Source organism: Ochotona princeps, chromosome 9 (genome assembly GCF_030435755.1).
Source record: "Ochotona princeps isolate mOchPri1 chromosome 9, mOchPri1.hap1, whole genome shotgun sequence".
Classification (NCBI taxonomy): domain Eukaryota; kingdom Metazoa; phylum Chordata; class Mammalia; order Lagomorpha; family Ochotonidae; genus Ochotona; species Ochotona princeps.
Genome location: NC_080840.1, coordinates 14,219,601 through 14,363,779, shown reverse-complemented (window position 1 = coordinate 14,363,779; position 144,179 = coordinate 14,219,601). Strand labels below are relative to the sequence as shown.

Genomic DNA, 144,179 nt, shown 5'->3' with positions numbered 1-144,179 from the left:
TCCTTTGGAAGTTACCTACTGGCAGGTTTAGGTTCCTCTGCCAGTGTATCTGGCAACTGTAACAACACCAGTGTCTCCAAAAAGGGTGTTTAAGGGGAAGGAACTAGAAAGCCTGGGCCAGGGAAGAGAAAGCTGGTGGTGCCCAACTAGGGTAGTGCCTGGGGCAGGGCCTGCCATGAAGCAGGGAGGGGCCTCTAGCTGTCCCAGACCAGAGCCATTGGACAGTGAAAGCGTAGTGTTAACAACTCTGACTTTGCATTCTCCCAGCAGCCTTCTTGGCAGATGTGTTTCTCAACTGGGACAGCTGGCCATGCCCTCCCAGGGGACATTTTGGCACTGTCTGGAGACTGTGGGTTGTGTGACCTGGGAAGGGATGGAGTTACTGGCATCTGATGAGTGGATGCCCCGACTGCCAGTAGCCATCCTAAAACACCCTGGCTGTCCATCCTTCACCCCAGCCTTGACTTACCTTATCTAATACAATGCCAGCAGTGTTGTGGTTGAGAAACTCTGTAAGTGGAAATGGCAAGTTGATGTTCTTGTTTACTCCTCAGTCTCCTGAGAGTTGAGTTTAGAGCTTAGACACTCTGGAGATCTGATGGCTTGGCAACCCAGTCTGAGGCTCAAGGCTAACCCCACTGGGTCCGCTAAATCCACCAACTGGGGCTCTTGAAAACCCACTTGCCACCCTTGGCTTGATACTCTTTCAGCTTTCCACTATCATATTTCGTCTGAAAGGCAGAGAAACACACAGAAAGAGGAACAACTACCTGTTGGCTGATTCTACAAATTCCCCAACAGCTGGACTGGACCAGACCAAAGCCAGGAGCCCAGAACTCAGTTTGAGTCTCCCACGTGAGTAGCAGGAACTTAAGTTCCTGAGCTGTTGCTGGCTGCTTCCCTGCACTCTGGCAGGAAGCTGGAGTCAGGAGTAGAGCTGGGACTTGAATGCAAGCACTGTACTACAGCATGGGAGCCTTCCAAGCAACATCTTAACAGCTGTGCCAGATGCTCACCCCATAATGTGCTAGTTAAGATAACAAAGGATTGGTAACATCCCCCTGTACATTTTCATTTGCACAAACCCCTCCAAATTAAAAAAAATACACACAAGGAAGACCATACTCTGCATTATTACTGGTGTCTCTCTTATCAGGTAACCATGACAAAGCTTAACTGCTTCACATGATGTATTACAGATGATTTAACTATTTGACTTCTTGTAAAAAAAGATTTATTTATTTTAAAGGCAGAGTTTATGTATATGTGTGAAGATAGATATATTTGTCATACACTGGTGCAGTCCACAAATGGCTGCAATGGCTAGGGCGGGGTCAGTCCAAAGCCAGGAACTTCCTCCAGGTCTCCTACACGGGTGCAGTGACCCATGCACTTAAGCCATCCTCCACATCCTCCACTGTTTTCCCAGGCACATTATCAGGGAGCCGGGTTGGAAGTGGAGCAGCCAGGACTCAAATCATTACGCATGTGTGATGCCGGTGTTGCAGGTGGTGGCTTTACCCTGATAGTGCCATGGTGCTGGTCTCTAACTGTGTGGATATTTAGGTGGTCTACAGTTTTCCATTGAGCATTTCTGTCCACATGCCTTTGTGCATGTGTGTCAATGAATTTCTAATGTGGAGTTGTGGCTTGAAGCTTTTGCATGCATTTTTAATCTTTTTTCTTAACTGTAACGTTAAGTTGTAAACATTTATGAAGTATGGGATTCATGATGCATGAACACATTGTGGAACGATGAAATTGAGAAAAAAAGGATTCATTTTAAAATTTTACTTTGATGGCAGATTCTCAGAGTTAATTAGACAGAGAGATCTCCCATTTGCTGTTTTATGCGCCAAATGCCCACAAAGGCCAGAACTGATTGATCCAAAGCCAGGAACCAGGGGCTGCTTCTGGGTCTCCCACATCGGTGGAGAATCCCAAAGACGTGAGGTCATCCTCTGCTGCTTTTCCAGGCAGAAAGGTGGACAGGAAGTAGAGCAACTAGAACGTAAACTGTCACCCATGTGGGATGCTGGTGCCTGAAGGTGGAGGGTTAGCCTGTTGAGCCAGTGTGCCAGCCCCACATTTGAGCTTGGTGGAGGTGCTTTCCAGTTTACTGGGAGGTTGAGCCAATTCATCCTCCAGCCAACAGTAAGTAAGTACCCTTTTCTCCAATCTTCAGCAACACTGCATTATCTCAGTCCTCAGAAAATTTTGCCAGTCAGCTGAGCTTTAAAAAAAAGGAAGTACTCAATTGATATTTTCCTGGTTACTAGGGAGATCTCGAAAAACTTTTTATATGTATGGGGCCATTTGTATTCCTCTTGCTTTCAAAGTCCAGAATTTTGTGGGAATGAATAGATTTATTTTCCCATTCAAACCTGCAGGGATGTGGGCTCTATGGAGACTAGAACATATTTCCTAGCCTCCGAGCTCCCGGGATGACCCAGCTCTAGTGAAGTGGACTGACCACAGGATTAGTCTTCGTGTTTGGGTCCTGGGCTTTGCTCTGGGCTTGAGTCTGGCTGGAGCAGGATGATGGCTGGGAAGGATGGAGGGGAGTCTTGGGTCTGACCTTTGGACAAGTGGAAGTCATTGCAAATTCTGTGACTTCACACCACAGTCTCCTCTCCTCCTGGGGGAAGAGATCACACCTGCGATTTGTACGGTTCTCTATGTGGCCTTGGGTGATTCATATTCCATGTAGCACATTTGTGCTGTGATGAGGTCATTGATGTCTTCTTCCCCCCTTTTCTTCAGCAGCTCTTGGAGTTGCTGATCCCTGCATGCAGAGACTTAGCACTGTGTCCTCTGTTTGGTGCTTGCTGCTGGCAGGGCAGTTCTCTCTGCACCTGCTGTCCAAAGGTCTTTGACTAGGAGTTCTCAGCCAAAGGTGGTTATACACACCTTTGTCATGATCGGGCATGGGGCAATCCTGTCAGAGCAGATCAGGCAAACATCTGCTAGGCCAAGTCATTAAATAGGGGATTTCACTGGGTTCCTATTTCCTAATGCTGGAAAAGTGACAAGTGGACTATTTTTTATTTAGATTTGTTTTGCATCTCGTTAGGACAAAATCTAACCCAAAATGTCTTCTTTATCTGACTGTTGCCAACAAATAAAATTCCACCGTAGGTATGCATGTTCTTGGCTGTAATGAAAGTAATTTCCATTTATTAAAATAATGATATACTCGTTCATTTATCTACTTCCTAGTAAGGATTCCTCTTTGCTTTCTCTAGGGTGTTTTTGAAAAAAAAAAAAAACATTTAAGGGGAGCAGATTTGGTACTTCAGAAAGCTCTAGTCTTTTAGAAAATCATGGTCAAGGATCATATCAAATGAGACAGTTACTCGAGGTAAGAAGTCAAAAAGCACTGTTGTAGACATCGACATGTGAGGTTTTAGAGAAATTTATTAGTCACAAAGCAGCATCTCAGTCTGATGCAAGTTGAAGTTCAAGAGTGGCCTTGATTAGGGATTCTAAGAAACATGTCATTCTGAGACAAAGTAGAGTTGTGAGCTAGAACACTGTGTACTGCAAGAGGAGTAGGCAGGGGACTTTGAGACAGATGGCCTGGGTTCAAGTCCACCTAGTGCTTTTTGGGGCAGTTAATCAATTTCTGTTTTTCAGTTTCTGTGTAGATTTTTGTGAATCCACATTAAACGAAATGATGAGTTTAGTATAGTGCTTATCATTTAATGGAAAATGATTATAAATCATCTTATTGAAGCAATTAACACCAATAACCACTTTCTTGTGCAACTTGGAACCAGCTGGGACAGCATTGAGAAAACTTAATGGGCTTGGCCAGATAATTGTCGACGAGGGTACTTAAAATGACAGTAGATTTGTCCTAATATTTTGTCTGGTCACAAAAAGAAGCCAGGGGTTCATAAGAAGGTTTTGTTACTTACTAAGAGAAGAACCCCTCTGCCTGTGGTTAGAGAATGTGCTAGCCCAATAGCAGGATACACACACTTGTTTCGCTGTGCTTCATGTGCTCAAGTATGGGACCTATCAACAGAGGTCAGACAGCATCTAAGTGGGATGGATGAATCTTGGTAAATCCTGGCTGTCACCCCAACTTGTCAAGTGGTGGATAATCCAAACACAGCCAAGCTGTCCTAGTCACCAGACAACATGAATTCGTTTGATACATCTGTTCCGATGACATTTTAGTAGTTTCTCAGAAGGAGTGTCACCCATAGCTGTGATGAATCCAGACTCGGAGTTTGTAAAGAAGTCACATTTGGGGTGTAAGAGATGGACAGAAGCCATGGGAGGAATGGGGGTTGGGAGGTAGCAGAAATCTTAATTCCTAATCTCACGTAGGGAGGAGGAGGAAAAGTGAAAGATAAAGTGGTTGAGGAAGAACAAGCAACTCACCTAGCCTCAGAATTGACAAAGAAGTTTTTGAATTCAAGTATAAGAAATGGGGGCTGCGATTGTGGCACAGTGCACTCAGCCGCTGCCTGTGATGCTGGTGTCCCACATGAACACTAGTTTTGAGTCTTGGCTGCTTCACTTCCAATCTAGCTCCCTGCTAATGTGTGTGGGAAAGCAACAGAAGATGGCCCAGAAGTGCATGGGCCCCTGTCACTCATGTGAGAGATCTGGATGGAGTTCCAAGCTCCTGGCTTCAATCTGACCCTGCCAGGGCCATTTGTAGTCATTTGAGGGCGTGAACCAGTAGATAAAAGAAAAAAAAAATCTTTCCTTCTCTTTCTCTCTAATTATGTATTTCAAATAAATCTTTTTTCTTTGTTCATTTTAAAATGGCAGTTCCTGTGGAAATTGACACCGATCAATTAATTTTAATCGTTTCTCTCTGGGTAAATAAAGTAACATCAACTTATTATAGAAAAGCTTAGAAAAATTAACAGAAAGTTAAACACAAAAGTTAAGCATAGAGAAAAGTCAGTGATCTTCTCAGGAACAGATAATCCTTGTGAACACTTGGGTTTTGTCTCAGCCTTTGTTCAAATATAGACAATTTGCTTATCTGAGATCAGTGTATATACATGACTTTGAATGTATTTTTTCCACATAACATTATATCATCACATTTTCCATAGCTTTTTTTGGTGATGCTATTTTTAATGACTGCCTAATATTCTGTAGAACTGGTAAAATGTTTTATTCCATAACATTTAAGTTACTTTCAATTTCCCTCTTATGTTTATGCACACATTTTTGTCCATACTTCTTTTTTTAAAAAGATTTATTTATTTATTTATTTGTAAAGTTAGATGTACAGAGAAGATGAGAGACAGAGCAGAAGATCTTCTGTCTAATGATTCACTCCCCAAGTGACTGCAATGGCTTGTCTGTACCAGCCTGAAGCCAGGAGCCAGGAACTTCCTCCAGGTCTCCCATGCAGGTGCAGGGCCCCAAGGCCTTGGTCCATCCTTGATTGCATTCCCAGGCCACAAGCAGGGAGCTGGATGGGAAGTGGAGCTTCCGGATTAGAACTGGCACCCATATGGGATCTTGACACATTCAAGGTGAGGACTTTAGCCGCTAGGCCACCACTCCAGGCTGTTGTCCGTATTTCTGGTTGCTTCCTCAAGACAAACACTTGGAAGTGGAGTTACTGGACAAGGGGAATATGCCATAGTGTTTTTTTTTTTAAAAGTATATACCTATAATGTATTTTCAAATAAAACATGGGAATATTATAGTCTCTAGATGCCTTCCCAAACCATTAACTTCCCTTTTATTTCTCTATTGCTGCTCAAATCTCCCTTCTTTTCCCCCTTGCCTTTCCAAATCTGGCAATCATATACTATAGAAAGCAAAGCTTGGTTTCAACTTACTGCCAGGAGGGTATTGAATATTAGCCATTTTTTTTCAGGGCTGGGCTGCATATTTTCTTGCTTTTCATAAGGACTCCAAGATACAGCCAGTAATGAAGGAGGAGGGTGTTGATACTGAGGTTCGTGCACAGGGCCCTGTTCCCCAGTCCTGCTCTATGGAGAAACAGTCAAAAGAAGTATGATTGTCTCTCCTCCCTCCTTGCTTTGCCCTTCTTCCCACATTCATTTCTTCCCTGGTGCACACACTGCTTACCTGTTCAGTACTAGGTACTCTGTAAGATGCTGCAGTTCAGGACAGGTGAGAGTGTATGCCAGTTAAGGCTCTGCTTAGTTAAGAGTCCCTGAAACAGGCCTTAGGCAATAGGCAGGGAGCTAGGGAAACACAGGCCTGGGACTGCTCTGGGAACAGTCTGCTGGTTAGGACTCAATGCTGGCGACACCCTGCTGGTACAGCTCCTGCTGATGGCCAGAACACAAATAGACCTAGAATGAACCTGCCTTTTGGCTATTTCTCACCATCGTTTTTTTTTTTAAATAAACATTTATCATTATTATTATTTGTATTGGAAAGGCTGATTTATGGAGAGAAGGAGAGGCAGAAAGATCTTCTATCTGCTGGTTCACTCCTTAAATGACTGCATTGGCTGGAGCTGAGCTGAACTGAAGCCAGCAGCCAGAACCTTCTTCTGGGTCTCCCATGTGGGTACAGGGTCCCACTTTGGGCTATCCTCTGCTGCTTTCTCAGGCCACAAGCAGGGAGCTAGATGGGAAGTGGAGCATCTAGGATATGAACCAGCACCCATAAGGGATACTGATGCTTGGAGGTAGAGGGTTAGCCAGTTGAGCCATTGCACTGGGCCCTTCATCAGCTTTTAAGTTCTGAGCAGAAGCCTCTGATTGGATGAGGCCAGACCACATGATTACAGATTACAGGGTATGTCTGGCTCCCTTGGCTTCTTCAGAGGAAGTGAGTCCTTGTCCCTCAGCACCTCTCACTCAATAGGGGATTCTTCTAAAACAAAGGATGTGGGGAATTCAGATTCTGGGACTTTCTCTTGCCCACACTGGTAAGACTCATGTTTTTCTGTTCCCAAACAATGAATCATTAGTGTGGTACTAAAAGACTGGTGGGCATCTCATTCCTCCTTCAGGCAGGGACTGAGACATTAAGCTGAGACAATGGGCCAGAAAGGGGCATTAAGATGATAAAATCTGGAGCGTCTCTGAGAATGGGTGGTGATGGAAAGCAAAAGAGGCAGAGATTTCAGATTGAATGAGGAACTGGATAACAGGGTGCATCAGAATGAGCAACAAGAGAAGGCTTGGTGTTGAGCAGAGGATCAACAATTTGACTTAATGCACGTAGAGTCCAAGATAGCCCAGATTGAGAGAGTTCCTGGGGCTCATCCTGTGTTCCAACAGAAGTGTACACCTTGCCAGTGACATTCCAGTATCTATTCCAGGTGCCAAAGGCCTGCCAGAGAACAAGAAAAAGCCATTCCTGCCCCCTCCCCTGGAAAATATATTCCCTTGAGGTGCAGAAGAGCAGATAGAGTTGGATCGCTATTTAGGGTTTATCCATAAGAAGATGGTGATAGTGGAAGGTTTGGAAGTGGACATGAGAAGCTGGAAGAGTGTTGAAGGAAAGAGAAGAAGGCCTTGGATAGAACCTGGGTGATGCAGAACTTAAGGAGAAAGGGAAGCCAGCAAAGGCAGCTCAGGATGTGCTTAGTATCTTCTGTCTGTGGCCTTTGAAGCTCAGGAATTTGTGACAGAGACCTGTTTGGAGCACAAAGGAGGAGGTGTGCAGGGTCCCAGCGCATCCAGGAAATAGCTGGGGTGCAGCAGCCATCTCCAAATTGCTGGGGTCCTGTCCCATATTTGAACATCAGGATGTTCCCGCTCTGCCTCATTGCCCTGTCTTCCATGGATCGTCTTGATCCCTTCTGCAGCAGATGCTACACTCTGGCGTTGAACATCCTCCATCACCAGCAGGAAAACTGCTGATCACCTCTGTGAGGAGGGCAGTGTAATGTCCAGAGGTCCTGTGAGAAGATGGCAAAACCCTTGGAATGTGAAGCCTCCCTTTTGGATTTCTTCTTGGCTACACTTATGGATTTATCTCTTTGCATGCCCGCACACAGTACTCGGCGTACCAGTTCTGGAACTACTGGTATTTATTGCTGTGCTGAGGAGGCCCATTGCACAAGCTCTCCTGAAAGAGAACATTGTCCCGATCACTTCAACAGCTCTGCTCTGGGCAGCTGCAGGCTAAGAAATGGACCTGGCTTTCCCTTCTGCCACCATTCAGACTCCTGGCAATTAGAACAGGAAAGGAGTTTGGTGGCTATGTTAGCTTAGGGTTCTCTAAAGAAGCAGAACCAACAGGGCACAAGGGTGGGTATGTGTACAAACACACACACACACATAGACATTAAGGACTGGGCTCTTATATGATGTTGGTAGCTTGGGGAACCTAAGATCTGTAGAATGGGCCAGCAGACTAGAGTGCTAGGAAAGAGTTGCAATTCCAATTCAATTCTGCTAGCAAGACTGCTTCTTATTCAGGGAGATCCATCTGAGCTAGTAGGCCTCCAATAGGTTGGATGAGGATGATTTGCCTTTTTGGAGGATTGAGGGCTTTGCTCAAAGGCCCACCTCTTTAATGTAAATCTCATGCATAAGAAACCTGTAGAGATATGGTTTGTCAATGTCTCTTGGCATTGTGGGTAAACCAAGTTGGCACAAAGTGAGCCCCAGGGAACCCCACAGCTAGCTATTTATTGGAGGGGAGAGGGTGCAGCTAGAGATGGGTGTGTCCTGGTTACAGTCTTGTGTTATATGAATGGTGCCACTCATTGGGAAGTTAGTTCTTCATTGGCATAAGCCCAGCACATGGCTTTCCACTACAGAAGGCTGCATCCTGCCCAATCATCATTCCAATGGATTGGATTGGTTTCTTTACAGAGCTGAAGGGTGCAGTACAGAGCAGAACTCTGCTGGGCAGTGTGGTGTGTGTCTTTTGGGATCCTTTAACTTAGTACCATTGTGGTCTGGGTTTGGGCCAAATATTTATTTCCTAGGTTTTTCTTACTTAAAAAAACATTTTAAGTACAGACACTGACACACTTAAGCATGTGGTAAAGTTTATTCAGAGAGTGAGGAATACAAACATATGTGGACCATGTTCACGCAGAGTGGGCCAGAAAGTGAAGGGGTAAGGGAGAGAGATTGCTACCTTTTGTCCTCAGAGTAAGACTGCAGGAAGCAAAAGAGCGAACCCCACCCCAACCTGGGCTTTTATGGGGGCTTGAGAGAAGAGTGGTTTCATAACAATGCAAGACTGCTCCCCTCTTCAGGTTCCAGGTGATGATGGGCATCATTTGACTCACAAGTGGGCTGAAAGGATTACATGGGTTGGGGGGGTGTGGTTTCCAAACTTGTGACCCTCAACTAGTTGCCTAGGATCATTATCAGCAGGATTCTGTTAGGACTTCAGGAAAGTGAATGGCTAAAACTGAGGATCTTTTCCTGGAATGGGGCTCTTTGATCAAGTAAAAAAATACCCTGTACTGTGCCTGTGTCACTATTTCCTTTGTTTTCAAAGGAGAGCTGCTGTGTGAGCAGCTGCTATGGACTTTAAGAAATATTTGCTGGGTGATGAATAATAAGAAATTCATCTTGACTTTCAGCTCTGGTTGGAAAAACAGGGTGTGATTCTTTAGCATGACCTTGAGTCATCTTCTGAATGGCCAGTCGAGGTCCTGCTTACATAGGTCCCTATGTAACTTAGGCATTTGCTTGCCCACCACCTGCTAGTCCCTTCCTACTCTTAGAAGACATCACGTTAGAAAGAATCCTAAACTCTCAGTCATAGACAGGGTCTGGGAGGTGCACGCACAATTGCAGGGCCCATCTCTTTTTGTGGACCAGCAGCTGAATCCAGAAGTGATACTAATTGTGTTGTAGAATAGTCATGATCAGGAGGAAAAGAGTTTTTACTGAGAAACCACTAGGTAGCAGCTGCTATGTTAAGTGTTTTTATATGCATTTGATCACAGGTTCAGGTTCTTCCTCTGTCTTTGGTGACAAAATCAGAATGTGATTCTCAAAATCAGGAAGCATTTTTTTCCCCATTGAAGCAGAACAGAATGCCCAGGAAGTACCCAGAACAGAATGATGCTAATACAGGCTGTGAGACATATGGGGTGTGGGGTTGACCGAAGCAGCTGTAGATATGGTGTCACATGGGAAGAATCTCTGAGAGGCATTTTTTGAATCATCTGCTGATACTGTTGGTCCTTTGTGCAGGAGAACTTCAGAGTAAACTATAGAGGGGTTAACTGGCTCAAGTAACTCCCTTCCAAAGTCCCGTTTGGTGTTCAAGGGACTTGGGTCACTGCTCCCGTAGACTGCCATGGAGATATTCAACATTTAACTTCTTACAGGTTAAAATATCTCAACATCAAGACTAACACCATTTATATCCCCCAAAAGACAACATTAGTTGTTTCAGTGGCAATATACATAAATGTTATGAAGTGTAACACATTGTTACAGATTTCTCATGAATTTTCTCATTTAACCCTTATGGAAATTTTAGGAAGTAGATACTGTTGCCATTCCTACTGTATGGATAAGGAGACTGAGACTGGTGATAGAGAAGGTTGGTGATGGAGGCTGGTGATGAGCTGGTGACAGAGAAGAAGAGCTTAGAGCCCAGACCTATCTCTTGTCTTGCTCCATGGTGTTTCTCAGCAGGACTTGTGGTTCTTCAGAGACTCCTCCTTTCTGGGTGGGGACTGCATGAGAGAGTCGTTCCCAGGCTTCCCTGTGTCTTGTCTGCTTTCTGTCATAAAACCCAGGAGTCTATCAGGATAGATTAAAAAAATTTCCATAGCACTTCCCCAGAAGGCTATTTCTCTACTTCTCCAATCCTTAGTATCACTGAGTCTCAGTCTGAGAGAACAGAAACAGAGGAACACACACTTCCTCCTAATGCAAACCTCTGGTACTCCCAGCAGTTTTCCCATAATTTGCTGCCTTCTGTCTGCTCTGGACCTTGTTTCTTGGCTGAGGCCCAGCCCAACACTCAGGCCACACTCAGGTCTATTCTCTTCACCTTCTCCAGCATTTAACCTTCCCAGTTTTCTCTATACCACAGCATCGTATTTCCATCCCACCCACACCTTCTAGATGGTTCCCTTTAACATACAGATGGGCTGTAATACATACTGTGCAGAAAGAAGTTTTTCTCTGACTCTTCAATTGTTACTTGCTACATTTCTATTCTTCCCTGAACATACATAATGGAAACAGTTGTTTATCTCTAAGCCGTTACTTCAGTTCCCTTTCTCCTTTGTCCCCATGGGAGATAGGCCATTATCAAGTACCATAAAGAAGAGCATCCTTGTATAAACTGAAAAGTGCTGGGAAGAAATGAAAGTGACAAGCCTGGGATGGCTCCAGAGGCCTCACAAGGAAGTGACTTCTGAGAGCAGTTTGTTTATCTTGTAGCACTTTCTCAGTTCTTTTTTTTTTTTTTCTTTTATTCAATTGCTCACATGTATTTATTTGTTTGAAATGGAGGGGTAGGGAAGAGACAGAGGAAGAAAGAGATCCATCCGTTGATTCTCTCATAAAATGCTTGCAATGGTTGGGGAAGGGGGATGCTGAAGCCAGGAGTCGCATTTCAGGGTGGCAGGACCCTAGCCCCAGAAGCTGTTACTGCTGCTCCCAGGACATGCATTGGTAGCAGACTGCGGTCAGGAAGGCAGCCAAGTGTTCTGATGTGGAGGGCAGGAATTCTAACCGTTGGGCCAAGTGATCATCTCTTTCAGTTATGTTAAACAAATTTTAAAAATCTATTTAAAAGCAGAGAGATTGATTTCTGTTGCTAGTTAATCCCCCCTGGTGTTTGCAACAGCTGGGGGTGGTCCAGGCTGAAGCAGGGGTAGGGAACTCAATTTGGGCCTCTCCTGTGGATGGCAGGGACCCAGGGACTTGAAGCATCACCTGCTCTCTCCCAGGAAATTAGATTTTGTAGTAAAGCCTGGACTTGAACCCAAACACCTGGACAGGGGATGCAGACATCACTCAAATTCCCACCCTTCAGTTCTTGTTTCAAATGGTGAGCTACAGAAAACATTTTAAAGAGTCCATAAAATATATGGGTAACTTAATAATTTTAAGTCTAACCTCTTTGTAACCAAATTTCAGGTCAAGAAATAAAACATGGCCAGCTCTGTAAAGTCACACCCTGTATAGCTGCTCAGGGCATTTTTGATGATAACCCCCTTGCATTTCCTGCTCAGTTTATTGCTTATGAAAACATCCTTGAACAATGTAGGTTGATTTTGCCTGTTTTTGAATTTTGAGTTGAATAATAGTATTCACACTTTTCTGATTTCTTTCCAAATCTCAGCAGTACGTTGTGATGTTTGTGTGCTGTCCTTGAGAGTATATTCATTTTTATTGCTACATATCCTTTCATTATATTAAGAGACTTGCCTCTACTTACCAGTTCTATTGAGAAACATTTGGGTTGTTTCCACTTTGGGGCCTTTTTTGAACTATGCTGCCATGAGCGTTCCCATGTATGTTTCACGCATTGTAGATATGGGAAGAAGAATCGCCCGGTTAAGTGGTATGTGAAGCTGTAACATTACTAGTAATGAACACCATTTCCTGCTCTGTCCTGAAACTGCTCTGACACTTCTTCTATGCATCTGAGAGCCAATGACCCAGGGACACTGTGATGTGAGCGGTGAGTCTGACCAACGTGCTTCTGGGTGGAGTGGGACTGCCAAAGCCATATCTGTGGCAGCAAACAGACTCCTCATAAGATCTCAGAAGCTGATGGCCTCTGGTACCTGTAAGAATCTTCAGGAAGAGCTGGGAAATGGTGATGGTAGGGTTGGGAGCCACAAACTCCTTTTGGGAGTGACTGGGATTAGACACAGTCCTCAGAATGCAATCCCATGGTTAGGTTACTGGTGGCTTTGTGAGAAGATGGAGAGAGACCAGAAGACACTTGTGTCTTGCCACGTGACACCCTGGACTGTGAGAAGTTCATTACCAGGAGCAGTGCCTTGGCCTTGACCTGTCAGAACCATGAACCTAAAACAAACCTTTTTCTTTAAAACTCAACCCTTCTGTAGTGTTGGACTCATTCAGTGATTCAAATGGAAACTAACCTATCTGGAGTCAGAAGCCACATTCTTACTGCAATCAAACATTGTGGCTTGGAGTTTGTGTCCATCATCCTTAAAGATTGAGTAGCTCCAGAGACACCATCATAGCCACTTGTCTCCATCACCTGGGCTGCTTGCTAGGAAATGTTAGGGGCCACATCCTGACCCAAAAATCAGGCTCCTGGGATGGAGGCAAGCCAGCCCCTGCCTTTGTTGCAAGTTCTGCTGTCAGTTCTGATGTTAGTAACACCTGAGCCCTTTCTGTGTGGTCAATGGGTGTGTCGGGGACTCTGGAGAAGACTTCAAGTTTCTGCACACTGGAGATGTCTGATTTCTAGAGCGAAGTTCAACATGCTTGCCACCTATCATGTATCCAGTAATAATAGGAGAATGAAATTGGTGAGCCATGGATTGGTATTCTAGGAGTGCCGCTTTTAAGGTGAGGGTAATCCTAATTAGAGTTACAAGGTCACCTGGACAGGGTGCTGGTACATCAGGAAACATGGAGTGGTGGCCCCTTCCCGTCTGTGGTTGTGTTTGTGGACTATTGTCCTTGTTTAGAGAAGACATTGCACATGCTCAGGTGGACCTTTTGGGGTCATTTCAGAGCCATAATTGATCCACAGAGGTGGTCATGTACCTGGCTGTTGTTGACTATTTCTTATCTGTCAGGCACTTGGTGTGCTTTCCTTTGACAGCCTCATGGAGTGGGATATTAATATTATTCCTACTTGATTGGTACAGAACTGATGCTGAAGAAAGTGGTTTTAGACAGTTATGAACCAGGATTCAAATACAGTCCTCCCCAGGATACCAAAGCTTGGATTCAGGGAGTCTGTTTTCTGATAGTTTTGGTTGAGAGGATCAACCAGCTGTGGTCCAATTGGTGCCCATGTTCTACTGAGCAGAAGAGTGAACCGGATGCTACAAGCAAGCCTGCAGAATAAGAGCAGGCACTTGTTCCTGGGAGCTCATAGTATGATTAAGGATGGAACTCAGATTCAAATGAGTTTGCTGGACTGTGTCTGTGTGTGTGAGGGGAGAAAAGCATGAGAAGAGAAGGGGAAGGAAGCAGGGGAGATCTTAGGGTTATGAAATGAGGCTCAGAAGGTCTGGGGTCTTGGCATCCTGCCTGGCTGGTGGGATGAGAGAATTCTCTATGGAAGTGATGGTCAAAGTCAAGCAGGCAACCCATTAGACGACCTGGGAAGCTTAAAAAAATAACAATGCCTGGGTCCTCTTTACAGCTGTAAAACACTGATTTCATTGGGCCAGGCTGGACTTAGAGACCAATCATTTTAGAAATCCTTTGCATGGTTTTTATAAATGTTCTGACTGAGTCCTGGGCTGATGCATGCTATTTCCCTCTCTCCCAACCCCCGGTCTGAATGCTAGCCACAGGTCTTTCAGCAAATGTCTTGTTGCTGGGTCTGCTTGTTCCCTGTGGAGTGACTGTGAGGCCAGATGACCATGCAGAGGCCACCACCTGTTGCTGTAAGTCTGGGACTATTTCATCATCAGCTTGCCCAGTGTGTTTTCAGTGTCTTATAACACATCTGGATTGGCAGTCTGTTTTCCACCTTATTGCGCTTGCACCATAGCAAGGGGATGCGTGCCATGGTGGAAAACATGTGTGTGCAGGGGTTAGTGGTGGTCCTTATTTGCAGGACATTGTGGGGATGACCTGTGACATTGATCAGAGCTGGCTTCTACAGTTCCTTTGTGAATGTGCTGCTGGTAAAGCCTTTCAAATAAGTTGCATTTTGTAAAGGTCTGTTCTCTGTTTTTCTCTAGACATACACACATTTTTTCTGAACCACTTGAAGGTTAAGGGCAGAATTTCTGTCCCTTTATCCCTTAACACTCCAGAGCATCTTTCCCATAGACAGTGTATTATGACAGTAGCTCTCAATCTTGATTGCATACATTAGCGTCTAGTGAACATGAGCAACTCTCAGGGAGCTTAAATATATACACACACTCCAACCCAGCAACCGCTAAATGATCCTGATGTGCAGCCAAGGTTAAGAACTTTTGTATGAAGGGATGAGAGAGGCTTAAGACTTCAGAGGGCATGCCAATATGTTGCAAGGAATAAAGGAGAGTTGGAAGGCAAGGTTAGGCAACAGTCATAGACACCAGCTTTGGAGGGTAGTAGTTAAGCCCTGCCAATTCCAAGAACTCAGCTTAGCCTTAAGAAACAGATGGCCAATCTCCAAACATCCTTGCAATCCCCAGTCTGTGAGCTATTTGCATCACGCGGCCTGGGTGCATGCAAGCGCTGATAAGGAGAGCAGCCCTGTGTCTGTGTGTCCCTTTGCCCCTGAGAAAAATGGAGCGTGTGTGTGTCTAGGCTGCCAATGATTCAAATGGCTAATTGCCAAGGAAGGTTAGGAAGCTGTTGGGAGTAAAGAGGGTGTGATGGCTCTCCAAGCTGTTCTATGACAAATGACACAAGACATGAGTGTGTCATTCAGGGCCTTAGGTATACAGATGTGGGTTGTTTGGTCAGAATGTAAACAACCAGCTGGGGACACACACACACACACAAACCCTGTTTCTTATGAAATAGTTTCAAACTCACAAAAGAGTTGCTAGATAGCACAAAAGACTATAATTTCATTTGCCCAGACCCACCCATTGTTAACTTACTTGCACATCCCTCCCTCCCATGTTGTGTGTGAATTACCCAAATGATCTGAAGTCTGAAGGCAATCATAGGAGACAAGCAAAGGCTGTTTGCTTTGAGATTGTGAGGGAGGCAGTCATCAACACTGGTGCGCGCTAGAAGCTGGCATCTGATGGGATAGGTTGGGGTGCGTATCGAGCCTACTTTCTCTGCTTGACATGGAGTTGGAAGCCAGGACAAATGAGGGGGGATGGTAGCTACTAATCAGATCGTGGCTCTTTGGGGACCATTGTTAGAGAAGTAACTGTTGGGCTCCCGAATGTTGCTGCAGCCTGGTTGCTTGCACATCAAAAGTGGAGCATGCTGCCCACCTCTGATTATCCTAGGTCAGGGGTTGCTTTCCTGGGTGGGCTATGGGTCAAAGCTCTGTTATTGCATTTGGTGTGGCTGCTGTCCATCTGTGGATTCAGACTCAGTACAATGGATAAGTTCCTGCTGAACTTTGACCTAGCAGCACTGTTTCTAACATACTCTCCCTGCTCAAGTTTAACCAATAGCTCTAATCTTTTCCTGCAAGGCAGTTTCCCCTTTGACCCCAAAGGCAACTGAAGATCGTGCATTGCTCTCGGAGGCCCCATGCTCTTAACAGCTTTTAATCTGGAAGATGTTTTGCTCAACACTGTGATTTTTGAAGTGCCCAAACAAGCAGTTTGGCAGGGGGAGCACTCCTGAAGGCATGGATGTTAGAGTTGACTGCGAACATGCGCCCGGGGCAGTGCTCCCTCAGGCCTTGCTGCTTACATCTGGTGCTAGATTGAGAACTGTTTGGGTTCACGCGGCCCAGGTAACCGGATCGGCAGTCCTGGGTTAGGACACAGAAAGTCACGTCTACGTGCAGGGCAGTGGGCAGGCTTGTAAGCATGCGTGGTCCTCACAGTCATGTTCTGGAGCAGTTAATCCTTTGCAAGGCCAAGCCAGTCTGAAATAGGTCTTGGTTCCACTTTTGGAAAGCTTTTCACACACGTAGGACGCTGGGTTTTTCCTTGTGTTACCCCTCCTCCCTCCTTTCATTTCTTGTCTCTGCGAAGATGTCAGAAATGTTTTCCAGGCCCTGAGTGGAAGGGGTTGGGGTTTCGTTTTTCCAGGATGGCACATGTGGCTGCATCCCTGTGTCCTGGAGGGGTGGGATTGGCCTGTGAACTTGAGAACACCACAGCCTCAGAAAGTTTTGAGTCTGAATGGACTTGGAGTAGCCCTGTCACTCTGAAAATATCCATGCCTTGGTGACTCCAAACTTGTGTCAGCAAGTGATTTCTGGGTCTGTCAGTGACCTGGATCACAGTGAAGTCTTCTCCTTTCCTGATACCTCCCAACAGCCTGAGAAAGAACAAGATTTTATTTACAGGGGGTTGGACCAAAATAAATTTGCTATGTGCAATGGTTAAGATGATGGTGTTGGTGTCAGATTGCCTGGCTCCAATCTGTGCTATCTCATACACGTCCCTGGGTGAGTTGCTTAACTTTGGACTTTTCAGCAGTGAAATGAGGACAATGTTAACTGTTTTTTAGGGTCAGCAGGAAGAGTCAATGTCGTGATAAACAATGGTGTCTAGCACAGTGGCTGGCCAAGCACAAGCCCTCTTACTCTGCTTGGCAATGAGGAAGAAAGCTGAAAGTGATTTGCCACAACTTGTTGTGGTGGCCATTATAGAAAGAGCCTGAGTTTTGTGTCCCTCAGATGTAAATCCTGGCTGCTTCTGTCCCTGAGGGGGGGGGGGTGATGCTTGGCAAAGAAACCACTTCTGAGCCTCAGGTATCCCATCTGTGGAATGGGAATGATACAGTCTCTGCAAATGTGCTCTAAGAATTCACCAAGAGAACTGGTGTAAAGCCCATCTTCCTTTTCTCTAGCCACCTGCCCCCTCACCTCCCTACCCCTGCCTCTGCTCTGGCCCCAGCACAGTGTCTAGCATGGAGTTGATGCTGAATAAGGGCGCCTGTTTCTGAGTTTCTTTGGCCTCTTCCTCTCTCCAACCCTTCTGGGCCCACAATAACGAGACTTATTTTCAAAGAGCAGAGACAGCAGCTATCTTGGCAGGTGCTGGGGAGAAGAGATGGGGGTAGAATTCCTTGGGATCATCATAATAATGGTTTTCATGTTCCATAGGTTCATTGCTTTTGCTGCCATTACACAGGGTATCCCAGTGCCCCTTGCATAGTATTTGCCTCTTTGGGCTGACTGTGGCTAGAGGTGACCAGTACACCAGCTATCTTTCAGAGGCTTTCTCTTCCCTGTGTCTTTCTTGTTCCCAAATAAACCTTCAGGCAGGAAAGAACATGTAGACCCTGGCCTGCTTCATGTCTCACCAAAGCAGGACTGTGGGAGCCTGGTGCGTGTAAATCAAATTTCCTAGCTGAGCTCCTTCCTCAAAGAGACTCTTTTCTGAAGGTGCTTGACCTCATTCGGGGCTCATAGGTGCTGCCCAGCCTTTGAATTCTGTCTGCAGATAACGTGTGCAGAGTCTCAGGAATCTCAGCTTGCTGTCTCACTGAGAGAATCCTGTTGTCTGTGATAGAATCCAGAGATATCCTTAAGGTGTCTGACGAAATCTGACTCCTGGAGAAGCAGAAAATACAGCAAAGATTAGAACACATTTCACATTCTGTTTTCAACTGAGACTTTTAATCTTGCAACCCCATCAGTTTTAGAATACGAAGTATAGGATGAGTAGATCTTCAAATTGAGCTTAAATTGAACTGTGGAGTTAATGAGGAGTCACTGCCTCCTCTGCTCATTCTTTTCTTTTTATTTATTTATTTTTTAAATTTGACATGAGTTTTTCTCAACCCTGAGGCCTAATCAGAGTTGAGGCTTAAAATAGTTAAGACTGGATTGTTGGAGGCTCAAGTCAAGACTGTTACCAGAAATGCCCGTTGGGTTCTTTCCTCAGCTTAGTATAGAAATAAAAAGCCGGGAATCTGTTGCAAACAGAAGTTTATTTGTGAAGGGACCAGGTGAGAAGGGAAGGGAGGAAAGAGGAAGCACCTCTGGAGAGAAAACCAGGAGGTGGGGTGCCTCTGGAAAGAGGAGGGAGAGAAAGACACCAAAGGTTTGAGGAAGGGTCTTGGGATTTTAAGCCTTACCTGACCCCTCCTTGTTGGGCCGGGAACCTACAGGTAAGATGTTCCCCATTGGTGATCTCTTAATTAATTATAAAATGGGTGGGCAATGCTGGTGCCGCCCACCTGAAGGTGTGGCCAAGACCTCAGCAGGCCTGGATGGTCTCAAAGACCAGTTTGAGGACATGGGCAAAGTGAATGCTAAGTGTATACATACGTTAGTTTTCTGAGCATCTAGATGATACTTTCAGTACATGGTACTGGAGTCCCATGGGATGGTTGCTGAAGACATTTCTGGCATCTATCCCAATCCTCCTGGATCGGAGATTTGTGTAGAGTGTGACCTGCACTTGACATTTTGTGCAATTTTTCCATATGATTCTAATACACACAAAGTTGCTCTTAGACTTGACTCCTAAAACTTCCAGTTTCTGCTACCTCCAACTCAACTGTCAAATTCTTGGAAGAGGAAGACTAGTTAATTTTCCATTCATTTCTTGTTCCTATTTCTGCTGTTAAACAATGAGTTACCCCCAAACTTAGAGGCTTAAAATAGCATCTTTCTTGCTTTTCATGATATGTGGCCCCCAAATTTGTGATGGGTGGGGTTGTTGAACTGGGAGTGAAGGATCCACTTCCAACGGTGCCTTTATGTGAATGGCAGTCACCTGGGGCCCCATTTGAACCATCCCCGGGGAAAGTTCAGTTCTTGTCCATATGGCCTCTCCCAGAGGCTGGTCTGTCTTCCTCATGGGTGAAATAGGTAGTGATAGTGGCCTGAAGAGCATCATGCAGCCCTCCTTGTTGCCTGGAATCTTGGAGGTGTTCTGGTCCCTGCTCCTTCTCAAGCCAGGTATTTACACTTTCCCTTTCATTCCATCAACTCAGTTATTCTTTCAGTATTTCCCTTTCTAGTTAAGTTACTCAACAGACTTTTATTGCTTACAACCAAATACCTGAAATGATGCAAATAAATAATATTACTGAGCAGATTAAGAAATGTTCCAAGAAATACAACTCTAGACAAGTATACCTAGCCTATACAGACAACAGATATTTGAACAATGGTGATTTGTAACTAAGCATGTGGTGAGGATGACATCTGTATGAATTTTCACTGAGGTTGTTAATGTGTTTCCTTCCTGGAAAGTATCTTTTGAACTATACATCAAGAACATTGAAAAGTGCATGGCCTCCAATTCTGTCTAGACATTTGCGTTATGGCAGTGACGTGAAATGGCAATTAGATTTATGTAGACGTTGCTCATTGCAGTGTTATTTATAATAAGAAAGTAAAATCTACTTAGACATTCGGTATCAGCTAAGTAGTTAGGTGAATTAAGGAAGTGACATATGTCATAGATACAAATGTGGATTCCAGAGTTGGTCAGCGTGGCTTCAGGTCCTATTGTTGCTAGTCTCGCTTAAGAAAGCTTTTGTGTCTAGAAAACATGAACAAATTGATGTGATTCAGTTGTTTAACAGGTTTTCTAAGACTTACCCACCATATCCACTTCCTGGTATCCATGTTCATTTGCAATTTCCCCCCTCATTTGAGAAGTTGACTTGTTTGATGGCCGGTTGGATGTTGTGAAAACTAGGAGATGTCTCTGTTTAGGAGATAATGATACTGTGCCTTCCACTTTGCTGTCTTTTGGATTACTCACCCTGGGGCATGTAGGGAGAGCACTCACACTGCCCCATGGCAAAGACCTGAGACATACTGCTGCAGGATTAGCTGCTTGGGAAGTGGAAGCTGCAGTCTTGTTCACGTTTCCAGAGGAAAGATGCTGGTAACTAACTGGTTGACATTTTGTGTATAGCCTTATGAGAAACCTCAAGCCAGAGACTGTGTGAAGCAATGTTTATGATTATCTTAAGCCCCTAAATCTTGGTATGCTTAAGTGGCAATAGATAACTAAGATATCATGTGGTATGGATTTTTATAAGAATTAAATAATGTAGTGGTTACAACAATGCTCTGCAAATTGTCTCTCAACTACCAGGTACTTTGTGTATTATTAAAATTATTTAGCATACTATATACTAAAATGAAAGAAAATAAAGATTAAGAGTAGCCAACTCTTCGATGGAACTGTAGCAAATTTTTCTGTATTTTTATATTTTCCAAAATTTCTATAATTAGATATGTATATTTATAATTACATATAAAGGACCTTAAAACATTCATGGAAAATGTGCATTATGAAAAAAATCTATGCAAGGATTTTGATTTTTTTTTGTAATAAAAGAAACTGGTTCTTTAATTTCATTTTCTACAAGCTTTTTGAAATATTCATAGCCTCCCAAAATAACTTCATAAACATTAACAGCTACTCCAAGCACCATTTATGTTTGAATTGTTTTTCTAAACTGTAGCTTGAGAGAGTCTGAAAACTCAGGTGAAAGAATGATGGAAGAATCTTTGGGTGTCCCAAGAATACCGATCTAAAGTAAGCTGATGCAGATGTCAACTTGGGTACTGGAAATCCATGCTGACACTCCTCCAGACCTCATAGGACTAAGAAGGGCTAAGAGGGGCTAAGAAGTTCTTGTTCATAAGTTTATTCACATGGAAGAATAAGCTAAGTAGAAAGTCAACTTGGGTGTGAAAAAGTGTTTTAGAAAAGCAAGCAATTTGCTTTGTTGAGATACGATTGGGAAGACAGTATTTAGTGGAGAAGAGAGGGAGGTAAGTGGGTGAGGTGAGCTCTTGGGTGCTGGGCCTTTTGCATAATTTTTCTTTAATGTTTGCATCAATGCTTAAGAAAGTTTTTGCAGGTGCCATATCCCATTTTAAGTGCTTCCTATGTCTATGGATGTATTTAATATCTCATCTATCTAATGTGAGTATACATGTTTGTGAGTATGTTAATTCTTGCCCACCTTGGATGCAAGAAAGAGAAGAGGTCTAAGAGTAGGCCTGACATTTCAATCCAGGTTGTTGAAAGTAAAAGAAACTATCTCTGGTCAACATATACATTTGATAGAAGGATGTGGGCTTTATCCTAGACTCTCTGGGCAGGTGTGGATGCAAGTTCAGTGCAGTACTCAGTGCCTAGAGCCTTTTCAGGGACCATTGCTGGGGCATTTGGCTGTCATTCTTTGTGGTCTTTGGGTAACTCTTCTCTAGATCCAATTCGGAGTGAGAGTGAGAGGCAGCTTGGTTCAGCATGAGACAACTACACTTCCTTTTCCTAGGGGAAAGTGGCCAACTCCCCATGTCTGTAAGTATTATGGCAGCAGTGAGTACTTTCCTAAAGTAGAACCATGCTCAGAAAGGGAGAGGTGTGGATGACCTGCATGACCAGTAGGAAAAAAAATGATGTCCATTATCCCTAGGTTTTAGTTTCAGTTTGGGTGCTAATGATTGTGTGAAGTTATTTAACTTCTTTAAACCTTAGTTTCTTATGTGGGTAAAATATTCTCTGCAAGATAAAATAAGGGAAGAAGAGGCGCAGGCTCACCATCCTTATCTGAACTCTCAAGCAGAAGATGTGTTTTGGTAATGAGAGGCCCAATGTACCACATCTTAAGAGGCACCCCATTAGAATTTGATTCAAAGCCCTAAAAATGCATCAATACTATTCCTATATCATAGTGTGCACCCAAAGTGATCAAGACTGAAAAATTGCCTCATGGCCGTTTTTGCTGTCACCTTGTATAGCCAGTTGATTTTACTGCAAGTATGTACAAACCACTTTTTAAAAGTTTATTTCAAGATTTTTGAGATTTTTGAATTGTGATAAGGGTGGCGGATGTGTATGGATTTTATAATCCCGGGTAGATTTCTTCTTAGGTCTTAGCTCCCTGTCATTTTCTGGCTGATCTCTGGTTATGTAGGTTGCTGAGGAAGAAACTTTACATGGCTTCTGTCACTCTGTGGAAACCTGAAACATGGTAGAATAAAACTTTGGGCAAGTCAGAGTTCCAGTCTGAGGATTCCTCCCCCTTGTGAATTTAGTTGTCCTTTCTGGATCAGTGCCCGATAGTCATGATCCCAGTGGAGACCAGTGAATCATCCAGTCATGGGGTTTGGAGATGATTCAGCAACATTGAAGTGGTGTGAGGAAAGCTTTTGGCTGAAACTCTCTAAGGTGCTGATTACATATCCCATTAGGTAACCGGCCCTGAGGCCTGCATTGTGGTACAACTTGATTCTCAACCAGTGCATCCTGCGAGGAGGGGCCCTCAGCTGGTACAGCGTGATCTTGTAGATTTCACGCTCTTGGAGCTCAGGGAAACTCTTGCTGCCAAGAAGGTTCTCTGCTCTCGGCAGAGAAGGAGCCATCTCTGTCCGTGTTTATATTTTAAACCTTGTCAGCCACCTCTGGGCCAAGATCAGGGATATTGTGGGGGACCCAGAAGTGACTCTTGGCTTGTGTCCTCTCTCTCATCAGAGTTCATGGTATGAAGGAAGACTTCTGCAGGCCAAAGCCAATCCCAATGTCCAGACTTTGACAATTTGAGATTCACATGGTGTAAGACTTTGTTCACTGGGTTCATAGGCAGTAGATTGTACTAGGACTAGCAATCTTGAGCACAGGTTCGAACCCCACCTGAACTGTTGATTGTGGAGTTGTCTGAAACATGTTTTTTTTCTTTCTGACCTTTGCTTCTATCAGGTCAGACTTGGAGGAAGCCCCACTTGCTTAGTGTTCTGCAGTTTCCTTTAGAATGCTTTCTATGAATCCTTGCCCTTTGACTCTATTCAATTACCTGACAACTGTTCATTAAAGTTTCATGGTGTGTCTTGTCCAAAGGTAATGATGGATGCTTGGGCAGATCCAGAGAAAAACAAGGATCCTTCCCAGGAAAAAGCTATAATGATCTTCTAGTACTGTTTCTTTAACATAGGGATGAAAAAGGAGTCGGTTATAGGAACACCTGTTGAAAGAACACTCTAAGCAGAGTAAACAGCAGATGCAAAGATTCTGATATAGAAATGACTGAGGCATTTTTTAACATTAGATTGAAGGTAATGAGGCTGAAATATAGTAGATAGGGGCATGGAGAGTAAGTTGGAGGAGACCATGGCCTTTTAGATTGGGTTAAGGCTCTTTTTTTAAAGATTTATTTATTTTTATTGTAAAGTCAGATACACAGAGAGGAGGAGAGACAGAGAGGAAGATCTTCTGTCTGCTGATTCACTCCCCCAAGTGACTGCAATGACCAGAGCTGAGCTTATCCAAAGCCAGGAGCCAGGATCCTCCTCTGGGTCTCCCATGAGGGTGCAGGGTCTCAAGGCTTTGGGCCATCCTTGACTGCTTTCCCAGGCCACAAGCAGGGAACTGGATGGGAAGTGGAGCTGCCGGGATTAGAACCAGTGCCATATGGGATGCCAGGCGTGTAAGGAGAGGACTTAAGCCGCAGGCTACTGCACCAGGCCCAAGGCGTTGGGTTTTATCCTGAGTGAGAAGAAAAACTAGTGACAGAATGACATGATTGACATGATGTGACTTGCACTTTAAAAACTTTGTTCTGCGGTGTTACAGCTCTTCTCAGGCAACAGAACATCTATACAGAAGGTGACAGAGAGCATCGATGGTTTTTGGGGAAGGGGAGTAACTGGAATGCTCATAAACTGCTGGTGGGAAAAAAGATCAATATATCAAGTTTGGAAGAAATTCTTCATACCACCTGTAAAGCTGACTGTATGTATGTTCTAGAACTTGGCTGTTTCATTCCAGTTTTAAACAGATACTCATAGATGTGTTCACTAGAATGTTCATAATAATCTAGATGGAAAACTATACAAATGTTCATTAGGAGTCAAGCAGATACATAAACTGTGCTGTGGGCATATAGTTCAGTACTGGAAGCAGCACAAATAAACAAAATGCAAATATACAACAGAAAATACAGAAATGTGAGTGAACTTCAAAAACTTATGTTGAACAACAACAAAAGATAGTCCAAAGAGTTGAGCCGATCTCATTCCCATTATGTAAACTTCAAAAACCAGGCAAACTAATTTAAAGCACTAGAGGGGAGGATGAAAGGCACTCATAGGGCATAGCGGCTGGAAGGAAGTGTGAAGGAGCCTTCCAAGACCCTGTATTCCTGTTCTGAGTGCAGATGCTTGGCCGTTTGTGTATGTGCTTGCTGTCTTTCTCTGAACAGCTTTGTGTTCTTCTAGACAGAAGGAATTAAGGCCACAGGTGGACCCTTGCTTTAGCATTTAGTACTGCAATTTTCTTCAGAGGGTTAAATTCACTGACCAAGACATTGTGGCCTAAAGACCTGAGAGAAGTCCCAAGCCTAGACCAGAAGGGACTGCATAGACCTCAAGCCCATGTCCTTGGGTGTTGCTCGAAATGCCTGGTGCCTTCATTTCTTCATACTGTCCATTTGGCCTGGGCCAAATTGTCTCCCTGCCCTCTCTTATCTGTATGACTATGAAGTGCTATGTGTGTCTCTTGTAATGGACGTAAGAAACTATGGTGTTTTCAAAACACAACGAATAGCTAGAAACATCCTGAAGAATAGGAAGTTAACAGGGGGAATCACAGTTCCGAACCTCTGGGCATACTATAGGGCGGTGGTTATCAAAACAGCCTGGTACTGGCGCAAAGAAGAGAAGAGGATCAATAGAGCAGAATAGAAACAACAGAAGGGAACCCACACAGATACAGCCAAATCATCTTTGACAAAAAACTGATGACAATCCAAGCAAATGGGAAGGTCTCTTCAATAAATGCTATTGGGACAACTGGTTAATAGCCTGCAGAAACAAGAAGATAGACCCACATCTCTCACCATACACTAAGATCAAATCTAAATGGATAAAAAACCTAAGCCTACATCCATAAACCCTCAAACTTTTGGAAGAAAATGTCGGAAACACCCTGCAAGATTTAGGTGTAGACCCTGACTTCCTAAAAAGGACACCAAAAGCAATAGCAATCAAGGCCAAAATAAACAAATGGGACTTCATCAAACTAAGAAGCTTCTGTACAGCAAGGGAAACAATCAACAAGGTAAAAAAGCAAGCCACAAAATGGGAGATCTTTGCACACTACATAGGTGACAGAGGGCTAATCTCCAGAATGTCCAAAGATCTCAAGAACAACCAAAACACCAAAATAAACACACTACTCAAGAAATGGGCACGGGAAATGGGCAGACATTTCACAAAGGAACAAACCCAAATGGCAAACAAACATATAAAAAAATGCTCAAGTTTCCTGGCAGTAAGGGAAATCCATATTAAGACAACGATGTGGTACCACCTAACGCCAGTAAGAACGGCTCACATACAAAAAACCACCACCAACACTTGCTGGCGTGGATGTGGGGAAAAAGGAAACCCTTCTCCACTGCTGGTGGGAATGCAGGTTGGTACAGCTTCTATGAAAATCAGTATGGAGAACACTCAAACAACTGAAAATCTGCATACTATATGATCCAGCAATAGCACTCCTAGGAATATATCCAAAACACTTGTTACACAAGAAACCAACATGCACTCCTATGTTCATAGCAGCACAATCAATAATTGCAAAAACCTGGAAGCAACTGAAATGCCCATCAACGGAAGACTGGATAAGAAAGCTATGGTTCATTTACTCCGTGGAATACTACTCAGCTATTAAAAAAAACAAAATGCAGCTTTTTTTGGCCAACTGGGCCCAACTGGAAACCATTATGCTAAGGGAAATGAGCCAATCCCAAAAGGTTAGATACCACATGTTTGCCTTAATTTAAGATGAAATGATGTCAATCCAAAAAACAGTACCTGTAAACTGTAATATTATTCCAACCCCAAACAGCCTGTATCTCATGCAATAAGCTATTGTGATGTAACCAATGAACGAACAATCAATGTGAGTCAGACTGCTTATGAGCTACATCAAAGTACCCTATAGCCATTTTAAGGTGTATAGCAGCTGGATCTGTATATAAACTGAAATTGAAATGTCAATGAAGTAGTCACAGGACATTTGTGGTTAAGAACTTGCGCTTTTTTTTTAACATATTGGTTACTCAATACCATGTCAATTAATTCCATAATGTTGTAAATTGTTGTTGATGTTATGTTGGGGACTTTTAATTGATCAGGATGATAGTCTGCCAGTTCTACCTTCAGACTAGAAATGGTCTCCCCAAGAAACCGTTGAATTTATCTGGACGATAATATGCTGGACTCTATGCTTGGTATATGTTCGCAAAGAAAGAATCTTGACTGAATTTGAACTGTAATACTGCAGCAAGGTGGAGGAATCCACCATGGGGGGGAAGGTTTGGGGAGGGGTGGGGGAGTCCCAGAGCCTATGAAGCTGTCACATAATGCAAGGTAATTAATAAAAGAAACCCATAGATTATACATAAAAAAAGAAACTATGGTGTTTTGACCATTACCTCTATGTATACAGCCTTATCTCTAATTGTCTCCTTTTTTTTTTAAAGGAATGCTTTTGATTACGGGGATAAAAATATTATAAATAAAAAAAAAAAACCCACAAAAACAAATTGAGACCAGATTGGAGGCCCATTCAACTCTCAGGGACAAATGGCGGTTTTCATTGTCAGATTTTTCTCTAGCCTACTGCATGGACATATGGAGTTGTGTGACACATTTTTGTTCTAACCACAAAATTTCATGAATTTGCACTCACTGAATAATGACATAAATAATCATTCCAGACAAAAAAGAAGGCAGACATTTTGAAGGCAGAAGTATTTCCTTGGAAACTTCTTGAGAAACTCAGGCGTCGGCCACTTCCACAGGGGCTCTGAACCCCTACGGAACATCTCATGCCTTCAGTGTGGAAGGGTAGATTGCGGGGTCCTCTGAGGACGGGAAACTGGTGGTCAAGTGCCCAAGATGGATCTCATCTCGGTCTCTGTAGCCAAGCATTACTTGATAGGAAGCCAACAAGAGTTCTCTTTTGACCAGGCGAAGGGAAGAAAGAGATTTTGGGGACTGTAAGGAAAATCACTTTAATGACATGCCTGTTAAGTGGGCCCTCTGCTACCTCCTGAACCACATGTGTTAACTAGCTATTGCAACCTGTATTCTGCCACACATAAAGCAATTGGAAGCAGAGACAGAACTTTCTGAGGTGAGGAGCCTATGAAGGGATTTAATTGAGGAAGAGACCTTGGCTGGATTGATTTTTTTTTTTTGCTTCTGCTATTTTTAATTAATTATTTTAATTAATTTTTAATTCTTAAAAATTTTTATTTTTTGATGATTTTTACATAATTGATTAGGGTGATAATGGCCAAGGGCTGCAGGAAGATGGGTGAGATCACCATTTCCACGTTCTCTTTATTTTAAGATTTATTTATTTACTTATTTATTTTACTTTTAAAGTTTTTATTGGAAAGATCTTTTTTTTAAAGATCTATTTTTATTAGAAATATTTTTGTTTATTTTTGTTCTCTTAGAAAGAGCCAGGGTTTACCCCTCCCCCACCTGTCAGGGTTGCTGCTTCAAGTACTCCTCTGGGTGTCGGGAGAAAGTGAGTTTAAAGAAGAGAACGGAGCCTGAGTATAGGTGGCTTTGCTGTAAGATCTGGGGGAGATGACCACATCCCACCTCTGCCATTGCCCCCTCTTCCAGGCTTTCCACTTCCACTATTGTACCTACTACCCACCACTCATAGTTTCTGTTTTTATTTTCCTTGGCTTTTGCTAGTTCATTTCCTTAAGAGACAGAGAGTTAGAGAGCTTCCATCTTCTGGGTGGGGGAAAGCATCTTGCAATCTGCTACAGGATCATGTCCCCCATGTGGTTGGTAGGGGTCCATGTATTTGGGTCATCCTGCATTGCTTTTCCAGGTGCATTCACAGGGAGTGGATTGGAAGTGGAAAAGCCAGCACTCGAACCAGTGCCTGTATGGGAAGCTGGTGTTGCTGGTGTTGTAGACGGTGCCTTTGTTATGCTGCGCACTGGCCCTCCCTATGGACTCTGTCCCTTTGTTCCATAGAATTTTCTCTCCTATTCTTTGCTGTTGTCTGTTAGCATGGTTGGGTTACCTAGGGGATGGGTGTGGTCTGCCTTCTAAACTTCCTACACTGCTCTCCCTCTCACTGCCTACCTACCTGCTATGCTCACCTACGCAGAGATGGCCTTGCCTCCTGCCCCGGATGGCCATTCTATCTGTCTTCAAGTTGACCCACAGACACCCCTCCCCTCTGGCCTTGGCTGCATCTTGACTACCTGCTTTGTCATTTGTTCACACGTGCATGTGTTCGTTCAACACCTGGTCACTGGCAGCCCCTCTCAGAGGTTTTGTGTTGGTTTTGTAGCTGGCCTGAGGATGCGGGGGGTGGGGCTGACACCCCAATACAGTCTCTGGTGTTGAACAGTACAATGCCTGCCTCTCCCTACCGCACAAACACACTGAATTCCTGAGTCCCTGCCCCTGTTTTTCTGGATCACTGATTTTGTGGTGGGGGTCTGCTGGGGAGCTCTGGATTGTGGGCCTCGGCATTCTCATTATGCAACCAAGTGAAATGGAGAGGAAAGATCTGTGGACATCTCTTAGAGCCTTGAGGAAGGAGCCTATAATTCATATGAGATTGCATGATAACTGACATTTCCAAGACCAGATCCCCTTCTCCAGCACCCTTGGCTTTAACACACAGCCTGTCAGAATGTCACCCTGTAGGCTGGAAAGACCTAGAAGGAGATATTGAGGGTAACATTGTGCTAACAGCTTAGTTCTCTCAGGCAGTTTCTGATGCTCAACTATGGGCTTCTCTGTGTGTGCCCTAATTCCTTCTTGACTGGCACTTGGCAGACCTTACCCAGCTTGGATTTGTGGGAACTTCTTGGAACTAGGTCTTGCATACATTGGCTTTTAGCTCTTGGAGTCTGGAAAAAAAAAAAAAAACCTGCTAGGCCCTGTGAAATGCTTTAGTTTGGTTCAATACACATTTACAGAGATGAAGGACATGACCCTTGTCCTCCAGAGGCCGTCAGGGAATGGGGATGTGGGGGTCCACTCAGAGCCTTGGATATTACTGTGGTGGTTTGGATCTTGGTTTTGGTGTCTCCTAAAGGCCCATGTTTTAAAGCAATTGACCCCAAAGATTTATGGTAATGAGATTAATGATGACTTGGTTCAATTAGGACATTTAGGAAGTAGGACAAGTAGGAGGGCCTTAGATAACATGCTCTTGGAGGACCGTTTTCTTAAAAGGATAGGTTCTATAAGTTAGCCTGTCAGGCCTAGCCTGCCTCTGCCCCTCTCTCCTTCCTGACTCATTGTGTGACTGCTCTCTGCTTGCATTTTACCATTGACAACTCTTATCAGACTCTGCAACAATGGGGCCACCCTGCCTTTGAAATGTGGACTCCCAGAACTATGAGCCAAAAGAAACTTTTCTCCTTCATAAGTAGCTTCTCTCAGGTATTTAATGATAGTAGCAGAAAGGTGACCAACACAGTGACCTTAGTTGGGTATGGGGTGTTTGCAGCTATGATTAAGGAAAGGATCAGGTGAGACCATACTGGGGTGGGGTGACCAGTAAAGGAAAATCAGGTGTAGTAGAAGGCTGCCTAAGGAAGGGCTGCAACACTGAGGCTTGCTGAGGTCAGGAAGGCGGGAAGAGGTAGGGAGGCCTCTTCCTAGAGCCTTCTGGGGGAGTGTGGGCCTGTTGGTGTAGTTCTGGAATCCTGTTTTCTAGAACTGTGAGAGAAGAAATCAGTGGGATTTAAAGGCACCGAGTATGCAGCACTTTGCAATGGCAGCCTTAGGGAAGCAACACGGGCAGCGGTTAAGTCCCTGAGACAAGTCCTGTAGGACAGCTGCCCCAGTTGGCTTACCTGTCCCTTTCCTTCTAGAATGCAACCTGCACAGAGAGAGCCTCCACTCTTCTACAGAGATTCATAGCAGAGGGACCATCATTGTCTTCCTTGTTTACTCCAAGAGCCTTATATTTAGCATGGAGGGGTTTCTGGACAATGTTGTTTGAATGCCTGAATGAGTGAGTGTGTGAATGAATGAATGAATAAAATAGGGTGTGGACCAGGCAACAAGTGCAGGTGGTGAGTCCTCAAGTAGAAAAAAGCCACAGTGGTTGGAATGGAGGGGCTTATTCATAATGGTTGGGTCAAATGCTGACTCTTGGTCAGCAGTGGATATTTGCGGCAGTTTCTCAGAGGGGATTGTGCATAGGTGACAAGGCAGGGAAAAGGACCCACCAGCAAGGAGATGAATGGGACTTGGTTTAGTCTCTTCTGTGCTGGTGCCTGTATTGTGTAGGTAGGCTCCATTGTCATTCCTGGAAAGCTTGAAACAATCACTGAGGGTGAAGCAAGGAGTCTCTGAAGCTGTGGAAGCAGTTGAGGCTCCAGGAACTGAAGGCACTTGCCACTTTGGCAGCAGGCAACATGCTGGTCAATGGCAGGCCAACATCTGGACCCTGGTCTTCTCGGTGCCCAAGTTGGTGTTAACTGCAGTGAGGTGTGTAGGTCCTGCTAATAAATAAGTGTGAAGAAAGCTATGATGCCTCCCAAGTTCACATGGCTGGAGCAGACAGTTCCTGAAGCATGACCAAGTATGTTTGCTGCATCTGGCTTCCAAGTCTCCTAGGGGCACCTGTCAAACAGTTTGGCTGGTCTCAAGGAGGCATCCTGGGGTGGAGAGCCCTGCTGTTTCTTTCCCTGCCACATGTCATCATTTTCATAATTTTCAGACAGTCTGCCATGATCTTAATTGAAAAATGGGATGAGGGTTTCAGAAGGGAGGTAACAGGAACCTGGTGGCCTTCAATAGGAGAGTTGACCCCGGCTGGAGTCAGAGGGCGTATGGACAAGAGGTATGGTGCAACATCTTGTGACTTGGTGTGAGGGACAGTTTGAAACTAAGCCACGAGATGAGTTAAGAGAAGTGGGTATCAGATAGTTACTGCTTTACATATGCAGAGGCCCCCTGACAAAGGGGAGGTATAGGATATTAAGGGTGACTGGAGCAGAGACACCTCCCCTGCTACCACCACCACCACCAACACACACGCACACACACACACAAACACACACACACACACAGAAAGTGGGGGTGACAGAAGAGGAGGTCAGAGGGGTCGACTGGGTTGTGGAAAGCTCTATAGGCAAGAGAAAAAAATTGGGCCTGTACATGAAGGTCACAAGGGAATCCTTGGGATCACTGGCAGCTAGAGAACAAGAAAGGTCAGGTATGTGCTTTAGAGAGTCCTCTAGCTCTTAGGGTGCGGGTTCTTAGGAGGCTGGTGGGAGATGAGCTTGGTCTGTATCTGAAGGAGCAGTGAAGGTGTAGAGATAGGAGGTGCCTGGGATCACCTTTGGGGTATCACTCCCAGGCACCTGTTGATGGATTACATAAAGGGTGGTCAGGGGAGGGCATGCTGAGTGGTGGAAAGAGCCAGAGGTTTCTGGTGGAGGGCACAGCAAGCATAAAGCAGAGCACAGTGACCTGCTAGGCATGTGAGCCACGAGACAGGCAGGGCTCAGTGGTGTGAGGTAGGGATACACGAAGGGGGCAGAGAGCAGATGCGAACAGAGAGGTCGCAGGGCATGGGGAGAATCTTGCAGGTCCCTGATGGTCACCAGAGAGAGTGGGGTTTTAACGAAAACAACTCATTTTGACTTAGGTGTATGACATTAAAAGGTCATACAGGCTGTTTTGTGGTCAGATTCTGGGGGCCAAGGTGGAAACTGTTGGAGTAGCTCCACACAGAGAAGATGGTGGCCTGGGCTAGTCACCAACAAGGGCTGTGGAACATGATGGGTTCTGTATGTTGGGTGGGACAGGTGGAGCAGAATGAGTGAGAGAGACAGGAATCAGGGGTTATTTAAGCTTTGGCCTGAGAAACTGAAGGGGCCTTATGGGAGGAGCAGGTCTGGGGGGCATAGAAGGGTCTGCAATATGGCTAACCTGAGACAGATTTTTGCCGTCTCAGTGGAGATGGAGTTTGAGCAGCGGAGTATGGAATGAGAGAAAGTTGGCAAGGCGGGGGCATTCTGGGTGGCGTTGAAATTCACAGGTGTGGTGATCTCGCCCATCCAGGGTGCTCACCCTGGGCTGTGTGACTGTCAGGGAAATTGGAAGATGAGGGTGAAGCTCAGGAGGCAGAGGGAGGAGCACCAGCAAGGGGGAGTCCCTGAGGTGGATAATATGGAGGGAAAGGGGGAGGGGTCATGAGGCACACATCAGCCGTGTAGGACAGAGTATGAACACAAACTGGGGAGGAAGGACAAATGTAGCATGCACCTGCAGAGCTGGCTGGAGGAGACAGGCTGCAATGTGGGGGCCAACCCGGCCCTGGCTCTGGGCAGCAAGCCCTCACGTCCTGTGCTCCTGCTGATGGGCAGAGGGCTTGGCTAACCCTCCTGTGCGCAGCAAGGATGGGATGGGATCAGCCAGGAGGATTCTCACTGCCCCTCGCTGAGCTCTTCACCCTGGAGGTGGCAGTGTACCCTGATGGCAGGTGACAATCATCTGGGAGCAGGGGGCAGGAGAAAGTGTTTGAAAGAACGAGTCCTGGATGCTACCTTTGAGATTCTCTGCGCACTTGCTTCCAGTGGAGTGTGACCCCATCCTCAAAACGTTTTATAAGTGACTGCAGAATACAAGCAGGGCTGGTTCTCTGGCTTGGACTGAATCCTTGTGATGGGAGGGACTTGAAAGGAAGAGGGAATCTAGGGACAGCCAGTGCTGGCACCTGGAAGACAAACCAGTCAGTTCTTGTTGTCGTTTCTGAAGGAGTTCATTGGCTTTACCCCACAAAGGCAATTCTCATCTCATTTACCAAAACAAGGATCCTGATTGAGTCTGCAGGTTTTTCAAAATTTTAATTAGATTCAGTTTTATTTGAGAGTCAGATGTATAGAAAGGAGAGATAGGGAGAGAGAAAGAAACAGCTTCTATGTGCCGATTCATTCCTCAAATGGCTGCAATGACCAGAGCTGAACTGATGCGAAGCTGGAAGCAGGAACTTCTATTTCTCCCGTGTGGGTGCAGGAGCCCAGAGAACTCAGTGCCATTGTCAGCTGCTTTTCTGGGTCATAGACAGGGAGCTTAATTGAAAGTAGTGTAGCTGGGACTTGAACTGGCACCCATATGGGATGCCAGCACTCCAGGTGGAGGATTAGACTACTGTGCCATTCTGCAGGTTTTTATAACTCTCTAGAGGCTGGAGAAGACCATCACTTGGCACTGGAAACAATCTTTACTCTAGCAGAGCAGGGCCATTTGACAAGCATTTCTCTGGAATTCTGAAGTGCTGCATGCATAGATCGCAGGCACCTGTCAGAGCCATTTCCTCCTGGGGCCTTTCCAGACAGCCGTGGCGTCCTGAGCAGACATGTCTCTCAGCCCAGAATGTCTCCATTGAGAGCACTGCTTCTATCTCATTTCCTGGCATTCTGATGAACCGGACCATCGCAATAGATCTCTCATTTCTGGGGGCTGGGACCAACCTATTAACCATGGGAAAATCCTGGCCACAGTGATGGCTCAAGAGGTAGCAATTGAGTTCAGAAGGGACCCATCAGTGTTATTACTTTTGGGTGATGGTCAAATTCTCTCCTGAAAATGTAAAGCCAGAAACAATGCATTGGAATTTCTGGGTTGTTATTGTCTCTGTGCTGGGTGGATGAAGACACCTGCTGGAGAATGAAGTCTAATGGAGACAGGGTAGAGAGAGTGGGTAGTGGAGGGGAGAGAGACAGAGACAGGAAGGAAAACAGACGAACAGAAAGGAGAGATTCTCCCAGAAAGGAGAATTCCAGAGGGTCTGGCATCCTTGTGTCTGGCCTTAAGGCTCAGGTATCCTCAGTCCCAAGGGGTCCCTTCCTGAGGGGTCCCCACACATCCCCGCAGGGCTGAGCTCCGAGGAGCTGTGTTTCTGTCTTTTGCACCAGGAAGTGTCTTGCCTAAGATGGGAAGCTGCTAGAAGCCGTGTGGGGCAGGCATTGCAGGCTGAGGCAGGCATGGTCAAAGAGTTTGTGAGGCAGTTGGCCCTGGGAGGTCCATGTGTCGGTCTCAGGGTCGTAGCAGTCGAAGGAGGCAGAGTCTTCGATGCTGCAGTCACTGGTCAGCCGCCGCCCACCCGTCACATACAGCTTGTTCCCCATCACCGCGGCACCGTGGTGCATCCTCCGTTCTCTCATGTCTGCACACTTGGCAAACTTGTTGGACTGAGGGTCATAAGCGAGAATCCTCCTGGTGTAGCCTGAAAACAGAACAGGGACAGGAGGTCAGCCAGCCCCCTCCACTTCTCCATCTCTCCCACACCCAGCTGGGAGACAGCTGGCCCCCTGCACCTGCCGTGTGTGGAGGCGGGGACTCTGAACGACAGGGTGGGTCATTAGTTCACCTGCCGTGGCCCTGTATGTGGCTCAGAGCTGGGATTGGCACCCAGATCTGTCTGAGTCAGGCTCCTGTGTCTTTAACCCCGAGTCAGGACTGCCTATCTGTACCCCATAGACTTGGAGCTGCCTCTCAGTCGCTTCTTGGCTTCATTGACTTTTCGCTTCTCAAACACTAGTCCAAAAGCTGTAATACTCCAAGAAGGAGTCTTTGGGAACACAAAAATGGGTCCCCTCAGTAGCCTCATCTTGTGAATACTTAGAGAATCCACTCCCCCACACCCACTCAATTTCACTGATGGGCAAACTGAGGCACAGAATGACAAATAACTTGCTAAGGAGCATACAAGCAGTTAGTGGTAAAGTCAAAAGTTAAACCCAAATCTGTCTGATGCCAAAAGTAGTCCTTTAAATCAAGATACTATACTGCAATTACAGTGAAATCCAGTAGTGGCCAATATCATTGATACTGATAGCCAGTGTTGCAGGTCTGTTAGTTGCCAATATTATTACTATTTTTGAAGATTTGTTTAAAAGGCAGGGTTACAGAGGAAACACACACACACACACACACACACACACACACACACACACACACATCTTCCATCCACTGGTTCTCTTCCCAAATGACTCTATTGGCTGGGCTTGGGTCAGGCTGAAACCAGAAGCCAGGAGCCTCATTCGGGTCTCCCATGTGGATGGCAGGGATACAGGCACTTAGACCATCTTGTGCTCCTTTCCTAAGCCATTAGCGGAAAGCTGGATCAGAAGTGGAGCAGCCAGTACACAAACTGTCACCCATATGGGATGCTCACTATCCTACAATGCCAGCCCACCAGTGTTATTGACAGTGACAGTCCTGTTACAAGTCTGTTAGTAGCCAATATTATTGGTGTTACCAGTTGTATAGTAAATCCTTTGTGGCTAGTATGATCAAAAATAGCAAATGTTTTTTTTATTTACTGTGTCTGTGTAGTAGTGCTAAGAGCTCAAGACACATGCGTGTATGCCTTATCATACAACTTCATCTGTGCTGTACGGGCAGACAATTCTGGGTGAGGATAAGCCTTCTTGGGTTGGCTGAGCTCCCCTGGGGAATGGATATGCTTTCAAACGACTGCCCTGTACAGCAGCGCCTGTCTGGCAGAGTTCTTTATCCAGCTGGGCGTCCCACCTCGCCAGCTGCAATTCATGCTCACCTCCCACAATGACAATCCGCTCCCCTAGCACCACTGCTGGGGCACACACGTTCTTGATCATCCTTGTCTCCATTTTGAACCATGTGTTTCTGGAGATGTGGTAAACCTGGGGGAGAAGTGGATTCATTACTTTACATTAAATACTTTTTATTAACATGGAAGCTATTAACATTAATATCTTCATTGGTACATGCCAACATTTCAAAGCACACACCTGTGGAGTGTCAACTGATCCAAGCAGGCACTCAGCCTTTTCATTTCCTTATCTTTGTGTTTGGAGCCTGCTGCTCCTCTCAGTTCTCCATCGAGTCTGACATGTCACTATGAACCCACATCACCCCACTGAGATATGGAACAATGTGACTCGTTACTTCTACCCAATGGCTTAAAAAATACAGAAAGAGGAATTAGGAAGGTGAACAAGGAGTGAGGTTTTTTCTTTCCAGTTAGGTGATAGCTATGTTGCAATTACTAAATATTATTAGATATGAGAAACAAGATTATTAGAAATCAGTCAAGAACTCAGCGATTGTAGGGCGGGCCAACCTTCTGTCCTGAGGTGCAGGTTTCTTTTTATCTTGCTTGAAACAGTTTTTCTCTTTTAGTGAGAAAGGAAACAACTTAAATCTTCAGAACACCTGTGATTATTCTAGTCATTTTAATTTCCAGTCCATATTTAAATTTCTAATTGTGTTGCTATATTCATAGAACTAAGAATAAATTTGGGGTGAAGTGGAGATGACTTTTGAACAGCTTATGTCTGACTAGCATTAGGATTCTAGAAAAACGGAAGTAGGAGAGAAGAATGGAAGACGAAAGAGGGGACTGTAATCCCTCTCCCTGTCCTGGAGTCAAGGATCAAATCTTGACTCCTGGACGTGTTCTCGGACATTCTCAGTTTTCTCAGACTTCATTTTTGTCTTTATATCAAATTTGAGCTTCATCAACATTCTTATTACCTATCTCCCCACCCCCCACTGAGTTTTCCAGGTTAGACCATTGAGGCCCAGGGCAGGCGACACGCTTAGGTCCTACCATGAGTGGACGAGCGGGTCTGATTGAGCCCAGAGTCCATGACCCTCCTCCTCTCCCTTCCTGGTGAAGGCCTATCCTGGTGGAGGTTCCTGGCAGTCCTTTAGGTTGGTGGTGCCTGAGACAGTGGCTATCTCATGAGAGCCTCATGGTTACATCTGAAAATAGGCGGGAGACAAACTCGTTGGAAAATGGGACCTTGGCAGAAAAGTAAATGCCAGGTTGCACTCTCCACGAGTAATTGTCTCCTGACTTTCTGTCACCTATCAGCCTTGGATATATTTTCAAAGCTAGATTAAACGTGGGCTTCTCCACCCATGTCCTCTACCAGCGAGGCTGGCGCAAGGACAACAAAGGATGGGTTTTTTTTTTGTTTGTTTGTTTTAAACATTTATTTTATTTTTATTACAAAGTCAGATATACTGAGAGGAGGAGAGATAGAGAGGAAGTGGAGCTGCCGGGATTAGAACCAGCGGCCATATGGGATCAAGGCGAGGACCTTAGCCACTAGGCCACGCTGCCGAGCCCCAAAGGATGGTTTTGACTAGCCAAGGAGGTGACAGTTTGTGGTGGTGAAGGCTTTGCGAAGTGCCGTCTAGTGTCAGGGGTTAGGAACGATTCCAGGTAGAGAGGGACACGTACGCACATGGTGTACGCAGCGCAGCGCATGGCAAGGTCATTTGTAAAACAACGCACGTATGCAGGTGAGTCACCTGCAGATGAGTCATCCCACCCCTGCCTGAACAACCAGCCTGCTCACTAAGTAACTCAAGCGTTTATTTCTAACTCTAGTGGACAGAAAAAAACTTTCATTTCAAAGCTAGTGCTGAGTCAATAAAAAAACATATGCATTTGATTCCCCTGCCGCCTTTTCACTGCTGCAGTGTGAAAGAATTGCTCATAATTTTATTTTATTTTATTTTATTTTGGTTTTGCAACACTGGTGTGATTATCCTGTGTGTTTCGTCCTAAGCTAACTGTGAGCTCTTTTATTTTTAGGAAGTTAATGATAGCCTGGCACAGTGAACTCATCAGCGTATTTGTCAACTCTACTTGAGAAGCAGTCAGAAGGAGGAAGGGGCTTTAGCTTCCCACAGCAACACTTGGTGACATCTGTGTTGTGTGGTTGGACTGGGAGGGGGTGGGAGTAGAACATGTCTTTTCCGGCTCAAGATCGTGGGTGGGATTTAGAATAGGGACGTAGGAAGGCTACGAATGTGCCCAGATGGTCAGGGAGGAGCTGGGGGCATGGGATGGAGAAGTGAAGGCAGAAAGACAGTCTGAGCGTTGGGCCTGGACCTCGTGCAGTCCCCCAGCCACATCAGTGCTTCTCTGCAAGGGTTCCAGAAACAACTTCTGAAAGTGTGGAGCAAAGGACCCCACTCACCTGTGTGCAGTTCCTTGGTAACGGCCCTTCTACTGCCTCTTAGGCTGCCAGCCCAGCTCATTCTCAAGCCCTGGAAAGCCCTACCAGATCAGACACCTCTCTACAAACACTCATCTCCCAAGAATGTTCCAGAAGTAACACAGGAAGGGCTCCGGAGTGGCAGTCAGGGTGGAGGAGGTTGCTTAGGAAACTTGAAAAAGGGCTGATGGAGATTCGTGGGGGCTGACACCTGTTCTGCCCCTGGACACATCACCCTCCTTCTGCATTGCTGGGCTCAAGACCTTTGCACAAGCTGTTCCTCACTGTCTCTCACTACCTCCTCCTCTAGCAGGCAGTTCAGGCTCCCCCTTAGGCAACGAAGAAACTACCCCGTCACAGCGCAGGTCAGACGTAGCTCTCATCTGCTCTCTGACTATCGTCCTGCCTTTCTCCCTCCTCACCTGGTGGCTCTCCTCCTGCCACCTGTCTGCTCAAGTCAGCTTAAGCTGACTTCACAGAGCTCCCCAAACCCTATAGATTTGCACGTAGGAGTCTTCTTAAAGGCTGCAGTAATTTAGGTTGGAGCATTTGTCAAATTCCTACTGGACTTGACTTTGTGACATTCAATATGTTTCAATTAGGATTTGTAGAGCTTTTCTCCCCCCTCAGATGAACATAGGGATTGAATTTGCAATAACTTGGTTTGTACTGGTTCATAAATTCATAAATTGAAAAAGTGCCGTTGATAATTATCCTCTTCTCTCTGCCCCTCCTGCCTTCACACAACAATGAGAAGTGTTGTGTTTATGGGTATGCATGCATGTGTATTGCACATATACATTTGTTGCATGCATTCACATGTGTGCAATGTATGCATCCTGGCAAAAGTGTATGCACACTTATGTGAGTATATATGTGGTATATGCATGTATGTGTGTGCTCATATGCATATGCGAACATGTTCTTGAACATGGGAAGGGCCACTTACCTGGATGAGCCTCACAGGGTTCTGCATGATGTCCTCTCCCCCAAAGAGGTAGAGCCTCTGGTCTTTGGCAGCCACGGCAGGGTGCAGAACGGCCACTGGCATGCTGGCCATGCTCTCCCACACATTGGAGAGGCTGTCGTACCTCTCCATGGAACCCAGAAGCTCCTGCCCTTCTCCAAGGCCTCCGATGCAGAAGATAAAGTTCCTGTGCACTGTGCTTCTGTGGGAGTAGCGGGCTACCAGCATGGGTTCTGCCAGCCGCCACTGGTTGAGTTTCAGGGAGAAGATGTAGACACTGCGAGTGACCACGCTGCTCCCCACACTGACGGCCATGCCTCCCAGGATGTAGACACTGCGGTGTAAGGTGACTGCCGAGGGCTTGTAGAGGCGTGTCGGGAGTTTTGCGAGGTTCTGCCATTGGCAGTTTTGGCTGTCATACAGCAAGACATCCCTGGTGGTCTGCTGGTTGTCCTTCCTCCCGCCCAAGAGGATGAGGAAGTCCTGGTAGGAGTTTCTAGGGGGCACATGCTCCAGGGGTCTGCAGCCGGGAGCACTGGTGCTATGCAGAGAAAACATGTGCCTCTTGGCTGTCTCCAGGATGGTCTGGCATGCTGGTGAGGTTTGCAGGAGGTCGTCATTGGCAATGAAGTGGAAGAAGAAGGCCGGGTGCACATACTGAAGCCGGACCTGCATGAACAGCTCTGGCACATACGGCTTCCGGGCCTGCGGATCATGTCGAATCCAAGCCATGAGGGCCTCAAATACCTTCTCTTCCTCCCCGCAGAGCCCATCATCTCCAAGGTAATCTCTCAGCTCCAGGGCACAGAGCTCCTTCAGGTCTGCTGACATAGCCACCTCTGGGAAAGATGTCAAGGCCACTTCCCTGGCCTTCCTCTTTAGGGTCTCACAACTCAGGATCTCTGAGAGTCTGATCATGCCCAGGCAGTTGCCGGGAGCCAGTTGGTTCTGCAGGTATGAGGAGCAGGCCTCAAACAGTTTGGGGTACTGCAGCATGGAGGCTGCCTCCATCAAGGGCAGGACGTTCTCGGCCGTGATGCATGCCTCCCCAGTGTACACGTATGCCACGATCTGCTCTAGAGTAGGCCAGCCAATGCCTTTCAGCTGGACCTTGGCCTCACTGCTCTCCCGGAAGTTGCTGCAGAACATGGCCCTGAAGTAGGGGCTGCTGGAGGCCAGCACGTTTCGGTGGCAGGGCACCTCCTGGGCACTGGCGCAGATGCTCACATCTGTCAGGATCCTGTTTTGTCGGAAGCTGTTGAGCTGCCTCAGCAAGTCAGAAGAGAAATCGGGATCTTGGAAGAACAGCCCATCCATTGACTCTTTGTCCATCCTGCAGTGAGGGAGAGGAAACCCTAAGAGGGAGCCGGAGTCAAGTGCATCTCTCAGTGGCACCTGCTGGAGGGTGTGGCCTAGGGGCTGCACCTGTATCCTTCTACCACCATGCCAGTGGGAATTGCCTGGATAGCATATTGTGAAGGTTGAAAAAGGGAAGCCTCATGAACCCCACATCAGAGATGAGGCACTGTGATTTTTTTTTCTGGGGGTTATGATTATTCTTAAAGATAACAGGAACACAGTGTCTTCAGCTAATCCAATGCTGGGACAGAACTCCCCAGTTGTTGGATGTTAGTTGATTGCTGGGGGCCGAGATGGCAGCCAGAGGCAAGGTAGTAGCCTGTGGCAGTGAGCAGCAGGAGTGCACAAGCCTCTGCACAGGCCCTTGGCATCTGTGCTAGTTAGTAAGCCTGTCAGAGAGCCCCTTTCTGCAGGTTAGTCACTCCCAGAGGATGGCATGCTGGGGGTGTGGCCCGCCGGGGGGGGGGTGGTGGTGGTGAGCAGAAATGAGAGCTGCAAGTGGGCCTTTACAGGATAAGTTCTGTTTTGCAAAGACAAGATGACTGGAAAGCAGAGGTAGGATGAAACCCTGGCTTTGTGGTTGTCCTCTGGTAGAGCACCTGCCTGGAGCTGTACACCAGGGACATTTACCTTGTGCTGTGGCAGTGGCATCCACCGTTGTCACTGGATCTGCTTCCTCCCCTAAGACGTCCGGGTGACACCATAAACCCGCAGACCTGCGCTTCCCTCCCAGTCTGTGAATACCTGGTTTGTCCTAGGAGCCTTGAGGATTGTTTATGCTGAAAGCACTGTCAAGGTTTTCTAGAGCTTTGTACAAGGGCCGCTGGGCAGGGAGACGGTGTATACATTCCGGGGCTAAGAATAGTTGCATATGTACTTTCCACTGTTATGACATGTGACTTTCCAGTTGCCTTTTGTAGCTCACCGGGGCCTGGAGGGGCCGGCGCATGCCCACACGCCCTCGTTTCCTTGGTGAATGTTGACATCGGCATAAATAGATCGGGAGCCACAGCCTCTCTGAGAGCTGCCCACTTGGAACTGGCTCAACCAAGTCCCTTGTCCTGAAAGTGCCTGGGAATTCTAGATGTTTGTCAACAAATTGCTGTGGGGCCTATGGGGAGTCTGTTCTGGTTTGGGTTCCCTATGGAAGGTGGTGGTGGTCCCAAAAGAAGGCAAATCACGGACCTGTGGGTGCTGCTGTCAGTTGAATCTCTGCCACTAGCTGCCTGGTAGAACTGGGAACAGAGTCTGAGGTGATGGAATCATGACAAATGTGGTGTTTAAATAGAGGGAGAGGAGAGGAGAGGGGAGGAGAGGAGAGAGGAGGGAAGGGGAGGAGAGGAGAGGAGAGGGGAGGAGAAGACAGGAGGAAGCAGGTGAAAAATGACAATATTGCAGTAGGAGGCAGCCTCTAGCTAGAAGAATCAGATCCATGGAGGAGGGCTTGAGAACCCCGGGGTTGGGGTGGGGGCTGGGAGGAAAGGGGTCTGTGGCGTGTCCCGCTCCTGCCTGCAGGGTGGTCCATGACTGCCCAGCCTTGAGGGGCAGGAGAGCCTGGCTTCCCTCCTTGCTCAGTCCTGTTCAGATGCTTGCAGCAGCTCTGGTACTGTGAATCTCTATCTCCAATGCACTGCCCCTCCAGCACGGAAACCTGTGGGAAGGCAGTCTTCCATGGTGTGCCCTTCACTGACACCCCTGGCCTGCAGGTCCCCACAACCAGGCCATCTTCTTGCTTATTTCTATTCCACCAGACAGCTGACAAATCCTTGTATGCATCTGGGCCTTGCTTGGGAGGCCAGCTCAGGCTGGCCTGCAAGGTTATCTCTCACAGCTGCAGGTCGACAAGTGGAAGATGCCCACAAAGAGTTCATAAAGGCTTGGTCAGGGGAGTTGTGATTCACAGTTTGTCATTAGGGGTTAGGGGTCATGGAGGCCAGAATTAGGAACAGGGCACCTGGGACCCATGGAGGTGCCAGCAAGGGGCAGGAGATAGCGGCAGTGGTCCTAGTATCAGGGCCACTGGTGCTGGGAGCACCTGCCACACTCGCCGTTTTTTGTGTGACTTTCCCTTTGTCCTCTCCTTTCCTTTCTCTGCTCCTTATCATGCTTTAATAGCTACTTTGTAAGAAGGATGTTCAAGAAATTCATGGAACATTTATATCACACACATGCACACACGCAACCCACATGGATTTGAAAACTCTTACACCACCATAAACTCTGTTTTAAAAGATTTATTTTTATTTGAAAGGAAGATTTACAGAGAGGGAGGGAGAGACAGACAGAGATGTCTTCTATCCACTAGTTCCCTCCAAATGGCTGCTATGGTTGGAACTGAGCTGATCCAAGTCCAAGAGCCAGGAGCTTCCTTTGGGTCTTTAATGTGGGTATAGGGTCCCAAGAACTTGAGCCATCTTCTGCTGCTTTCCCAGGCCATAAGCAGGGAGGAATCAGCCAGGACGCAAATCAGCACTCATGTGAGATGCTAGTGGACTGTTGAGCTGCCACCCCTGCCTCTGAAAGGCAGAGTTAGAGGAGAGACTGATGGTGGTTCATCTGCTGGTTCACTCCTTAAATGGCCACTATGGCCAGAGCTGAGTCAATTCAAAGCCAGGAGCAAGAAGCTTCTCCTGGGTCTCTCACGTGGGTGCAGGGTCCCAAGTCTTTGGGCCATCAGGAAGTTGGAAGCTGGTTGGAAGTGAAGCAGCTGGGACTCAAACATATGTGAATGCTGGTGCTGCAAGTGGACATCTAACCTATTATGCCATGGTGCTAGTCCCCATAAACTTATCTTTTATTTTCATTTCCATGAACTGATTGAAGTCCTTTATTTATCAGATCCCCTGAAAGTCTTCTTGACCTTCTCAGATGATTCATTTCTCACACCCCTGAGCTGTTCCCCTGTCTCTGTGTGCCTCTGATGTTCCCTAACTCCAGCCTGGTTTCCATGGCATTTCCTTGCATGCATCTCTCTGGACAGCAGGTACCTTGACATCATCTTCATGCTAACCCAGCACCCAGCACAGTACCTGGCAGTTCGGGGGTGAGTTACACAATTCCTTTAGCAGTGAGTAGGCGGGGGAGAGGGAGCTTTGTTGATGAACTTCACACCCCTGTGTGCTGTGCAAACAGGGCTCTGAAGAGACCCTGGGTGAGGATGTGTGGGTGTGTGTGTATGCTGGGGAGTCCTTCATTTTAGTCAAACCCAATAACATTATTAGGAGAAAAGTAAAACAAGTGCTTTGTGCCAAAACAAGAGACAAGTTCAGGTTTGGAAGTGAGCTGAGTTCCTGTGACTCCAAAGCTGGTAATCTTAACCTTGGCCTTGGAGAAATGATTTGTTTGTTAAACTGAAACATCTGCAGCTTATCTCTCCCAGTTAGTGTGCAAGGTGAGGGGCAGCTCTGAGTGTGTGCGCGTTGTGTGTGTGTGTGTGTGTTGCAGGGGACAGCATTTCCTAGGGGTGCACCAATGTGGTGTTGTCTACTGGCAAGGATCTCAGCGTGCCGCTCCAGCCCCTTGCCCAGCAGAGCTTCTGGAATCAAGCCCTGTCAAGCACACGATGTTGGAGTCTGTACAATGTCAGTTGTCAGCCTTTTGGTTCCAGGGCACTCAGAAGGAACAGGCCTCATTGTGTCGGCCTGGTGCGCTGCAACCATTCTGATTCTATGCCCAGTATTAGCAGTAAGGACACAGAGGGACTTGATGTTTTCCTCATAGCAACAGCACACACTTGCATTCCCGAGCCCCATCCGCAACTGCCTCTCCCCAATCAGCCTGTTGTGAACCTCTTTCTCCCACTAAGTTTGAAGTTCTTCATCTTAGCCTTCATTTAGAAGTGGTCGTAGTTCAGGATCTGACTATATGGCACCCTGTCATAAACACGGATAGTCAGCTCTCGCTCTCTTCTTGGAATGCAGGCCAATGTCCTAGCGACTAAGGTATAGCACTGGGTGCAGAAGGCCAGTGGATAATCATAGCGTCTTCCCTCTCAGGAGCTGTGTGCTCTTGGACTAGTAACTTATGTCCTGAAGCCTCAGTTTTCTTCACCTGCTGAGGTGTGGTGGCTGGTGAGGTTACTATTCCGCGACTGCTCTGGAACTAGATCCCAGTGGCTGCCTCTGCATTCTGGCCGTGTCCTTCACCTTGAGTCATTGCTGTGCTCCTCATTAGCTACTCATCCTGTAGGAATCCTGGACTCTATGAACTGGCTGTGTGTCCTAAGACAAGTCGCAGAACCTCTCTGAGGCTTCTTTCTTAATCAGTTAGGTGTCAGCTCTGCTCCTTCCAGCCCTAACCCCTGTGGTCTGTTCTACCAGGTGGCCTGAGAGCTTGCACGTCTCTGGCCTGAAGCCAGTTGCAGTGGACGTGCTGCTTGGGTTGGCAGTTGCTGCACTCTGAGCCAACCCCGAGAGCCATGGTTTTCCTCCTGGCACTGGAGACTTTGCGTTCTTTCCCGTCTGGGTGCACAAGGCCTGCGTTCCTATGGCACAGCCAAGCTCTCTCTTCGCAGCCCCAGGGCTAAGTTCCTTGCCTCCTACACTGTCTGCAGGAGGGAACCTTGGCTGGGACAGCTCCAGGGCATTGTGCAGCCAGGACAAATAGGTACAGAGGGCCTGCGGGGCTGCTCCCTGTAAGCACCAGAGTGTCTTCGTTCCCAGTCAAGGTAGGAGGAACAGTCAGTGCAGTCCCCTGTGCCTTGAAGAGCTGTTGGCAGGAAGCTGCCTCTTGATGTATAATTTCAACATTGTCCTAGATGTGTGGCTCCTCAACTGTGCTTCTGCCTCAGGGGCTCAGCCATAGACTGAATCTATTCCAAACTGAGAAATTGTGCCTGTACCGGAAGTAGATAGACTTTGCTTCTCATCATGGTTCCTCAGACAGTGCATTCTTATGACTGTATTGCATAAAGTTTTCTTTGTTAAAAGATTTATTTTTATTGGAAAGGCAGATTTACAGAGAGAATGAGACACATAGAGAAAAGATCTTCTATCCACTGGTTCACTCCCTAAGTGGTTGCAATGGCTGGAGCGAACCAGTCCATAGAGAGTAGTTTCTTCCAGGTCTCCCACACAGGTGCAGGGTTCCAAGGCTTTGAGTCATCCTCCATTGCTTTCCCAGGCCACAAGCAGGGAGTTGGATGGGAAGTGGAGCATCTAGGACACAAACCAGCACTCATACGGGATCCTGGTGCTTGCAGGGCGAGGATCCCCTATGGGATACTGGCGGTTACAAGGTGAGGATTTATCCATTAGACCATTGTGCTGGGCCCTGCATTAAGTTTACTAAGGAATCAAGTGCAACGAGGCTGGGAGAGGTAGCAACCTGCTGCAGGGATGTTTTCTGCAAGGGACTTGAGCATCCTCTGCTCCTGTGGGCGACTGCAGGGGTCCTGGAGCCAATTTTCCATGCCTGAAACCCTGCTTTGTCTGAGAGCTGGATTAACTAGGCAGATCCCTGTCCCTGCCCCCACCGGCTTTGGCTACTTAGGGGGGGAGGGGAAGCTCAATAGCGACTTTGTATTCTAGACAATGGCAGAAAGGGCACCTGGCCGAGTGTCCAGAGGTTGCCATAACTACAGATGCTCCTGTTTCGGGGGCCATTGGTGCAGACAACAGGGATCACATTTCCACCCTTTGTCACCCTGTCTGCCCGCAAGAAAGTGTCTTCAGAGCTCTCTCCTCCCCAGGGAAGATGAGGATAAACCAAGGCTGACAAGGGTACCATCATGACTGCAGGTGGGTTGTTGGTATAACCCGGTCATCTGGCCTCACTTCCTCCCTCAATCTCAGTTATGACTTCTTACATCTTTGCTGTGGGTGATAAGCAAAAAAAAAAAAAAGGTTTGACATCAGTTGGGCGCAGCTCTGTGAGTGACAGAAGAGCAGACAGATTTATAGGCAGCGAAGGAGAGAGAGAGAGAGAGAGAGAGAGAGAGAGAGAGAGAGTCATCATCCACTGGTTCTCTCCTAAAAGGGCCACAACAACCAGAGTTAGACTGGCCCAAAGTCGGGGAGCTTCTTCTGGATCCCCCACATGGGTGCAGGAGCCCAAGAACTTGAGCTATCATCTGCTGCTTTCCCAGGCACATTAGCAGGGAGCTGGATCACAAGTAGAACAACCAGGACTTGAACTGGCACCTGTGTGGACTGCTGGCATGGCAGCCGGAGGCTTAATGTACTGTGCTGGCACCAGCGATGACTATCCCCTTCAGAAATTGGAAGTGAGCAAGGCAAGGGTCTGAGTAACTCAGGGTCAACCGTCTTCTCCATCTACCCAGCAGACAAGCTTTGCATCCTCATGGAGAGGGAATGGCAGGCTAATGTCGTGGTCCAATGTGGTCTCTAGGGGACCCATCCCCTCCCTCCCCCGCACCACCTCCTGCACTTCTGCTCACCCTGGATCCTCATAGAAGGAAAACTTTATCCTCACATCTTTGAAAAGCTTTCAGGGCAGCTTGAATTTTAGCCCAAGTGTTTGCTCATTTCTCTTCTCAGTAGGCTGCTCGTGTTTGCTCTTTTAGGATTGTCCCTGTGTTTTTATTAGTGGTCCTCTTTTGAACTCTTTCCAAAAATATCTTTCATCTGTCTTTTTTCTAATAATCAAAAAGAGCAGTTGAAAGATGATTTCTGGGCTCCCTGCTGTGAGATTAAGGAAAAAATCTGAAATCCTTTTATTTCCTTCTTCTTACTTTGTAGTTTTGGGGAAGAATCCGGGGTTTAAATCTCAGGCTGCAGTCATCAGATTATTTTATGGAAGGTAGCTTTGACAAATTACATGGGTTTTCAGAATGATGTTCTCTTTCCCCGTTCTACAGTATTTCCCCCCCGTAATGCCTTTTTTAAAAACTAATAACTCATTACAGAAGAGCAGGGCTACACAGACCTAAGGTTCTTTTTTTCATGATTTTAAAAAATAATCTAACTTAGTTGATTAGGGTACAAAGGGTCAAGGGCTACAGGATAGTGGGTAAGACTGTTGTTTCCACATTAATATCATTTTTCCACTGTATCTGGGGTCAGGGGAGAAACAAAGGGAGAAGCCCCACCCAGCCTCCTACCCATCCCAGGTCCTCAATATGAGGCATGCTCCAAGGGTTCTGCTCAAGCAGTTTTGATAGTTCAACAGTTGTGAATTGCTGCCAGTCTCGCCATTCTAAGCACAATGAAATCTGTTCAGAATCCACTGACAAAGTCTCTTCATGGTTGGGGTTCTGAGATCAGCAGTTCAGTTGGAGGGATCTCCAAAGAAACTTTGTCTGAGGTGATCCCAGACCTGATTCTTGTGTGTGCTTGCCAGTACAGGGTCCAAGAGTGCCCTTTTTTAAAAAAATGAACGGGTGTGCCCAACCCTGACGATGAAGATGGGCAGCCACAGAAGACAGGATTGGAGCTGTAATGGTGCTTGCATGCTGCTTGAGCATTCCTCAGATCCATAGCTGGAGGATGGCTGATTATTCTTTTCCTTTCCTAGCTCTATGCCCAGGAGCATCCATGGAGTTTGCACCTGCTAGGTGGAGATGTGACTTTCTCCTCTCTTTGGTGAACCTACAATTTTCGACTATCCAGAAATCGCCCTCAATAATCTCTTCCTGTTTTTCCCAATTTCCAAAGCTACTTATGATGATTCCTCTCCATCTTCTGGGATGCCAAGAATCCCAACCATCTTTCACATTGTGCCTTGTTGTTAACTTGAAAGTTGCAGATTTATAAAGTTACAGATATAGAGTCTGTGCAATGCACACACACCCCCCCACACACACGTGTGTGGGAGTGTGTGTGTGTATAAGAAATGCCGTATGCTGTTTGCCTTGGAACATGCCCAGAGCTGGGGCCAGCATTTGGCCTAGTGGTTACGCCATCACTCTGGATGCCCACATCTGATATCAGAGTGCCTGGGTTTGAGTCCTGGCTGTATTCCTACTCTCAGCTTCCTGATAAGGTGGTGGGTACTGGCTCAGATAGTTGGGTGCCTGCTACTAATTGCAACAACCCCACAGCAATTGCAGGAATCTGAGGATTAGCCAATGACTGGAAACTCTGCCTCTCAGGTAAATCAATTTTTAAAAAGAAAGCTTTAGAAGTAAGAGAGCTGGCTGTTTTAAGCTTGGTCTATTCTCAAGTCAAGCAGAAGGACTGGAAGAAAAAAACTCCCTAGTACCTTCAGAGGATGGGATCTTCTTTCTTCCATGAGGCAAAGCATGAGGTCCTTCAGTTGTTTCCAGCAAATTGTGTCTAGTTTGTCTTTATTCAAATGACTCCCACATGCTGATCGAACTGGTGTCACCCAGTTTCTCTGGCGTGGGATAGTGTTGCCCATTCCTGGTGAAGTGGGCAGTAGGTGCTCCCACCTGCAGGGGGCACTATTGTGTGTCACAGGAGCCTCTTCCCACAGTTCTTGAGAGTCAGTGCTTGGACCCTACTCTACTAGGGACCCAGCAGCCCTTAGGCTAGCTGAAGGCTTCCCCTGCCATCTCTGTGCTTTTGATGGCATCTGAATAATCAGAGGGTGAAGAGTGGGCAAAGGCAAACAAGGCTGATTTGGCAACCCCCATTCCTAGGAGAACCTGCCAAAGTCCCCAGGGCTTTGGGTCAGGAAGCAGGGAGTATCTTCCTGTGTTTTCCATTCCAGTGGACAAGCTGACACAAGCTGGGAGTTTTAAGACATGAACTGGAGGTCACCAAGTCTGCTGTTTAAACTCTTGCTAACACTCAGCGCATTGTCTGTGGTCGAAAGACATTGCACAACATTGGGGGTAATGATAGCAATCAGGAATCCGCTGTTACACCTGGGAGACGTGCACAATCTCCCTGTGGCTCAGACAGTGGAGAGAGAGGCGGACCACAGGACCGGGCTGCCCAGTCGTCCTCTAGAAGTGATCGTGACAGGACCTATTCACTGATTATTTCATTCCAACATGAAATTATGGAACTCCAGCTATGTTTGCTGTCTACAGCATGTGTCTGGGAAGACATACACACACATTGCATTTCTGCCAGGCCAATCACAAGCCTATTTTTCTGCTTGAAAATGGCCCCATCTTTTGTGTTGAGCAGACACTGAGTTCAGCTCATTGGGAAGGAAAGTACAGGTAAGAAGAATGATCCAGAAGGTATTGTTAAGGTGTGAATTGTCCCTAGAAAAACACATTGCAGCCTTGTGTGAAAGGTTGGTTTGAAGAGCCGATGTGGGGTCTGAGAAGGACACGGGACAGGCACATGGTAATTTCAAAGTTGAGGCTGTCAGAAGACCCTGGAGCACACTTGCCTGCCCATTGGCGTGCCGTGTCATGTCTGCTTTAGGAAGAGCTGCATTTCCCACTTGACCTTCCCCCCACGTGTGTTCTTTGTGTGTTTTCTTCCCCTGGGCTCTGCTCCCCATCTATTCCCACTGCTCGACTCTCACCCCATCTCAGTTTCTCAGCCAAGTCTTTTTGCTTGCCAAGCCACTCACTTTTTATCTCTTCATTCCCATTCTTCAGGAGGCTTCTTTCTGGGTTTAACCAGCTTAGCTGCCAGCTTCTTCCCTGTCCTCTTCTTCCTTACCCGGGGAATACCTGGCTTCTGGCGCTTGGAGGTAGCTTTGTGGAGTAGGCCCCTTCTGAATAGAACTACCATGTCTAGTTGCTAAGAGAAGCAGCCTTCAGACTGGCCTCTGTTCAAGCAGCAGGTGCCATTGACTTCTCAGATACCTGCGAGCCCTTTTTGTTCAGTCTGCTGTTGTGTCCTGATTTTCCTGCGGGTAGAAGACTCACTATGCCAGAATTTTTTTTTGTTTTTAGCAAAAAATGATCCTGCTATATAGCCAGACATCTAAGGATGCTGCAGAAAATGAGTAGAATGTATGTGTTATCTTCTAATTCTACTTTCCATGAACTTTTGAAGGATGCTGTTCTTATGCTAAAAATTTTTTCTCATCTGAAATTCAAGTTTGAGTGCATCTTCTGAGGTTTTACTGCTTAGTTTTATTTTACTGTGCAACTGGCAGCCCCAACCCCCAGAAGCCTATCTGACCACAGAGATTGAATTACACAGGGTGTTTGATAAAGGTTAGCTTCCTGCTCTCATTCTTCCCTCTCGTCACCACTCAGTGTTAACAGAGAGACAGCAAGCCTTCTGGGAAATGAATGAGTGTACCCTGGTCTGCCCCCCAGCTGTTTAAAGAGACATTTTGTTTTTGGCCAGAAGCTTCCTGGCAGCACCGGAACTGAAAAGAGGGCACAGTGATAACCTGATCTGTCCCTGAACCCCAACCAGAATTTTGACCTTTTGGAAATGATCATGGGCGGAGCAGTGAGCCAGGAGTCCTTGGCCTCTACAGATGTTCATGCTTGCCTTGGCTTAAATGTCTCCTCATCCCATGAATCAGGCTACTTCTGTGAAGTCTCTTCTGCCTTTAAGTCTGTTTCTTGCTGTGTCAAGGCTAGGAATTCCCAACTCTGTTTCTTCATGGGGCTATGTCTTGCTGAGAAATAGAATAGTTGATAATCCACTGATCTGGGTGTGGGGCCTAGCTCTCTGCTTACCAGCTGTATCACCTAAGCACTGGATGCTTTGGTTTCCTCATCTGTAAGATGAAGATGGTGATAAGTCAGATACAATGAAGGCTGTGTGGATGGGAGGCCAGGCTTGCTAATTAGTCCTTTACCCACACAAGCACTCATTGACAACTTGGTCCTTGCCCCCTGTAAACAGCCCTGCCTGTTTGCCTAGTTTTGTGCTGCATGAATGCCTTGCTCTGTGCTGGAAGAAAGCAGAGACACTCCAGGAGCAAAATAAACAAACAAAACTAAACAAAACAAAAAAACCCCTAATCTATGCTCGGGGGTGCCACAGCAGGTGTGGGAGTGATGCAGAGGAGATGTACATGTGGGATGATGCAGCAGGTGCAGAGAAACCATGAAAGTCCTGCTGGCTTCCCGGGGACACAGAGAGCAGGTGTGATGATGTGCGCTTTTAGTCCAGTGCAGTCTTCTTTTGGGTATTCCCAGATCCATGGAATAATGCATCGTGGTTGGAACCAGGAAGTGCTGCTCGTGGGAAGCTATTGGTGGAAGAGACAGGCAACTTTTGATGATGTCACAGATTTGGATCAAAAGGTGCCAGATTCCATGTGTAAGCCCACAGGGTCCTGATGTGCCCGAGGCAAGGCCTTTGCACTTGCTGTCCCCTGAGACCTCTGCGTGGCTGGCACCTCCATGTTTGGGACTCAACTTGGATGTTATTTTGCTAATCAGACTTTCTCTGAACACCTAAGGCAGCCTGTGTTCCCCTGCTGTTTTTGTCATTGCACCTTGCATCTCAGGATTCTTGGGGTTGCGTTGTGTGTTTTATTCTCTGTCTCTCTAAGAGAACTGGGTCTGCAGGAGTTAGATGGATGTTTAGGATGAGCATGTGAGCAGGGTGAGGAACCTGGTAGATAGTCATAGGGGTTCAACAAGACCCATATAGACCCATATAGACAATAGCATCTGCTCTAGGAGGGACTCCCGGTGAGAACAGCTTGTAGGGGCTCCTTCTCTTTCATCTTTCCTTTATGAGTAGTTCCAAGGCTACTGGCAGTGACTGAGGGATCCACGGGCTAAGACGCAGCCTGGGCTTCAGGCCCATCTGAGACTGTCCATGAAGTGGTTCTTGCTCTGGCTTCACATGAGTTTTGTGGGAGACAGAAAAACTCCCAGTCTAAGTCATATGAAATTCACGTCTTGGGAAGTGGGGCCCAAGCACCAGCATTCAGTGAGTGCACTGTATAGCGTGGCCATGGATGGGAACACTGTGCTGGTACCATCATGTAACCCAGACCCTGCAGGATTATATTTACTGGTCTGTCTTATTTACCGTCAGAGAGCAAATCCAGAGACCCTCCCCTGGGTACGATGTGATGGTTGTGCTTCTGGCAGGGATACTCTGCTTGCAATCAGCTCCACATTTTCTCCACAGGGTCTATCTGTTCTGCCAGGACCATCCTGATGAGATGTTATTTTGGGCTCCTTGCTGGCAGTTCTGAGCTGGCTTACATTGTGCTTACGACCAGCTGGCTCAGGCCATCTCCACTTTCACTGTCCTTGTGACTGCCACCTTGCCCGACTTCTATTTATCATATCTTCAGCAATACTAGTGACCAGTGAAGCTTGGTGTGTTTGATACTATTGACACAACGGGCAGAAGTGCTAGCCTGACCTCCCAGTAGCTCCCTCCCCACCACTCCCCCTTCTGGCCTAGGACCAGGTGGCTCCCTTGGGAGGTGCTGAATTTCCTCCACTGGTCTTACCATTTACGTTTGTATCTTGTCTTGCTGACTGTCACCCCTCCCTCAGCTCTCTGCACACCAACCCCTCCGCACGTACCATGTGACCTCTGATGAAACTGAACATCTGGCGCACCATCCATAGCCCTCTTTCTAACTGAACTCCTTGAAATACAATTGATACCCACTGATCCTGTCTGCATTCTGGGTGCTGAACAAAACAAGTAGCCAGTCAGTCCTTCAGAGGGGGGCTGCCCTGAGGCCAGTCAGGGCCCGTGTTGCCTATGAATTAAATTTATTCTTGCCTTTGTCCTCCCTAGTATTCGTTTCAGAATGTGAGATTTATTCATTGTACCCATGAATCTTGTGTTGGAAAACGTAACAATTGCCAGACAACAGAGCAGTGGCTTTCTTTGTCCTTTGGGTGCCCTGGGATTGATTGTGTTCATGGTGGCTAATCAACCCATTCTTCCTCCGTTTGACAAACATGTGGAGTGAGTCATTCACAAACAGATATTTGCTGTACACCTACTATTTCTCAGATACTGTTGTGCACACACTGGAGCTACAGTGCTGGAGCTCCCCCTGAAAAGAAAAGTAAAAGTCAAGAGAAGATATTACCTGGTAAAAGGACATGGTGTTCATCTGGTCAACCGCCTTTCTTGAGCATCTGTGAGTTTAGAGTACCAGACGTTGTTCTAGGCACTGCGGTAGTGGTGGCGAACAATAGAGAAACATGTTTCTGACCTAGAATATATGTTCTAATGATGGGGAGTCAGGGACAGACAATGAGGACATAAACCAGAGGATTTGGGGTGTTGACAACCGCCATGAAGACAGCACAGGCTAAGGTAAAAGGCAGGGCTTGGGTCTCTCCTGGAGGCACAGAGGGTGATGGGACTTGCTGAGTGGACAACACTAGCCCTGAAGGAGGTGAACTGGGTTCTGAGAACAGATTGTGTGTTTTCCTCTGGGTGGGGTGGGGGACTCTAGGCAGAGGACCTATAACCATAGAAATCCTATGTATGGCAATTTGGGGAAGAGGTTAAAAAAAACCCAGGGTGGATGGTACCTGGTGGGTGACAGGGAGTGGACATTCTAGATGGAGCAATTGGAGAATTAAGGAGCTTATTTGAAAGCCAGAAAAGATGGGGGCTTGGCATGGGGTGGTAGTGATGGAGCTGGTGGACACAGATGCTCTGAGACATGTGGGGGGATGGTATTTAATGGGGAGTCCTTGAGAACTGAGGGATGGGAGGGATATCAGATGTTTTTATGTATAAAAGTACCTTTTTCTTGGGGATTCTTTTTTTTTAAGATTTGTTTTTTTGCAATGGAAAGGCAGATTTATAGAGAGAAGAAGAGGCAGAAAGATAGATCGATCTTCCATCTGCTGCTTCGCTCTCCAAATGATTGCAACAGCCAGAGCTGAGCTGGTCTGAAGCTAGGAGCCAGGAACTTCTTCCAGGTCTCCCACATAGATGCAGGGTCCCAAGGCTTTGGGCCATCCTCCACTGCTTTCCCAGGCCACAGGCAGGAAGCTGGATGGGAAGTGGAACGGCCAGGTCATAAACTGGCACCCTTATGGGATCCCAGCGCTTACGAGGGGAGTATTAGCTAATTAAGCCATTGTACCAGGCCCTCCTTAGATTGTTCTTTTTTCTGTTTTTAGATTTATTTTATTTTTTATTTCAGATATTGAAAGAGGAGGAAAGACAGAGAGGAAGATCTTCCATCTGCTGACTTATAACCCAAGTGACCACAACAGCCAGAGCTGAGCCAATCCAAAGCCAGAAGCCAGGAGCTTCTTCCAGGTCTGCTACGTGAGTGCAGGGTGCCAAAACTTTGGGCCGTCCTCGACTGCTTTCCCAGGTCACAAGCAGGGAGCTAGATGGGAAGCAGGGCTGCCAGGATTGGAGCCGAAGTAACAAGGTAAGAACTTTAGTTGCTAGGCTACTGCTCCGGACCCCCTCCTTAGATTCTTAAAGCTGGGGTTGTAAGTTGTGACTTAAATAATTGCCCTGAAAGACCCTGCCATTTTTGACTCAGTATTATTATTGTTATTATTATTATTTTTATTTGGTACTATTTTAAGTATCTGCTCCCCCTTGGTCGGCTTCCTTAAGTTTCACCTGCTTTTCAGGTTTTAATTTTGTTGTCTGACAATCTGCTGTAACTTTGTAACCCTGTTCCCACCAATCTGCTGTAACCTCATGGCGCGGTACCTGACAACCCTACCCACCAATCCCTCGTGGCCCTTCCCCCCAATCCCCCAACCACCTACCAGTCCCCTGCGACTCTGACAAGCCCATCCACCCATCCCTCACGAACACTCTCCCATCCATTTCCTCTTCCTCCCTCCTTTCCGCCTTGCTCCCCTGAGCTGCTGCAGTTTCCTCTCCCGACTCTTCCCCATTCCCTTGTAGCCTCATCCTGCCACCATGGCTGGAGAAGTTCCCTTCTTCTTCTCTCCCCCTCCCCCCTTGCTCTTTTTACTACCCTGCTGGAATAGAAGGACCTCCTAGGTACCTCGCTGAGTCTGGTATTTTGGCTTATGGTGGCAAATGTATGCTGAAAAGAGGACTTGGTTGTGCGTAAGAGCTAACGGGGTGCTTCTTGGCTATTTGCACTCTCATTTGACAGAAGAGGATATGGAGCCTGGATGGGCCCAGTAGCTTCCCAGGGAGAAGCAGGCTGTGAGTAGAGCTGCCAGAACCATGCCTGGTCATCCTCACTCTTAGGCCCTGTTCTCCTTTATTCCCTGTCTGCAGCCTGTGGCAAGCAGGGGCATGGGAAACCATCTAACTCCACGCACATCTGTTTCCAGAAAATCCCAGGAGAACCATAGACAAACGGGTGCTTCAGAAGGAAGGAAAAACAGGAATACGGTGGAAATCCTGTTATCTGACTCCCTTGACAGGGACAGTTGACACTTATGTCTAAGTCTAAAGCAGAGAACCATTACAGCACAGTTTTATTTTCCACATGAAACCCTCAGATGTACATGGTTTGGTACAAACATTGACTTAAGAATGAATCATGGTAGGCGTGAACAGTGTTTGCTTGTTTGTTTTGCTGTAGCCCAGCTTTGTGTAGTCTTTTCAAGGCATTCAGTTGGGTTTCACAGAAACAGGTTGGGCTCTATAGCTAGTCAGCCTATTGAGTAGGTAACTGAATTACATAATGACAGCAATTAATGCAACAGATACAGATGAAATTTGGGCATAAATACAATCTGCTTTTACAAAGAATCAAGAGAGGATGCCTTCGACCAGCCACTGGATCGCAGAACCTCAGAGGGAGGCACCAGCAGACTGCAGGAGGACACATGCCATACATGGCTTTGACCAGAAAAGACCACCGATGCTTATGGAACCTGCCTGTTGATCTGGCACATAGGCTAAGGGAGATTCCGTTCAAAGAGTGCTGATTGATAGGAACAGGCCTGAGTTGCATGTGCTTGGATGGAATCCTGGTGTGGAAGTGATTTTGTTCTTCTGATCTTTCCTGGCTCAAACTTTGCTGAAGACTGTTTCAAATTTGAATCGGTTCAGTAGACTCTTTCAAAACAATAACTTTGATTTATGTTTTCAAGGCAGTTAAAAAAGTAATACTTTAGAGTTCAGACAATTAATGTCATCTGCTTTGGGTTGTGAGTCACGTGATCTTGGTGTGTGTTAACTCACAGTGAGGAAGCATTCCACACTAGAGCTCCATCCTTCCCACTGAGTGTGACAGTGCCTACAATGCCTCTGTTCTCTGCTGTCCTCAGCTGTCCTCCTTCTAAGTGGTTCTGAACAGGTACCCATTGGGGACCAAAAGTCTCTGACAGAAAAAAACTGACATCTAACCCTGCTGTCTCCTGTTTGTAACACTGAAGTTGATCATCCTGCTAATGAATAGACAGCTTATAGAAATCCATGACTCCTATAGTTCAAACACTTCCCAAACTGAATGTCATAGTCTTGTCCCACCGGCTGTGCCAAGTTTCCAGCGATGACCCAAGCTCTGTCTCTCTTGGCTTCTCCAGTTTATACTCTTGTTTCTCACATTTGATCCTTCCCCTTCCCTTGCATGGCATCAGTATTGACTGAGCGCATTTAAAAATGTATTGAACAGTTTATTCTAGAGGTAGAAACACACACACGCGCGCGCGCACACACACACACACACACACACGGGCAGGGTAGGAAGAGAAAGAGAAAGACAGACAGACACACATGTAGACAGAGTGCCTAGTTGTTGAGTCACTCTTCAGAAGCCACAATGACTGAGCCTGGGCTGGCTGAAGCACAAAGCTGGGAACTCAGTTGATTGCCACGTATGTTTCAGGGACCCAGCTCCTTTAACCATCACTTCTGTCCCCAAGAATCTGCACTGACAGGAAGTTAACGTTGAGATTTGGAGCTGGGCAATGAATCCAGGTACTCTAATCTGGGCTACAGGTATCTGAATGGCATCAATAGTTTGGTTTTGTGACAAAGAAGCCATAGTGCCTTCTCTTCAAAGCTGTGGTCCATGTCAGTGGATATCTGAGGACCCCTCAGCCTGGCTCATTCTTTCTCCCTAGCCCTGGACACGAATCCTCCCCAGGGATACTTGCTCCTGGAGCTTCCCTCACATTATTTTCTCCCTGTGCTTTTTTTTCCCACCCAGGATGTTAACATCCCCTCTTAGCACAAAGTGCTTATACTGGATGGAAGTAGGAGATGTTATGTGATGCTGTTAGTTCGATACTGACACAGTGGATCTCTGTCCATGTCCACATCCAACACCATGTCTGTGTGTATCCTCTATAACCTGTGTACAGGTTTTTATTCCTTATCTGAAATGCCTGAGATCAGAGTGCTTCAAATTGTGATTTTTCAAGAAGATTTTGAAATCTTTGCATATATAAAATGATGTTATTTGGGGAGTGGGTGGGATTAAGCCTAAACATGCTGTTTATTGATGTTTCCACCTTACACACATCCCCTAAAGGTAATTTTGTACAATATTTTTAGAGATTTATTTATTTTTATCTGAAAGGAAGATGTACAGAGAGAGAGAAAGAGAGAGAGAGAGAGAGACAGAGATTGATTTTCATTCTCTGATTCACTCTCTAGATGGCTGCAACAACCAGAGCTGAACCAATCTGAAGCCAGCAGCCAGCAGCCAGGAGCTTCCTGCAGGTCTTCCACACAGTTGCAGAAGCCCAAGGACATGAACCATCATCTGCTGCTTTCCCAGGTCATAAGCAAGGAGCTGGATTGGAAGTAGAACAGCCAGGACATAAACTAGTGTCTATATGTAATTCCAGCACTACAAATTATAGAATAATGTGGTATGCCACTGCAACAAACCCACACAATATTTTTTGTGTGCCTACAGTTTGACTCTCACCTATTACATGAGGTCAGGCATGGAATTTTCCATTTGTAGTATAATGTAAGAGCTCCAAAGTTTTGGACTTAGAAACATTTTGGATATTTGGATAAGGTGTTCAATTTGTATACAAATAATTTTATATGTGTGTGCATACATTGATTTGTATACACACATGTTTCATACTTCTCCCCACTGAGTGGGCCAAGAAGCAATGGCACCAGAGATCTTGGTATGTAACAACCTTCCCAATCCAAGGAAGCAGGAGCCAGGAAGAAATGACTGATTCTAGGAGTTGGGAAGAGAACATGCAAGATGGTGGCTCCAGAGACTAAAACACCGAAGAAGGAAAATGAGGGATGTGTTAAACAGACCAGGAACCAATGCAAGAGGTCCCAAGGCTACAACAATCGAATAATGCAACAAAAAATGTGGTGTTGATTATAACCCAGAAATGTAAATATTCCTGAGTCTATTTGATATGTGTAAATTGCTGCATCCACTTAAGTAGTGGAAGTCAACAGAGAAACGTCAAGTACTGAGAAATCTAAAATAGTTGATGTAGAGAATCCCCCCTCCAAAGGGTGAAGTTTTACTCCATACCTGTGGGCTGCATGGTGGGGTGTGGTTTCTAGGAGCCCAGAGTGGAAATGGGGAAGAGAATGGGTGATTTCAAAGTACAGAGACCTGCCAATCAACACTGGAGCCAGTGGATCAAAGTCAACCTGAACAGTAACTTGATGCCATATTACTATCATGTAGCCTTGAGATGGCATGACAACAATGTACAATAGTCTTGGGCTTCCTCTCTGGGTCCCATAACCCCAATCTAATCAGAAGAAGATCCCAGCAGGACATCCTGTAACATGCCAGACAAGTACTCCTTAAAACTATCAAGGTCATTGGAAACAAGGAGGAAAAGCTGAGGCAGGGTCACAACCCAAAAGGAGCCAAAGGGGCATGATGGCCTCTTGCAGCGTGGGATCCTGGAAAAGAAAAGCAGCATTAGGGGCCTTGCGCTGTGGCCTAGCAGCTGAAGTCCTCGCCTTGAGCATGCCAGGATCCCGTATGGGCGCTGGTTGCAATCCCGGCAGCTCCGCTTCCTATACAGCTCCCTGCTTGTGGCCTGGGAAAGCAGTCAAGGACAGCCCAAAGCCTTGGGACCCTGTACCCACATGGGAGACCCGGAAGAGCTCCTGGCTTTGGATCAGCGCAGCACCGGCCCGTTGCAGCTCACTTGGGGAGTGAATCATCGGACGAAAGATATTTCTTTCTGTCTCTCCTCCTCTATATATCTGACTTTGCAATAAAAATAGATAAATCTTTAAAAAAATAAAAGCAGCATTAGATAGAAATGAGGGAAAAGTGAACCAAGTGTGGGCTTTACTCAGGTTGCATCGGGACTAGTTTATAAGTTGTGACAAATAGAACACACTCATATTGGTGATGGAGAGGCCAGGAGTGGGGTCTATGAGAATGCTGTCTCATATTCCTGAAACTTGTTGGCATCTCTCTGTGGTAAGTGGGGTGGTGCTCAGTTCTTGGATGGAGAGCTGAAATCCATTTCTGGCTTTCTGGCACCTAGATTTCTCAGCAGATCTTGTTGCTGTGGGGTTATCTGAGGCCTGTTGGTTAGCTGTAATGTGGTCAGGGAACATAGCTTGGTCTAGGAACATCCTGCGCATTAATCTCTTGCCACTGTCCAGGCCAGGCTGCACACTGTTGGGACAGGGATGCCCTGCCCTCTGGATGAGGGATATGGGGAGGAGCTCTGGGGGCAGGTCCCCTCCATCATGCTCTGCTTCCTTTTACTCCTTCACTCTCTCCTTTATGTACTAACATGTCAGTCTCATTTTTGTATTGTTATTCTCACCTCATTTTTCACCGAAATCTTTACTTTTGGTTGCTCAACTAAGAATGGATTTACATGGATTGTTTACATAATATTCAGGATGTCTGGAGAATCAGAACTTGTAGCATCTGAAATAAAAAACCGTTCACAAGACATTCTGCCTAGGGAAGGATCTCCTGAATGACCCAGTTTTGGGTAAAATAGCTTATAATCAGCACTAGCCATTTGGAACCAGCCAATGTGGTAACTGCACATTGGCAGAAGGTGCTGTCCGAAGGCTGCTACAGCCCTGCAGGCAAAGTCTGCATTGGGAGAACTGGGATGTCAGGCCCAAGATGTCACCTCAACCAGGCAGCCTTGTGCAATAGAGAATCTACACACCTGTTTGTGGTGATCCTGAGATGTAAGGTGGGATCCACACAATGCATTGCCCTGGGGAAAAGTGGCTATCGTGGGGATGTGAGTTTGGGTGTTAACTGTCTTTCAAAGTCCTGCATATTAAGGGCTTCCTCCCCAGAAGGTGCCACTGGGAGATGGAAGAACCAATAGGAGGCAGGGTCTAGTCAAGGTCTTGAACACACATCGGAAATTGTTACAAAGCCTGAGCTGGGCCGACCACTCTTTTTGCTTCCCATCTTGTTGCATGATCTGCATGTTCTTTACCACTGCCACCCGCCACACAATCTTGAACTTGAAGTTTCAGAACTGTGACCTCAGCCAACCTTTTCTCTTTGTAATGTAGTTGTCTCAGGTGTTTTGTTGTGGTGATAATCACTTCTTACACTGGTTCCTAATGACAAGGTACAGATCATCCTAGGAAAAGCAGGATTAAGACATAGATTAAATGCAATGTCAGTGCAATTAGTTCATAAGAGCTAAGTAGATTTTCAGAAAATTTATGAGGTGGTTTGCTAAACAGAGCTATTATTGAGAATTAAATTAGATAAACTTACAACTAAAATGTGGTATATAAGTGCAATAAATACTCAGAATTCATTGGTTTCTAATCCTTGACTACATTTTAATGTTTGTCACCTTTTCATTGTGATAACGACATCTCCAAGTTAGGCTACTTATGAAGACAAGAAATGTAGCATAGCTCACAGATGTGGATGCTGAAAGTGCATACAGTGTGGTACAGTTTCTGGCAAAGGACTCAAGCTGGATGGTGGAAGTGTGTACAACAGGGAAGGTCACATCTCCATACAGGAAGCTAGAGGGAGCCTGCTGGAGCCAACTCAGGCTTGTGTGACAATCTTCTTATGAGAACTAGTTAGGCTTCGGTGAAAACCAACCTAACCCTTGCTGAGGGCATACACTCAACTGATCTAGGGACATCCTACTAGACTCCACCTCTTAAAAATTTCACACCAATTTGCAGCTCCACCACCAGTGTATCCTCAACAGGCCTCTCCTAGTACAGGACAGAACCAGAGAAAAACAAGCAGGAAGAGCTGGGCTGGCATCCACAATTAAGGGTGGACTTGCATGGGGAGAACTGCCCAGGACCCCCAGAACCGGTGGAGAGAAATCATACAAGGGCTGGAGCTTCTGCAGTTGGTGATGGAATGATTTTTTTTTTGTAATTATTTTATTTTGATAATCTTTACATAGTTGATTTAGGCACAAAGGGTCAGGGGCTACAGGAAAGTGGGTAACACTGTTGTTTCCACATTATTATTATTATTATTATTATTATTATTATTTTATGTATCTGGGACAAGGGGAAAGATAAAGACAGAAGCATCACCCAGCCCCCCAACCATCCCAAGTCCCTGATATGGGGCATGCCCCGAGGGTTCTGCTCAAGCAGTTTTGATAGTTCAACAGGTGTGAATTGCTGCCAGTCTCGCCATTCTAAGCACAATGAAATCTGTTCAGAATCCACTGACTGATATAGCTCAGCTTAGAGTCTCCGTTTGCCCAGATTTTCACTGCCAACACATAGCTGGGGCAGTTGAATGATTTGTTCTGTCCTCCATCCTCTGTTGTGGTACCAGGTGTCCTGTACAGATTCCAATGGACTGTCATATCCTCCATATGCTGTCCGCTGCTCCACCTAAGCCACTGAGGAGGTTCAGTTTTGACACATGCATTCCATAGTCAGACCATGGAACCTGCACTTCTCTTCATGGTTGGGGTTCTGAGCAGTTCAGTTGGAGGGATCCCCAAAGAAACTGAGGTTATCCCAGATATGATTCTTGTGTATGCTTGCCAGTACAGAGTCTGACACAGCCCGTCATCCCAATCAGCTTATGCATGTATTGATGGTTGCAATTGCTGCTGGATCAGTTCTGTTTCCAGACATGTCTTCCACATGAACTAATGGGTGTTACAGTCTAGCCTGATTCTACCCAGCACACACTCAGCCCTCACACAAACCAGTGGGAGCTGCAGCCTAGTTGGAGTGACCCACAGTACCCCCATCAAGCCCTGGTTCCCATGCTTGCCAGTATGTACAGCAGATTGGCCCAGTCTGTCCCAAATCCCATTCAGCTCTCATATATGTCAATGGGCACTGAAGCCTAGTTCAACCCAACCAGCCCCACTATCCAGCCCACACACATGCTGGCGGGTGCCATTCTATCTAGCCACCCCTGCCCTAGTCCTGATAACCCCGGAAGGAGGTGCCCACTATTTCCCTACTGGGCCACTCCCACTTCCAGAACATGCACTCTCCAGGTGGTTCTGCAGTTTAACTTGACAGAATTAGCCCCCCAGTGCCAGCGTCTGCCAGCTAATGCTGCGGCAAAGCCCAACCAACCCTCACCCGCTCTGATTTATGCTTGTACCAGTAGGAACAGTCAGCCCAGCCTGGCTTTTCCCTAATGTAGTTCACATGAGGCCCACAGGAGTTGTAGCCTTGCCTGGTCTGGTCTGCCCCTATCCCGACTGACACTCTCCAGTGGAAGTGGCTGTCCAGCAAGGGGGCACTCCACAGTCCCTCTACCGGCTTTGCCCCTCCCTTCATGGTTCTCATGTGTGTTGGTCGGGTGCTGTGACCTAGTCTGGCATGGCCCCTCTCACCTCAGCATTTGCCAGTGGGTGCTGTAACCTGGCCTGGCCCGGCCTGGCCCATCCCCGATTCCAGCTGACGCTGGTGAGGGTTACAGTCTAGCCCAGCCCAGCGGGCACCCAATCCCAGCCGTAATGTGTACTGTTATGTGTTGCGACTGAATCTGGCGTGACCCACACTTAGTTTTGGTGCTCAGATTCATCAGCAGGTGATGTGAACTGGTTCAGCCTGGTCCACACCCAACCTATGCCAAATGTATGCCGGTGGGTACTTTGCCCTGACCTGGCTGCTCCCGATTGTGGTTCTTGTGCTCACCTGTAGAGACTGTGTCCTTACAGAGGAGTTACCCAGCCCTGGTGCTCCCAGTCACCAATAGGCTACTGGAAGTTCTCTGTGCCCAGAACCCAAAGTTGCACTGTCCTCGTCCCACCTGCCCCACAATGTTGGTGGCGGGTGGAGCCTGGGCCTACCTTGTTCCCAAAAGATCCCCTCCAGCATACTCACCAAGAAGGCAGAAGCCTTTTGAGCCCAGGCAGGCCCGGGCCCAGCTCGCTGCATGGTTGCAGAGGCTGTAGCCAGGGCCCCAAGCATGGAGTCCGACACGGCCCAGGTGTTCCCAGCTGCCAATAGTGATGGAATGATCTTGACCTCTCAGCTTTTATAAGGGTTTCCTAGTCCAGCTCCCAAGAGTCTATTTACTTGCTGCACCCTGGGAAACTGATGTGGGGGAGCAATAGTATGGAGTCCCGTGAGGCCCTGAAAGAGATTTCATGAGGCAGTGAATGTGTGTTGCGTTAGCAAAGACATCAGCGGGGCCTGCCGCTCCTGTGTGCAGCTCTGGGTGTGTGCCTCTGGGCTCTGTAAACATTTGGCTGGCAGCTGGCATTCCTCCTGGGGTCCTGGAAGGAAGTGTGAGGCATGGGGACATGACTGTGCAGTGGAGCAGGTGACATGACGGCGCTGCTCTTTGTCATTCTTCTGTTTTGTTCTCTTCTTATCTTCCTTGCCTCCCACTCCCTCTACCTTCTCCCACCCCCTACCTTCCCCCAGCCAAAGAGGCTGGGAGGGCTTGGACACAGGTGAAAGGGGCCTGGGAGGACAGCCATGTGTGCGAAGAAGAAAGGGAGGGATTCCCTAGCTGGTTATGGGAACAGGGTGGGTGGCCATTTCTGGGACAGACCGGACTGGGGCTGTCTTGTGAAGGATCCCAAATCAAGCAACTAGGAACTGGCTGTGGCTTGTGAATGATGAAATTTTAAACAAATGCACTCGGGAGCCAGGAGCTGGTATGGTGAAGGGAGCAGGCGAGAGGGACACAACAATCTGAGATTGAATTCTAGACCCTTCTTCTACATAGCCTTGACCAGTGGCCTTGTTTCCTCCGCTGAGAACCACCTTCATGCTTTTTGCTGTGTGAATCATAGCAACAAATCATGTCTGCTTTTAATAGTTCTCTCTGCTGGCCTTGCCATAAGCTCAGATCCCAAGAACTGGTTGTTTTGTTTCTTTTTATGAAAGCAAAGCCCAGCTTTAGCTCCAGATACATAAATACCAGCATGTTTTGGCACTGACCTTGGCTCTCGAAATAATGTTTTATGTGTTAAAGTTCAAAACAGTGACCATGACTGTTAGGTAGATAGACCAGTATAGTGAAGACAGATGTTTGTGTAATTTCATAATTGCTGATTCACAGTTTTGTAGCCACTTAAAGGCCACCCATCACATCTGTCCTTAGACTGTTGGGGATATTTGCTACATGTTGATCATATCAACAAAGTTATTTCCCAAGGCCCAAAAATGATCATGCTCCACAACATGCTCCGCAATGTATTAAGCACACCCAGACGCTGCCATTGTTCACAGAACCAAACCCAGACATCACAGGAAATGCCATGGCCAATGGGGTCTGAACTGAATGTTGGTGGCCTGGTTGCCTGGCTCCCGGCAGGTGCAATATGCCTCCTTTCATAGGGCAAAGTCCCAGGAAAATGGATCTTACCTCCTCCTGGACATTCTGTCTACTCCCACTCCCATCTCTGCCTGTGTCCCTCCATGTTTTCTCTGGAGGGCTTCTAGGCACTCATTAGAACCCAGTGCAATTGCGTCTCTGAAGGGTTCCCAGCTTCTCCACACAGGGCTGTTGTGTTCCCTCTTGTCCCTTAGTGTTCCCTTGTGTCCCCTTGCTAATGCACTCACAGCATTCAGTTGAATTATATCGACACCTGTCTGCCTCACAGGCCTGGGAATGAGTTGCCCAATGGGTAGTCAGTCTTCTGCTAAGCTTTTATATCCATGGAGTTAGATGAATGAATATAGATCCATTCCCTGTAATTCAGGTTATCTTTATTGGGGGACAGGTGATTAGTAATATGATTTCTGGATTCAGTCAGTCCTGGTTTCACATCCTGATTCTATCACTGAAAATGAATTAGACTAGGTTACTGATGTCATGGTTTTCTGACTGTTAAATGGGAGTAGTATTAACCTCATAGAACTATGGGAGCAATAGGTATGACATTGTCACTTAGAAGTGCCATACACAATTGGTCACCCAAAACCAAAGGTGTGTATGGTCTCTGGATGGATTTCTAAGGCCAACATCTTGGGTCAAAATTCTTTTGCTAGAAACCAACCCACCAAAGAGGCATCCCATTAACCTTGATCTCACTGGCATTTTGCTCAGCCTGAAACACTCAAGTGGGCCAAATGTCTAGAGAAGAAAGCCTGAGTGGACTAGATTAGTGAATTTTGCTCCAGTTACACTTCATGTAGGCCACTCAGTTATCTCCTTGCATTCTGTCCCTTAGTGATCACAAATAAGTGTCACTGCTTATACACAAGTCCTCTATTTCCAGGACAAGAACCCACACAAATCAAGTCAGTCTTTGGAAAAGCAGCAGACTGGAGACACAATCTACAGCTTTAATGAAGACAGAGGCTTTGACATCGAACACAGAAGGAAAATTAACAAATTTGTCAAATTGTTTTCCCTGTTCTTTATCCATTTAATCTTTACGTGGTACATACACACCCCATGCACTGTATAATCTTCCAAACATTTTATTAAAAACATAGGGTTTTTTTTTATCAATTGCTTATTTCATTTGTGTGTGGAAAGCATTCAGTTAGCATGCTGAAGAAGCATTGAGAGGCATCCCAGATACCTGCTAAGCCTCAAGGTGAGCCACCAGGGCATCTTGGTATTGCTGCCCTTAATTTAAACAGCTGAGCTTGGCTGCACTGTTTAGGCTTCTGAGAAAATAAATCCGGACTTTTGAAGGTTTTTTTTTTTTGTGTTTCGAATATGCTCTTCAAAAACATGGCTTCTCTCTTTATTCTTATTTCTGGGGCTTGGCTCAATTATTCAAGAGGGCCACAAGGAGTTTCCTGAAGTCTCCAGAAGTGTCTGAGCGAACCATGTCAGTGAGAGACTTCTGATACTTCTCTTGAAACTTTGCTTTAATCCCTGGAAGGTCCACCTGCAGGAAGACAACAAACACAGCCACATTTATGGTGTATGGAGCACTGTTCTAGTATGTTCTACTTGTTGGCTTACTTATGTCTTAAAACTTCCTTTTAAGAGTTGCTGTTTCCATTTTGTAGATGAACAAAAAGCAGGGCAAACTCTGAAGATTCTTTGCATATATTTCAATTTTTTTTTGCACCAAAATAAGCTTTCCATGAACTTTGTGATGTGTCGTTAAACCACTGGTAATTTTCTGGTACATATTCCACAGAGCTGCAGAAGTGTCTGTGGTGCCGGCATTTCTTGAGGAGGTGAAAATTAAGGGGAAAATGCACTTTAAAAAGGCTAGAGTCCTTGCCTTAAGCGTGCCAGGATCCCATATGGGCGCCGGTTCTAGTCCCAGCATCCCTGCTTCCCATGCAGCTCCCTGCTTGTGGCCTGGGAAGGCAGTCAAGGATGGCCCAAAACCTTGGGACCCTGCAATCATGTGGAAGACCCTGAGGGGGCTCCTGGCTTCGGATTGGCGCAGCACTGGTCGTTGCAGTCACTTGGGGAGCGAGTCATTGGATGCAAGATCTTCCTCTCTGTCTCTCCTCCTCTCTGTGTATCTGACTTTGCAGTGAAAATAAATAAATCTGAAGAAAAAAAAAAAGTTCCTCAGAGGAGTGGGTGTTTGGTGCAGTGGTTAAGGCTCCACTTGGGACTTCACTGTCTCATATCAGATTGCCTAGGTTAGAGTCCCAGCCCTGCTCCCAGTCCTGGCTGCCTGTTGGGACACCCTAAGTTCAGTACACCAGTGCACACCCTGGGAGCCAGTAGCTGATGACTTATTTGGGTCTGTGCCAACCAATGTGTGAGGCTTGAATTGAATCTCTGGCTCTTGGCTTCAGCCTGACCCATCCTTAGCTGTTGTGGGCATCTAGGAGCAAACTAGCACACAAGAGTATGCCCTCTCTCTCTCTCTCTCTCTTTCTCTCAAATAAATAAATAATTCATTTAAAAAGCTTCTTGGAGGGTAATCTTTTAGGCTGAGAAAAATTGTCATGAGTTGCTGCATCTCTTGCACATGATCAGTGCTTCTACAGTGTGTCCAATCAAAGGCCTAGCTCAGGAGCTAAGAAAGCCTTTGCTGTCTGGAACTACCTCCATGTCTGTTGGTCTCCCCTGAGCTGAAGCCATGTGGAGTTGCCCTGTTTTAAAGTGACTCTGCTGGGTCCCCCTGTGTACCAACTGCCACTAGTTCTCTGGATCACCAAAGACAGAAGTAGAAACAAGGGCCTGGTACAATAGCTCAATTAGCCAATCCTCCCCTTGCAAATGCTGGGATCCCACATGGGCTTCAATTCATGTCCTGGCTCCTCCACTTTCAATCCAGCTCCTTGCTGATGCACCTGGGAAAGACAGCAGAGGATGATCCAAGTCCTTGTGTCCCTGTCTCATGTGGGAAACCTGGAGGAAGCTCCTGGTTCCTGCTTCGCATTGGCTCCGCTCTGGCCATTGAGGCCATCTGCAGAGTAAATTTGCCTTTCCAATAAAAACAAATAAATCTTGAAAACAAAAAAAGTGTAAAAGCAAGTCTATGCAGCATTTACATATAAAGATTGGAGCAGAGCACAAGGTCTTGTACAAATTCTGGGAAGGCGAGGACAATCTCTGTTTTGCTACAAATAGGCCCTTAAGGAAAATGTTCTGTTGGGGTTTGTGTTGTGGTGCAGTGAGCTGGGCTAGATTGCTGCCTGTGATACCAGCAACCCATATCGGAGCACCAGTTTGAGTCCTGATTGCTCCACTCCCAATCTAGCTCCTTGCTCATGCATCTGGAAAGCCAGCTGCACTTGGGCCCTTGACATGATGGGGGAAGCCAGGATATAGCTTTTGGTTCCTGGTTTCTCTCCTTTCTCTGTAACTCTGTCTCTTAAATCAATCGATCGATCAGTCTTGAAGCACACTATGCCATGAGTGGCAGGAAAGGAGGGGTAGGGCCCTGTCTTTGGAGGTGAGGGAGTCTTACCTCAGCCCTGGTCACAAGGATGGCAATCAGTGTCTCCTCGTCGGTCCCTGCACCCTTCATGGATTTGTACAGACGCTCGGCAAAATAGCCCTCGCGGTCCTGGGCACACCTCACTGGGCAGGACAAGGGAGAAGAGATGATGAGAATGTGGTTCCCTCCGAAGGGATTGCACTGTCGAGGTAGTGCCCAGGTTGCCCTTAGAGCTCACTACCTTGTCGGATGAGGCATGAAAAGGGCCCATTACATGCTGCTATGGGGTGAGGTCTGGGAGAGCCCCTAGGGAAGGGTGTCTGGGCTCTTCTGCCAGGGCAGGGTCAAAATCATGTGAGGGGATAAGAGCCTCTCCTGGCCCGACGCGATAGCCTAGGGCTGAAGTCCTCGCCTTGCAGTGCTGGGATTCCATATGGGTTCCGGTTCTAATCTCAGCACCCTGCTTTCCATTCAGCTCCCTGCTGTGGCTTGGGAAAGCAGTGGAGGATGGCTCAAAGACTGGGAACCCTGCACCTGCATGGGAGACCCAGAAAAGGCTTCTGGCTCCTGGCTTCAGATTGCCGCAGCTCCAGCCATTGTGGTCACTAGGGGAGTGAATCAACAGATGGAAGATCTTCCTCTCTTTGTCTCCTCCTTTCTGTATATCTGACTTTCAAAAAAAATCTTAAAGAGTCTCTCCTGTATACCAAAGAGACAGGCTCTCACTATACTAGCACGAGGAACCAAGTGAGACCTCTGGTGCCGGGTGGGCTTCCCCAGAGGGGAGGTACAGGCTGGTGGCAACCTGCTGTTCCCAAACAGTATCATCTCAAGGACTGGAACCTGCTTCCCCATGCAGAGCAGCCACTCTCCCTTCCCTCCCTGGTCCTTTCTGGTCCTGCTTGGTCCTCCCTGGATCTCCATGACCCTACTCTCATTCTCAGTACTAAGTCTTTTCCCGGCGGGTTCCCCACAATCCTCCCAGGGAGTGATATCGGGTGGCTGGGTGTCATGTTTGAGCCTTTCTCAAGTTCACCTTTCTGGGATGCTGCCAGATGATATTTTCTGGCTCTCTCCTTGCCCACTGCTAGGATCTACCCAGGAATTAATCAAGTGTCCTTTCTAACCATCAGCTGGTGTTGGGATGTCCCCAACACCCTTCTGGGTAAGACAAGAGACCACACAGCCTCTCTCATAAATGATAAGTAAAGAAACTGGATCTGAACTTAGAATAGTGGTGGCTGTGGCCCATGTCCTTGGGCCTGCCTACATGGTGGGTACTGGGTCTGTAAGCTCCCAGGTGGGGGTCCAATGGGGTTCAGGGTACTTGACCTGGGTCCTTGGGCCTGCTGGAGCAGTGGGTGCTGGATCCATGAGCCCCAAGAGTGGAGTGTCTGGCGGGGCCTGGGTAGGGTCCTGGGGGAAGCTCACTGGCCACCTGGTGGCACACTTGTAGGGATTCTGTGTGTGCAGGGGCCTGGGGATATCATACATGGGGATGTGCAGGGGCCTGCGATCTCATGCCAGGATTGGTGATCTGATTGTGGAGCGCATGTGTCAGAACTGGGTCTCCTCAGTGGCTAAGATGGAGAGATGGATGGCTGACCCAAATGCACATGGTGGATATGGCAGCCCACTGGGGCCTGCAGAGGACATCTGGTAGCATAGCAGAGGAAGGACACAAACTAGACAACTACCTCAGCCAAACAATGACAGTAAACATCTGGGTGGAATGAAACTCTTAAGGTCAGCTAGGTCAACCAATGGACATTGGAAGGGTTTCCTAATCTTTGGATCAGCAAGATTGATAGCATTTTAGAATTGAAACCATTTGGGAAGAACCCTCAGAGCATGAGCCACATCAGGGTCTCTGGGTTGATATCGGGTGGTCATTTCCCACCCCTGAGTACTGCGGTGGTTGGGAGTCTGGGTATAGCTGCTCCCCTTATCTCCTACTTTCCCCCAGATACAGGAAGAAGATACAGAAAATTTTAAAACTATGATCACACCCACCTTTCCTTAACCCTCAATTCTTCCCACCCTGATCGATTATGTGAACATCAGAAAAAAGAAATTTGTGGTGGCTGGTGTTTGGGAAAGGGGAAGGGGATGGATAATGGATATAAAATCACAATCCTATAGAATACATTCTGATGTCCCACACTGCCTGGGGTGGCTATAGATCACAATAATGCATTACATTCTGTATAAAGCACTTGGTGGTAGACAGTTGACCTGGTGGTTGAGCCCTATTGGAGATGCTTACATCCGTATCAGGATGCTGGCTTTAGCTTCTGGCTGCACACCTAATTTCAGTTTCCTGCTAGCACACCCTGGGGGGCAGCAGGTAACGGCTCAAATGGTTATACCACTGCCACCCATTTGGGAAACCTGAATTGAGTTCCCAACTCCTGGTTTCAGCTTGGCCTGGCTCCTGCTGTTGGGGGCTTGAAACAGCATACAGGAAATTTCTGTTTCTGTCTACCTTCCAAGAAAAAGAGAGGGTCTGCTTAGCTTGAAATGCGAAGAAAAGGTAAGGATTGTAGGTTATTTGCAAACTGTAAAAACTCATCAGTGCTCTCCTGTCCCTCGAGCTCTTCTGGGTCAATGATCCCAAGTACTGAGGGGCAATGAGCCATTTGCTCTGTAGGCTGTAACCTGAATGGCTTCAGGTGGTGTGATACCAGTGATTATAATGAGCAATCCACTCAGCATAAGCACAAATGTGCAACCTCAATGTGTCCTGTCACTGGGTCCTTGTTTTCTAGGGCTGTTTGAGGGGTGCTTACGAACAAGGATGAGGAGCAGGGTTAGGGAGGCAGGGTCTAGGGTTGGCCATGTGGCGGTCACTAGAGTTTCAATGACAAAGAGAAGGCCAGGCCCAGATGTCTGGCTTCCATATCCAAAAGGTGCTGGATTATTTGGTGATGTAGAGGAGAACATGGCTATCACTGTGGAACTCACTGTGGTCCCTAGAGAATCTGACCTGGTGGCTGCCACAAGGTTTTCCTGCAGGTCCTCCCCCTGCTGTAGTGACGGACGAGAGCTGGCAGCATTGTCTGCCTGGTCCATGCATGCTTCAACTCCATGACACTCTCTCCCTAGACATCCCTTCTCTAGGGAAGGAGCCCCAACTTTCTTACTGTATGCAAATATCTAACTGGGGACCAACGCCTATGATTAGAGGCTGCAGCAGCAGCTAGGATCTGGCCAACTTCGAGCAAGGAGAGCTGGGGAGATATGCAGTGAAGCTGTTCCTGGAGAGAAGAAGAGGGGCAGCTAACTGCTGTGCTGGGCCTCTCCCTCCTCCTCCTGGCTCTGGGTGGGGACCCTCAGACTCCAGGAGCTTGTGAAGAGGAGCTTGTGACTTGTGGGCTGGAGGTTCTCAACAGATAACTTGGAGTGGAGCCCCAGAAACCTGTACTGTGTCAGGTGAGTTGGATGGGGTTAAGGTTAGGGTTAGGGTTAGGTCCAGGGTCCCCATTGGAGAGGGCCGCCCCAGAGGCTGTAGGTGGCAGGAGTCATTCGATCTCAGTCCTTTCTTCTCATGTAGATGTCTGCCCTATATTGGTGTCTTCCTGACCTGGTTGTGTGGGAACAGGCAGGGAGGGAAACACATGACCCAGCTGTGAAGTCAGGTTACCTTATCTGTGTGGTTTATTTTCAAGGCCTTTTCTAGTCACCTCCACTTTTGCTACCAGGAAGTCCAGCAGCTCCTGCAGTTCACAGGCCCATGCTCTAGGGACTTGGTTTTTTCTTCCTCTGTAAACTCCTTGCTCTTTTTTGTTTTTAATTTTTACCATAGCCTAACCTGTTGGTTTGCATGTATCCACTGTGGGTATTTAGCTCTTTGAGAGGAGGGGGTCTTATTCATCTCTGACCCTCACACTTCCCAGATGCTCCCTGAATCCAGCAGGTGCCAGTTGGATGTTACATGCCTATGCTGCTGTGTTGCCATATTTGGCTGCCCTCCCATGTTTTCCTCATTCTCAGTTCTGCAAGGATGGCAAGGGTTTGGTGCCTCAGAAGCAGTGCCCTCCATCTGCTTAGAGATGCCTTGCCCACTCAGAGGGTTAGAGACAGTTGCCCAGCTGAGGGTTCATGTGCGTCTAGGATGGGTGTGAATGACACAAGGGGTGTCTGGGATCCCTCCATCCATCACAGTAGAGGTCTTGCTAATTTAAGTGCAAAATGAGCAAGGACAAAAGAAAAAAAAAATCAATTGCTGACATTGTTCTAAAAAAAACCCCAAACCTTCAAACAGCAAAACAAAACTGTTTGGCACCTGTAGCACATTCTTTAGCTTCCAGAGCTGCTTGTTTGGTGCTTCCTCTTCTTCTGAGGAAGTCTTTCCATGTCTTGTGCCATTTGGGATGGGGCCCTGAACTCCTTGCCATGGGAAGGTGGACAATAGACAATGTACCTCCTTCCAGGGCTTGCAGAAAGACAAAGGAGTCTTGCCCAGTGTGCTCCAGGGCCCATCTCTCTGCTATTTCCTGCCTTTGGGCAACACCTGGAAAGAAGGTCCTGGAATGTGTGTGAGCACTTTCCAAGATCTAGTGTTCCTTCACTTGCTGTTGAAACTCATTCTTTACACATGTCCAAAGGAACTGAATGCAAAAAGAAACCCTGAAGCTACTGGGCATGTGCAAACACTTGGGTCCTAAATAAAGGTGCTCTGGTATGTGTGTCCCGTGAGCTGCCCTGCCAGCTGAGCCTATGGGAATGTCCTGGGAGGGCTACAGATGATCTCAGGGGACTGCTACCTTGGTGGAATAGTTGCGAATACTGTGGGATACCACCTGCATGCTGGCTGTAGGATCGAGGCTTGACTGCTGCAGCTGCTCACAGCCAAACCTCTCTGGGGAAGTCACCCTTCAGGGGAGAGAGCTGGCTTGTTCAAGATGGCAGGTGCTGCTGGGACAAAGCCAGCACCCAATTACTGGCTGATGGAGGGTTCAGACCCAGGCTTCTTGCTCTTCTTTGGGCATTGCCACCTTGGAGCTCCCCATGGTACCTGCCATGCCCCGATGTGGCTGCATCACCTTCACAGTGTCCCTTGCCCAGGGTTTTTTAGGTGCAACATTTCCCACACTATTCTGTGACATCCACCTGCATGCAGTCCTCTGCCACCTAGACTGTTCCAGAGTGCCCAACTCCAAGCTGAGGCTTTCCTGGCTGTACTTTACCGATGGTTAAATAGGCCTTTTTCAGATCTCCCGACGTCTCTGCCTCAATGACTGCTTCCATGTCTTTGCCGTTGAGCTGGAGAGAGAACCAAAGTCCCACCGTTATTCCAGGATTTGCATTTGGCCTTGGCACCCCAGGATTGTTCCCCTGGTGTGTTAAGAAGCTCCTAGCCTTCCTGCAGCCTCGTGGGGGCTGCTAAGGTTGCCCCTACTTCTAGAGGAAGCTCTTGTTGTCCCAGGAGTAGGTCCAGGTTTTCGCTTCTTTTTTTCCTGGTAAGGCAGAGTTACACGGAGAGAGAAAGAGAGAGGGAGGGGATCTTCTACCCACTGGTTCACTCCCCAAATGGCTGCAATATCTGGGACTGGTCCAGAGCAAAGCCAGGAGCCCAGAGCTTCTTCCAGTTTTCTCACCATGGGATCAGGGGCCCAAGTTCCTGCTTTCCCAGGAACGTTAGCAGGGGGCTGGATTTGAGTGGAGCAACCAGGACTCGAATCAGTGCCCATATGGGATGTCAGCACTGTAGGTGTTGGTTTAACTGGCTATGCTACAGCAATGGCCCTGTGGATTCACGTTGGACCCTGGTTACTGCCATATCCTTGGCCTCAGTTTCCTCAACGGTAAAACCAGCAGGTAGAGCAATTAATTAATGCTGTAGCAGTAATTCTTTAAATTCATATAGGACTTTAGTTTTCAAGGTGTTTTTTAATCCTTTCCACAGTTCCAGTATCCTGGGAACCTCTGAATATGACAATCCAAACGCACCTTCCTCATCTCCCTTGTCTTGGGCCCAGACACCTGGTCACGTACAGTTTGGGTGCAGCAGGAAGAAGCTGTGAGGTTCAAGGCAAGGACTGGATCAAGTGTCCCTGAGAGAGTGAGGCTGCAGGGGCTGGGAGCCCAGGGGGCTGAGCTCATCACAGCACACTTCCCTTCTCTCTGGGTGAATTGTGAACGGGCCCTGATTTGCCACCGATTCACATACTGCCCTGCACAGCATTACGCATTGGGTTTCTTTCCAAATATTTACAGAAACTGACGTTACAGTAAATTGTGACTTATCCTTAACACAAATACTGCCTGGGCCACACTCGGGGCAGACAAATAGAGAGAAAGAAGAGTGCTTTGCTAGGGTGGGGGAATTTCAGTGAAACATCAGAAAGGCTGAAACCTTCTTAGAAGTGATCTGTGGAGGAAATGACACATTCAGTTCTATAAATAATTAGGGCCTTTGTGGGCCAAGCAGAGGAATTAATGTAGCTTATCGTGAAACATACAGGTAAACAAGATATTCTTTATGATGCAAGCAGAACGCGTGGGCTGCAATGAGGAGGCCTAGTTTTGGTGCGTTCTCTTCTTTGGTCTCCCGGTTATTGTTTGGTGTTCAAGACCAGATGAGAAGGAGAAGCGGGGCTGAGTCCCATGTTTCTGTCAGCTGCCCACAGCCTTTCTTGGGTCTGCTGGTGGGAGCTGGTAATTTAGAAAGGGCTAGGTGACTTCCCCTGGGACCAGGCTCTAGTTCTGTGGAAAAGATTGCCATGCAAGAGGACCCTTTGGTTACCTGGGTCTGTGCTTGCTTAAAAAAATAAATTCCTCCCATGAAACCCCTTTCTGCTTCTATTGGTAATACCAGACAGAACAGTAGTTTTGTTTTCCATAGAACTTCACCCTACCCAACAGGCAAAACCAGGGTTATTCTGAAGGAGGGGAGGTGGCCCCTTAACCTCTCCTATTCCCAAGCAGAAATGCTGCCTCGTTTCTGTCCTTTCAGGGTCTCTTCCTTGCACAACTTCAGGAGACACTATGCACACAGGGCAGCAAGATGGTACACCCCTCTTCTCTTCCTGCCCTTCTCCTGGTGGCCCCCATGGCTCTCTGTGAGCTCCATGGAATACACAGAATCCAAAAACAGCTGCCCAGGCCGTGGGGCCCTCTCCTTTGTTGGCTATAGGAACCTAAGGAGTGCTCAGAGCAGAATCAGGGTTTCTGAATTCAGTACAAAAACACCTGCTGAGGCAGGGTTCTGGGGACATGTCAGAGTGAAGCAGGCAGCAGTGCCCCAGGGGAATCACTGGAAGACTAAGGGAGCTACATCTTCCTTCTGAAATCCATTCCCCCAAACTGACAACATGCCAGACCCAGAGCCCTGTGCATTGCGGTGTTGATGGTCATGGTTTAAGGGCTCAGGGCTCTGCTAGGGCTTTAGGACACCTCCAGAAAGGGAGTGAGTGGTGAGGCAGCAAAGCGTGGCTGTGAGTGTGGGTACCTGCCGTTCAGCGATCCCTGCTTGGGGACTTGACTTTGGCTTTAACCTGTGCAAGTCTTCAGTATCTGGTCAAGTTGGGGGATGTCATAACCTTGCACGATGTGGTTGTTTGTGAAGGATTTTCATGTTTCAGATGAGACTACAGGGAGCATCAGAAGGTAAGATTTGGGCTAAGGGGGAAAACAGAGGTCAAAACCTCAAGTTTCTGTGTCAAAGGTAAAAATCTGATTGGGTGCCAAGACAGGTTCTGCCACAGCACACAGTGGCCTCACAATCACATATTTGTGCTTCCGGTCAGAGGTCATCTGCAAGCTTCCAGACCCTGGGACCCAAAGCAAAGTCAACGCTGAAAACATGCAAGGTGAAGAGGACCCACATTGGAGCAAGGCTTTGGAATAGATGAACAAGGTAGAATGTAGGGCTGGTTTGGCATAGGAATCACCAAAGCCATGGATTTAGGATCCATTTGAGTTTTGCTCTCACTTGTCCATTCTTGGTCCCCTTAGCAAGACTGAACAATTGCTAGAGTTTATTGAGTTCCTTCTGCAGGCCAGGAACTATCTAAGGTCTTCTGTTCATTCTTTTAATCCTTACTAGTCCTATGAAATAAGTAGCACTACTACCCTTCTTTACAACTGGGGAAACTAAGGCACAGATATAACTTCCCAGGCTCATACAATTAGTAATCTACTGCTGACTGGCCCCCTGGCAGCATGCCTCAGAATCACATGGAAGGCGGAAAGACATACAGATGGGAAAACCCTGGACCCACTCTGGGGAATGTGACTCAGAAAGTCCCAAGTCGGGGCTGGGAGTTCTCATTTTTATTCCATATTCTGGAACACTGAGGCTGCTACTTCAAGACGTTTGGAGACAGCGACCTAGTCAGTGTCTCCTGGCACGCAGTAGGAACTCTGCAGGTGCGTGCGCGCACACACACACACACACACACACACACACACACGCATGTGCATCCCTATAGTAACAGCCATCCTTAGAACCCGTGGTCCCATCATGGACAAAGACGACCTGGGTCATGGAGGGGTCTTTCAGCTTAGAGGTCACCCAGACCCCCAGACACAGAGACCAGTGGACTTAGAGTTCCAGCTGCTTTTGATCACAATTCTGGGCACGATTTGAAAGCTGAGAGTCCTCATGGCTTATATACAATAAGGCTAACATTCCAAAGCTTCCTTGTCTTTTTATCTGCTGGCACCACACGGGAACTGCTATTTTGAGTGAGGGGTGGCCAGCTTCAGCCGACGTAGACGCTCCAGCTGGGGAAGCTTGGAGTTCTCATCTGCTCCCTGCTACCGACTTGCTGTGTGGTCCTGATAAGTTGCAGATGGTTCCCTGCTCAGCCGACTCGGCTAGTCCCGCAGCTGTGCAGCGAGCTGGCTGCTCAGCCTCGGCTGCAGTTCCCACACTGGCATGCAGCCGAAATGAGACATGGGGCCTAGAAATGCTTTGAACAGGTACAAAGATAAAACGGGAAGGGAAACAAATATGCGGTTCCACTAAAGGCTTCTTTTTTTCTCCGTCCAGACTGCTTTTTGTGGAAAGGTTTCCTGCTCAGGGCCTTGACATAGCTAACCTGACTTGTTGGTGTCAAGCGATGGTGATGATGAGATTATACGAATGCTCTGCATGCATCTTCCCAGGAGTGGGTTTATGTCTTGGGAATAGCAGGGCCATCGGCCCAGCTGCAAATGGGAAGGCTAGCAAGGATAAGAAGGATGGGGATATTCTTAGCACCACCAGGCACTGTTAGGCACCGTTATCTTACTGAATTATGCACAGAAGTCTCGAGGCTGTCATAACGAGGTTCAAGGCTCCTATTTTGCATAAGAGGATGGAGAGGTTTTGGTCTCTTGATGATGACAGTATAATCAGAATTTGCACCTGTATCCTTTGGCTTGGGAGATTGATCCTAAACATGACCCATTTCTGTTTCCCTAGCATCTGCCACCAGCCAGGGCACTGCATGTGGGGCTGACCACCTCTTTGTTGAGGGCACTGTAGGAGGTGTGGCTGTGTCCCCTCCCCCACGTTGCAACAACTCCAGAATGTTCCCTGACATTTTTGGGTGTTCCTGGGGAGGGATAAACATGAGTTTTCCTTGGGTTATAAAGAGAGCTTCAGTGCTATACCCCAGCTCTAGGCTTTCCTGGGACACAACGGTCTCAGGGCGAGCTCGCACTGTTACTTACCACCTGGTAAGCTTGGAAGGTGGCTCGCAGCTGCTTGTAGTTCCTCTTGGCCAGGACCTCGTTGAAGGCAAGCTCGTCAGTGCCCCAGCGGCCTTCCCCTGCCTTGGGAGTAGATAGAAACATTATAGAAGAGGGGTTTTTGTGAAAAGACCAAATGTCTGGGGCTAGGACCAGGCCTCCTTTACAGGGACTGCTAAGCAATGCACTGAGCACAAGTACAAGGGCTGACTCAGCACATTCAGCTTCTAACCCGCAAGTACATATTTATACACTTTAAAAATATATATATTATTTATACCTTCCCTGGACCCTTAAGTGGATTTCAGAGGTTAGCTCATTGCATAAAAATAGGAGCAGTTCTTCACATATGACCTATAAGGAGCTAAGCCTATATTTGTTTTGTAAAGCTCACACTTAAGTCCCAATCACTCCATTTACATGAAATGAAGAAACATTGGTTGGCAATAAGGTCAATAAATTAAACCCCCAGCATGCAGGGAGCCTGGCACGTTGGCATGCTTACTTCATACAGCTCTTTGGCATCGTGGCCTGCCAGATCCTTGTCCACAGTATCTCCTTCATCACGGTTAGCCTAGACAAATCAGTACATTGTTATTGACTTGAGTTCTTTCTTGACCACAGAACACAAAAAGAAAAACCCATAGTCCAGGCAGCTTGGCTGAGATCTCCAAGGCTGCTCTTTGCTGCCATCTCTTGGTCGAAACTGGCAAACAGCGTAGCTTCTGTGACAACCCCCTGACCTCTGAGCAGGCTGACAGCCACCTAGGCTGTCCTCCAGAACGTCTATTAGGAAAGATACAGCCTTTCTTCCAAACTATCAAATGTCACCATTCCCCATCCCTGTGTTACAGCCCTAAGAGTTGGTCATGGAAAATCGTGAAAGTCTAACATGAGCCTATGTGATAGGCAGCAGTGTGCAGTGAGTGCCAGTGACCCATGGAGGGTGGGTGGGATCAGCGAATGTGGAGAGTGGTCCCTCTCCCATGATTATGGAAGATTTTTCTAGATATTTTTCTTTTTAAAAAGGATTTATTTATTTTTATTGGAAAGGCAGATTTACAGAGAGACAGAGAGAAAGATCTTCCATCCACTGGTTCACTCCCTAAGTGGCTGCAACGGCCAGAACTGAACCAATCTGGAGCTAGGAGCTTCTTCTGGGCCTCCCAAGTGGGTGCAGGGTCCCAAGGCTTTGGGCCATCCTCTACTGCTTTTCCTGGGAGCTGGATGGGAAGTGGAGCAACTAGGACATGAACTGCCCATATGGGATCCTGGCACTTGAAGGGGGAGGATTAGCCAACTGAGCCCAAGTGTCAGGCTCTCTAGAGTTTTCTAGAATTTCCATGATAGGGAGGGATTTTTTTTTCTAGATGTCATTCATGTCCCTCATCAGCTGAGTGACTCAAAAGGGAGATTTTCTCTGGGATAGGGGAAGGTTACCTATTTAGTTGAGTTTTTCTTTTTTAAAAGATTTATTTATTTTTATTGAAAAGTCAGATATACAGAGAGTAGGAGAGGCAGAGAGGAAGATCTTCCGTCTAATGGTTCACTCCCTAAGCGACTGCAATGGCTGGAACTGAGCCAATCCGAAGCCAGGAGCCTGGAGCTTCTTCCGGGTCTCCTGCATGGGTGCAAGATCCCAAGGCTTTGGGCCGTCCTCTGCTGCTTTCCCAGGCCACAAGCAGGGAGCTGGATGGGAAGCAGGGCTGCCGGGAATAGAACTGGAGGCCATATGGGATCCTGGGTGTGCAGGGCGAGGACCTTAACCACTATGCTATCACGCCGGGCCCTATAGGTGAGCTTTTAAAAGATCAGAGGTGAAAGCAGTCGGAGAGATGAGCTTGTACTGGGCCGGGGGCCACGGTGGGGGTTCTGTGGCAGGGATCTGTGGGCACCCTCTGGAGCCAAGGGTGATAACTGACAGTTTGCGAGAAAACAGGGGCAGCCAAGTACATAGCCACAAGGAGATGACTGATGGGTGGATAAGATAGCTGTCCTATCGACACTTTGATTCTGGCCAGTCTAGACCCCAAGAGAAGGACTCTAGTGACCCATACTAGACTTGACCTACAGCAACTGTGGGATGCTGGAGCTGGGTTGCTCTGAGCTGCTAAGGGTGTGGCAACCTTGTTGTGTAGCAAGAGAGAACATTCAGGTCTTTGTTCTCTGCACCCAGCCCCATAGCCTCTGGGGACAGTGAAAGCTCAGCGTGTTGAAGATAGCAGGTATGTCCCTATGAAGACAGAAGGCACTCTGTCTGGGGGCCCTGGAGAGGCTGCATGCTCACAGGCTCCATTCTGAAAGCCCTGCTCTGCTGGCCAACTCCCTGGATGCAGTTCCTACAGGGCTAGCCTTGGCTGACTCCTGGAAGCAAGTTCAGAGCTATGCTGTGAAGAGAGCCCTGCGTGTGGACACCTGGTCCCATGGCAGCTCGTGGGCTGTGCAGTACCAGCTCTGTCAGCCTGGGCAGGTGACCTTTCTCTCAAGGGCTAAGACTCCTTCTTGGCAGAATGAGTTAATTCATGGATGCCAAGGGGGCAGTGTCCTGCGCCGGACAAGATAGATTGCTGTTTCAGGAGAAATCCACGCCTCGTAATTTCAGTCCCAGTGGCTGCTGGTGGAGCCGGACCTGAGGTGTCCCCAACAACGCTTTCTACTGGAGAAGGGAATGCTTGTGGACATTGTCTTTTTCATTGTGGTACCATGTTGCCAGGAGTCTTGTCCAAACCATAAAGTAGACAAGACCTCTTCTACTCTTACCTGTAGCAAGGACACCAAAATTCTTTGTAGATTTCCACTTGTATCGCCCTTGACATCCGATTCAAGGCTGTTGCCGAATACTTTTGAGAAAGAGAAAAGGAAGGGGAGAAAGCAGATGATTTAGTTTCCCACTAGTAGTTTTTAAGGGACCAACTTTATCGCAAGTCAGCACAAAAGGTCACTTACACCTTTGGTAGGCTTCTTTGATAGCAATGATCTCCTAGGGAAGGAAAAAAAGAAATGAACACTTCTACGTCAGGTTCATTGACAAGACACAAAGAACAGACGGTGCTCTTCGGACCTCTTAGAATGGTCTTTCCTGTTGCCAGCTTGAGTGGCTGTGAGGGGGACCCTTTGTGCAAGTTCATACATAATGTCTGGATACCTTCTCATCAGATAAGGAGCTAACCTGTGAGTCCATGGGCAAATGGATAAGGAAAATGTGGAGGATATGTGCTGTGTGGAATACTGCTCAGTCATGAAAAAGGATGAAACACTGTTGTTGCACAGGGGAAGATGTGAAGGAGGGTGAAAGGAGGAGTGGTTGGACAATGGGATTAGGGTTGCTGGTACCAGACATAAGTTATGGTGCTCTAGTGCATGGTAGGGTGAATATGGCTAGCAAGAAATGTATGGCTGCAACATAGCTAGAAAAGAATGTTCTCACCACAAAGAAATGGCAAGCATTTGATGTGATGGATACATTCATTATCCAAATTTGACCATCACATGCGATATTCATGTGTGGGAGCATCCCCACTCTACTCCATAAAGGCACACCATTATTATTTGAATTACAAGTTTAAAAGTAAAAATATTATAGCTGGGCTAACACTGTCCTCCACTACCCGCTGGTTCTGTCTCTCCCTCTTCTCCACCGTATGGCCAGGTTAGAAGTTCAGTGCATGGACCTCCGCAAGTGTTTTTCTTTGCATTTGCATATGTGTATCTGTGCTGCTGGAAAGCTGTATGAGTGCTTTGTGAATGTGCTGTGAGTTTCGCTAGTGGGATGCTGCACCTGTCATGCTGGGACTTGGGTTTTCACTCTCTGTGAGCACCTTTCACCTCTAACCATGCTTTTGTATTATAGATAGTTGCCTATCAAATGGTTATGGAATGTTCCACCCTAGAATATCCCCCAGTTGGTTTCTCTAGCTTCTATTGATGAATGCTTGGGTTGTTTCCAGCATTTCTCTGTTTCAAACAAGGCTTCCTTCAGTGGATGACTTGCTAAGTGCAGGAGTGTGAGTTTCTCTCGTGGGTGTGTCCTAGGCAGGGTTGCTTTTTATTTTGATGGCCTATGCCAAGAGGCCCCCTTCAGGAACTGCCCAGGGTTACTGTGGGGCTGGCTGTGTGCAAGAGTAGGTGCTTTCCTGTGGCAGGTTAAAACAAGTCAGTGGGCAGCAATAGGGAGAAGATGGCAACAGGTGAGGAATGGGCCACTCTGCTTTGATGGGGAGGGAATAATGGAGTTGGTCCAGCCATGGGAGTAGGGGCTGCTGGCCACTTCCTGCTTTTACCGCTCCTCCCAAGTCACCACCAAAAACTGCCTGAACCTGGCACCTGCTCTCTTGTCATTTTACTTCTCATTACCCACCACTCTGTTTTAATGGAAGAAGGAAACATTGGCCTTAAAGAAATCAGGCTTGGCGAAGAAACTCTGATCAAATAAGGTTAGAAAATAAAATAATAAAATGAACTTTTTCACAAAGGCAGGTAGCAATGACCCCTGGAACTGGGCACCTCCCTGCTGGGGGCCTTGGTGCTCCTTAGATGGGTAGATGTGAATGGGAAATGGCATGTTGCCCCTGGGGTCTATGCTGACCCTCCTCCGAGGCACAACCCTGCATTATCTTGAGCAGGACATAAATTTAGGGATGTTTAGGAGAATGGTTTGCACTGGCGGTTGGCTGGTGGCAGTGCTGGGGGGACCTGGCCGAGTGGCTGAGTAGAGAGGAAGCAGGGAGGCCAGCACCTGAGGCTCCGAACACCACAAACACCACAAACACCACAAACACCACATTAGCTTCTCTGTGCTGTTGCAGCTTTCCTTGCTGTCTGCTCCAACCACCACTTCTGTTTCCTGCTGGGCCCTCCTGAGCTGTGCTGAATTGCTGTGCAAGAAAGTAGGGCAGCCTTCTTGGTGATTTGTAGATATTTACTTTCCATACAGACGCTCCTGGCTTCTGGAAACAAACCAAGGGGCTTCCGCTGGACCCTTGCCAAATGCTGTTTTCAGCTTCTGAATGGGGGTATCCTGGGATGACAGGAGGACCCTGAGGCCTCTGGGAAGGCAGCTCCTGGGCTGGGAATGGGTATTCATGGGAACTTGCAAGCCTCACCCACCTCTCATTGCCTGGTTATCTTCTTTCTGCTACTCTAGGCTCAAAGGTAGTCAGGGTGAGGCAGCGGCCCTGGTGGGCTTGGCTTACTTATTGCCGTATTCATGCTGGGAGATCTGCAATTCCAGCTAGGGGAGGAAGTAAAGTCAAATATGGCCTTCTGCCTAGACAGTTAAAACTGTAGCTAAGACCACAGTGGAGCAAAGCTAAGGCTGAGTTGACACACTTATTCTGGAAAAATCTATCCTGTTAAGCCAGAGGCAAGGGCTGCAAAACCAACCTCTAGCAGCCTGGAATAAACATCCCTCCTGCAATGGCCAAGCAGGTACATCTCTGCTCAAACTTTTGCTTCCTCATGAGAAGAATGCAGAGGGGTCACCATGCATGAAAGGCTGCAGCCCTTTGATGGAGATGTTAACACCCCCTTGACCAAGTCCCGGGCTTGTCTGGACTGACCTTGTTGGTGGTGGTGCATAGGACCTCGATGAGCAAGGACTCGTCAGTGCCCAACCCCTTCATGGCCTTCTTCAGCAGCCGGGCAGCATATTCGCTGGGGCGGTCCAGGAGAGCCAGGGCCGCCTTCTCGAAGTTTCCACTCAGCTCACTTTTAAGCACATCCTCCAGGTCCTGAAGGAAAACAGATGGGAGAGGTGTCTGTCTGCCCTACTGCCTGTGCCCAGGGTGGGGAGTGCTCTGGGCAAGAGTGGCCCACTCTTGAGGACAGTGGTCACCACCAGTGCTCAACCATCTCCCTTGAGGGCTGACCAAGATGCAGATACAAAAGGCTTTATCTATGAAACCGGCAGATATCCCTATATCTTAGAAGGTGATAGTTGGATTTGCTTCCAGAGATTCAGCTGGTAAGGACGGAGATATGGGCCTGCCCTTCTAGGGGTGTCGGGTTTGTCACCCACACTGGGTTGCTTTTGAAAGAGAAAGGGACTGCTATTAACAATGGCAGGGCTGAGTAGGAATAAGTGGACAAACTGGATGTGTGGTTTCTTCAGCGACCTTGTGTAACCCCAAAAGCGAATCATGAGAAAGCACTCAGGGGCATGGATGGAGAGGTTCAGGAATTTCTCCCTAGCCCCTTGCTTTGAGCTTTGCATGCATCCGCCTTCATCTTTTTTTTTGAATATCACAAGTGATCTGACTGCCTTCAGAACAGACATTCAGTCTAGTAAGAATCAAAGCCCCAACATTGGTGCAGGATATTCACCCAGAGCCACAACGAGGAGGTGGGTTAGGGAAGGCGGAAGTGGGGGGTGGGGGAGGAGGACAGACAGAGGCCATATGCCAGAGACTAGGTTAGGGACCCAGATTATAGCTGTGGTGGTGAAGAATATAGCAACAGGGGCTTTGTGCCCTTGGAATTTGTGCTTAATTTCACCAGTGGTCAGCTTCCTGCTCTGGAAAATGATGAGAATAAGCAGATTTGCCTTATAGGCTTGTTGGGAGAATTAAATTATAATTCAGGTAAATGCTGGGCATAGTGCCTGGTGTATTTTAGATGCTCAGTAAATGTTTATTAGAATGATCCCAGGCAAAACAGCTGTTTTTTTTTTTTCAAATGAACCTCCAAGATCTAGGCTTCGGAGAAAAAGAAGACTCTTGTCCATGACCCTGGGGTGTGTAGTCTTAAAGGGGGCTGAGATATCATGGCTTCCTCCTGTTCCAGTGAAGCCTGTATCTGGGTCACAACATCATGATGTGGATCCAACCAAACACTGGGACGGCTTTTTCAGGTCAAATGGGAACTCTATAGAACTTCAGAGGAAAGAATTCCCAGCTGCCTCCTCTTACAAGCCACAAGCATGAAAACAAATCCTGGACTGTTGACCTTCTGTTTAGGCTGAGAAGCAGGCTCAGGCTCCCTCAGTGCTAGTTCCACTTTCCTGCTAACTAGCCGGGTTACTTTGGGATGGTGATTCCCTTTGGAATTCCGTTGACATGATGACCCAATTAGATTGTCTTGGACATCTCCTAGTTGTGTGATATTGGACTTCCAGAACACCTGTTTTGAAGTCTTGCCTCTCAGAATCATAACTGGCTACTGGAAAGGAATGAAATGTTTGGTCAGTGAAAGACTCACAGAGTCCCTAGTCTCCTTGCTTGGAACCATGTATCTTCTTAGTTGACAGGGAGGAAAGGAGGGAGAGAAAGAGAGAGCAAACACATGGGCACTTTGGTCTGCTAGTTCGCTCCTCCAAATGCCTGCAACAACCATGACTGGGTTTGGCTGAAGATCTGAGCCTGGCATTCAGCCCAGGTCTCCCTCCTGGGTGGCAGGGGCTCAACTATTTGAGCCATTATGGACCAATGATGAGATGGCTGTTAGCAGGGAGCTGGAGCCAACTGTGACTCTCCTGCGCTTCAATGTAAGATGCAACCTTCCTCACCTTCAGGTTGTCTGTCTTTTCTTAAAGACTAAAGTTTAGGAAGCCCTGTAATCTAGCTTTCCATGTTGGTGGGGTAGAATAAGACATATGACTTGGGAGGCAGCTGGACTTAGGTGTGTTGGAAAGTATGAAAATTCAGCTTCATTCAATTCAATTCAATCCCGTTCAATTAACTTGAACTGCAGACTTACTCAGATTTTTATAAAATATGATAGACAAGTCTGATTTTCAGAAGATAAGCAGAAAAACTATAAAATCACAACTATCTGGGCTGTTTAGTATGCAAAAGCACTTCAAAATGTTTGCGGAAAATGAAATTTTAAAAGCTTATTTTGCATTTTCCCCCATGATCTATATAAAATTCACATTATGGAAAGCCATGCATGCATTTCAAAATTTTTGTACCAAAATAAACTTTTAAATTCAAATTTCTGGGGTTGTTGCTGTAGTGTAGTAGGCCAAGCCTCCACCTGTGGCACCGGCATCCCATATGCATGCTAATTCATGTCCTGGCTACGCTATTTCCAATCCAGCTTCCTGCTTATGGCCTGAGAAGGTGGAAGACAGCTCAAGTCCTTGGGCCCCTACACCCACGTGGAAGACCCAGAGGAAGCTCCTGGCTTCAGACTGGCCCACTATAGCTATTGCAGCCAGTAAGTTAGTGAACCAGCAGATGGAAGATTTCTCTCTCTCTCCTCTCTGTAACTCTGCCTCTCAAATACAACAACAAATCTTTAAAACAAATTAAATTGTCCATGAACTTTTTGAAGTACCCTCATGTCAGTTAGTAGTTCCATCCATGGCATTAGGTCCCCCAGGAATGGACATTGGCGTTGAAATCAGAAGGCTTGGATATGAGTCATAGTTCTGTTTTTTCTCCTATGCATGTAATTTTACATACTTTGTTTGCATATTTGAGTTATACCTTTCCTATTTGTGAAATGGAAACAGTCACCTGTATCCCAGCTTTCCCTCAGTGTGTGCTGCTACAGTGCTGTTTGAATGTCCCAGCCACCTGGGGAGCGAGGAAGTCGCCTTCTGCATTATTCATGCGAGGAACCCAGGGCCTAAAGAGATCATCTCCCACCCAACCTCAGGAAGGAAAGCCTATGTCTTTCTATGTATCTGTTCATACATATAATGATTAAAACTACAAAGTTTTATAAATATGGACATGAATCCAGCAATATTTAGACTCACTTTGCATAATGGCAATTCTACTGATATTTTAAGAGCTTAGATTCTATTCACTGTATATTAACAGAGAAACAAGAAGACTTCACGTGTGCTTGAATATTTCTATGCCTAACAACATCATTTACAACAACCCCCGCCCCCCCAAAAAAGATGGAGGAAATTAGGAAAAAAAGGTATGATGCTTAAGGAAATGGTTGTTTTTTTTCTTAAAGAAAAATTTTATGTAAGTTACTTGGGAAGAATACGTCATTCTTGAAGATAGCCAAATAAATGGAAAATTCTAGTCTGAAAACTCACCTGTGGTGTTCATTTTCTAAAACACTTGCTATATGTAAGTTACTGTGTGGAATGAGTCTAAACTGAGTGGGGGAAATGACTAAAGAATTAATAGAAAAGTAGTCAATTTATAAAATAGTAGTTAAAGGATATTAACTTTACAAGCTGTTAACTAAGCCATTTCAGTTTTTTTCTGAAGTCAATGAAAAGTTTCAGGTGGTGACCTCACGTTTTCTCCTGGGCTTTAAAGTCCTGAAGCTTTAAAGTCGCTCTCTGTTGCCTGGGAGGGTGCAGGAGACAGAGCTGGTCAAGGGCAAGATGGGTGCAGGCTTGCCCAGGACCCCGCATCACCTTGCCATATGTAGCCTTGTACTTCTGCTTGATTTGTTGCCTCTGTTCCGATGTCCTGGTTGACAAGATTTCAATGATGGCTGCCTCATCCGTTCCTAAAGTACGGAAAAAGAAAAAGCCACAGTAAGAAACAAAAAGGAGGCTTACAAGTTTTTAACTCAAGTCCAGGGAAGGCAGCTGTGCCTGCCAAGGGTTGGTCAGCCCTTCAGTGGAATCAGTTGAACCCCTTTGCTTTAAGGTCTAGTGCTGAAAACAGTATCCTTTTCAGTTATTTAAACAAATATCCCTTGAAACATCATGGTGCATGAAATACAGTGCTATGCATTACGGTAAAATGAGGATCAAATATGGCCTGCTGCTTAACTTCATTCCTGCAGAGAGGAAAGCAAATGAACACACCAATCTTGTACACAAATGCTCATAGCAAGCAGTGTTATTCATAACATCTCAAATGACCCAAAAGTTCACCGCTGGACAAACGGTCGAGCAAATTGTGGGATAGCCATACGAGAGTATTATCTATCTAGAAAAAAAGGAATAAAACTTTTTTGTTATATCTTTATTTTGAATTTTTGAATTTTGCGGTACAATTTCGTATGGACTGGGATTCCCCACCCCCAAACTCCCACCCTCTGACAGATCCCCCCATGTTGCTACAAGGAATGAAACTTTGGTAGAGGGCTTGGCAGCGTGGCCTAGTGGCTAAGGTCCTCGCCTTGATCCCATATGGTTGCTGGTTCTAATCCCGGCAGCTCCACTTCCTCTCTATCTCTCCTCCTCTCAGTATATCTGACTTTGTAATAAAAGTAAAGTAAATCTTTAAAAAAAAAAAAAACTTTGGTAGATGCTATGATGTTGATGAATCTTCAGAACATAGGCTAGATGGAATAAGCCAGTCACAGAAGACCACATATTTTATGACTTTGTTATGTTAAAATCCCAGAATGGGGAAATCTTAGAGGTAGAGAATTAGAGGTTGGAGGTGGGTAGGCTGTGTAGGGAGATAACAGCTTAAGAGTTCAAACAGAATGTTCTAAAATCAGCCAGGCTGATGGCTGCACAAACCTATGAATTAAAAAAAAAAAAATCAATGAACTGTGTATCTCGGAGAATTGGAGAACATGTGGATTAAATCTCAATAATATTGTTAAAAAATACTAAGGAAAGACGTATGTCCATTTATTAGTCTCTGGTACCTACAATTAATTGGTCAAGATTAAGATATAGAAATGGATTGTTCAGCTATCAATCCCACCCATAAACTTTGTAATGATCTTGGGAAAGTGTAATTGAGACCATGAAGGATGATTATCTTTGAATTATGTTCTTTTAAAAAAACTTTTTTTTAATGCTCAAAGTAATTTAAATTCCTTTCAGCAACTGGAAAGGTATTAAAATTATATGAACAAAAGAGGTGAGACTCTTTATTTGGGCATGGGTATGAGGTTAGACACATGATCAGGAATTGCTCCTGGGGAAGTAAGAGTCAATTTTTTCAGACTGAAACAAGCTCATTCCCCAACTCCCAATGCTAACTGTGGCAAGCCTCAGTTTTCCCACCCATGAGATGGATTAATGAAATATAATGGTATTGCGAGAACGAAATGAGAGAATCCAAGGAGGGGTCTGTGGTGGCCCTGACAGGGCGCCTCAGAGACCTTGGACACTGGAGCTTGAATAACCAAGTGCCACTGAGCTGGCTCATGTCCAGCAGAGCACATGTCCAGTACACCCATCACAGTCTGTCCACCTTGGCAGTCACCAGGGTTCTGGGATCCGAGAACAGCACTCAGTAGTTCTCAAGAGAGAGGGCAATGGGAGGAATTTCACAGGTCATCAAGGATAAACATTAATTTCCAGATGGGAACTGAGGCACATCACAAAGCCTCAGGCCCCAGATGTACCCGACTGGCTGCATTCAGATTTGTTGGATATTCTCTGCTTAGGACACCTTCCTTGGCTATTTGACATCCCTACTCCTGCTCCTCCTCTCAGCTTCCCACCACCCGCCCTGCCCATCCTGCATAAACCCTTATTCTTCCTTTATTTGCCTTTAGGCGCAGTTCCCACTTTGCATTTCTAGTTTGTGAGCCCTCCTCCTTGGGGGGCACCACCATGGAGCTATGGAGTCCTGGACCAGTGCCTGTGGCCCTCCTCTTTGCCTTGAGTTCAGATCTCTGTGGCTGGCTGCACCACCTTTCCTTGGGTCTTCCAAGGCAGTCAACTTCGCATGTAGCTAAGACGCAACTCATTTTTTTCCCGTCCTGAAATCTGCTTCCCACCACCTTAGTCTCAGTGCATGGTGTGGCTTGAATCAGAAAATCCAAAGTCATGGTTGAGGGCCCACCCCGTCTCCTTTACTTTCTAGTATCATCAGGCTCTGTCTGACTTGTGAGATAACCTTCCACCTGATCCATTGCGCATAATTCTTTTTGCCTCAGCCTGACAAGTCCTGTTGGTCTCTCTGACCCCAGGTTGTGACCTCCGCATTTCTACCCTTAAAAGCACACATGTGCTTCTTTTCCCTCCATAATTCAAACAGCTTCAATGATTCCTTATGATTTCTGGAACGAAATTGGAATCCCTTAGCCTGGCATCCAGACCATCTGCTGTTTGCTCCCAAACTACTCTTCTAGAGCTGACTCTGCAGCCACCTGCAGGCTCATTCACTTTATAGCAGCCTACGTCTGTCAGGTCAACTGTTCACGTTTGGCTCCCTCTGCTCTTCCATAGCATGTTGCTTGGATGAAGATGCTTCGAAAATTCCTAGAAATGGAATAAACAGGTTGAGATCTAAGGCCTAGCCTGGGCACTTGACCTGGAGGCTGAGAAGCCACGTGGGATGCCCACATCTCCCATTGGAGTACCTGGCTTTGAGTCTCAGATCTTCTCCCAGATCCTGCTTCCTGCTCATATGTAGCATATGGGGTAGCCGTGACTTGGGTGTTCGAGCTCCTATCACCTGTGTGTGCAACACCTAGATTGAGTTCCTGGATCCCAGCTTAGTGGAGGTCCAGTATGGGCTGTTGCAGGCATTTGAGAACTAAACTAGTGGATGGGTTATCTCTCTCTCCTCCCTCCCCCCCCCCCCCCGGCCCTCTGTCACTGCCTTTCAAATAAATAAAATTAGTTAATTTTTTTCCAAGAGAGAAACCTGGTGAAAAGGCTGGATGGAGAACTGTGTTGTGGTCTGAATGAGGCGCTGTTTTTGTGTCCTTGGACTGATCCCATAAGCTCAAGGCTTACTTCTGCCTCTGCAATTCTGGGAAGACTTGGCTTTTCAATTCCAGTTGGCAAAACAGAAAATTCTAGGATGAGCTTGCTTGCAAAAATAGCCAGAGTTAATTGCCTGCCTCATTTGGGTTTGGCTCCAGTGCTGTTATTTCTGTTGTCCCTCTTCATTTCTCTTGAAGCTGCACCTACACAGTGTGTGCCCTGTGACATTATTATATATTTTTTTGAAACCTCCGTGTGCCAGAAATCTCACTCAAAAGGGAATCTGTTTATCATAAATGCCTCCTGAATCCTCCACACCCCCTCTTTTCCTCCATGCATGTGGAGGGCCTGACATTTCAGGCTTGGATCCTGGGTGTTGCCATTTCTGGAAGGAGCCTTAGGATCCCACATAGCCCATTCACTGTGTTGGACTGACCAAGCACCTGGAATTCATCTGGCTTTCCCCCTTTTCCCTCACTCCTCTCCCCTCATCCAGTTAATCACTGTGAGAGCCTTTCTAGTGCACCTGAGTCACTCTCAGGAGTGTCCATTTTTTTCCCTTCCAGGCCTCTGTCGTATTACTCAGCTGAGCTGGTAACATGGCCTTAATGGGCCATACTTGCTTTCACTTTCGAAAAAAATTATACTTATTTGAGGTGTGAGGGAGAGAGAGAGATTGTGTTCCTATATGCTGATCTATTCCCCAAATACCCTCAATGGTGGGGCTGGAAACTGGGAACTTAATCCAGATTTCCCATGTGAGTTACCTGAATGAGTTACCTGAACCATTAATGCTACCTCCCAAGAAAGCTAGGGTAGACCAGAGTGGAACCAGGTATTGAACCCAGACACTTCAATATGGGCTGTAGGTGTCCTGACCACTATCTTCAGCCCTGAGCCACATGGCCGCCTTTGGTCTGATCTTTTCCAATCAGCATTCACTGCTCCTAGAACTATCTTTCTGAAGTAGAGATTGGTGTGGCCCTCCTTTGTCTGCAGCCTTTCAATGGAGACCTCCTCAAGTGTAGAATAAAATCTTGACTCTCCAGTGGGCCATATGGGGTGTTTGAGACCCAGCTGCCATTTGCCTCTGAAAATCTGTCCTCCCGTTTCACCCCTTCCTGGGTTCGTGTCCATCCTCTCTCCATGATTGGCAGCTCCCAGGAAAGCAACCCTCTCTTCCTCACCTCTGGGTCTTGCAGGGGTGATTCCTCTGCCTGGAACACCTACACCTTGCTCTTCACTTTCACTTCCAAATCCCTAGGACTCAACTCCCTTTGCTTTCCTGGACAGAAGCTCTCCCTCTTCTGCGTCCCTCACATTACCCGCCCTCCTGTTTCCACCATTATGCCCTGTAAGTGCCCTGGGAGCAGTGTTCTGCCCACCACTGCATCCTACAGGAGGTTCTTGATAGTGGTCAGATGACTTCCTGCATGAATAAATGCCAATGCAATGCTTGGTAAATGAATGAGTGGGGAAGTTTGCACATCATTGTGATAGAACATTGTCTCTGCGTTGGTGTGATTGTGGATGGTACCCAGACGGTTTGCAGGGAGCAAGGCCTAATAGAAAATCCTCTCTGGGGCCTGGTGCAGTGGCTCAGTTGACTAAACCTCCCCCTTCAAGCACTGGGATCCAATAGGAGCACCAGTTCATGTCCTGGCTCCTGATTCCTGGCTTTAAATCAGCCCAGCTCCAGCTGTTGCAGCCACTTGAGGATTGAACCAGTGGACAGAAGATATTTTTCTCTGTTTTTCCTTCTCTCTATAAATCTGCTTTGCCAATAAAAATAAATAAATATTAGAAAAAGAAAAAAGTCCTCTCTATCCTGATGATTTGTACAGCCAATAGGTGAATTATCAGGGAAATTCAGTTATTGTTTTAAAAATTTAGACCTTTCTGCTTAGAAGGCCTTGAGAGAGACAGATGAAGAAGAGAGGAGGGGAAGGGAGGGGGCAGGAAGAGAGGGGAGAGGGGACAGAAGACAATAGGAGAGGAGGAAAAAGGGGGTGAAGAAGAAGGGAGAGGAGTCTAGTCCAGTCCTGGGGTGTCCCAGCAACCATCCTGGAGATGGGGAGAGTGTATCTGAGCCATGGAATTCCTCTCTCACCCTCGCAATCCTGGTCTCAAGCTCATCCTGCGGCTGTTTGTGTCATTTGACCAAGAAGCCAGGTACTCAACAATGACCTCATTCTACATTGCACAAGATGTGTGTCATACAGTCAGTGTCACCGAAGTTTTCTGTAAACATTGACAATGATCTGAGGCACACGGGCCAGTCCCCAGCAGTTCTGGGAAAGACTCTTTGTAAAGTAGGAGGCGCCAGCCCCTGGCTCCCACCGGGTATAGCGATGACCCTGCAGAGGTCACAGCTCTGGGTGACTCAGTCACAGGAAGTGCCCTGTTCCTCTGCGGGTTGCCTTTCCCAGCAGCTTTCTGGGAAGATTCTGAGGCTGAGGCTTCAACTACAAGGAGGTCATGGGGTTTGAAGCCCTCAAGGGTCTGGGAGCTGGTGGTGGGGGCTCTGCCTTCCCCGTGAACCCTTAAGCGTTAGGCTGAGCCTGGCAGGTGGCAGCCCTGGTTCTGTTGCCTAGGGATACTCCACTCCCTGCCTTCGCTTTTCCTCTGAGAATGGAGGAGCAGGGGAGGCAGCTGAGTACATGAATGGTGGGGAATTTGCCTGCCGAACTGAGTCTTGACTCTTGGCTTCTCTCTGAGTCCATCACCACCACCTTGGTGGCAGAAAACAATAGCTGTCCAGTCTTGCGTGATTCCAGAGCAGGGAGACAGAAGAAATCCCAGTGGGTGAGGTTACAATGCTGCCAGAGGCTTTGGCATGGAATTCATTCTTTGTTTCTCCCAGCTCTGGTGCTCCTTAGCTTGTGGCTGCCTCCCTCCAGACTTAGCCTCCATCTTGGGGTGACCTTCCACGTGGATCTTTTGTCTCTCTCAGACTCCTGTCATTGGACTTAGGGCTCACCCAGGCAATCTGAGATGATGGCTTCTCACGAGCCTTCATTTCATCTGTAAAGACCCCTTTTCCAAGTGAGGCCACACCCACAGCTCTGGGGTGGAGGGCTGTAGTTGTAAGGGGCCTCTTTTCACCCATCATGTGCTCAGCAATGGAGGGCAAACATGGGCCTACTGGAACATACGCCCTCCTGGCTGGTGTGGATTGTGGAGCCGAGTACCATGTTGCCAAGGAGACTGGCAGCTAATGAAGGTGCAGCAGGGCTTGGACCTTCTACTCTGCCAATTCCATGTGGCAAGAAATTTACTTGCGCCACTTTGCAGGTGAAAAAACTAAGGTTTTGGTACTGATAAGTGGCAGGACAGGGCTGAAGTTTATTCCCTGTGTGCAGGCTGTGCAAGCAGTGTTGTGCTGAGAGTCATATGAGGTTTAAGTTCTCTGTCCCTGCCAAGGTGTGGCTTAACCTCCGCAGCTAGATCTCAGGCAGACCTGACCTTGCACTTGGAAATGTGGCTCTAGCAACTACAACCTTAACATCATCCGGGATTCCCTGGCAACGTGAAGTCTAAGGCATCTCCTTCCACTCACACCATTCTGTATCAGAATCTGTGTTAACACAATCCCTGAGATTCACTTCCAAGGGAAGCCTTGGAGTAGATCATTCCCATAGCAGCTTCACCTCCATGGGTGGAAACTGGACCCTGAGGCCCCCACACACTCAGGAGAAAGGCCTTCTCTTCCTTAAGCCCTTGATGGAATGACACAAGGGGCAGGTCTGTCTAGCAGCAGCCTGGGAGCTGGGGAGGGAGCAGCCGAGAGGCCTGGAAAAAGAAAAGAAAACGGGCTGGCAACCAGCAGCAACAGCAGGGTTGGGGTGGGAATCTGCTCTAAGTCACCCCAACCTGGCACCTGCTACGCACTTAGCAGCTGCCTCGGATACCAGGAGAGGAAGGATGTTAAAAAGCCAAGGAGATCTTGTGACTCTGAGTCACTTCGAATAATTCAACATTATCTACTGGTATTAGCCTGACTTAGGAGGCTGACTTAGGGGCTGCTTTTTATGTAGCATTCTATGTGCACTCCAGTAGCCCCTTGCCCCGTGTGGCCATTGAGCACACTGAGTGGGGCTGGTCCAACAGGAAGCGGTCTGGAAGTGTAGAGTAGGCAGTGGATCTCCAAAACGATGTGAAAAGCAGGTCATAAATTAGCTCATAACTAATTGTATGTTGACTACCTGATGGAGTGATATTTTAGATGTAAAATTGGGATAACTATATTATCAAAATAATGCATTTCACTTGCTTTTTTTTTTCCTTTCAGAATGTGTCTTCTCAACAATTTAAAGTGACCCATGTGACTCCCCTGTGTGGCTCTTGAAAGCACTACCTTAGACATTTAAATCCAGCCTCACCAAGGTAGATACATCAATGAAATGGGTTCATGGTTTGGGAGGCAAATTTTGCCAGTAATACAGTTTAGCTATAGTTTATACTCAATAGGGATGGAATTTCAGACCTCCAACCAAATTAAAGCTCTCCCAGCTACTAAGAATTTAGCCCTCATGTCGTAACCTTATTATCTTGAACATGACTTTTAATAGTCAAGCCTCAATACTTCTCATCTGCTAAATAGCTAGGATCATGCCAAATTTTCAGGGTTGGGAAGATCAAACAAGATGTGTGTGTGTGTGGGGGGGGGGCACATTCAGCTTAGTACCTGATACTTGGTTGATCCCACCTTGTGATGTCACCCAAAAGAGAGAAGAGGACCTTGTGTGACGTTGGCAATTAGCAGATGCTCCATGTGTGCCGGTTAAGCCTAACTCACATGATGGCTTGGAACCTGAGGATTCCTCACTAACCCTGACTGAGTCATCCCCGTATCCGCTTCAGCTGCTGTCTCTCTGTCAAGGCCAGGTGTTAGGCCCCACAACGGGACAGCAGGGCATTGGCTTGGAAAGCACCTGGGAGACCAGCTCAGCCACCAGCAGCTCCAGCACAGCCAGCCTCCCAACAGCTGCTGTCTGAGGCAGGAACCGTGCAAGGCTGTGGGAGAGGAATAGCCCCTCCAGAGCTGCCCTCCGCTGCCCCCAAGCCAAGCAGCTCTTTGTCATCTTTGATTCTCTGTGCATCACGTGCCTGCCCTCCCTCCCCCTTCCCTTCTCTCTCTCTGGTTGATTCAAGAATGCTTAATATAGAGAAATTCCTTCTGCCACTGCTGGACCAGATCTTCTGCAGCTCCAACACCGTGGGGTCCTCCCAGCACTGGGTGGTTCTTGCTATGGTGGCAGAAAGCTGATTCCTGGCAGCTCTGTCACGGGTGCCAGGGTTTCCCCCTGAAGCAGAATGAAGACATCTGGACCATATCTGTTCTTTCATGACATTCTTTCCACTATTTTACTTCTAAGTACCCTTACATCACTTGGATTGGCAAAATATTATGTGGAGTAGAAGAAGCTGCATAGGAAAGGTTGTGTATCCTGTGGTTCTGTTTATAGGAAGTGTACAGAACAGGCAGATCCTTAGAGACAGGAAGTAGCTTGCTGATTGCCTGGGGGTAAAGGGAGGGACTGCTAATGGGTGTCAGGTTTCTTTCTTGGGGGTGATGGAAGTGTGCTGGCATTGGTTGCCCTACCCTGTGACTATATTAAAACATGCTGAGTTCTATGCTGCAAAAGGATGATTTGGAGGGGATGTGAGTTACATTACAACGAGACAAACAAGAGTTCGATAAAACATCCCATGAACTCAGATGGCTCCTCCCAGCTGTTGCTGGCTCTCAGCAGCGTCTTCGACCCCACCCCCTGCACTACTGCAGCTGTGTGGGTGTGGCCCCATTGAAATAATTCTGAATTAGCAGAGCTTGGAATGGGTGAGAGAAACAAGTTCAATCCCAGCATTCGCTCTTCACTGCGCTTGTGACACTGGTAGTGTTAGCTATCTTGTTAGGGCCTTCCTTTTGCCATCAAAAAATGGGTTTCTGTGAGAATAACTTAACGATATTTTACATATGAAATGCTTGACTCAGGGGCCAGCACTGTGTTCTAGCACATTAAGCCTCCGCCTGTGACACTGGTATCCCACATGGGTCCTGGCTGAGAACTGTCTGCTTATTTTTCAATCCAGCTCTCTGCCAGTGCACCTGGAAAAACAACAGAACATGGCCCAATGAGGGAGACCCAAAAGAAGCTCCTAGATACTGATTATAGCCTGGCCCAGCCCCAGGTGTTGCAGCCATTTGGGAAGTGAACCAATGGACAGATGATCTCTCTCTCTCCTCTCCGCTTTCTCCTTCCTCTTTCTTTTTCTGTCTCTCTCTCTCTCTCCCGTCCTTTCCTCTCCCCTCCTCTCCTCCCTTCTTCCTCTCCTCTCCTCTTCCTCCCATCTCCTCTCTCTATATCTCCTCCTTTTTCTGTAACTCTGCCTTTCAAATAAGTAAAATATAAACCTTAAAAATGTTCTTGGCCCAATGTCTGAAACTTTCCAGTTTTCACCAGGTGAAGTGAGAATTCAAGAAGTCGGCTGACTTTGTTCCTTGACCCCTTTCACGCCCTCACTTGCCTGAGTCGGCGCAATACCCATTCCTTCCATTCAGGCAGCAGAACACAGTCACATCCCTGTGTGAGCTGGAACCCTGGAAAACTGTGGACTCTTTTCTCAGTGGAGCCCTGAGCAGGGGTCAGCACTGTGGTCATGATCGCCCGCTTTGCTTCCTGGGAGTTGCTTCTCCACCGAAGCTCCACCTTCCAGTATCAGGTACACACCCTCCTCTCATTGGGCACCTTTAACTTCTGCCACGGCTATACCCATGAATGTGTCTATTCTAGTTTTCAATCTTAGCTCTTCATCTCCCCCTCCAGTTCCAGGGCAATTTTGTTATTTGTGCTTTGGATTCCATCTCCTTTTTCCAGACTCCTGGGAGTAGAAGCTTGTTTTGTGAATGGCTTCCGTGAGTCTTAGAGTCTCTCTGCACGATGTTACACCTAGATTCTCTCTTCCCTGGATCCACTCTGGTCCTGGACTTACCTTACTCCAGACCTCTCATTTAGTCCCTCACACTTGACTGTGCAATTATTGTTAGGTCTGAATGTAATCAGCTTCTCCAGTCTTGTCCCTCGATTTTTTTTTTTTTTATTGGAAAGTCAGATGTACAGAGAGGAAGAGAGACAGAGAGGAAGATCTTTCATCCATTGATTCATCCATTGGTTGCAATGGTCGGAACTGAACCAATCTGGAACTAGGAGCCAGGAACTTCTTCCGGGTCTCCCACGCAGGTGCAGGGTCAAAGACTTTGGGCCCATGTAGGATCGTGGTGTGTGCAAGGTTAGGACTTTGGCGACTAGGCAATTGCACTGGGTCCTGCCCTTCGATTCTTGACCTGGGCCATTGTTTTGCATTCATTCGATTTATTCCTAAATGCACCTTCCAGGTCCCCATAGTCCAACTCATTATACCCAACTCCCCACCGCTTTCTGTGGAAAGGATGGGAGAGGTGTTGTCTGACCTGCACTTCTCATGAAATTTCCCCTAATTACAGAACAAGTTAAGTGTCACAGTATCTGACTTGTAACTGATACATAGACTCTTGAGAAATGACAGAATCTAAGAACTTTGAGACCTTTAAAAAAGAGATTGTTAGACGTGAGCAGCTTAAGTTAGCTTGGAAATCACAAAGTAGATTGGAGGTCACCTGCTTCATGCTGTGGGAAAGGTGATTTTGGAGTCAAGCTTAATCAACTTCCAAACAGTAAAATAACAAAATGGCTTTCATACCCATTCCTTTGCAGGCTTTGTTCAGCTTTTTGACATCTCGATCCACATCAAAGCCTTGGTGACTTCTTCCTTTGGTCTAGAGAAAATAGTGGAAACAGTGAGTAAGCAATGCAGGTGTTTTCAATCATCTCTGGCTGAAACTTGTAGCTAAGGTGAAGCCCCAGTAGTCATCCAGACAAGGGACCAGCAGCCACTCTGTATGTGAGTACATGGAACCCAGCAGGGAAGGCTCTAGCCCCAGAGGGCGGCTGGTACTCCTGGGCACAGGCTGGCCTTCGCTGACCACAGGATAATGGCTGCCTCTATTCTTAGGAACAATCAGTCTAGCCAGCTCGACCATGTGCGATTTTCATAGCAAACCCAGCCTTATGTGTCTGTGGCTGAAGCAGAGAGTAACACAAAGCTCCAAGCTTGCAAGGAACTGCTCTTCCCCTTTGGCCATGGGCCCCAAGTATAGCTTTTGCCTGCCAGAAACTGAGGATTCTACGCTCTGGCTGCAACTCAACTTCGTAATGTGGACCTCTGTTGTCCATAGAATGAAATGTGATTGAATTTGCAGATACTACTTGAACCAGTCAGAACACTTTGCTGATTTGTTTTGTTTGGTTTTGTTTTTAGTGGTTTGGATAAGAGAAAGGTGTCTTTACATGCTGAGATATTTCCCAGACTTAGTCACTTTTGCATACTGTACAGCTGCTGGTATCTGTACTTTTACTTGCTTATTACTTTCTTTTCAACTGATTTTTGTTTCAATGTACAGTTGCTAAAACAAATAAACAAACCCTCATAGAAGTTAAGAGTCTAACAGTGGTTATCAGAGATTGGGGAGGGAAGAGAGGAGGAAAGGATGGAGACAGGTTGATGAGTGGGTTCTTTCATATGGATGAGAGTAAGAAGTTTTGATGCTCTGTTGCACAGTAAGGTGACTTCAGATAATGCACGGTGCATTTCTATTTGAAAAGGAAGTTGGAAGACAGGATCTTGGATGTTTTGCCAGGAAGAGTTGTTAAATATTTGAGGATACAGATATATTCACCTTGATTTAACTTTATGCAATGTGTGCTTTTATCAAAACATTGTATGTTTGGAGCTAATATTATGGTATAGTGAATTAAGCCATCACTCCTGACACTAGCAATCCAGTGGGTGTTGGTTCAGGTCCTGGCTGCTCCATTTTCAATCCAGCTCCCTGTTAATGGGCCTGAGAGCGGCAAAAATTGCCCCAAGTGCTTGGGTCCATGTTAGACACTTGGGAAACCTGGATGAAGCTCCTGGCTCCTGCCTTTGGTCTGGCCCAGACTGGGCTATTGGGACCATTTGAAATTGAGTTAGCAGATGGAATATAATGCCCTCTGTCTTTGTCTCTCCCTCTTCCTCTGTAACTATGCTTTTCAAATACATATTTTTTAAAAAATCACATGACACCTCATGTGTGTGTGTGTATATATATAATAAGTTATAATAACTTATATTATATATATATATATATATATATATATATATATATATATATATATATAATAAGTAGTTTCTTAAAATCCTGCCAAAAAAAATCCCACTTCTATTAGCATGGAAATGGAAAGCCATTTTTACTTGCCTAAACAGAAGGTAACTAATAATGAATATGTCACAGTTAAAAACATATCACTATGGGTTGGTACAGCTACATAGCAGGCTGATCTACCACCTGTGGCACAAGCATCCCATATGGGTGCCAGTTTGTGTCCTGGCTGCTCCGCTCCAATCCATCTCCCTGCTGATGGCTTGGGGAAATCAGCAGAAAGGCCTTGGGCCCCTAGAAGAAGTTCTTGACTCCTGCCATTGGATCAACCCAGCTCTGGCCTTAATGGCCATCTGGGGAGTGAACCAGCAGATGGGACATCCTTTTCTTTAATTCTCCCTCTCTTTCTATAATTATGACTTTCAAGTAAATCTTACACACACACACACACACACACACACGCATATATCACTACTGTCTGATTGCAGCTATGTAGCGAGTACCCTTGAGCACGCCGTTTGTTTCTCAGTTCTTTGCCTTTCTGTACCTCCATGAGGTGTCTTGTGTGCATTGAATGAGCTCCTATCTTTCAGTGAGGGTGGTTCAGTGAGGCTGGTTCGCCTGTGCTCCCTGTACCCTGAAACCATTCTTCCTGCTTTCAAGTGCTTCGGTTCTGGTAGGAATGAATACAGGATCCCACACAGCCCAGAAGCCAGGTTGTATGTATCTGCGTGGCATTGTTGTATCCTTAGGGCCACTTCTTTTTCTCCTGTTCAACAGGGTCACATGAGGACTGATCCTCAACACCCAACCCTTTGCTGCTCCCATGTGTATGGGCCCTGTTATCCTGCTGGTTCAAGAATGGGGACATAATCCAAGTGGGATCATTTAGTCTTTCCCTTGGTTCATTCATGGAGCGAGGTATGTGTCTTTCCCTATTGAGCTTGCCAAACTGAGAGAAGGTGAATCTAGGGTGGCCATGAGATAAAAGGAAGAGAAGAGAGGGACAGAGAGGTGGAGACTGAATGCCCTCATGTATACAGAAGTACCTATGTTCTTTTCCTCCCAAGTTTCATTACCTAACCAACTTCCCCTTTGTCTATGTGAATGTGGGTTGGGTTTTTGCTCTTATAACCCAACATGGTTTCATCCCTTTGGTCTGAAGGAATAGTGGCTTCTAGGCCTGTGTAATGGAGGATATTAGGCTTTTCGAGCCAAAGGAGTTATCAGGGTCCCTTGTTACTCCACTACCTTTGGGAACATGAGGACACTGCCCAACCTGAAGAACCTACTACTGAGACAAGCCCAGAGTAAGTGGACATTTCTTGAACATCTACCACTTGTCAAACAATTTATAGATCTGTTTTCCTCATCCATAGAGAAGAGTATGTATTAGTGATGCCTTACAGGTGAAGAAACCTGGGGGCTGATAGGCTAGAGAACTTCCCGAAGGTCTTCCAAGACATAGGATTGCACCTAGTTCAATATACCTTCCAACACTCTTATTCTACCAAGTGCACCATCCTGTTTTACATTTTATGGTTCCCATCGTTGGGCAAAAGAATTAAATATTCTATCCCATTTTCACTCTTCAAATCTGTTGTGGGGTAAAAGGGAACTACTTTGTGCTTTTGAAGACTTGTTGGCAGGACAGTTGTATTTTTTAATGGGGCTCAGTGCAGGGCTCCTTGTTCAAATGTATTTGAGAATTTCATTATGGTGACCTTGGCTGTGAAGCCAAGCACTGGGACCTTCTGGGCATGCGCCCCTATGGATTACATAGGCTACAGCCCTATGAAGCTCATCTAGTTTCTGATCAGATTCTGCAGGGGCTGCTTCCTTGGGTTCAGCTCTGCAATCTCCAGAGTATGTGGCCTTTGCTTTGCATTAGAAGGCCTGGGAGGATTCAGAGATGAGGTAGTGCTGAACCAGAGGGCAGATACGTTGCACTACTAGAGCACTGCATAACTGTTCTGTAGACCGCACCAGGCCTCAGCAGTGCAGGGACTTGGCTAGGACATTTATCCAGCCCATTCCACAGCTGAGAAACAGGCACAGAGCTCTCTGAGACTGGCTGTGTAGGTGAGGCCCTGGCCAAGGGTCCTGACCAAAATGCTGGTGGCTGGAATCCAGCTGAGGTTGCTGGAGGTTTTCATAGCTGCACTCCCCTAAAACCCCTGCCCCAGGCATCCCTTTCTAGATTACACAAAGAAGCTGCAGGGGCATGCCAAGGCCAGGTGGGACTTGTTTCAGATCACCTGGCTAGAAACTGGCTGAGCGGGAGCCAGAAGTAAGACTCTGACAGGTACAAAATATCACTCCTGCCCATGCCACTTCCTGTTTGAGGGAAGTCATTCTCGGATACAAGGATCATAAGAATTCTGAGATGAGGGAAGGCCAAGGAACCCTTGGAACATGTTCAGCTTTTCTCTTTTCTAACTCAAGGCCCCAAAAATGAGTCAGTTAACTTCCTTGTGAGCAGATTCACACTGATCTACAGGTGTACAATGGGATGAATGAACGTGCTAGGAATGAAGATGTCAACAGTACTGAGTGTTTTACGAATCATGCAAGGAGTCTAGCGTTACGTCAAGGGTTCTGCCATTTCTGGGGCAGGTGTTTGTCTCTGACTTTTACAGGAAGCACTGTTAGCTGTGTTTGTTACCTTTTCTGATCTGCTTGGGAAAAAAATTCAGCTTTATTCCTTGTGACGGCAGGGTAGATGATGTGGGAGCTAGGGGTCATGTGCTGAGAGAGAACAGAGTCTGGAAATTTTCCTGCCACGTGGCTGGGCTAAGTCCACAGTGAGCCATTCATCAGGGACTTCCAGTGCTGATGCCAGGGTTGTTCCCTGGCTTGTTCTGATGAGCTGGATAAGAAACTTCTCCTCTGGAACGTCCTGCATCCATTGTTCATTGTTAACAAGGCAGGCACTGGCTCTCGGGCTTCAAGCCTGTTTGCTTTCGGACCCAAAGCTGCTGAGCGGCAAGCAGGGCTGCAGGTATAATGAGGAGATATGGAGGAAAGGAAACAGGGGCTTGGTGCACTTGGGGCTCTACCTATCAGACTCACTTGTGAAACTTCATGTGAACACACGGATATTCCCTTTGCTTCCGGCTGTCAGGTGTGCTACAGGCAGCTCTTGCACTGTCACTCAAGAAATAGACAAAGGTGCCAGTAAATGAGAGGAGTCAGTCAGACCAGTGTAGGCTCTGGACATTGAGCCCACTAGGATTCTAGGCTGAAAAGGGGTTCTGCCCCTTAGCAGCCAAGTGAACTCAGACCATTAACCTTCAAGCCATTATTCCCTCATCTGCAATGTGAGGCTAGGTTCTATCTTGAGCAGATTTTGAGGCTTCCATGAGATAACATTTTCAGTGCCAGTCGAGAGGGACTGTATAAATATCAGCCCTCTATCCGGTCCTTCGGACCAGCTCTTGTTTTTATTGTCTCGCAATGATATGCATAAGATTTCATAACATTATATTTATGTAAATTTCAATTTGTCATATTTTTGGTCAAGTTTGGAAGTTTATCTATCTATCTGTCTATCTACTTATCTTTCAATCATCCATCTTCCAAAGTTGTTGAGTAAACATATCACCATGTCCCAAACAATATCAGAATTTATAGTATGTTGCCCAAAAAGAGATAGTAGTTTGAGCTTAAGAACACATCTTTCTTGTCAGATTAAACTGAATTCTCAGCTTATTATCTGTGTGACCTTGGGCAAATTACAGAGCCTGCTTGTGCCATGGTTTTGTCATGGCAAATGGTGATGATGATAGTGCCTCCCTCATGAGGCTCTTGGGAGAACTGAAATGAAGTCATTTATGCAAAGCATGTAAGATGAAGCTGTGCAGAGAACATGGGCTTAATACACAGGTAATATCTTTGAAATGCAGACAGGCAATGAATTTTCCACAATGTCCCAGAACCCTTCTTGCTTGAGTTTTCATTGCTTAAATGCCACTCTGAGGATCACTGTTTTCACCCATCACCCATGGCCTGGATCTGGAGTTCCAGGTATGTATTTCACACTGGACAGAATGGTGGTTCGAAAGTCTGGCTGGTGAGTGCTGTGGCCTGAGGTGACACCTCTGTAGTACTCTCTTGTGAGCTATTTCATTTGACAAGTGTGAGAATTCACAGCTCCCTGGGTGTGAATCTTTCACTGGGATGCAGCTCTGGGCACATGCTAGCCATCATCCCAGTAGATCAGGCTGCCTCAAGCAACAAAGTCATCTCCACGTGAGGCACGACCTATGGAGGAGGAAGTTGGAGCTCCAGCTGTCTTTCTCCAAGTGAGTCTACATAACATTCCAGATTCCCTCTTTGAAAACAAGGAAGCAAGCCATCCATTCCCCTCCCACCCCCTCCCCCAAGGGAAGAGGGATGTAGCACAGAAAATAAATCTAGAGGCAGTGATCCTAGATGTCACATGGACAGAAAGAATGCTAGACATGCTCAGGATCCACTAGGTCACTCACTCTTGCATCAAATTCCTGAGATGCCCCTCACCTCAAAGGAACAGAGGAGAAAAACAGATACCCCCTCAGCCCTAGTTAAGCATCTTCTGTCCCAATCATGTTCAACGCAGTCTTCATTCATGGTAGAAATGGAACATTCTAGGCAAGCCTTCCTTCAGGTTGCAGCAGACTCGGGAGGGAGTTTGGCAAGCGAGATGGTTTGCAAGTTGCTTGCTCTATGTTTTATAAAAAAATCATCAAGATTGTTCCAGAACACAACCTAAAGTACCCTCACACCCTTGAGTCCTTGTGTCTTGATTTTCTATTTGGAGAGCAGCATGAAGTTTTGTAAGAGACACATGAATTAATCTTCCCTCGCTGGTTCCTCTCTTCTGCTTCTCCTGCTCCCTTTCCCCCCTCCTTTCCCTTCCTTCTACACAAAGATCTTGTCTTGTGTATCAAACACCATCCCTAGTTGAGATGACCATCTGTCAAACACTGTCCTTGTCCCCAGGGAAATGGAACTCTAGACAGGTAAACGACAACTGCATTGTGATACCATCAGTGCTGTGGGTGCTCGTGACTGAGAGGAGAAGTGTTTTCATGGAGGAGATGACGTTTGTGCTGGCTTTTGGAAGATAAGTAGGAGTTAGGCAAGCTAAAAGAAAGAAAGTGGTATCGGGGAGGGGTGGAGGGGAGGGAATGACCTGCCAGCAGCATGGTGCTTTCAGAGCCTGCAAACTGGTGTGGTGACCGTGATCCACTGGGGGTATTGCTGAATGGCATACAAGATTGGATTTGATTGTGTTATGATAGTCCCCACTGAGTGGATTTGGGAGTCCTACTGTGTGCAGCCACTGCTTTGCGCGATCCCCAGCAAGCTGACTCCTCCTTGAGTCCTAATTGTTTCATCTTTAAAAGTGGAGAAGCCCTGCTCATGGAGTGGCATGAGGTTCAGATGCAGCCTTGTGTGGGAAGCATGAGCAAAGTGCCAAGTTACCATGAGCACTCTGCTGGCAGCCTGCTAGGAGGTAGGGTGCATGGGGTCACAGGGTGGTGAGGGTTATTAGTACATCTGAGATATATTATCAAAATGCGATGGGAGTGGTACTTTGATTAACATTTTCAGCGCACTTTCTCAGAAGCTCTGGCTTACTGTACTCTATCTGGTAAGTAAATATTTGAAAGTAATTGCCGGGTATCCAGGTTCTAGGCCAGCAGGGGCTCCTGGGAAGTGCCAGAGAGCAGCAGGGCAGAGGGTTCACTGCATGTTGATCTGAGAAGAGCTACTCTTTGAACTGCCATGAAAGGAAGAGGAAGCTGAGGAGATGAAAAGTCAGGGCCAGGGCTAGAACCAGGTGGTGGCCTGGGGTTATTAAGCAGGTGCAAAATGGAGGGAGGTGCCAGTTGTGCTGGACAGAGCCTGAGACCTACAGGAGTTTCCTCAGTGCTGGCCACAGTCCTTGCCACAGCTAGTTCATGGTACCTGGGGGCCAAGGCTGCAATTCTGGCTACAATCTTTTTTTTTTAAAGATTTATTTATTTTTATTACAAAGTCAGATATACAGAGAGGAGGAGAGACAGAGAGGAAGATCCTCCGTCCAATGATTCACTCCCCAAGTGAGCCGCAACGGACCGGTGCTGCCCCAATCCAAAGCCGGGAACTAGAAACCTCTTCCGGGTCCCTCACGAGGGTGCAGGGTCCCAATGCATTGGGCCGTCCTCGACTGTTTTCCCAGGCCACAAGCAGGGAGCTGGATGGGAAGTGGAGCTGCCGGGATTAGAACCGGCGCCCATATGGGATCCCGGGGTGTTCAAGGCGAGGACTTTAGCCGCTAGGCCACGCTGCCGGGCCCATGGCTACAATCTTTTATCTGGATAAATGTTGATATGAAATTTTGGGGGGAATTGTAAGTACTTTATTGAAATATAATTAAGATAAAATAAATTTCACATATTTAATATGCACAACTTGGTGAATTTGAACAATCAAGGAAGCTGACAACATTCAACACCTCTCAAAGTTTTCTCGTGCCCCTTTGTGTACATGCGGAGCAGCGGGTAAGAGCACTGAACAAGAGAGCTACCTCTAAGTAAAGTTTGAAGTATATAGTCCATAGAATAGTGCAGGCTAGGGCTACCTGCTAGGCAGCAGCTGGCTGGAACGAGTTCATCTTGTAAAATCGAACTGTTACATTCCCTAACCACAGCTCTTTATTTCCCCAGCCCCCTGGATCCTGGTAACTGCAGTACCATTCTTTCCTTCTGTGACTATTTAGGGGGCATCCTATTGGTGGAGTATTTTGTCCTGTGCTTCCTTATTCCAGCTGCCATGATATCCCCCAGCTTCATCCAAGCTGCTGCAATGATAAGATTTCCTTCTTTTTAAAGGATGAATAATATTCCATCGTAAACCTAGCTTGGACATTGTAGAATTGGGGAAGAGACATCTTTGTGGTCATATCTATTCCCTCTCCTTTCTTGCACATATCTATCCTTGAACCAAGAATGGTGTTACTTTTCCCTTCTTACCTTTTCTGTTTTCCCATCTGAAAGATGGTAGTCATGATAGAATCTAGTGCCTATGGGTTGTTATAAGGTTATGTGTCAAGAATACTTGGCAAATATTCGGCATGTGGTGAATGCTCATTGATATTTTATTACCTCCTTCCATCTTGACCAGGTTCCTGTGGAGCATGAATGTGTCCCTTCTGTGGCACTTTATGTTTAAAATTGTGAATGTACTATAGCAACCTCCAAATGATTGATTGCATACTCTTACCCTGACTAAGAAGCTACTTTGCACTTATACATAAGTATTAGTAGGGACTAAAGTCTAAGTGAGATTTATAGGAGAAAAGCCCAAAATGCAGGGCTTTTATTATGTGCCAGGCATTGATCCAGATCTGCTTGTAATAACCCATTTAATCCTCACAGCAGCCCTAGGAGGTAGGTATTATTGCTTCTTATTTGGCAGACAAAAATACCAAGATACAGAAAAGTTGATATCTTGCCCCAGGAGAAAGTGGGGAATCAAACACGCTGCAGTTTGATCTACAACTGACTTATTCACTGAGTTTTTGAATCCCTGTTAAGAACATTATTTTTTTTTAAATTTCATAATTGGAAAGTTTAACCACCTTCAAGGGATGCTGGCCTTTCACAGAAATAACCCTTGAAGGCCAATTTTGTCCACTTTGAACCAAGAAATCCTTGTCAGAAATGCTCCTATTATGAAAGACTAAGACATTCATTGGGGAATGGAGACCAGTGACCACTATTCGTAAGGCAAAGTGAACAGTCATCTCCTGATGGGCCAAGTGTACAGGCATGTAGTTCTGTGGGAAATTCTACCCCTAATACTTCTTCGATTCAATGGAATCATGTGTTCTGTTTCTCATTCATCAGCACATAGCATCTTCAGGAAATTCATGACAACAAGTGAGAGAGTTGGCCGGGAAAGTTTCCTTAAGATGACCCCCAATTGGCAGCAGAGAGATGGGCCTTTCTGTCTGCAGTGATCTCCCAGTATACTTCCTCCTCCCTTCATCTCACCCTACCCCTTCCAGTCCACTTTGTGTTAGTACATCTTGATCTCAGGCTAGGGGAAGAGGAGAATAACAGCTGAAGGGCAACAGTGTTCCATGGGTGTTGAATCATAGTAGAAACATTGAATGTTAAAGAGCTTGAGGCTCATGAGGTGACCAAGCTTTCCAATATGCTGCTTCTCAGCCTAATAAAGTGTCAAACATTTTCATAAGTGAAATGCCACTTCTCCTTCCCTGGCAGACTGTATGCAAACTGACTGCTGATTTGTCTTTTTTCCCCATGGGGGTAGGCATGTGTATGAAGCAGGGGTGGAAGGGATGAATGTTGCAAGGGGGAGTAATGGCTCACCGAAACTGGCAAGTCCTCAGAGGAACAAAGGAGCTTGGGATTGACAATATGGAGTTTCAAGGCTTTTAGAAACCATAGGGTAAATTTGGGCTGTCATTAACCCCCTTTGTGCTAGTGGAGAATGTAATTACAATTCTACAGAGCCTCAGTGAATGTGCTAAGCGTCACTTCTTTTCTGAAACCACTCCTAACCCTCTTGGGAAGAAGTTGGGGCATTCTACCCAGTATGCTGGAGCTAAGGTAGTTGGTTGATTAGACACAATGGAGGGCCGGCCCTCTGGGAGGTGACACTTCCTGTGGAAGAACTGGGGTGGTTCCAGGTTGATGGGGTTGATCCCTGTAGCTGGAGCTTTCTTCACAAGCTTGCAAGAGCTGATTCTGTGCCTCTCTTCCCAACTCTGTGTTCATCGAGATCATGCTAGCAATTTAAAATAAGCCATAGTGGAAGTATTTATACCACTGAACTCTGTAAACACCAAAAATGAATACCTTTTGTCTCTGGAAAGCTGATTGGCAGACTTTTAAAAAATACATCATTGACTTTTGTGCTTACAACTCCAGAGACACCTCTCAGATCCTCCTAAGGTGCATTATTATACTCATGTGCTAGTCTAGCTCCCTCCTTAGAATGCAAACCTCTTGGGGGAAAAATCTTTGTCACTTTGTCACATTCCCCACAAGCTAGTATAATACCTGGCACATTGTAGTAATGGAAGCTCAATTGAACAGAACACGTAGCTCTTTCTATAGAAAATGCGAATTTCTCTTCCCTTCCAAAGGAGGAACGCTCTTTTTCTCTCTCATGCCAACTGCAGACTGAGCACTTTCCCTTTGCAGTTTGGCCTTGCTTTAGATTCCATCAGAGTTAGGGGTCAGGGCAGTCACGGGGAGAGAGAAGAGGAGGAGATGACTTATCCACTAGTTATCTTGAGCAGAGACTGAAAAAAGAAGCAGGACGTACAACTGGATATTTGGGAGGCCGAAGCAGACCTCATTTGGAGGAAAAACAGGGATCACAAATGATTGCAAAATCTTTGAGAAAGTTACAGTGAAGTCTCAGGTGGAACTATCTTGAGCTAAACAGAGTTTAAGGTTCTTAGAATTAATACTGCACTTGGGTCCAGCGTAATAGGTCAGTGGCTAAATCCTCACCTTGCATGTGCTGGGATCCCATAAGGGTGCTGGTTTGTGTCCTGGCTGCTCCACTTCCTATCAGGCTCCCTGTTTGTGACCTGCAAAAGCAGTAGAGGATGGCCCAAAGCCTTGGGACCGTCACCCACATGGGAGACCTGGAGGAGGCTCCTGGCTCCTAGTTTCAGATTGGTTCAATTCTGGCCATTGCATCCACTTGGGGAGTGAACCAGAGGACACAAGATCTTCCTCTCTTTGTATCTCCTTCTCTCTGTAAATCTGCCTTTCCAATAAAAGTAAATAAATCTTTTAACAAAAAGAATTAACATTCTGTGGAGGAAATAATGGACCCTGGGGAAGATGAACTTTAGCTAAAGCAAGTGTAGTCGCCACATTAGAATCATTTAGTTGTCCTGCTAAATTAGAATCATTGAGAGATGGGTATATAAGGTGTGGAGGTATTTCTAAAACTTTGCAGACAATTCTGATGTACAACCAAGGTTAAGAGCTATTGGTGAGACAAAAATTATAAGCTTTTTCTAATGCCAGAATTACTGACATTCTAGTGAAGGAAAAGACAACTTAAAAATAAAAGGAGAATTTATGTAGGTAACAAATTCTTGATCAAATGTAAGGCACTGAACATAAAGGGGAGAGGTTAATTTTAGGATCTTGCAGTGAAAATTCAATCCCTGTTTTTCCAAATAGGTGACATGGAACATTGAAGCATTTGACGTCAAGTTGGGAAAGTCATTCTTTTTAAAATTCTTTCCTAAAGTTTCTGATTCAGGCTTTCCCAGGTGATGGTATATATATATATATATATATATATATATATATATATATATATATATACACACACACACACACACACGTATATATATATATATATAGGGTCAGGGCATATATGTATATATATATGAAAGGCAGAGAGACAGAAATTGCCCATCCACTGGTTCACTGCCTGTAATAGCAAGGATTTAAATTCAGGTCCCCAAACTCAATCTGGGTCACAGACATGGTGGCAGGGACTCAAGTACTTTATCCAGAGTGTGCTACCTCCCAGTATGTGCTTTAGCAATAAAGCTAGAATTGGAAGCTGAGCTGGGAAACAATCCCAGGCATTCCCTATGACATATAGACATCCTCAGAGTGGCCTAACTGTTGTGCCCACCCTTGTCCTCATCACTTGTTTTTGTAAATAAAGTTGTATTGGAGCACAGACAACATATCCATTTATATTTGGTGGATGGTTGGTTTCATATGACGGTGCTGAAATACTTGAGGTAGAGGCAATTCGTATCTTTCCTTGGTGACCCCTCCTAGGCCAACCCCAGCTGAGTCTTTGCAGAATCAGAGAGTAGATGACAAAAACACATTAGCTGGGATCTAATGTGCTCTTTTTGCATTTGCTTGTTACCTACATCAATGCCTATTGATATCTCTAACCCTTTAAGATTACCAATATAAAGTTTCCTTTTCAGAGGAATGAATTCACATTTTAAAAACAGATGGATTTAAAGATCATTAATAGAACTATAGTAGAACAGTGGCATGTATTTGCCAACGACCATGATGGTTGTACTTGAGTCATAAGAATATTGGCCGTGCTATTCACCTGTCCACAGTCACCTACTTTGTTATGGAAAAAGTAACACTCTCCTCTCTCCCAGGACAATGTTCTTAAACTAGTAAGTCATGTGTACTTTGAAGCCAGTTAATATGAATGCAAAGTATTGTATGATTAAAGTTCACAAAGTTGGAGCCAGAAGATATCCTGGTGACATTTCCACAGACATGTTCAGTGGAGAATGAGGAGCAATTTGGAGCAGAAAAAATATGCCTTTTGTGTCTTAAATATGAATCCTGGGTGATTGGCAACATGCCGTTTTCATTAGGGTGATTGTTTCTTGGGCATGGTTTGTTTGGAACAAGAAATTTGAGCAAAAGTATTGCGAAGTCTTTGTTTAGTTTTCTTTTAAATCAAAATACACTTAAGTGTCACAGCATAAAAGTAAAACTACTTAATAGAAAAAACATGGCAGTGTACTTTGGTGGGTAGTGTACTTTGTTGGGTATACGTAAGAATCTTGTGGGAATATATTTACTTACTATGGAGTCATGGCTCTATTGGCACTAGGATTCTCCTTGATCACACCATGGTAATAGCAAAGCTGATTCCTTGGTGTCAGATGCTCCTCCCACTTGGGCACTCACTGGAAGCTGATTCCTTCTTATGGTGATGCAGTTTTAATAGGATGTGTAGGACTACTCAGTGTTTGGCTATCACTTTAAATTGGTAGTAACGCTTGCATTGTTTGACAAATAAGGCTGAAAGTAAAACACATCTATGTGGATCTGAGTTTGTTACCTGTGTTGTTTTGTTCTGAAAAATGTTGGAATTTTAAATTAAAAAAGAGACTTTTCTCCTACATTTGGAGTTGTAGTTTTGGCACCTTTAATGAGGATTGGTAAATTAGTTCATTTTCCAGAAACACATACTTGCTTAGGCTCTGTTCTCTGACTTATGTGTGCTGATGCTTGTAACTGTAATGGGTGCATCTTCCTTTCCCTTCTTAAATTCCACCCCTGTGACATCTACAACTCTAAAGAGAGTACATCGCCCTTCCCTTGTCACATGCTATAGAATGAAAACTAGCTGCTGATGTTGGGACTGATCAGAATGTTTGTTGAATTCAACAGATATATACTACGTGCTTAGGAGTTCTAGGAACTGACAACAGGAATATGGGTAGAGTGGAAGACCTCAGATAAAAAAGAAATTTGTGATCACCAAGCTGGTTTCAATGGCTATCACTTCCTGGCAAGAGTTCACAACTATCAGCTTCAGGTCAAAGGAACTTCCACCTAATTGGACAGTTGTCAGAACTGACCTTTGGGGACCTGCCTGATGATCCATCAACTGAATCTGTGGTCTTCCCTAACCTCTTCCAACTCCCCTTTCTACTTTTAAAAGTCTTCCTGCTGATTCACAAATTGAGAATAACACTTGTGAGACTGATGCTTGCTTTCGCTCCTCCAATTGCTGGCTTATTAAATCAACCTATTTCTCTGCATCAGCTCTTGTCCATGATAGATTGTCCAGCAGCTGGTAAGCTGTGCCTAATTTTAATGGCATTGATGTGATACTGACTTATCAAAAGTGTCTGTGGGGTTGGGCAGGGGCAAAGAAATTTGACCTTAGGACTCTTCAACATCAAGTGCATTAAAGTGGTAGGCACTACTGCTCTTGAAGGTGCGGCTGATACACAGATGGTTCCTAACTTACGATAATCCTAAGTTTACAAAAATTTTTTTTTTTGATAATGTAAAAGTGGCTGTGTTTAGTAGAAATTCTAGCTTAAATTCTGAATTGGGATCTTTTCCTGGGCCAGCAACAAGCAGTTTGATTCTTTCTTGCAATACTGTACAGACCCCAGTAAGTCCTGCTTTAGGGGAGGAAGTCAACATTCTATACTGTGCCAAGCTTTGGTGCTCAGTAAGGCAGGTGTATTAAACACATTTCATCCTTAAGAAGTTTTCAGCTTGTGATGGGCTTATCAGGGGCCACCGGTGAGTTGATGACCATATGGCCCTCAAGTGCAAACAGTGTGGCCTAACTGTGAGTTGATGACCATATGGTCCTCAGAAGTACAGTGTGGCCTGCCTGCCGTCCGTGGAGCTCTGGTATAGGGAGATCTAGTAGGAGAGCTCTGTAGAAGAGAGCTGAGTTTTTTGGCCCAGAATTGCTTTGATCAGCATCTTTACAGGTGAGCACTATTCATGCAGGAAAACCAGTAGCTTAGCATCCCCAAATCCCCCTTCCTGGGTGTTTTATGGTGAAACTCTCCTCACACAGGCTATCAGAAGGAAGAGTCATTTGGGGAAAAACTGCAGCCTCTCAGTTGCTATTGTCCCCCACAGGAGGACAAGGGTTAATCTTTGGAGGAGTTGGCTTTTCCCCTGTGATAAAAGAGCGGAAATTGGTATGAGGGAGTGCCTGGGCAGAAGGGCAGTAATACATGGTAGCTGCTGGAGGCCTAAGGAGATAAAGACATTCTGGGGTCATCTTCTGCCTTGCTTTTCCACCTGAGGTTTGTGTCTGTATAGTAGGTCTCAACTACGTGGAGCGATTTCTTCTCTTAAGTGACAAACAGTAGTGTCCAGACACGTGTTTGTCACAATATGGAACTGTACATCTAGTAATAGAAATCAGGATTATGCTAAACATTCACAATGCCCAGAATAGTCTTACACAAGCAAAGAATTATCTAGGCCCAAATGTCAGTACTGCCAAGGCCTACAGTCTACCTCATGGTATAGCAATTCTGTTGACTATTACTTTAAAGACATGGGGAAGGCTCTGCTTCTGATAGATCACATAGGTGCCAAATAAAGGCCTTGAGTCACCTTGAGAGTAGTGGTAGCTACACAAAATGGAGGCTTACAAGTGGACCAAGATGTCTTCCTCTGGTTTTCACGTTTTGCAAAATGACCCAGGAGACAAATTTGGGATGAAGTTACTAGGAGGGAGAGTATGAGTTGAGGTCAGTTCAAAATGAGAAGCCTGTCATTACCCTCTGCTATTTTTGTTCGGCATCATGATTGTTGGGGCCATCACAAAGTGTACCAGCAAGAGGACATGGCTATGTGACATGATATTCTTTCTCAAGTGCTGCTTTGGGTGAAGAACTTGGAGTTTCTATCAGAGGCTGTTTCTCAACCGTGAAAGGAACCATGCCTTCAGGAGTTACGAGCAATGAAGCACGTTTCTCATTAGAAAAGAAATATCCATTTCATTTCTTACACTGCCAAAGGCTGTCTTTTGCCAAATCAATCAGAGTATGAACTTGGGATTCATTACTTAAGGGGGGAAAAAGAGGCAGCTGTACTTTGGAATTCTCAAGAGTCAATAGTAAGTGGGCAGATGTGCTTGAAAAAAGAAAGTGTTGGGGACAATCCAAGTCACCATGGCATCAACTGTGCTCTGTAGTAGGTGTGACCAACACGTTCGGATTTGTTGAGAAGGAAACAAGGTGAAATTGCTAAATTTGCTTTAAGCAATTTTCTGTCTCAACCAGTGTCTACACAATGAATGCTATTCTTTTAAGTTTCAAATACGCCTTGGGTTCCAACCCATTAATTTTTTCCTTAAAATTCTTTTAAAGATTTTTATCTTTCTTTTTACTCCCATTCCAACTACCTAAACCTCTGCCATCTTAAGGGTGAATTATTTTCTTTCTAATCTTCAGGTCTTACTTCCTTTTCTATTTTAATCTACCCAAGAGTACTAGTATTAGGATTAGTGGTGGTAGTAGCTGTAATAATTAGAAAAAAAAGTCTTTATTAGAAATCGGTAATGATAAAGCGATATTCTCAGTTCCCAAGGATATTTAAGGTCAACTTTGATTGTTCAAGGGATGGAGACATGACCCAAGCCCCAAGCCAACCAGAATTCTTCTCTAACATTTTAAATGTGGATACTTAGAGAAAGAAGCTGGCTTTTTTGAGGTTGCTAAACTGAAGTGACATGGGCTAATATTTGTTGTGCCTTAAGTATCTGAGTACATGCCCTCCTCCCTCCAGCTCCCCATTTACCTCCTCTGCCTCCTATATTATTGAAAATAAAGGCTTATTTTCAGTAGGAATAAAATGAGAGCAACACACATATTCTCTCTCTCTCTCTCTCTCTCTCTCTCTCTCTCTCTCTCTCACACACACACACACACACACACACCTTACAAAATGATTTTGTTGGGTCCCAGGAATGAATCATGATTCATGACTCTCATCTTTCCCACTGCAAGTTTGGACACTTGATCAATTCTAGTCAATGAGATTGAAAAATATGTCTGCTTGGAGTTTTCCAGATTTTCCTCCCTAGTAGAGGAGTGGTGAATGAGGAGAACACACATTTTTCTCTATCCCCTTCCTTCTTGACATGCCTTTATCAAGTGAGATCATTAACTTGAATATGTAATCATCATCTTGCATATGTGAGGAGGAGACATTGCCAGGTCTTCAAGGTTAGCAGATTGGACTGGCAGACAGTCCTCAGTGATGTGACTTAGCTGCCAAACCAATACTGAAAATAATGTCCTTTCAGATTTCCCAGTAAAGTTGACAATTAAATAGTCTTGCTATTTAAATCATTGTTCATTAGTTTGCTTCTTGTAATAAAACACATACAAGTTGTTCCAAACAGATAGAAACGAGTGTAAATTTATCCTTTCCAAATTATCTCAAACCCAAACTTTGTTCTTGAACTTCAGATGCAGGCACCTGCTAGGCAGTATCCCTGGGCATATCACAGGTATCTCAAACTCAATAGACACCACAACTCAAACTTACCCTCTCGTTATGCAGATCTCCCTTCTGCATCCCTGGGAGGCACAACAAGTCACCTGGGCGCACAAGCCACATCCTGAGGAGTCACCCTGTTATCCTCCTTTCCTGTCACTTCTCAGAGCCAGCTAACCAACAAGCCATGCCTATTTGGGCTTCCTATTTGCCCCTTTCTCCCTAATTCAATCATCACGGTTGCAGTTAGTAGGAGGAAAGTAAGATTCATCAATTCCTCCACCATTTTCAAAGTCCTAACCTTGCCTCCAAATAACCTTTCCCATAAGCTTCTGGCATAGTCTATTGAGAAGAATCCTCCTTACTTACCTAAGGCAGTAGTTCTCAAGCTCTGGTCCCTGTACTACTAGCATCAGCATCACCTGGGAACTTGTCAGAAATATGAATTCTCAAGTAGCATCTCAGAATGGCTGCCAAATCAACACTATGAAGGTAGGAGGATCCAGCTTCTGTTTTAAGAAGTCCTCCAAAGGAATATGACATGTTTAAAAATTTATTACCTAAGGTAATAAAACCTAGTTTCCTTGGTGTGGTGGGTGGAACAGTGTCTACTCATAGCTTCAAAATATATTATTTTTAGAAATAAACTATTTGCAGGTGAAAGTTAGGTAAGGCTCTCTATTAACTGCTCATCTTAAATCTAGAGTGGGCACTAAATCCCATGGAGAGTGTCCTTGTATAAAATTATAGAGAACCCAGAGACACACACAGAGAAGCCACATGAACAAAGAGCAGAGGTTAGGATGGTGCAGCTGCAAGCCAAGGAATGCCTGGAATCCCCATGGGCTGCAAGAGACAAGGAAGGATTTTTCCTTATAGCCTTTGGATGGAGTGTGGTCCCATTGACATCTTGACATCAAACTCCCAGGTTTCAGAACTTTGAGACAATAAATTACTGCTGGTCTATATTCCTTGGAGTTCAGTATTTTGTATAGTCACCCTAGGAAACCAGTATCCTTGGCATAGCATTTGAAGGTCTTTGGATACCACCCCACATATCTGTCTGGGCTCATCCCATTACCACTCCCTGCTCATTGATCTTTTATCAGAAGCATTTATGAATTTGTCATTATGAGTCAAGCTGAAAGCGTAGAGCTGTGACTAAGGCACATCCTCTCCCACGTCAAAGCTCCCAACCAGTTAGGGACAGCAGCAGCTCTCTAGGAGGTGGAGTGATGCTCCAAGTGCGTCAGCAGGGTTAGAGCTGCACATGTCCACAGAACCCCCTGTAGTTCTGTCAACAGATTCACTTATTCTTGCCCACTTAATGCAAGTTCCTACTGGGCAAGGAACTCCCTTCTCCACTTTGAGACTCTGCTGCCATCCATGTCTCTTGTAAAGAACCCCTCCTTTCACTCTCTTCTTTCCGAATTTTATTACAATGGGTGCTTTTCTAGTAGTGCTTGCATTACACACTGTTGTTATTATTTATTTGTCTGCTTCCCTCACGAGACTGTGGGCTATTATGAGGTCAAGGACTATGGTCTTGTGTTTTGTTCCTCTTTTTATCCTCAGGGTTCCAAACAGTACCTGACTCACAGGAATTTCTCTAAAAGAATGTTGAGTAGAATTGGAATTGAAAAATTGACTACAAGGATGGTGAGTGGCTTCCTTTCTGCTTGGTGGCAGAAGGGATGTTTTCTCAGCCACCTTCTCATAGTTCAGTCCTGGGAGCAGGTGCATTATGGGCCAGGAGTGAGGAGGGAGCAGTCAGGAGCAGTTGTCTGTGGTGCATTCCGTGTGAGTGACCCAGGAAGGAGAGTATAGAGTTAAGCGTATTAGAGCCATCATCTGGGCATCTCTGAAGACTGAATGCTGGGGCTGGACTGTCCTAACAGTAGGGAAATGGCTCTAACCTGGGCCTGCAAGAGGCCGATGCTTCAACCATAGTTCTCCAACTTGAGTGTATGTCAGAATCACCTGGAAGGCTTGTTCATGTGCAGGTTGCAGAGCACATCTCTAGAGTTTCTGATTCAGTCAATTGTGGGGTGGGGCGTCCAGAATTTGCAATTCCACGATCCTTAACTATACCCATGATGCTGACCTAAGAATCACATTGGAAACCATGACACCAGAAGAATAGCTATCATTAGATTCCTAATTCTCAGAGTTGGATGCAGAATTATCTGGAGATAAAGATATGCCTAGATTAAGGATTTTGAACTACAACTGAACAAAATTCTGATTTGATCAGGACTGATTTGGAAAGTGTAATGACTTGACAAGCTCATCAATCTTTTTTGTGTTTTTGCTGTGCTCTAGGCATTGTGTTGGTACTGAGGATATAAAGATGAACAAGACACAATACTACTTTTGGGGCCATCATACCAGATACACAAAACAGATGATTCTAAAACTACAGAGAACAGGGGGATTGAATCATTCACAGAGGGTTGTGGAAGTGTTAAGGAAGAGTATCTAATCCACCCTGGAGTGGGAAAAGAAGGCAGTTTAGAAGGGGGTAGGGAAGAGAATACAGGGGGACAGTCCAGTTCTCTCATTTTAGAAAGTCCAGCTGACTGTATTTGATAAAACACAAAGACAGAATGCCAGTAGTTTGTGCCTGAATCCACATCTATGCTTTTCTTTTTCTAGGTGTCCAAGCTTAGGCATATCATCTGTCATGCTCTTCAGGCTGTCAATACATCTGTCCTTGGCAGTTATTGCCACCTTGATATGGCTGCCTTTCACGTACCACAAAAGTCACTGTGTTTGCCATGGAGCTGGACTTTGAAAAGAGCTGTGTCTCCATGTGAAGAAGGAATTCTTTGTGCATGGTGTGCTTTGATCTTGGAGGCCCTTTCTGCTTTTTCTATACTTCCATAACTGTTTTGAAGGCCTGACTTTCCAGGATGAAAGATTTCCTTCTGAGAAAGTAGGGTTGCTTGGTCTGACCTAGTTTGTGCTTGACTGTACTGGGGTTGTTTTGACAGTGGGATCACAGACAAAGGCACACACTTGCTTAAAAGTAGATGTGTATTCTACGCTCCCAGTAACATCCTTACCTGCCTCCAGAGCTCCCCCTCTTTTCTCAGGAATCTGGACATAGGTCCCACCTGTTGTATGGCTCCCAAGTACTCTGGTCCACCCTCACCTGAGCTTGCCAATCATGCACCTCGAGTTGCTCTCCACTTCTAACAATATTTATGTTGGCTAAATATTGGCACAAGCAAGTCATATGCTTGGCATATTCACAGACACCATGGCAGATCATTGAACAGATGTTCAAAATTTACAATCCATTCTCCTTTCTGGTCACTCCCAGTGACGCTGCTCTCCTCAGCAGTGTGCAGAGCTGTTTTTGCAAGGCTCGTGGTAGCCTGCCATCCAGGGTTTGTCACACTCTGCTGCACATTGGGATCACCTGTGGAGCATTTATAAATCCTGATGTCCAGCACAACTGCCAGGCCCATAAAGTCACACTCCCAGGAGAAGGAATTCAGGCATTCATGGTTTTTAGAACTACCTACGTAATTCAAACCTATAGCCAGGTTTGAAAACCTGTTCTGTATATTCCTCATGGTTCTGAAACTTTGATGGGCACTTTGGGATCTTGTTAAATTGTAGACTGTGATGTAATAGGTCTGGGTTGGCTTGATATTCTGCATGTCTAACAAGTGCCCAGGTCATGTGGATGAACTGCTAGTCTAAGGACTGCACTTTAAGTAGCAAAGTGTCTGTTCATCAGTCTTGTAAATGCTTTCCCAGAAATCATAAGTGACTATTTTCACACTTAATGACTCCCCTAAATTTTATTTCCTTCCAGTTGTTCTGCCCTTATCCAAAGGCACCCTTCCATGAGAAAGAAAGCTCAACATTGATCTCAATTCTCTCATTTTCTATAGGTATTAATTCTCTAGAAAACAACGCACACGATAGTGTAGAATGTAAGAGTCACTGAGATAACTTGAACAGACTTCTTTGGATCTCATTTTTCTCTGCTGTGCACACTCTTTGAAGTTCATTGGGCAATAGGACAAGCAAGCTCTGAGCATCGTATGATGTAGCAGATGTTCATGATATCTTAGTTATTGCCCCTCTAAATAGGTTGGTCATAAAAGCTGAGTCTCCCATTTAAAAGTGCATATCTTTGTGGTGGCAGAAGAACTGGGGAAAATTATAGAGCAAAAGTCACTTTGGTATCAGGACTGGATGCGATTCCTGATAAAAGTATCCCAGAAAATGTAATTTCCTGGCCAATATTCTATTGAATTTACAGCAATATTTGTCAAATGGTTATCTATGGACCCTTACCTACAGACACATTCTTGGGGATTCCAAACTTTTCTAGAAGACTTTGAAAACAGTGTGCTTAACGTTGATAACTCTAAAATGAACATAAAATGCACTAGATCATCAGGATGACCAAGTGCTGGCACCAGATTTCAATGCCTGGATTTTTATACATATATATGATTATTTAGATGCCAAATATCCATATTTTAGTTGTCACAGGCTAGTGACAAAAAATAGAGAACTGAGGGAAGGGAATAGAAAAATTAAGTTTGAGCCAAGAGAAGGTCCTCAAGGATTCTTATAAATGAAAAATTTCTCAGTGGTTGAACAGAGAAATGGGGCAAAAGAATTAAAATCACACACCATGTCATTTTGTAGACTATGTAAGACTCAAAAGGAAAAAAAATCCTAGCATATAGAATTAGGATCATTTTGCATGAGCACAGCTACTTAATCTCAACAAGGCAACATTGTCTATCACACTAAATTAAAAACACACATGTGAACTTCATTGACTTGTCTTCTAATTTTCATTTGAAAATTATTTTTGTTTTTTCAGTTGCTTCAAAACTCCCAGCACTCTAGTTTTAGTTTGGACACAGTCAAGTAGGCTTCTAATGCCTACAATTTTAGCTATAACTCGGGGAATATTTTTTATCCTTTATAAAGATTGTGCATTTACTTCTAAAGAATGTATTCATTGCTTGAGCACATGTTAAGTTCCCTTACCACTTTCTGAAATGCCACAGGGGTCAAAATGTAGCCTCATGCCCTTGATTCTAGGGGGCTGTTAATAAGATGGGGTGATGATATCAACCAATCTCCCAGCAAATCGCATTTGTACATAAGTTGTTAATATTGTGACAGACATTTGCCAGGGGAAGAAAAAATTTTCTCGCTGCTTGTTAAGTCATAGCTGATGGTAAGATTCCAGACTAGGGAATGGGGGCGTCCAACATGACTGGTCAACGGTAGGGAAGAGTGGACACACATGAGGCCAGACACAACGTGGAGTTGAAGTAAAGTGCTTACGAGCTGTGAGGCCTCTGGCTTTCCGTTCCCTGACGGGTGGCGGAGAGGCTGTGAGGCTGCCGAGGGCAGGGTGTCCCCTCTGGGCAACTGTTGACTGCCTTCTGAGAGGGAGTAAGACTGGCTCTGAAGATTCAAAACAGAAATATGTAAAAAATGCGGGCCCGCCCTCCAAGGCCAGCTGCCCTGTGCGCTGACCTCCCCTTGGTCCTCCTCAGGCCGCTCACAAAGGGGCCAGGGAGTGTTCCTCAAGTGCTGTGCCTTTCTCTGCAGCTTTTAATCTCTGCAGGGAATGGATGACTCATGCTCCTGCCTGGTACAAGAGGCTCTTTGCAGGTGATTTCATAAATCATGCTTCTGGAGCAAGCGGGTGTAGGTGCAGCTACTTCTGACTGCAGGTGTAATGTCAGGGATTGTCAAAAGTCCAAGTTGTACAGAATTTGAAGAGAAGTTGGCTTCGTGGCAAAATATTTTGAAATCCATGCATAGGAAGGACCTTCAGAACATTCATGGAAATGTGTTATGAAAAGCTATGCATGGATTTAACTTTTTTTTTACATTAGAAAAAATTATCTTTGAATCCCATCTTTCCACCAGCAATTTGAAGTACCCCGTATATAGCCAAGGGAAAATACTAGAAACAAAGTTACAGCTTACAGAGAATTCTAGGGTCATCTCTGGTGATTGTACAATACAGCATTCTTTACTGTGGGAAGTAGTAGTTGGTCCATAAAATCTAATTAAAGTTATTATCGGAATAACTTTAGATGTGCATTTTGTTTTCAATAGAAAATATCAAAATTCAATTCTTATCCGTCTTACTGATAATGGGCTCCAAAGGGCAATATATTAACCATGAACACCTTGTGTGCTATTCTCAGGTCTAGATATTTCCGAAGAAAAATAAAATATTAAAATTTTCTCATGGATGCTTTCAAACATCTGAAAGCTTGCTGTTTATCAACAGTAAAACATTTTTCCTTTGGATCCGCATTGTATAGATTTATAGAAGCATTTTTAATTTACTCCTCTGATATTTGCAACATGCATCCATCTTTCCTGCAAAACTCTGAAACAGCATAGTCTATAATGCTTTGTATGACGTGGCTACAAACAAAAAGCTTGAGCCATAGGTTCTACAAATACATCTTAACCATTTTTTCTCCTCTAGACACTGTTAACTGCCTTCATTTAAATCTTTCTCTTCCCCTCCTGAAGGAGTTTCAGCCAAAGGAGAACAGATATTTTCTAAATGTGTTTCTAAAGCATTGTAGGCTGCTGTTGCACCAATAAAGGGTAGCCACAGTGCCAGAGCGTAAAAATCTCAATCATGATCTGCTCACTTCAATCCTCCCCCATGCCAAGCAAGATGAGCACGATTCCCAAAGGCGGTGGGTACTTACATGGCGGTTGCCCATGTTCGTTTTTCTGAGATGGTGGTTCCGTGTTTCATTAAGAGATCAGCCCTCCTACAGACAAAGTTTATAATGGTTTTCCCAGGGCGCAGTATCTCATGTGTTTAATAAGTAACCTTGGCATTGAATTTGAAATCTGTTGTTGGGGATGGGTAGGGAGTGGTGATAGCTACAAATGAACTGAAACTACCTACATGTTGCCCCGGGAGGTCATCATTTGAAGATATAAAATACTTATTCATAAATAAGCTTTAAACTTTTAAGTTGAATTAGTTATTTGTAAGTAAAAGATTAAAACTGCCTCATTTCTGAACTGCTGAAAACGTTATTCTTTTACGCTTTGGGTGTTTATTTAAAATTGTAGACATTTTAACAATTGAAAGCATTAAACAAATAGACTGAAAAATCTTGCTATTTTTATCATGACTATTATTACAGTGAATTGTTGAGTTATACTGGATCATCAATTTTATGATTTCACTAGTGTTTTGGTTTTGAAAGTAATGTATGAGGTAAGAAAAAAATTTTAAATAAAACCAAAAGGCTAACCTCTTAGTCCCTTCTCCCCCTAATTTTTGCTAAGTCCTTCCAAAAGTGCTCTATGCATAAATAGCCTTGTCTGTTTATCCATCTGTCGGTATATGTGCCTATATCTCAATCAATCATTTGTCTCTGGACAGTTTTATTCCTCATCAAATGGGTTTCTCAGAGGCAATCTGTTTTATAACTTATAAAATGAGGTTAGTGTTGTGGCACATCAGGTTAAACCACTGCTTGTGAGACCAGACATTGACAAATCTCTCTTTCAGTGGCTACAGAGCAACCTATGACAGGTACAAACCAAGCCTTATTTCGTCAGTCGATCATTGAATGTCATTAGATTATTTTGGTCTTTTGCACAAATATCTTATGTGTATCTTTGCTTATGTTGGCTTAGCTATAGAATAAAATCTTAGAATAGAATAGTTACTTAAATAGCTTGTACATTTTAATATGCTGATATTGGTAGCGAGCATTGAGGCACAGCAAGCTAAGCTGCTGCCTACAATGTCAGATCCCATTTCAGAACACAGACCTTTGTCCTGGCTGCTCTGCCTCTAATCCATTTTCCTGCATAAGATGGCATGGGTCTTGTGCTCCTACCCACCCATGTGGGAGACCTGGATGGCACTCCAGTCTCCTGGCTGTGGCATGGCTCATTCCTGGCCATTACAGCCATCTAGAGATAAATCAGCAGATGGAAGATCTCTCTCTCTCTCTCTCTCTCTGTCTCTCTCGCTCCTCCACCCACGCTCTCCCCTCTGCCCTTCCCTTCCTGTCTCTCTCTGTCCTCATTTCCCTTTATCTTCTCCTCTCCCATTCACTCTTGTTCTCCCTCCTCCTCCCTCCTCCTCCCCTCTTGCACCCTCCCTGCCTCCCTCCCCTCTTTTCTCTTCCTTCCCCCTTTCCCTTCCTCCCTCCTTCAGATAAGTAAATTTTTAAAAATAATAAGATTATACTCAATCTGAATACATAAAGTTGATTATTAGCAGCTATCAGAGGTGGGAGGAACAGAAGGAATTTGTATAAAAGAGGGAGCTGGTAAGGTTTATAAATTGTATGGGTTATAAATCTCAAATATACTAATATGAGATGTTACTATTAGGAAAACTGGAGTGAAGGATATGCAGGATTTCCTCGTATCAGCACAACAGAATTTTTGTTTTGTAAATTTAAAACTTCTCCAAAACAAAATGTTATACAAAGAATAAAATTCCGAGATCCAATAAATGTTGCCAAGCTATCCTCCTCACAGACATAAAACTACTGGACCCCTCTCAAAGACCTGCTGGCCCATGGGGCTTACTTGCCAAAGGCAAAAATTATGCCTCTTATAACTCCCCAGCACTCATTTTCTTACTGGCCAACACTAATATTAGCAAATGTATCTGCCAATTTTGAAGATGAAAAAATGGTTATGGCTTAATTTATGTTTCTTTCACTTGGTAGCCTTAAAATTGTTTATCTCAGTCCTCAAAATCTATTTGAAGATAATTTTTCCTTGGCTTGGTTTTTCCTGCTCTTTATTTTTCCTTTGAGTTATTAGTCATTTTTATTTGAAAAGTATCTTATTTATTTTTAATAAAATCTAGGACTTTGCCAAATGTAGTGGTTATTGTCTTTTATCTTTGTTTATATTTTGAGTGAGTGTGTGTGTGGGGAGGGAATGTGTTGGTTTTTAATATACTCAAGGTCTTATCAGAGTTGCTTGGAAAAACCTTGTCTGCACCAAAATATCTACGTTTCATGAGTCTCCTTCAAGTTCCTTTAACAGGTAAATATCTGAGAGCTTAAAACTTTGATCCATTTGGGATGAGTTTGATGTGCATTAGAGAAGGAAGATATTCCACTTAGATCATCTTAGGCAGTTATTGAAAAGCTCATCATTCCTCTGTTGACTTAAGATGGCACCTTTGCTTTCTACTGAATTCCCAAACAATGTGGGATTAAAATTCTACTAAATCTCAATTATTTATGTTCATTCTTGTGTGTCTTGGATGAGCAGCCCCAAGGACTTCAACAGTGAACAGAACCCTGTGAATTTCTCTTCCTAGAACTTAGAGTCAAATTTCCACACATTTTTTAAAGATTTATTTTTATTTTTATTGCAAAGTCAGATATACAGAGAGGAGGAGAAACAGAGAGGAAGATACTCTGTCTGCCGATTCACCCCCAGAAGTGGCTGCAACAGCCGGAGCTGCGCCACTCGGAAGCCAGGAGCCCGGAGCCTTGGGCCATCCTCTACTGCCCTCTCAGGCCACACGCAGGGAGTTGGAAAGGAAGCGGAGGCACTGAGACCAGAACCAGAGCCCATATGGGATCCCGGCACATGCAAGGCAGGGACCCCAGCTGCTAGGCTACTGTGCTAGGCCCTGAACATGACATTTTAAATACAAGAAACAAGCAAATAATGGAGAGTATCCAAAGGGATTATAAAGGAGATAAACAAAATGCTTGTGGAGGCTAATGTGGGTGTGCAGGTCGAAACTTCTTTAACAAGTGGAGCCAACTTTAACAAGTGGAGCCAACTTTAACAAGTGGAGCCAACTTTAAGGAAGCTTGGGCCCTTGGAGGAGCTGACCTTTGGGCTGTCAAAGGATGAGCAGAAATTCTTCATCTGGAGAGAAAGGGTTCCAGGCAAAAATGTTCCCAAGCTTGTGAGTGCTCAAAAGAAAGGAAAGATCTTCGCACACTGAAGCAAGCAAGATGACGAGAGAGATGAGAACGAACAAGGCAGAACATCTTTTGTCCGGGAACTGAGTGAGATGGGGGCGGGGGTGGGAGGATGAGAGCATCTAAGCCATTGGCTCTTTGCTGTTATTTCCCTTTAGTGTCCAGTTTCTGCTTCATAGGCCACAGCCTAATTCGTCCAGCACCAGACTTCTCCCCACCCCAGCCTTCCAGCCCCACCACCTCGGATCCCCTGATAAGCGATGTCTCCTTCTCTGCCTCCCTCTCTCTCTTCTGTCCTGGCGCTGGAAGTTCAAAGCTCAGGAGGAGCAGCTCTGGGTAGAGATAAGTTCTAATCAAGGGTGCTGGGTTCCTAAGCATGGGAAAAGCCTACAAAAGACAAGATACTGTTTATGACTGTGGTGAGGTGAGTGAGATGACCGAAAGGCCAAGTAATAAGCGGGCACACCTTGCTGGCCTTCTGGATCACCATCCCCATGGATTATCAAGATGTGTCTCATGATTATCTACAAGTGCCCACACTCGAGATTTGATCTGACTGGAGCAGAACCTTTCTCCCAGCCCCCAAGCTGATGGGGTCCTTAGGCAGGTGGCTGGGATGGCTTCCAGCGGTAGCAGTTGGGGAGGAAGGGGCCTGCCCGTGAGCTATCTACTTTCTAGTGAGATGGGATGATGTTGGAGGCCAGAGAAGACAGAGAGCAGTCTGCGGAGGAAAGGGAGAGGATAAAAAGAAATGATGGGAAATGGGTATTTCTATGTATCACAAACACTGAGTAATTAGTAAATCATAGCAGGTACTGGTGATAGCTTCCTCAACTAGATGGGTCTTAGTTGTTTATACTGTTGGATTTTGGTGGTCCTGTGAGTGCTGCTGCTGCCCGTGGAGTTGGCATCATATGCTGGCTTTCCATAATAGATGAAAGGAAAGGAAAACTTATATCCTGCACCACAGGAGACTTTGTTGCGTAGGAAGGATGATTCCATGCACCTCTCCTAGCTAACAGTGCTCCCATTCAGAAACAAGCGGTGAGGAGGTTCCCTCTTTCTCCCACCTTTTCAACAGGTAGAGCTGTATCTGCACACATGAACATGGAAGCCTCTCATGCTCCTAGGCTTTTTTTTTTTTAAGATTTATTTATTTTTATTGCAAAGTCAGATATATACAGAGAGGAAGAAAAACAGAAGAAGATTTTCCATCCGTTGATTCACTCCCCAAGTGGCCACAACGGCCAGAGCTGAGCCAATCCGAAGCCAGGAGCCTGTAGCTTCTTCCGGGTCTCCCAGGCAGGTGCAGGGTCCCAAGGCTTTGGGCCATCCTCTGCTGCTTTCCCAGGCCGCAAGCAGGGAGCTAGATGGGAAATGGGGCTGCCAGGAATAGAACTGGCACCCATATGGGATTCTTGTGTGTTCAAGGTGAGCACTTTAGCTGCTAGGCTAGCATGCCAGGCCTGCTCCTAGGCTTTTAAAGTCTGTGAAATCTGAACGTGACAGTTACACTGCAAAGTTGTAGAATACCAGATGAGGGTAAATAAGCTTGTTGGGCTAGAGGAGAAAGATCATCTAGATAATCCCTGCGTTCTAAAGCCCAGAAAGTCCGGGCCCAGGAAGACCATGTGCAGCAGAGCCTGAGGTGTGAGACTACAGAGAAACAATAATGCCCACCTTTCCCCTCTACTGTGGCATTCTTTGAGGTATGCAAGCTTGGCTATAAAGTAATAACAATGTTTTGTCAGTAACAGCCTTTAAAGTATCTTTATATTTTGGTTTCCTAAAAATATGCTGCGGATTTTTCTCATTCACAGACCTTCTGCAGGATATGCATTCGGCACTATTAGCACAGTAATCATCAAATAGGTTGCTGTCCTCAGGGAGGTTTAGGCTGGGCATGGGAGTGTAGTGCATAGGACCTTTCTAAGTGTCTGTCATTCCCTCAATCTCCCTGCCCCTCTTCTCAGCCACCAGCTTCACTTCCATTCCTCCAGCATGCCAAGGACTCTCACACAAGCTGCTCTTGGCACAGGCCTCTCACTTGTGAGAAAGTTCTGTTTCTCCATTGCCCGGAAGTTTTGTCTTCATTAGGAACTTCGACTTCTTCATACTCTTCCTGTTACATTGTTGGGAGTTCCCTTGCACACACTCTATGTCCAAGAGTGTCCCTCTGTGGGATTCTCTGCCACAGCTGAGCCTGGTATTTCAGCATTTTTGGGTCACGTGTTTATTTGCTTATTTATTCTCTCTATGCCAGGGGCACCCAACAGGAACACAATATGTGGTAGGTAATTTTCAGTTGTCTAGTAAGCACATGAAAAGACGGGCAAACCAAATTGAGATTTCAAAGACTTAATACCTCCTCCCAAAGTGTCTTTCATATTGATCACATGTTGAAAAGTCAGTATTTTGCATGACGTTTTTGTAAAAATTGGATTATATAAAATGTGTTACAATTAGAACCTAGTACATTATTAAATTTACCTCATTTCTTTTTATGTTAATAACATGAAAAACCCAGAATCAATGAGAATATATAATAATATTTTACTTAGGTAGCATCTTTTAGACAGCATATATACATTATAATTGATTGGGGACTGATATTTTCCCCCACATAAATAAAAGTGAATGTTAATATTTCTGTTCTGTTTGTTCAGAGAACAACTTATCTCCTTCAAGTGTTTTTTTCATGATCACTAACTGCTAAAATAAAAAATGATGGAAAAAGGAGAGCAGGGATTTGGTCTACACTTCAGACCTGTCTGCCCAGGGATTTCTGCATCCCGTGCTGGAGTGCCTGCTGTTGAGCCTGGCTCTGCTCTGAATTCCAGCTTCCTGCTAACACACCCACTGAAAGTCTGTAAGTCCCCATCTACATGAGAGGTTATGATTGAGTTCCAGCGTCCTGGCACAGACCTGGCCCAGCCCTGGCTGTTTCAGGCATTTGGGGAGTGAAGTCAGTAGATGGAAGATCTACCTGCCCGTTGTGTGCCTTTCTTTGTCTCTCTGCCTCCTAAATAAGGATTTTCAGAATTATTAGGAAATGAGAATTGCCATGTTAACTCGAGGGCAGGTGTCTCTGCGGTGTCAGGATCCGGTTATCTTTGCTGTGAGCTCTGGGCTTGTGAGAAATGGAGGCCACGACCTCTGTCCTAACTCTCAGAGGGTCACGCTGCAGGAGGGAAATGAAACACTAGTTTTGTGGCCAAGAAGCCACATCCCTGGATTGTGGGCTGATCTTTGCTATAATTTAGGGTGTGATTACATCAAGTTATTCGTTTTGTAAATGCAAAAGTTGGATTACATCTCTATGTTTAGAGATTTTAAATCTAGAATGCTGTAAACAATTTGAGTTTAGGAACATACAGCAAATACGACTTTTCTGGCCAATGACTGTATCTCTCGCCATAATTTAGGCAAACAAGGCTTTTTTTTTTTTTACTTGCATAACTTAGAAAAGCAGCACAGCTGCATTCAGCTACTGCAAATATATTCCAGGACTCTCTCTCTCTCTCTCTCTCTCTCTCTCTCTCTCTCTCTCCCCAAGGATCCTCTCTCTTCAGTCAGTGGTATTCCTTGTCTCAAGGGCAAGGTGTTAACCAGTGAGATACTGTCTTAATCTCCCCATGCTGAAGTTGGTGAAAAGATCTGCGAGTGTCCTTTCCAAGGACTCTGGCCATGTAACCTGCTCTGGCTCTCTGGGACTCACACTCCTCTCTGAACTGGGGAAAGCTAAGAGCTATGCAATGAGTCACTTATTTCCCCAATCCCCTGACACTGAGAGTGGGGGGGAGAGCCTGCCCAGGAACACCAGGCTGCGCTGGGTAAAAGAAGGGTGAATGTGATGGTAGGGTGGCTGAAAGAGGGGTGGCCACAGCAGAGGGACAAAAAGCAGTGTTTGGAAGGCATGAGAAGACATTAGAGAAGGGAAACAGAAGAGAGGTGAGGATGGGAGGAGAGGGAGGAAGCAGGCATAGAGGCTAAAGTTAGTCCCCCCTTTCCCCCAAGAGGAGTGTTGTGCCCTGTCCTGTTGACATGGCACTCCCAGCCTTGCTTTCTGTGCATCTGCCTGGGCCGGCCTGCCTCTGGTTGGTCACTGCCCTGGGCACACTCAACAGCTGCCCTGGGCACCCTCAGCTTCTGCCCCTGACTTGTTCTGTCCTGTGAACTTCCTCACTGGTGCTTGGCTTCAGGGAGGCTGGTCGCTATGGCTGCCTGTCTGTCCTTTATTCTGGGAGGATTTGCCACAGCTGTGGCCAACAATGAAGAATTCCAGAACTTGTTCATTCACACGCATGTTCTAATCCTGGACTATGGGGTGTCATACCACTATGTTAGGTGCCAAGAGGCTGAAGAGAACAAAGTTAAAAAAAATTTCCAGATTGTCTTCCAAGAGCTCAAATTTACTTTTAGGGAATAAGATACTTAAAAGTATGTTTGCAAGCCAGAATATCACTGAGGTACCAAAGGCCTTTTATAGGTCAGGAATAATCTAGAAGTTTTGGAAAAAAGAAATAGTATTTTTTTAATAAATCATTTTGAAAGACAGAGTTATAGGGAGAGGAGGAGAGGCAGAGAGAAAGAGATCATCCATTCCCGTTCATTGATTAATTCCCCAAATGGCTACAGTGGTCTGGCCAAAGCCAAGATCCAGAAGCTTCATACAGATCTCCCACACGGGTGCAGAGGCCCAAGCACCTGTGCCATCTTGTGCTGCTTTCTCATGCACATTAACAGGAGGTTGGATTGGAAATAGAGCATCTGGAACTTGAACCAGTGCTTCTATGGAATGCGCATGTTGCAGGTGGTGGCTTAACCTGCTACATCACGATGTTGGTCTTAGGAAAGGAGATCTAGTTGCTGAAACGAGTAAGGAGGACTTTGTGTGTGTGTTAGTGGGAGTGTGGGGTGGAGTGTGCACTTTATTCTGGGATTGTGGAGTGGTGGGAATGTGATAGTGATATAGGATAGGGCATCAAGGGGACAGCATTGGAAGTGATGAATGCCATTAAGGGAATAATCAGCAGGTGATCAAGAGGGTGATCTGTTCAGGGGACAGCAGGAGTTGAGAAGACTTATAAGAAGGCTGAGAAATTAAGCTAGAAGTCAATGTGTGCACATGGAGGATGGCAAAGGGGGAGATTATGACCCAGAAGCTAAGGTATTGGTCCTGCTTCTTCAGGAAATTCAGAGAGAGGGAGGGAGGGAGGGAGGGAGGGAGGGAGAGAGAGTGAGAGTTGTATTAGGTAGGAAACATTGAACTGAGGAGAGCAGAGGACCCTGAAAGGGAGAGTTCAGGGGTCAAGATGGAGAAGAGAGGGATGGCATGGCTGAGAAGTTGAATTTAAGAGACTGATGGTTGCCATCACAAAGGAGAATGTTGGAAGCTGGGCAGAAGTGCATTTGCCAAGGCAAACAAGGTGCAAAGGAAGAGAAGGCCTGCACCCTGCCCTGGCTCTCATTCATGGCAGCATGTGCTATAGACTGGCCCAGCCCAGCCCACCCCCCACACTCAACCTACACTGATGCTGATGGATACTGCAACCCTGCCTGACATGGTTCACTCCTAGTCCTGGCACTCACTGGTAGGTATTAGGTGTGGGCCTAGCTCAACTGGCCCACACCCATTCCAGCTCTTGCAAGTGATACAGCTTGCCCAGCATGGTTCTCATGCAAACTGACAGGTACCATGGCCTAGCCCAGCTTGTCCCATACCCATTCTTGCTCTTGTGAGCACCAGCAGGTGCTGGGGTCTAGCCTAGTCTGGCATCTCCCACCAAACCCAGCCCACCCCAACATGTGATGAGTCCTTGTGTGGTCCAGTCAGTCCCCAGTTCCAGCTTTTATGCTCGCCAATGGGAGCTGCAATCTAGCAGAAGAGCCCCCAGAGTTCCCCTACCAGGCCTATTCCCAATATCTTATGGCTACCAATGGCTGCTTTAGCTCAGCCTGGTATGGCTTTCCCACAGTCTCAGTTCTCACTGAATCCCCGTTCATCTGCCTTTGATTGGATTTCCTCCTTGGGAAGCAATAGATGATGACTCAAGTGCTTGGGTCCCTACTGCCCATGAGGGAGCTCTGGATGGAGTTCCTAGCTCCTGGTTTTGACAGACCTAACTCTGGGTGTTGAAGGCATTTGGAGAGTGAACCAGCAGATGGAAGATTCTCTCTCTCTCTCACTGTCTCTTCCTCACCTGACTTTCAGATACAAAGTGAAAGAAACAAACAAACAAATAAAAAATAAGGCTTGGGGTGAAAAATACTATCACCTGGGGTGAGAAAGACTTAATGGAGGGAAAAGCTGGATGAGCAGGGAATTATGATTTTTGGCTTCAAGCATGTTAAATTTGAAGCTTGTCAGACATGTAGGTGAACATCAAATGAGTGCTTGGGTTTCATTGATGCCTGGGTTGGAGGTAGATTTGAGAGTCACAAGCAGATACACAGTCATAAGCCAGGTTGAGATAACTGCTTAAAATGTGAGAAAAGAGAAAGGGAGGGGAGGGAAGAGGAGCCTGGAGCCAGCCCTAGTTGCACACGTACCTGTTGAATGGAGTGAAGAGACGAGACAGCCCAGCGAACAGGAGTAGCAAGCAAGGCCAGCGAAGACGCAGGAGAACATGGTACCCCGAAGGGCCAGAAATAAAGTAGTCTATTACTTAAATAGTCCAGAGAGTAATATGAAGCGATCTGAGTATCTAAACATGTTTTACTCTTAAAAATTAACCTCATGGGTTTGTAGAAGCACATGTATCAAATGAATAGAAGCAACCATTCATTGGTTCATGATTTTAATTAATAAAAATCTTTCAAATTAATTAAAATTGTGCAGAGACTGGATGAGGTCAGTGTCAGCTTCACAGGGTCACAGAGAGCGGGAAGGTGCTCATTCATCCCCCCGGGGCGGCGACTGTGAGGAGCACAGGCCTCCCTGCACATGATCTGCTTCTGTGTCATTAACAAGGTGGCCACAAACAGTCACTTCCTCCTTGTGGGTTTCCACACTTGTAACTCTATAGCAAAGTCCTGGGTCGGGACTTGTAAATCCCCTGTTGTGTTGACTTTACTATGATTCTGTGGGCCCAGCTAGGAGCACATATCTAGCCTGTTCTTATTAAAATATAGTAGCATTCCAGAGCCTATGCAAGTGTATCACAAAATTTTAAAAGTATGTTACTGCAAAAATTAAAGGAAGGAAAAGGAGGAGGGGATGATGGTGGGAGGAGAGAAGACAGTATGATTGTCTTCTTAGAATTATATCAATGAAATACATAAAATCTATTTTCTATTAATAAAATTTTTTAGAGATAAATGCAAAAGTAAATAAATAAATAAAAATTTAATAACAATAAAAAATACAGTAGCGTCAATGTAAGACATTTTCTTCTTCCAAAATTTTGCCTAAGGCAAGCCTTGTCTATATTAATATGCGAACAAATATCCTTGTTGCATGAACATTCATTCTATTTTATGGAATGAAATATTACCCAATACTAGAGTTAAGAATAAAGCCAAGTAAGAGCTTTTGTTTTGCTTTTTAATCAAGGAAGGAAATACTGCTTTACTTTCTGACTTTCCATTTCACAGTTCCAGGCGTCGGCAGTCAGCAGCAAGAGGCAAGCTCCCCCGGTTTTCAGACTCCTGTGATTTTGGTGACTTCTATTGCATATGGTAAATTAGTTTCTACTCGACAAGGGGACGTGATGACTAAGATGCCTATGATCAGATTCCCTTGCCTTTTGAACTTCCTCAGTGTTACTGGCCAGCTCCGACCTGTGAACTTTTCACCAAGATGGTTCATGCTCAAAGCCATGAGGCCTTCTTCTGCCGTCATTGGGGGCGGCAGCCTATGTGGGCTCCACTCCAGGGTCTGACTGAGTGCTGATCATGCACCTGTAGCACAAGGCTGGGGCTCTCTCATGTAGTTTAGTGAAGACCTTTCCTCAGCCTGCTGCAGCTCAAGACAATATTCCCAAACGATCTTTCAATGAAGGCTGTAGAAAACTTCAGCATACATTGTGCCTGGAGATAACAGATAAATGATTAATGAATCAGGAGGCTAATAAATTGCCTGCTGACTAATAGGCTTATGGAAAAAGTGGCTGCCGAAGGTGAAGTAATGAAGGTTGCCCTTCACTTCTTCACATATAACTCGGGTTTCCTAACCTTTCCTGGTAGTCAAGGCTTCTTTTTAGAAACAGATTTTTAAAGCAACAGGCAGAATGAGCCATTTCTAGGAAATTCCCTCAACTACAGTGACATGTTTCAGAATTAGCTTTTTAAAATCCAGCATCATAGCCCACCTTTATTAGCCGTTGAGAAGAGCAAGTTGAAAGTTGTGCATCTTTTTGGGGGTGTGTAAGTGGCTGTGAATCACACTGACCCTTCTTCCATCATTAATGAGAGTATCTAGCCTGTTGCTGTGCACCCAGTAGATGTTTTGTTTGTAGTTAGCTGAGAAAACAAACACACAGATGGAAAGTAATTAGCTGCTAAGCAGATGCGAAAGATGAACAGTGACCTGAAATTGAAAGTGCACATTTTTTCCCACTAGCAAATATGGAAATTCCCATAAGCCTGCGGACTCCTTTCTTGTTTAAAACATCTTTTATATTTATTGAATGTACATAAGCTGTATGCCATTGTGCTTTGCTAAACACAATGAGTATAAAGGGGAATGATGACTAACATCAATCAAATGAGCATGCCGTCATCTCTCACACAGTTACCCTTGTGTGTGTGTCATAAGAGCAACTAAAATATACTCTCAGTGAATTCCCAGAGGACTGTAGTGTGCTGTGCCTTAGACCTCTGGATCTAGTCATGCCATATAACTGCAACTTTGTGCACTTCTCACATGTTCCAACTTCCTCCATCCCTGATAAACATGGTTCTATACTCTATTTACATGTATTTTTTTAAAACAAGATTCCACATGTGAAACCATGCAGCATTTTTCTTCCCACATGTGGTTTCATTCAGAGATTTCTTCAATCCCATGAACGTTTGATAACCTCTCAGATATAGAAGAAAACTAAGTGTCCATCACTGAATAAACAGGTAAAGAAATTGTTACACACACACACACACACACACACGCACACAATTGTTTAATGGAACACTAGTAAGCCTTTAAAAAGATCCTGCCATTTTTGACAACATGGATAAAACTTGGGAGCTCCTTTCCTCTAAGAAAAAATATGTATTTTTTAATTGATTCTGGGTAACTGGGGAATTCTGGGGTTCAGGAAAGTCCCATCAGGGCAAGGTTTATTTAAAACCAATTAGTACAATAATGACCATTAAAAGAAACGTTGTTATTTAGTTGAAAAGATACATAAAAACCTTCTTGTAGAAAATCTGACTACATTATAAAATATGTGAACTCACTCTACATCAATAGTACTAAAATCCTAGGTATGCATTTACAGACATTGTATCTACTGATGAATTTTTAATTTTGTAAACTTTTGTCTAGAGCAAGCACCCTGTGTAAGGCTGTGTTGTGGTGTTGAAGCGGATCACTAAAGTATCAGAGGGTGATTGGATTGAAGAAGCAGTGGTCTGTGTACCTTGGGTCATTAAGATTCTGCAGGCTGTGTTATCGACTTAAAAGATGGGTTGTATAGCCCAAGGTTATTATAACCCACCCTCACGTTTTCATTCGACTCAAAAATCTCTAAATCTTATCAGTGATATAACATTTTGCATTTACTTGTACTTTCTTGTATCATATTGCTTCTCCACTCTCTTGCTGCCTCTAAATGTCTGCTAACTTAAAGCAAACTCACCTCCCCACTTCCCTTCTGGGTGCTGGGCACCACGGAAATGCTAAAAATCTGAGTGATAAAGATATTCTTGGCACTGTTGGCTGTATGAATGTTGAAACAGACATGGACGCATCATTTGACAGAGTTAGACAGGTGCTGTGTTAAGGCCATCTTGCTGCTGGGCCTGTGATCATGAGGCTACTCAGTCCAGAACATGTGTGTTCCTATGCTACGCTCTTGCTCAAAACTTGGCTAAATGTGAGGTTGGAGATAAGAAAAAGCCACAGATGGAGACCTCATCCTTCCTTCCCTGAAATGACTTCTGAGATGTGCTGGTTTCATCCTGCCTTTTTCAGAGATGCCACATGAGACTTGGAAAACTTGAGAAACTGTGGTCTTATCAGTGATATAACATTTTGCATTTACTTGTACTTTTCTTGTATCATATTGCTTCTCCACTCTATTGCTGCCCTGAAATTATATGCTCTGAGAATGCATCACCGTATAAGTTTATCCACTTGTCTTCTAGATAGTGGGGCCTCAGAGAGTGTTTCTTAAGTGTTTGGACTACTATCGTTGCATACCATGGCATATCTAACCTAAGGTGAATGAAATGAGGAGGTGAGGAGGGAAATGTGATAGAAAAAGGCTTCCAGAAGGAGGTGACTTTGCAATAGGGCTAAGGAGGAAAACTGTTAGAGGCAAGCAAAATGGGGTTGGTAAGAGAAGATGCGCCAACACGAGCAGAAATATAGGACGTGGGGCCATGAGCAGGACTTAGGGTAAAGGGCTTCTACTTGGAAAATCAGTAGAGAGATGAAAGTCCAGAAGTCTAAAAATGTTAACTTTTTGGCTTTTTAATCTCACTCTCATTACACCCTAAGCAGGGAAAAAGTAAAAGCATTTAAGAATGTCCTAGAGTTTGCTTAAGCATGTATCAAAAAAGTTCACAAAAATGAGTTAAATGTTTATTTTGCTCCAAAATACATCAAAATCATGAATAGTTTTTCCACAATACATATTTTCTGTGATCTGTTTGAAGTCTCTTTGTATGAAATATTTTTTTTCTTTGCATCATCAAGCTGCTTACATTTTAATTCCATTTTCCACAAAGCACCCTTGTATGTAGGTGGTCTGAAGGCTGAATCTAGCTAACAGGTATGTGTCCATTTATGTGTGACTACTCAGTGATGTTTTTGCTTTAATTGGCTGTGTGTCAATTTTATATAAAAACCAGAAATCTTATTTCTTTAGAAAATTAATTAGTAGTATCGGTCTTTTATTTCTACTCCAACGCAAATATCTGGGGCTGAACAGCAGCTGCCCACCTTGGGTAAAGTGTGTGCACTGGGTAATGTGTGTGTCCCTGCTACTCCCTAATCTGGCACCTGTCACTCATGTACTTACCTTGTCCCTCCAGTATTTGAGCTCCCAATTCCGAGAATTCAGTCAATATTAGGTTAATCTGAGGTGCTATAAGGAACATGTTGACCTATTCCCAATATGTACAATATAGAGATGAGGATATTCTCATTGTATTCATTTTATTTGGCTAACAACCTAAAAATATTTTTGTAAGCCATTTACAAAATGTTCAGACTTAATGTTGGCAAAAGTTGATGTAGCAAAGCTAGAAATACAGCCCACTGTGGTTGAGAAGGCACTGGTCTGAGTTGTAATCCTGGCTTTGCTGTGTCTGGGTTGTGAAGAGCACACCTTCCATCTCTGCTTTTTTATCTGTGGAATGAAAGGGGAGCTGCCAGGATTGTGGACAACAGGAACTGCTGCTGGCTGAATGAGGGACCTTTTAGCATAGGATTTGCCAGGCAATGTCAAATGATCCTCTGAATTTTGGGGATGGCTGTTAGGATTGTGTCCAGAACTTGAGATGCAGGAGCAGCACCAGGAATCATACGGTAAAACTGGACCAGTGAGAAAATAACTGCCACCCTGGTGGTGCAGGTAATACCCTGCAGTTCTGGGAGCTCATCCTGTGGGACCTCCCAGGATTCCATCCCTGATTCTTCTGGTCACCAGCATCTGGTTGAGACTCAGGCAGCAGCAGGTGTGGTAGGAAAAGCTAAGATCATATGCTGTATTTCTGCCTGGAAAGGCACCGGAGAAGGAGAGAATCTACCATTTGGTTTCCTAGCTGAGAGATGGGCTTAGCTAAAAGAATGAGCAAAGTCTGTGAGCAAGAGGTTGGATATCTCAGTTCCTTTCCACATCAGTGCTCTCTATACCAGTGGTTCTCAGAGATGGCTAGCAGTCGAGCATGTGAGATGATTTTAGGTGGAACACACATAAAATTTTACTTTAACAACATTGCATTGTTCCATGCATGTAAGGAAAATACAACTAAGATATCAAACTTCTGAATGGCACAGATTTATACAAATATGACAGTTTAAAGAAAAATCTTGAGTAAATGATAGTTTAGACACTACTCAGGAAATCCTACTGTATCTAAATGATTGAGGTTTGGGGGAATTGGTCCAGATAACTGCAAATTTTAAAACTTTCCTTTCTGCCAAGTAATAGTAATAATGATAAGAATGATTAAAAATATGCATCTCTAGTGCTTTAAGGCAGACTCTGTTCTAAGCATGTTACATGGGGTTTCCTTGAACATTATGTCTGCCTTATGAAACAGTTTCATTTCTTATTCCCATTTTTACAGTTGAGGAAACTAAAGTAGAAGGTGATTAAACAGTCAGATATTATTTGGCAAATAATCAAGTGAGGATTTGCCCTGCAGTTCCTCCATACTCCACTTGGCAGCCCCATGATTAGGGTGGTGATGGATTCCCACACAATGACTGTTCCTCATATCTTCATTATTGATTTAGGACTAGAGGTCAGAGTATGGAGTAGATTCTGCTTTTACAGTACTCATTTTTTTGTGTGTGCCAAGTGGTATGCAGTCTAGAGTGGGAGTCCCATCCTCAGACATTTGGGGCCCAATAATTCCTTGAGGGGATTTTGAAAGCTACATTTGAAAGCACGGCTTCCCTAGCCTTCATTCGCTAGATGCCTGTAGCACCTTCTCCAGCTAAACATCCTCTGGGCAAGAACTCATCCCAGCTAAGAACTTTTTCTGGTCTGGAGCATTCTGAAGTGTCTTCAGGAAGAGCCCATTGATAATGATCAGCACGAGCAAAGGATATGACTAAGCAGCACTGGTATGCTTCCTCACAGTATCGTGTCATTATTTGTTAATAGCAGGTGTGTCTAGCTTCTCATATCAGAAACAAATACAAGGTACCAGCTTGTACCAGCTATTGATTTTAATGCAGTATGTGGTGAATTTTTAACTAGACAACCACCTTCATATATATATATACATATATATGTGTGTGTGTGTATATATATATATATATATATATATATATATATACACACATATATTTTAGAATGTGCTGGCTTGATATGTACTTGTCAAGAAACTAAATGTGCCCTCTGTCTCTTTAAAGGTCTAGGCCAGTCCACATTCCTTTTCTTGACTAGATGTTTAGTCATATCAACAGTTGTTCTTTGATACTATCTAAATACAGGGCAGATTTCAAGCTAATACCTTTCTCTGTATTTGAATATGCCCCTCTTATAGAGGTCCATTATCTATATACTGATATTCAGTGGGATTTCAAAGATAAAAATGAATATTGTGATCATGATATATTAATACAATATAAAACATTGAAGAATTTAAAAAATGTCACTTCTTGGTGTGGCTTTCTGGACGTGAAACCGCTGACGAGTTTAGCGTCTCTCTTCTTTGCTGTGACTTTGTCCTTCGTGATATCTCCCACATGATTCTTAGTAACCAAACTCCTTCCAGTCGCTCTCGGATCTATTGAAGAGTGAAAGGCAAGCAGAAATGCCACTCTTTCCACCATTGCTTCCGGAGCCCTCAACAGAAATCTGTTTGGTTTCACCATCAGTTTATACCCATCGTTACATTCTACACTGTCTTCCATTAAGTTATGTACTTGAACATCTCAGTCCTGGGGCTAGGCTTGTAAATTATTTAAAGATAAAGACATGCCTATTAGTTTCTGTGCTCCCAAACATCTATTATAGTACTTTGTACAGAGAAGTCATTTAGTCCAGACCCACTAAAAAAAAAAAAATCTGATATCAAATTAATCTTTCTCAGCTTAATTGGATATTTCTAGAATCAATATTTTGCACTAAGACAAAACCAGTTGCTGCCATTTTTATTGCTGATCCTGTGATGCAGAGCCCTTACAGGGATCTGAATGGGTTGTTTTATTCTTTTTCCTGATTTGTGGAGTGAGAGAACATCTGCTCTGGAATTTTCTTGAGCACCCAAGAGTTTTCCATTTAGTTTCCTTCATGTTTGGAAAGCAGTTACCAACTTTCATGTTAACTTAGCTGATATTGGCCCATTAAGCCATCTAGATGCCTCTACTTTTTGTAACCCAGGTCAGGGTTAGCTGCCTTGAAAGAATCCCATAAGAGCATTTCTCCTTTAAAAGATTCACCTTTCCTCTGGCAGGGACAGACTCTTTGACAAGTCACAGTTTGGGTCCTCTTTTTATTCCTCTTTCTAAGTGGTCCTGCCTGCCTTCCCTCTCTTGACAGGTCTGGCTGTTTCCTGAAGTGTGACTCCTGCTGCTATCTTTTGTGCAGATAGTGAGGGATTGTGACTCCAGCTTGGCCTTGCTTCTTATCATTCATGCACAGAGAATAGGTCCAAGTTCAGATTCAAAAAGGCAGTTGTTTAGAGTTGAAAATGTTCATATATCATTGCTCATGGATACAATCATTCTCATGCTCTTACCTTATGGAGTGGTAGGGGTGGGGTGGGGTCTTCGGTGGAATAAATCAAAGTGCTCTTTTAAATAGAATCATCTCCTGGGGACAACTTTCTACTTGGAAATACTCCATCCTAAGAATTACAATGTCTTCCTGTGTTACATGTCAAGATCTGCCAGTGGCAGCTAAAATCATTTAGAGAACCCTTTCCAAACAAAACATGACTTTCAAGACTCCTAGCTTGCTCAGACTCAAATATCTCATTTCATATTTCCGAAGTTGAACTTTGATTTTCTATCTTTGTAATAATTCTTATCTTCTTAAAGGCAAATACATGTCTCTGACTTCTTGATTAGTTTGTTCTTGAAAAATTACTATATATCAAGGTGCTATACAATTTCTAAAAATAAGGTCATTAGTGACATTTAACTGAATCTAAAAGAAAGAATATTCCACATTTCTATAAAGTTAGAAAAAAAAACACAAAAGCTTGAACAGACCTCGGCCCAGAAATAACTGATTTATGTTTTCCCAAGGTCAGGTGTAGTTGTAGCCAAGAAAGTGTCCTATCTGTCACTCATATCTCAACTATCGAGGTCATTGAACAGCCCTATTGTACTTGAATTTAATCTCTGACCACAGTTTATACAACGAGGCAAACTTGTATTTCTTGGTAGCTAAACATATAAAATTGAAATGACATAATGTAGATGGAAACAAAAATGTTTCATTTTAGCCAGTGCTAAGCCACTGTGAACACTGCACCCAAATGAGCTAAAATGATTTGTGGTGGACCAAAGACATGGGTATAATCCAAACTCAGAAAATTTCCATATTAGCCCAATAGTATGCGATTTTTTAATTTGCTTCTGACTGTTGGTTGTCACCAAGAGGGTGTAGAAATTATTTTCTTGATCTGCATGAACGTTGATTAGATGCTGCTTGTTTCTTCAGTAGTCAGTTTATTTCGGAAAATCATTTTACGTATGCAAAAAATAATTGGTAATGAAATTATTGGATTGAATTTGTCATCAGAAGTTTGCTCAATCTCTTCATTTTATAAATTCACTTCAACAAATGCTTGTTGAGTATTTGAGGCCCACAGAAGCTTTGTGATTGTCAATTCTTGTCAATTCTAAAGTTGGGGATACTTTACAAATGCGTGAAGGTACTTCAAAAAGTTTATAGAAAAACACAATTAGAAGGTGAGTTTAATTTGGTAGAAATTCAAAGAAAAGTTAGGTATAGTTTTTTCACATTATGTATTTTCCATAGGCTACTCGAGATCTTTCATATGCATGGATTTGAAAAAAAATATTTTAAAAGATTTACTTATTTTACTTGAAAGGCAGATTTGGTGGAGAAAGAAGGAGAGACAGAAAGGTCTTCCATCTGCTGGTTCCCTCAGCTGCAGCTGAGCTTCTTCCTGGTCTCCCACATGGGTGTAGAGACCCAAGGACTTGGGCCATGCTCCACTGCTTTCCCAAGCCATAATCAGAGAGTTGGATTGGAAGTGGAACATCTGGGACACAAACTGGCACCCAGATGGGATGCTAATGCCACAGGGTGGAGGATTAGCATGCTGTACCATCATACCAGTTCTGGATTTCAAAATATTTTTATATCAAAGTAAACTTACCTTTTAATTCCATTTTCCATGAACTTTGTGGCATACCCTTGCGCAGGTCCTTACCACTAACCCCTGAAAGTATTACGTAGTTGATGTGTTGTAGGCTGTGGGCATGCATACTTTACAAACTCAGATGATTCTTACATCTGTGTGATTCTATCTCCTCCATTGAAAAAAATAAAAACATTTTATTCTGTATCACATCTACTCCAAGTTATCCATACATGCAATTAGGCTGGTGACTCAAGGAGACCAGCTGCCTCTCACTCCCAGTGGTTTTCATCGCTGTATCCTCTTTGCCTCTTTTTCCAGTCTGTCTAGTCTCTTTTAACACATGAAACTGAATATTAATCAACTCACTTGAAATGTGAGCTTATTCATCATAATGGCTGCTTTAAGGATACTTTCCTTTTTTTAAAAAAAAAATTTATTGTAAAGTTGGATTTACAGAGAGAAGCAGAGATAGAGCGAGAAGGTTTTTCCTTCTGCTGGTTCACTTCCCAAAAGGCTGGAGTTCAGCTGATCTGAAGCCAGGAGGCAGGAGATCCATTCCAGCCCTCTGTGTAAGTTCAGGGCCCAGGGAATTTGTGTTAGCTTTTTCTCCCCCCTTTTGCCACAAACCCAAGATGCCAGACATAGCACGTGAGCCTGAAGAGGTCAGAGTCAGTCTTCAGGGTCGCTGTTTCAGTCACTCCTTACACTGGGACCATCCTCCACTGATTTCCCGGGTGATAAGCATGGGAAGTGGAGCAGCTGGGATTGGAAATGGCATCCACGTGGAAAGTTGGTGGTACATACCGAGGACCAGCACACCATTCCACCACGCCTGCCCCGAGGATATTTCCAATGGAGAATAAAGTATGCTTCATTGCTGACCAAATTGTCTACCTTGAGCTACTGAGGGGCATAAAAGCAGACCTTGGATTGTTGAAAGAAAAAAAATCTCTTTGCTCACTGCCCATTGAACAAAAGTGCACATTTCTAAGGAAGAGTCTACTGTATTTCATGATGTTAGAGCTGGAGATGAATTAGAAAATTTCAAAGGTTGTCAGATCTGGGAAAGTGGTTTGGATGGAAGGCAATAGGACTGGGGTGGCAAACTGCAATATAGAAATGTTGTGTGAGATCAGCCCCTGGTGGTCATCTTAACCATTACAGTTGTTTGAGTCAAGGCAATGGGGCTTGATTATGGAATGTTTGGTTCCACAACTGACTGCAAGCATTTCTCTGGTTTCAGAGGGTGCACGTACCTGAGGGTACTTCAGAGAGCCCATGGAAAACACGTATTATGAAAAAGCTGTGGTGCCAGCATCCTATACGGGCTCTAGTTTGAGTCCAGCTTTTGAATCTAGTTCCGATTCAGCTCCCTGCTAATGTGCCTGGGAAAACAATGGAGGATGGCTCAAGTTCTTGATCCCTGCATGCTCCAGGCTCTTGGCTTCAGCCTGGCCCAGCTCTGGCCACTGCAACCATTTAGGGAGTAAGCTAGCTTATGGAAGATCTGTCTCTCTCTCTCTCTCTCTCTAACTCCTTCACATAAGTAACAAGATAAATCTTTTTTAAAAAGATTTACCTATCTTTATCTGAAAGGCAGATTTTATGGAGAGAAAAGGAGAGTCACAGAAGGTCTTACATTACTGGTCCACCCCCCAAATGGTCTCAATGGCCGGAGCTGAGCTGATCTCAAGCCAGCAGCCAGGAGCCTCTTCCAGGTCCCCTGTGTGAGTTCAGAGTTCTAAGCACTTGAGCAATCCTCTGCTGCTTTCCCATGCACATTAGCAGGGAGCTGGATGGGAAGTGGAGCAGCTGGGACATGAGCAAG

The 144,179-nt window shown here is 45.5% G+C and overlaps 2 protein-coding genes across 2 annotated transcripts; both read right to left on the bottom strand.

Moving 5' to 3' along the window:
- Positions 1-33,697: 33,697 nt before the first annotated feature.
- KLHL38 (kelch like family member 38) lies at positions 33,698-41,900 on the bottom strand. Its single transcript, XM_004580829.4, has 4 exons — positions 41,659-41,900; positions 39,652-41,002; positions 36,266-36,371; positions 33,698-34,930 (listed from the first exon to the last, which is right to left on the bottom strand). The coding sequence occupies exons 1-4, from the start codon at positions 41,730-41,732 to the stop codon at positions 34,632-34,634; spliced, it is 1,830 nt and encodes a 609-aa protein (XP_004580886.2). The 5' UTR covers positions 41,733-41,900; the 3' UTR covers positions 33,698-34,631.
- Positions 41,901-66,807: 24,907 nt separating this feature from the next.
- ANXA13 (annexin A13) lies at positions 66,808-122,959 on the bottom strand. Its single transcript, XM_058668890.1, has 11 exons — positions 122,945-122,959; positions 98,919-98,994; positions 87,960-88,054; positions 84,193-84,363; positions 81,581-81,614; positions 81,395-81,474; positions 79,140-79,208; positions 78,617-78,718; positions 74,143-74,218; positions 68,984-69,096; positions 66,808-66,985 (listed from the first exon to the last, which is right to left on the bottom strand). The coding sequence occupies exons 1-11, from the start codon at positions 122,957-122,959 to the stop codon at positions 66,863-66,865; spliced, it is 954 nt and encodes a 317-aa protein (XP_058524873.1). The 3' UTR covers positions 66,808-66,862.
- Between the last annotated feature and the right edge of the window lie 21,220 nt (positions 122,960-144,179).

Bases quoted from the DNA above. Each gene is read 5' to 3' on its own strand.
- KLHL38 (XM_004580829.4), bottom strand. From the start codon at position 41,732: ATGGTGTCACCCGGACGTCTTAGGGGAGGAAGCAGATCCAGTGACAAC. The intron at 41,003-41,658 runs GTAAATGTCCCT...CCCTCACTGCAG, and splicing joins TGCCACTGCCACAGCACAAG to GATGGACAAAGAGTCAATGG. The intron at 34,931-36,265 runs GTGAGCATGAAT...TTCTGTTTTCAG, and splicing joins GCGGATTGTCATTGTGGGAG to GCTACACCAGGAGGATTCTC.
- ANXA13 (XM_058668890.1), bottom strand. The intron at 81,615-84,192 runs GTCAGTCCAGAC...TTCCTTCCCTAG, and splicing joins TATGCACCACCACCAACAAG to GAGATCATTGCTATCAAAGA. The intron at 69,097-74,142 runs GTAAAGTACAGC...TGTCCTGCCCAG, and splicing joins AAAGGCCTATTTAACCATCG to TGAGGTGTGCCCAGGACCGC.